The following is a 144,179-nucleotide window of genomic DNA, read 5'->3' as shown; positions in this document are numbered from 1 at the left end:
ACTTTGACATGCAGAAATCAGGAGTCTTGAAGCTCCGGGAAGCAAAATTCTGTGCAGCTACTTAAAAATAGACCAGCTCAAAGAATGTCAAGAGGTAGAAACTCTAATCATAAACATTAGGGAGCATGCTAAAAATGTTCCAAGTAGACTCCGAAAAGCTCACAGAAAATCCTCTGTTGGGGTGATTTTACATGAAAGTCAAAGGTTTAAAGCATTCAAGGTTATACTACCAATCTGAAGGAACTCGCAACAAGAACACTCCTGACTTCCCCGTATTCAGCCACCACCCCATAGTGTTTTGGTTCTTATGCCAATTTACTTTTATCATACTTCTGTTTTTATTTTTTCTTCTCTATACTGTGGGAAAATAACTTTGGTGGACATTCCCACTGTGAATATTTGCATTTTTGAATGTTATCTGAATAGCACCATGAATTCAAACAATTTGAAATCACAGAGCTTTGCAGGTAGCAATCAGAATAATTTCCTACAGATAGACATTATTATGCTGAGCAGGAAACCATAGCAGTGCTCTCTAAAACATAAAAGAAATCAGCCCCAGAAGTGCTGTAAAAAGGAAACATTTGCCTAAAACATACAAAAAAGATTTAGAGTTATATCACCCTATTGGAGCCTTTTGTAATTCTTTATATGCAAATATATGTGCATTTGTTTATAAGTATATCATATGTATGATAGAACTGTAGAGGGGAGGAAGAGGAGGAGGACTGGCGATGGCTGAAAAGATAAGAAGTATAAAATATAAGTAACCTTTATTTTGGGAATGCGGGGAGAGACACCCCCGATCCCCTAGGGCACGGCATCTCCACCCCGGGGCCAGCGATCTCTCCATGGAACATGTGGAGTGAGGCACATAAGTAGCCTCAGCCTGGGGTGGAACCTAAGGGGGCATTAGGGATGCACAGGTAGCCCATTGGTCTTAGTTTGGCGCCAGAGGTAATTCCTAAGGGTGGGGGGAGATAGGAGCTCCCTGGCTTTACCGGCTACAGTATCCGGCCTGAGCCAGCAACCCTTTCAATGTACATGTCTATATCTGTATCTACATACACACATATTCCTTTTGTAACTTTTCAGTTTTTGGTCACTGTGTATATTTTATCAACAATATCAGATATGTTCATTACGAACATGAGTAGCAAACAGGTAATATGAAGAATTTCAGAAGCTGAAAATCTAATTCCGGGCTCTGCTTACCTCAGACCTGAAAAGGACAACAACCTTTTCAGTGCAAGTTGTGTATTTCCACACTATTTTTCTTTAAATACGTATTTTCTGTCATCTAAGATCCAGGAGCGCATAAGTACTTAGTTCTTAAATTACTGCTCCATCTTCCATAATCGTGTCAGTAAATGAAGTAACTTTATCCAAAAGAAAAAGAAGATACATGAGGTGAAAAGAAATTGTTGTGAGAAGAAAGTCATTTCCAGCAGGTGCTGATAGTGAAGAAAAGAAGCAAAATCATAGGATACCGATTTTTAAAATAGATCTCCAAATATGTATATTTTGTTGTACTTCTTTGAGGGAGACAGGGCCAATCATTTCTTTGGGTGTTAATTTCCCTACTTGTAAAACAGGGTAAGTAAATCTATGCAACTTCATTTGAAAATACCAAAGAGCTACATACACATGAGTTCATATTTAGTCTTACAGTTGCTAAAAGAAAACTTTTTTGGCTGTGGGTCCCTCACATTAGAAAGACAACATAGTATGGTGATACTATGATGAAATGTGAACACATGGCCCCATTCCTGATGCTGAGGTCAGGTTCCCAACAACTTGCACCATGAAACATGTTCTTTCTCATCTTTTGCTTCATGATTCTAAGTCAGTAACCATCAGCTAGAGATGAGGACAGCTGTCCAGGTCAGTAAGCCCCATCGTCTCAGCTGCTGGCCCAGTTTGTACATTCACAGGATGGTGGCAGCTGATGGGGCCCATGGGATGGACTGCTGTTGCCATTATTGTGTCAGGGCAAATCATATGAGAACTAGCAATTCTAATACTCAAACAATACCAATATTTATTGACTACTTACCAAGACCAAGTTTCTCACACTGATCTTCTCATTTAATGTTTACAAAAAATTTATAAGAGTACTTATTATTGTTCCCATTTGACATATGGAGCACTGAAGTACAATAAAACTAACATAAATTTTATACAGCAAGTATGTTTTGGTGGAAAAATGAAAGAGATTTTAAAATTTACAGAAATATATTATGGAATGACATGGCATTTAGGGAAAGAGAGCCAGAAGACAGAAGAAAGGAAAATAAAAAGATTTTGCAGAGGTTACTCTGTTTAGTGTGTTAAAGATGCATTAGTCAGAAGCAAACAGGGAAGGATGACCCAGCTCCAGGAATACTTGGTTGTTGGCTCTCTCTCACTATGTATTTTTTTAGATGAGCCAAACTGTAGAATCTTTGACTTTAGGAGACAAATCGAAACTTTCACTTCATCATTACACTGGGTCTTTGAATAATTTACCTGTATGTTGATCAAGCAAATTTTCTGTAAAGTTAATGTGTTTTGGTGATTTGTATCTTGAACCCTATTTTGCATATGCAGCAGGGAAATTTGTTCAGCCCTTGGGACAACGTTTTGGTAAGCCCCTGGAGAGGCAGGCATGTCCCTTGAGAAAATAAAATTTAATTTATTCTTTTTCTGAGTAGAACTATATATGTAACAGGATCTGAGTAAAACCTGGAATGGTGTGAGCAACAGGCCAAGCCCTGAGGAAGGGTGTGAATCACTGTGATACAGTAGCTCACAACAGCTTCACTGACCTCAGATTTTCCGGATTGAAACAAATGGTGATGATGTGAGATGGATTCAAAAAGGACATTTGAGCTAAAAGCTGATACAAGAGCCTTTTGGGGAAGCCAGATAGTCAAGCCTGACAGTATATAAACTGAAGACCTCACACAGCAACTGAGATCAGGCCAAAAGGAGAGATGTTTATGCCACATGAGGGGTCCCCAACACGCAGAAGATATAGGGTACGAATGGATAGTTGTGGGGTAAGGCTGCCACCAAAGACCTGAGATGACAGCAAATAACAGAGAGGAGCTGGGAAATGTGCAATCACAGTATGATAATGTTTTTAGGGAGCTCGAGGCAGTGTTTGCCAGTGGGAAAGCATCAACATATCCTAGAAGATAAACATCACACACATATATATATTTGGGTTCAAAATGACTAGCTCAGATAATCAGATTGAAATTAAAATGCTAAATGATTGCCTGGATCTTTTCTACTACAAAGAAATAATAAGAATAATTCTTCTCTCCTAGTTAAATGAAGGTGGACGTAAGCTAGGCCAATGTTTCTTTTTGGTAGCGCTAAACCTTATTTTTCAGAAATTTAAAGTAGAATTATATTAATGTCAATCATCTTTTTCTGGCTGTTTTAGATCAACCTCTGAGACTGTGAGAATCACCTTATCTCCTCTGGTGTACACCTGGGGATCCCCGGGGAACTTTCAAGCTCACTGACATTGCTGTATCTCCCCTGCAGTACTCAACGAAGTCACAGTTCCTCTCCGCTGTGATCCCCCTTTTAGGACCATCTGCTCTCCAGGCCCCAACTCCTTATGGGTATATGACGCTCCTCACATTTGCCTCTGGTACTCACCACTGGACAATTTCTCACCATGTCTCCAGGGCCACTGCTGGCAGTGCCGCCATCCATCACTGCCTGAACCAGGTCCTGCACCACCTTCTTCCAACACAATCCCACCTGCTATGCTATACTACGAGGGTGTGTCCCCTCAGTGTGGAACTTTTGGTGGGACAGTAGATCAAGAGATTGGAAGGGGTCCTCATGAGGGGATGAACGTCCTTACCGAAGAGACAAGTGAGATCTCTCTCTCTCCGTCTCTTGCTGTCTGTGGTTCTCTGTCTCTTTCTGTCTTTGTCTCCCTCTGTCTGTCTCAATGTCTCTGTTACTCTCTCACTCCCTCTTTTTCTCCCTTCTTCTCCCTCCCTCCTTCCCTGTCTCTATCTCTTCTTTTCTTTTTCCCTGCACCTTGTGAGGCCATAATAAAGAGAAACTCTACACCACCAAAGTCATCAGCTGGCACTTTAAGTCAGAAATGCAATTTTCCTAGTTTACTTGCTCAGTCTATAACATTTTGTTATAGCATCCCAACCATCTAAAACATGAGCTTTCTTTCCTCTGGTGTAGTAGAGGGAGCTGACGCACTGGATCTCTGTTCTCTCACATCCTCGAAGGCTTACAGCATCCAGCATATTAATGCAGATATGTGAAATCTCCCCTGGACGTGAATACAAAAATCAGGACGCAGGTACCTTCCCCACTCCCAGAACTGTTGCGATATTTCAGTCTTACTCATTGCCTTCAGGCAAGATGCTTCTAGGTAGTGGGTAATAGGGCTGGGGTACTGTGTCTGTCCTCCAGACTCACCTGCCATCCTGCAGTAGATATGGGTAAGTTTGCAGTTGTACCTATTAACTGTGTAATGAGCTCTGCCTAGAAATATTCACTAGGTGACATTCAATATTTGGAGATTATTGGCAGAACAGGCAATTACACTTACTGGGATCCCATAGCCAGAAAGTGGTTTTTATCAGTACTGTTCATTTCATAAAATTCATATTTCCATTTTAATGATAGTGGCATATTGGATGCCAGCTTTGGGGATTCTTACCCAACTGCTTGACAAGTGTCAGGGACCAGCTCCTGGGGTGGGAGTAAGGGGAAGTGTGGGAGTGGTAAGGTATTCACAGAATACCTAGAATGTAGTATATGAAAAACACTCCCATCTCCCTCCCAGCACCAGCCAAGACCAGCAAGGTCTGTAAATGGTCCCTCAAAGGTGCCATTTGCAACTTCTAAAGAAGCAAAAGCAATATTCTTCTCGGTGGGAGCTTCTGGGCGGCAGAGGTGTGAAGTAGAACATGAATCAAAGTTGGGGAACAGGGGACCTAGAGAGCTTCCAGTCGAGAATCAGAAACTACTCATTTTAAAGCTTCATTGGATGCTCCCTGGGCCAGAGGAATATTGTGCCTAGAGAACAGGGGTCCTCAAGTGCTTGGAGAGACTTCCTCACATAGCATACAAGGACGCCTTGTAGAATGGTGATTCAGAAGGACAAAGTGACACAGTGGACAACCCCTGCTATCATGCTTATCACATGCAGATGACCTATAGGTGGCCTGTGGCTCTTCATGTGCCTCCTCCCTATACACCTGTCTTTGAGAAAAGCAAATAAGAGCACAACTGCTGTATTAGCTCAACTCTCCACTGAGGCTTGAGGAGAGGGAGGAAGCAGTTATAAAAATCCAGAGATAAGCCAGGTCTGGTGGTACACATGTAATCCCAGAGTTACAGGCAGCTAAATTAGACAGAAATATTACAGGCAGTCAGACAGGGCTAGGCTCTCAAAGGAGCCAGTGCAGAAGACCAGACACCTTGCAGCTGTGGGGAGACAGATACCTCCACTGTGGGCCAGACCTCAAGACAGAAGATAAATCAAATGCACCTGTATACTTTCTAAGGGTAAGCATCAGAAATTGATATTCTAAATAGGTCTCTATCACCCTAAGGAAGCCAGAGTCACTACCACAACCCCCTCCAGGAAAAGCCACTGCTCATATGATTCCCACTTGCTACATGACTGGCTTCTCCATTTGTTCCCCATTTAATCAATTTTACCTGAACAATTAATCTTATTGGTCGGCCTAGTTCTGTCCCACCTCATGTCCACCTTGCCAATTTCCATGTTTTCCCCGCCATGGTTTTCCCTGCCTCACCTTGTGATTTTATTCTATAAAAGTCCCTAGAAAAGACAGTCTTGGGCAACCCACATGGGACCCCTTCTGTCTGTCTCAGATAGATGCTTTCTTTCTCTCAATAAATATATTTTGCTCTTCACCTCCATTGTTCCTAAAATTTTTTGATTTTAGAGAGCATGCATATATACCAGCCATCTAGTAGGTTGGGAGTTTCTTTTCTGCTATATTATCAATGCTCTGGAAGGCTGAGAAAGGAGGATCAAAACTTAGACCCCAGCTAGGCAATTTATTAGCAAGACCTCATCTTGATTTTTTAAAAGTTAAAAAGGGCCAGGGATATAGCTCATGACAAAAGCCCTGGCTTCGATCCCAGTTAACAAAATCATCATCATCATCATCCGGAACAAAGTGTTGGAGACAGCTTGACAAAAATGAAGGCAAGCTGAACCTTCTAGGAAGGAAGAGGAGGGTGAGAATGAGGAGTTGTCCTGCTGCTAGAAGACTCTGGGCACCCTGCACAAGCTGCTGGGGAGCTTATCACAACATGCCTCTGCCTCAGTTTACCTATTATCTGGTGCATTTGTCACTTCCTATTTCTTCCTCTGTCTGTGCTTATTAAAAGATAGGTTAGAAAAAAAGAAAGAAAGCAAGAAAGCAACCTGAACTACAAACTAACCTGCTAGTCAGGAGACTGAGTATTGGCCACTTTTGAGAAGCTGGGAACTCTATCATTGCATTAAAAAATAAATGAAACAATCTGTTATCTTTGTTCCTTCGTACACAAAGCAGGATTTTAAATAAATTCATCCTGGGATCTCTCCGGAATGTGTAGCACTTCTGGACAAAAAACAGTGAAGGTGAAGCACATGAAATGTTAGGAACATTAAAATTGTCATCACCAAGAAAAAGCGTCCAGTTCATGTTGTGATGCTTCTTTGTGATATTACATAATTTACTGTACTTTTTTGCAAATGTGCCAGCCTTGTGCATTGTCTTTATTTCACGACAGAAGCTGCACTGAGAGATTTCCTACCTTAGTGTGGGATTTTCTTTTCTGTTTTCATATTTATGTATTTGTTCTCTTGGAAAATATCAAGGTCAGTTTCTGCCATTTGTTGCAAAACAGATTTAACTGAAGGTGATGTTGATTATGCATGAATCCAAATATAGATCTCAGTCTTAAATATTTATTTAAAAACCGAAAACACTTAGATGAGAACACACACAAAGGGACAAAGAAAACAAAACAAAGCAAAACCATAGAAAAAGAAAACTGAAATGAAATCTGAAGGATATTTTCTGAACCTTCCATGACCCGTTGTATGAGACGGCAGGACATGGTCTCTACAAAAATTAGTTTCTGGTTAATTCTAAGACACTAAACTGAAAATATGAAGATAACACATACTAGCAAATGAAGAAAATTTTGATTTTGATTTAGTTAATGTTTTCCTCCTCTAAGGATCCACCTATTTTTAAGAAAATAAACAGTGATCCAAACAAATTTAAAATGAAACAAAACATCAAGGAAAATTTAAGACTATGGACTGTTTACTGGGTTCTTTTTCATGCAGGCAGGTTATAACTCTGGAATTCCAACAATTTCCTCTGCATAACAAGGATGGAGGATCAAACACAGTAGGTAAACACTGAGAGAAAATATCGGTAGACATATTCACCAACTGTCCTGTTCATTTTATAAAAGTATATAGAGATAATTTTCAAGCTAGAAATCAAATTTAAGAAAACCTAAAAGAAAAAAGTCATTTATAGGGATTGAGGTGTATTAACATTAATGCAATGGAAAAACTAGACCACATTGACTCGGAAGCCCAAAGGAAATGGCTGGAGCTCTGAGTATTCTTCAGAGGACTGAACTACAAAGGGAAAAATAAGGACATTCAGAACATGCAAAGACCAGAAGATTTAATATCCATGTATCCTTTCATGGAGAACATTATTCATCAAAACAAGGAAATAAATCAAGAAGTAGATAAGAGAGCTGTGGTTCCAACAATAGAGCCGGCAGGGAAATCCTTATATGACCATTGGGTCCCTGAGAGAAACACATCTAGATTAGCACAGGGAACAGGGGCCTAGGAGAAGAAGAAGCTGTGGGTGATCTGACCCAATCAAACTAATTTTTAGGTGTGGAGTTTTTGTTGGTTTTTTTCCCCCTTTTTTGGGTATTCTACTTTTTACTATGAAAACATACAAACATGAACCACTTGAGCCATTTGAATTGTGTAATTCAGTGGCATACATACTTAGCGTATCTCAATTCTTGGTATCTACATTCTCTTCCTTTCTCTTCCTCCATCTCTAGATCTCCTTTCCCTTCACAAAAGTTCTGTCTCCACTTCTTGTTGTATATCTTTTAACATCTTTTATGTCTTTTTTTTAATTGGGAATAATGTAGGCATCACCTCTAAGTGAAATTCCACAATATTTGTCTTTTTGTGACTGAGTTTATTTCACTTACCATAGCCAAAGTCCACAATGCTTGTTATAATATTGTAGTGTTTAGCAGTATTTCCTTCTTTTTACAGGTTGAATAATAGTTCACTGTACTTACAATATCACATTTTATTTATTCATTCAGTCATCAGTGTGCACCTAGCTTGTTTCCAGTGAAACCAGAGAAGGAGTTGCTGAATTACATTGTTATGGGGAAGGCAACTCCCAACACATCAAAGCTGTTGAGTTTGTGGTCTCATCATCAAGGAATGAAGTTGTGACCCAAAGGAGGAGATCAAGAGAGATTTTTGAAGGTAATAAGAAGCTCCTGGATTTCCAGGAGGGGTCCTGGGTGGATGGCTGCTGAGACTCTTTGCCACTAATACATTATACTACAGCAAAATTGCAACATGGGTACAATGCAGATCAAGCCACAATCAACCTTGAGGGTTACAAGTACAATTGCGTAGCTCACACTGATCCAGTGGGGAGGGGAGGCACATAGGCAAACACTATTAACTTTAGCAGAACGCTAATTTCTAACTGCAGAAAGAACAAAGGCATTCCTGAAAATAGAGGGACAGGGACCCAGATGGGTGGTGGTAAGCCCACGGCATGCGTGCTGCAGCAGGCAGTTTGCTATCACTGAAAGCTCTAAAAGGTTCACTGTCATGAGGCTCACTGTACCAGATAACGTTAATTAAGCCACTGTTAATCTCAAGCTGCTGCTGTGTCTAGGGACTCTTGCAGAGCTGATGTGTCTCCATCTCGAGGCCTGGCTGTCTTCGGCTTCACCTCCAGCCACAGTCTTCTTGTGTCTCTTCTCTTCTGCACTGACTTTCTCAAGAGCACCCTCCCTCTCGGACTGCCTATTAATTTCTATGTAACTTAGCTGTCTATAGTAATATATTAATTCCAATTTTAACTTTTAAAGAAATCACTGTACGGCTTCCCCTGACACCACCGTTCTACATTCCTATCAGCTATGTGTAAGGCTTTTAACTGTCCAAGTGCTTGGCTATACTTTCTACTTTCAGTTATCTTCATAATGCCAATCTAATGAATGTAAAGTGATATTTTATTGTGTTTTTTTAAATTTTATTTAAGGAGAAAAAAACAGAAAAAGGGTACAAGTTATACAGAATTTCAGAAAAAATAAACAGTAGGAAATCACTAATTACATATTGTCAGCTTCTAAATAGTTGTTGAAGTTACAAAATTAAAGCATATAGAGGGGACTTTCAAACAGTGAGACTGCAAACAGTTTTGTTCAATGATCTAACAAAACTCAGTAATATGGTTATCCATCTTATACACTTAAATATACATGCAGTTATATCTTTTAGAGAACTTTCCTTTCTTTTGTACAATGACAATTACACATTTTGGGTTTTATTGCTCCCACGGTTCTTATTACTTTTTTTTTTTTGAAGAAAGTAAAACCAAATGTGACATAATAGAACAGAGTCAGTCAAATCAAAAGGATGGATATAATAGATAATGTAAAAACAAAATACAAGGTGATCAACAATGGTTACCATAATGCCTCTTGTTATCTTAAAAAGAATTGCCTATATCATCAGTTATAATAAAATTGAACAAAACAGTAAAGAATAAGACCAATAAAACTAAAACATTGGAGACATTAGAGGACTTTTATTTGTACTTTCTAATGATTAGTGGTAGTATCTTTCCATGTGCCTATTAGCCATTTGTATATCTTCTTTCAAGAAATATTTTTTCAAGTCCTGTGCCCAATTTAATAGGGATTTTTTACTGTTGATTTGCATAAATTTTTTGCTCATATTTATATAATTTTTTATCAGATATCTGACTGACAAATATTTACACCATTTTATGGGTTTCCTTTTCATTCTAGTCATAGTATCTTTTGATGCACATGAAATCTTTGGGTTTTTATTTATTTATTTTGTCTTTTTGACTTTTGTCAACTTTTATCTTGCTATGCAGTTCAGGCTGGCCTTGCACTCACTTTGTAGTTCAGCCTGGTCTCGAACTCACAAAGTTCCTTCTACCTCAGCCTCCCAGGTGTTAGGATTATAAGCATGTGCCACCACACCTTGCTTGAAATCTTTAATTTCCATGAATCTAACTTATTTTTTTTTATTTACTGTCTGTGCTTTTCATATTACATTTAGGAAATCATTGTCTGGATTAAATCCAAAGTTATAAAGTTTTCCCTTTATGTTTTTTGCTAAGACTTGTATAGTGTTAGGTTTTTGTGTTTGAGTTTTTAATTCATTTTGAGCCATACTCTCTACATTAAATGGGGATCGTTTCATTCTTTTGCATATAGATATTTAGTTGTCAAAAATCATTGAATCACATACCTTTGTCTCTCTTCTGTATTACACAGATCCATGTCTATCTTTATGTCAGTATCACATTGTTTTGACTGTTTCAAATTGTAATAAAGTTTGGAATCCAGAAGTGTGAGGCTTCTGACTTTGTCCTCTTTCAGGATAGTTTTGGTTACTGTGGGCCCTGTAACGTTCCATATGAATTTTAAGATGGATTATTCTATTTTTACAAAAATGTTAGGATTTTAACAAGGTGAGGATTATATTGAATCTATAGATCACTTTAGGTGCTATCGATACTCTAGCAACATTCAATCTTCTAATCATAAGACATGGGATATTTTTCTACCTGTGAGATTTTTAAATTCTTTCAGCAATCTGTAGTTTTCAATGTATAAACCTTTCATCTCCTTGGTTAAATTTATTGCAATAGTTTTTGACTCTATTATAAATGAAATTGTCTTATCATTTAGAAGAAAACAAGAGACACTATGGTAGCCACTATAGATCTCCTGTTGTCTTGCTTTGAAATCTGTGTCACTTACATTGTTTTCTTCTGAGCTGCTTTGTTCTGTTTAGTTTTACTCTTTTTTAAAAAATAAAATTAAATTAAAAAAAAGAAATTGTCTTTAAATTTAATAATTGGATTTTCACTGTGAGTCTATGGAAATACAATTAACTTTTTGTGTTGAATTTGTATACTGCAACTTTGCTGATTTTATTAGTTATAATAAGTTTTGGGGGGCTCTGTATGGTTTTTTTACATGTAAAACCTTATCACTTGGGAACAGAAATAATTTTATTTCTTTTGTAATTCAGAAAGCAATTCATCTTGTTTCTTTTCCTTGACTAATTGCTCTGTTTAGGTCTTCCAATATTATATTGAATAAAAGTGACAAAAGTGGGCATGTTAGCTTTGTTTTTAATTTTAAAAGAAAAGCTTTCATCTTTTCACAATTGAGTATGACGTTAGCTATGAAGTTTTCATAACCAATCTATTACAATGACGTATTTTCCTTTTGTTCTTGTTTCAGTGTTTTTATCTTGAAAGAACATGAAATTTCTTCAAATGCTTTTTCCGTTTCAAGATGATCATATGTGATGTGTATACATGCACATGTGTGTATTACCCTTTATTCTCTTAGCGTGTTACAGTACATTCATTGATTTTTGTGTGGTGAACTATCCTTGCATTCTGGGAATGAATTGCACTTTGTCATGATTATGTCTTTCTTTTCATGCTATTGAATTCAGCTCAACAGTATTTTGTTTAGAGCTTTTGCATCAATATTTATCAGGGACACTAATTATTAGTTTTCCTTTCTTATAGTGCCTGTAGCTAGTTTTGCCTCCAAGATAATTGTGAGTTCATAGAATAAATGAATTAGGAGTATTGTCTTCTGCTTAATTTCTTGGAAGAATTTAAGAAACACTAGCCTTTATTCTTCTCTATGTGTTTGATAGAATTCACCAGTGAAGTCGTTTTTCCCCCAGCTTTCATTGTTAGGAGGTTTTTGATTACTGACTTAATCTTCCTTGCTGGTTTAACTCAATTCAAGTTTTCTATCTCTTCATGAGTCAATCCTGATGAGTTGTATATATCTAGGGATTTATCCACTTTTGTAGGTCATCCAATTTTTTTTATGTATACAATTGTTCATAATAGGCTCTTTTGCTTCTCGTAACCTCAGTAGTGTGGTCTCTTCTTTCACTTCTGATTTGAGTATTTTTTCTTCTTAGTCAGTTTGGTTAAAGCTTCATCACTTTTATTGATCTTTTCAGAGTCAAATTTTCTTTTCATTGATTTTTTTCTTTATTTAATTTACCTCTGTTTTAATCCTTATGACTCTTATCTCATCCGCTAATATTTTCTAATTCCTTAAGGCATGAAGGGCTGTTGATGACTGAAGATTTTTCTTCTTTTTTAAATGCTTTTTACAGCTGTAAATTTTCTCTTTGGGTGACTATTGATAAATCCCATAATTTTTCATTCTGTGTTTTATTTTATGTTTCTTAAGATATTTTCTTAAACCAGTGTATGAGCTTAATTCTGTTCATGATTCTGGTCACAAAACAAATTGGACAAGAACTTAAATTCAATGGTTGGATTCAAGATTGACCTTATGGGGAAATTTGATTTGGTGCTCATCGAATTCAGTCTGTGACCAGGATTGTGGAAGAAACTGCTTCACTTCCCTTGTCATTTCTTCTTTGATTCTTTTGTCACTTAAGAATATTTTGCTTAATTTCCATGTACTTTATAGTTTTCTTTCTGTTGTCAATTTCTCGTCTCATTCCACAGTGATTGGGAAAGATTTTGTCCAATTTCAGTACTTTTACATTGATTAAGATTTCTTGGGTGAGCCAGCATCACACGCCCTGGTTAATGTTTCATCTGACCGTGAGAAAGATGTGTATTCTGCTGCTGTGGGTCAGCGTTCTGAAAATGTCCATCGGTCCAGCTTCTCTCTGTTGTTCTTCAGACCATCTCAGTAAAGATAATTGCCCTCTTCAACTGGAGAAGGCATCACCAGAACTGCTGGGGACCTGAAGTAACAAAACTTGAGGCATTTTGGGGGAATTGGTGTGTTTTATTTCTGTCTGCCTGGTCGAGCTGGGAAATGAGTCCTCCCCACTGCTTGGACACAGAACATCTTCACTAATTTACAGTCCCTTGGTACCAGATCAGGTGGAGGCGATGGCTTACCGTGTTCTCAGGTCTTTTCTGGATAAATGTCTTGACTTAGCCTGTGTGTGCTCTGTTTTCCTCTCTAATTTTCAATGGATATTTTTAAATATCTTCACTTCTAAAAGAGTCTCTAGATTCTTCTTGTGGCCTTAGATGTCCTACACTAGTGCTATGCCCATGCTCTCTCTCTTTTTCTTAATTTTAGTTTATCAGTACATGTTTCCACTCCTTGTGGGAAGTCAGTGAATGTGCATAGCACATCATAATTCCTTTTTTAATCTCTATTTCTTCTTTCCTTGATCCATCTATTCCTTGATCCTCTTCCTCCTCCTCTTCTTCTCCTTCTCACCTCCTCCTCCTCCTTCTTTTCTTCGATTTGTTTGTAGTACATGTTTGCATTCCTTTAATGCAAATGGCATATGTACATAATACATCCCAATTATTATTATTTTTGATCCCTTATCTGTTCCTTCCCTTCCTCCTGCCTCCATCTCTTCATCTCATTCCTTGGTGAGAATGGTCTATCTCCCCACATCTTATTACCATTTGTCTTGCTCTTTACTTTTATTCTGGTCTTGTATAAGAGAAACAATGCAATATTTAAGCTTGTCTGTCTGATTTATTTTACTTAACATTACAGTTACAAAGTCCATCCATTTTCCTACAGATTACTCAAGTCTATCCTTATGGCAGAGTAGTACTCCATGATGTGTAAACACCACATTTTCTTTATTTGTTCATCTGTTGATGAATGTATGGACCACTTCCAGGATTTGACTGTTATGAATTGTGCTCATATAAACATGCCTATCTATATATCACTGTAATATGATATTCTTTACTCCTTCAGAAAGATACTTAGAAGAGGAATAGCAGGGTGAAATACAATTTCTAGTTTTAGATTTTAGAGACACACTTTATGCCCATGATCTCCTGCTCCTAGATGTCCATGGGTCTTCAGTCCTTCTGTGGTTTTCTTATGTAGATATACTATCTTCCACAGTTTCTAGCCTAAGATCTAAACAATGCCCCTAGCCTCTAAATCAAAAAGTACCTCTCCTCCTCAAAAAAAGATGCCCTAAGTAAAAGTGAAATCATTTGACATAAAAGAAATAAGTTGTTAATTAAATACACATATGGTAAATATTTTGATAACCCTAGTAATTTTGGAAGCTTGGAAATTAGAATCAGGAAGGAAACAAATTCCCAAGGACTAAAACTAGGTAAGCTCTCCAATTTATTTACTTTGGATCAAAACAAAGTTGTAGATTTTTAGTCTTATACTCTTTGCCCAGAAAGTTGCATAATTTTTCAGCTGCATTTTCTGGAAATCTACTCTTTGTAGCTACTTTCCTCATTTATTCAATACGTATTTGTTATAGACTGAATCTTGCCCTGAAACCCTAACCTCGAATGTGAGGATATTTGGAGATGAGGCCTTTGGGAGATTAATTGGCTTTGGATGATGTCATGACCAGAGTCCCTAGAATGTGACAACTACCTGTATTAGAAAAACACCATTAACCTTGTTCTGTCTCCACACCTTCCTCTTCCACCAATGCTCACCTGCTATGTAAAGACACAGAAAAAATATGGCCATTTACAAACTGGGAAGGAAGATTGTGCAAGAAACTAACCATGCTGGCACCTTGATCTGAGAATGTTAGCCTCCAGAACTGTGAGCAAATAAATTTCTGGTGTTGAAGCCACTTAGTCTATAGTTTTTGTTATGGTAGCCTTTGCTGATTAAAACAGCATTTTTTGAGCACTTTTTATGTCCCCAGCACTGGGATAAATACTAAGAATAAAAGAAAAATAATATTTTAATCTTAAGAATCATGGATTCTAGTTTGGGCAGCTAACATATAAATAATGAATAATTTTAATACAAAATGATCAATGTTTCAGTACATAAAATCACAGGGCCTTATCTGAGTGCAGAGGAGGAAACTTTTCAATTTATCATCAAGTGGGTGTTTTTCATGTTTAGTCCTTTATAATCCTAAAATTCTAGGGTTATAGGTAATATTAAGTGTGGGTTTGGGATTGTACTCCTGTCTTGTGACAAGAAATGCATCAGCTCATGGGTCAGTTGCTCTACAGTATCTTCCAAGTCTGAAATTTCAGTTAACCTTGTGACATTCAAACATTGGCAGCTTTTCGTTTCTCAGTTTCTCCATCTACAAATTGAGAGGCTAACACTTTTCATGAACTTCTACATCAGGGACAACAATCACATAATAGGAAAAACAAACAAGAAGGCCTGTGTTTCATTAATATGATAAAAAAAAGTGGAGCAAGATTAACAAGTATAATTAATAAGGTCAATTCTCTCAGTACTCCCTGATTATAATAGATACAAGAAATCCTACAGCATCCTGTTAAAATACAGATTTGATTCAGAAAAGAGTGCCTATTTCTCATAAATCGTCAAGTACACTAACACTCAGTTTGCATAGCAAGACTTATAGTGATTTTAACTCCAAAATTGACATAACTTTTATAACTTTTAACTGCATATTCATTTAACAAAGCCACTAACACATCACTTAAGATGGTAGTTCTCAAACATTTTGTCTTAGAACCCTTTTATAACCTTAAAACTAGTTTTAGAACCTGAAGAATTGGTGAAGTATGATCAAAATATATAGTGAATGCTTAAACTTTTAAAAATGTATTATAATAAGACACACTGCTATTAATTCTCCTCAAAATACTCCCCTTCGCTTTAAACTCACTTACCTAATCATTCACGAGTCTTTCTGAAGTCCTCCTTTGTGAATGTCTTTAGTCTTCTTTGTGAATGTCTCTATTATGGACACTTTGATATCCTGAATGGACTGAAAACACTGATCGTTTGGTCATTTTGGTTTCAAGAAGAATCAGAAATCACACAATTCCAAATCCAGTGAACAAGGCAGATGATGACACACTGTAAAGATTTTACTGGACAGAAAATGCCCTAAATTTTTTCAATCCACTCAGGACACTGAGGTAGCTATGAAAAGACACTCAGGAAAGAAGATTTCCTTGCATGGCTTCAGGAAGTCCAAGAGCTAGGAGATAAGTGTCCAAAACAGAGGAGTACATTATAACGGAGACTGATGTGTCTTTCACTATGATGAATTATACTTCATTTAAACATTCACCCCACTTTCTGATCATGCCTTATGTATCTCTACAACATTTGATGAAAATCAAGAAAAATTTTAAAATACAAGAATACATGAGCATACATCTGATTATATCAGAACAATAAAGTTATTCCACATTCTACAGTCTCAGGGAAAACATTCTACACTCAGAAGGGATCAAGAATGAAAAGGAAGTGGTATGTAATTGTTATTATGAAAATTGTTTTGATTTCTCAAGACTCCTGAAAGGAGATGCTGATTTAAGACTGTTTTTCCACTGTGTAAAAATGTACCCTGAATTATATACTACACTGGCAATCTATAGTTTTTTAATTCACTGAAAGTTACCTTTATTAATTTGTATGGCCAAAGCTGTGGTTCTCAATCCTGGAAACTTTAAAATGTCAGTTTAAACCACATCCAAATCAATTGAATCAATATTTCTGGAAATCAATATCATTTTAAAAATTCAATAGGTGATCCCAATTTACAGCTGGTACTGAAAAACCATTGTTAAGGAAGCAGGATATAAAATACAGAAGCACAAACTACAACAAACTGTGCATAGAAGATAAGAATTGCTTAGCAGGTCTGATGAACAAGGTGAGTCTTGGCACTAACACTAACAGTGTGGTCTTACATAATACAGTACCTTTATTTTCTCTTATTTTTCAATTTCTTTAGCTATGAATCGGTATAGTACTGGTTACTGATACATCTGACTCCCATCTGCTCCCTCCCCAGCCTTTGGAATTTGTTCCTAGCCCCTTGATCCTGGAAAACAGTACCTACTCTTCTAGGGTGTGACACATCCACCCCACCTGCTAGGTCACAGAGCTCCTTGCTATGACTATGTGGCTATTCACTCCCCACCTCTGCATCACCCCACCTAAGCTCATCCCACTAATCCCTGTGCCCTATCCATAAAAGCTCCTGCTCAATAAAATAGGCTCAACTTTCCTTTGGAGTCACTCCAGATGATCCCACCCAGAACCCTCAAATTCAGGTTGGCTGTGTTCTTTACTGGTCTTGGCCATTTGCCTAATGGTTTCAACTCAACAGAATTGTTATGAGAATCCAGGGAGGTCAGAATTAGAAGTCACAGGGCAACTGCTCATCAAATATTACCATTATTGATAGACACATTATGCAATGCAGAATCTTTCCAGACAAGACATAAATTAAGAAAGTCTTAAGTGATCAGAGATAGGGTAGAAGCTTCTCATATGGACTTTGAAATAACATGAAAGTAACCTGAAGGCAATTATAAATCTTACTATAAGCTCAGCGCAAGTTCAACGTATGAGTGAATAATTGGTGTTTTTGTGTTTGTTTCTTTAATCCTGATAGAGAAATGGAGCAGAACTAGATTTGACAAGACAGAAGGATATTTGGCTACCATCAGTGAGTTCTGAATGGGTCTATTGATCTCCAACACGTAGCTTTCTTGTCTTGAGAAAGACACTCTCCTGAAACCATGAAAACCAGGCTATCCTGCATAAAGCGCCATTTACTATTGGTACATGAATATGGCTTTGGTGTTAATATAGAAAAATATGAATCAGAGCTTCCTATTTATAAATAAAATATTTTGATAAGAACAAAGGCCACTACAGATTTCAATCAGAGAAAAAATAGGCACAAATAGAAATGATGGTGTCAGTAAAGTAATACCTTGGACATGTGGAAATAACTATGAATTGGGTACTATCACACATTTCAAGGACTCTCCCTAAATTTTCTACCCACACTGACCAAAGTACTCAAATCATTTAAAACAAATCTTTACCTTATATTAGTTAGAACAGAAATGTTCAAAGTCTGTAACAAAATGGTAGAACATAACAAAATCTGTATAGTGTATAAATGAATAGAACAGATATTCTATTAGACTCAAAGACAGCTATAAATGTTGTCTTAGTTATTTTCCTCATTGGTGAAACAAAATAGCCATCATCCAAAGTTAAAAAGAGGAGAGGTTTACTGTAGTTTACAGTTTGTAGAGGTTTTCATAGCCAGCTCCAAGGCAGGGTGGCCTGGTAGAAGAGAAATAGTTCAGAGCAGGCAGGAAGCAGAACTCAGTGAGGTAGCAGTGAAGCAGTGAAACAGCGAGCAATGGCAGTAGCCTTCTTTCTGTGCCTTACATTCTTCCCAGGCTACACGCCATTAGGGCGGGCACCACCGACACCCCGGCTGGGTCTTCTCAATATTCAGATCCAGAACTATGTCAAACCAATCCATGGACTGACTTAGTAATCATACACCCTTGATCCCAGTGTCATATACTTAATCCCACAGTTATACACTCTAGATCCTGCCTCCTCTGACAACCCTACCTATGAATACATAAGGCTTTAGGGGACCTCTAGACACAAGCCATAACACATACTATATACAGATTATCTGAAATTTCAATGATTCCAGATGCTTCTCTATACTTAAAAAGTGATATGAAATGGTAACAAATATTCTTCATTTTGCAGAGTTATCTGAGAAAAAGAATAAAATTACCAATGTTAATACTTTAGGTCATTTTAAGAGATGACTTAAAATGCTGCTGGCATTGTAGGAAAGACTACAAGGAGACGAGCTGGTAACACAAGCTGCATCTATGGCAAAACTAGGAGGTCCTTGTATGTTTTTCAGAAGAGCTGAAACAAAACAAAACAAAATTGGTCTCATAATCTCAAAAGAGAATTATATAGCTAAAGAACCTGAGAAAAGCATCAGACTTGGTTTTCTAATGTTTGTCCCTCAAAGGGATAAAATCCACAATCTCGTGTTTGAATAAAACCGGGACAGTCTTGATAACTTCAGGAAGAATGGGTTTAAGATTCAATGCAGATCAGAGATAAGCCACTTCTGCAGGAAACAGCCTGTCAGTGAGACTAGTAAGTAAAATACTGAGTGGAGACAGAAAGACAGATAGGTGTCAGAAACTCCTCACATGCATAGACAACCCTGAATACTAAGAGAATCTCTGCTAGCCTGGGACCTGATACTGATTACTTACCCACACAAACATCTTACATATCGCCTATCCAAGAATAATTCATCTCCTTCAAAGAGACCACAGATAGGCAGGAAAAGATTAAGAAAGAAATTATAAATATAAGAATACACTTACATCAGGAGAAAAAAATTGCACTTAATAGAGGAATATTTTAACCAGATATGTCACTGTAGATTTTAAATCTTCAAATATGAACTATTTCTCTAAACTAAGAATATGAAATGGAAATGCAAGAGCTCAGAGAAGTTATGGCAGGATAAAAGGAGTTAATAATATAATTTATAGTATATATAATATATGTGATATGTAATATGATATTGTATATATGTAATATATAGTATATATATATTTCATCTAATTTGAGAAACTTTCAGCTACTATTTCTTCAAATAATGTTGCTACTCTCAGCTTTCTGTAATTTTTATAATGTGTATATTAGCTACATAGTATGTCTCAAGCTCTGTTCATTTAATTTTTTTTTCTTTGTTTGCTCAAAAACTACATAATTTCTAAGATTTGTCTCCACTGTTAGTCCTCTTGTAGTTTTTGAGTATTTGATAGTGTGCATGTTGTTCCCATTTCATACATAATGGATTTTAAAACCAACAACCACAAATGAGGACATTCTAATCATTCTCTGCTTGATTGTATTTCTGCCAATCGAAGCAAGCAGCTTCTGCCCAAGTACAAAATAAAATAGTAAAGTTTAAGAGAAAAGCTAAGGACAACATAGGAAAGAGTTGTCTGTAATGGAAATTTAGGGCTTACGTTTCTTTAGATCACTTTGTGTTTTAAATAGCCGCAAACATTGAAATAATTTAGGATGTAAGACATATTTGAGCCGAACATCAAAAATAGATATAATGGGGCTGGGGATTTAGCTCAGTGGCATAAGCGCCTGCCTTGCAAGCAGGCAGTCCTGAGTTTGATCCCTGGTACCGATAAAAAACAAAAAAGACAAAAAAAAAAAAATAGATGTAACACTCCATCAGTGCTTACAATTTGCCAGATACTGTCTTCAGTATTTTGCTCATCTTTATATTCAGTTTAACCCTCATGCAACCTTACATGTCTTATGTGTATTTTATTACCTGCATTCCTCTGAGTTTATCTGAGTTTCCACTTAGCTCATCATGCTGCTCAGCATTTTCACCAAATAAAGAATCATGGATAAAAACAATGATAAATAAATCTGACTATATTCCTGTGAGTCAGGCCTCTAGCAGTACTGTCTGATACATCACTACCCTCCACCACTGGAATGGCTCCAGAAGGGCAAGGTCCTGCACAGGTCAGGAGATGATTATGATAACCCTTAGGTGGCCTGACCAGAAGCAAATATCAACATTCAAAGACAATGTTTCTGATGGTGCAATTTCCTGCTTTGAATACTCCATATTCCTGAGTATTCTCAGTGAGCACTGACATGAAGAGGTGTCCAGGAATCCCCACTGATTACCATGTGGTAGAGGATGTGTGGAAATGGGAGGGCAATTAGGCGTTCAGTGATTATCATTAATTATTTATAGTGCTGCCAGGTGCCACACAGGGAAACTATAAGCATGACGCTTTGAGAAGATTTCAGGACAACGTATCTTTTCTCTACACTTCTCTAAGGACCTGCAATTCTATAGGAAATATTGCTACCTTCTACTTGCCAACTTCACTTTCTAAGTGAAAATAAATAGCATATTTATGATACTAATAAATATAAATTTATACTTGCATACAGGAAGTTCCTGACTTACTAATGAGTTCTACCTTGAGAGAATTGTTTGTAAACTGAATTTTCCTGGACACCTACAAGTGAATCTTATACATTATACCTGTAAAAGTTTGCAACTTGAATGTTAGTAAGTCTGGGACTTCCTGTATATGGCTCCCAAGAAATAAACAGTGAATTATTTTTGAAAAGGAAATGCATCGAAATCCATTGAGATATTTGTTCTAAACGTTACTATGCCTCTGTATAAGACAGTGCCCCCAGGAAAGATTACTTAATCTGAGATTTATTGCCTGTAAAATGGATCTATTAGTACTCATTTCATAAACTTGCTATGAGAAGTTAATGTACACACACACACACACATACACACACACACACACACATACACATACACCCCACTTGATGCATAATCCAGTTAAATACTGTAATAGCCAATTAAATGTTCCACTAACATCATTTTCCTCCCACGCTTTCCGAGCCAATTAGCCCTATCCTCTTGGCAGGCAACGCAGGAGAACTGTGCTGAGACCAACCTTGACCACCCAGCCTGGAACTGGCCCCTGTGCAATCACCACCCAGCCTGGAACTGGCCCCTGTGCAATCACCACCCACACTCTTTTGTCCACTCTCCTCCCCTGACCCTTGACCCAGTCTGCTCACTTCAATTCACAACATGGTGAGCCAATCTCACATTGAAAAGGGACATTTCCTACCTTTGACAAAAAATGGGCAGAGAACCAGCAGACTTGTGGTGCCTTCCATTTCCCATCTGTAAATTTCTCAAAATACTTTCCAGTAAGCAATCTCATAGGGCTTATAACGTGATTAATAATGTAAGTGCCTCAGCTATCTTGAGTATTCCAGATAAAATGGTTTCTTAAGAACATGCAGTCACTGAATCATGAATGAGACGGTTTCATCAAGTCTTCTATTTACATGTATGCTGGAATCTCAAAGGGGTCACAGGAATCAATCAACAAGTGAACAGTTTTACTTTAATCCAATAATGAATTAGCTTTGATGCTGTAGGTAAAATCCAGTGTCACCTCCAGAATTTGGAGGCTTTTAATCAGTGTAAATAAACAGACTTGACATCACAGACAGGTTTTTTTTTTTTTTCTGAGAGTGCTTTAGAAAGCATTGTTACTTACATGTTTGTCTGAAATGCTGTAAAGTAAAATTTTCAAATGCAAGTATGAGCACCATTTGTTCTCTGCAAAATTTGTCAGAGAAACACCCCTTACTCTCTACTAGGGTGGTCCTTCTGTAGACATGTGATTTCTAAATTGTCCAGTCTAACCGCTGTGCCTGCCTCTACTTCCCACCTGCCGAGAGCAATCAGCAGGATTCCACTATCAGCCAGAGCCACATGACCTTTTTCCAGGCTTCACTATTCTTCTATTCAATGCCAGATGGGTTAAAGCCGGCTGAGCCAGGGTTCCAGCCGCGCTCTTTATCTGCCTGCACATTCCTTCCTCTGCCTATTCATAAGGCTGCAGAGGTCTGGACCAGCTTCCTGTAATCTCACGGGGGTGGAGTTTTCTCCCTTTAGCGTGGCCTCTGAGTGTAGTTGTTTTTGGGTAACTGATTTCCTCCTCTTTTCTCACTTGAGCTGATACAGCTTCCCTTGCTCAGCCTTCTCACCCTCCTCCACTAGAGAGTGGGCTCTTCCAAACTCTAGAATTTCGGTATGCTCCTGGGCTTCCTGCTGTCAGACTGCAGGATTTCCTGAGCCAGGCATGTACATATGGTTGAAGCACTGCTGGTCTCTATCCTGACCAAATCTCATAGGCATCATCCTACTTTCTGTCCAATACATCATATTTATATCCCAGGACACTGAAGTCTGTCCCTCTGTCATTACTTTGATATATCATTTCCTTCATTCCCCAAAGCTGAGCAAAGCGGAAAAATCCTTCATCCTTTAAGCTTTCCAACCCCCTACTCTCACTGTTTTGATTTCAGAATGTTCTTTCTGGTTAAATTTCTAATCTGAAGGATTTTAAAGATAAAAAGCAAAGTGTTGCATGAGGTATAATCGTCCAGCTGAAATCTCTTCTGAGTACTATATTAGAAAGCTAAATAATGCAAAAAGTAAAAAAGATTCAAGAACTATCTAAGTTAGGGAAAATTTTCTGGCCCTTTGTTTTGCTTGTTTGTTTCTATTGAAGACAAGTAAATATACCCATTAGCAATTTAAAATATGTTTGATATATAGGAGAAGACTCCTGAAGAGTAATTTAAAAATGACCACAACTGTAAATTCATTTTAAATCTGGAAAATCACATTTATCAGTAGAGACTCAAGGTAAAATATTAAATGTATCATATGGTCAAATAACAGGGAAATATAACCTCTTGAATTTTTACTTCAACTCTATCTGTATATTCTAATACAGTCTGGAATATCTAGATGTAGAATCTGGGGCCTTTCTCAGCTTTCCAGTCCCACTCATGGAGTGGAGTCTCAGAGCTACCCCTTTAGTTACTTCCACTGCTTCTGCAAAGCATCCACCCTGCAAGCAGGCGTAGAGCCTTCTGAATTCCAGCGGTTCAAAGAAGTCCTCTGTGGGCTATGCTTTCAGTACAGGCTGCGACATACTGCAGTCAATTACAATCAAGACTAAAGGACCGACATTGGACTTTTTTCCAAGTTTTTCTTAGTCAATCACAGCTTGTCAGCTTCAACTCACTCTTTCCCAATACATTGCTCATCGGTGAGTTCACACAACCAAATGAGCCTCAGTTTAATATTTGAGTGCTCACTCATTGTCTTCCTCAGGTCATCAGATTACCCTCAAGGAGGAACTACTTTAGCACCCGTATAGTGAGGTTCCCAAATAACTACCCTGCAACAGCTACCTTGGGGTAGAAGATAAACAGAGATTCCTCTCTTTCCTCTTGGGGAATTTATCTGCAGAGCCTCACTCTTCTCCCTGTCCTTCTCTAGGGACATAACTTTCATCCAAACCAGCTTGCTTAACTTTGAATCTAAGAGAACAAGAGTTGGAAATCTGTAGGCATCTGGGCACTTGCCATGTGAATTCTTCATCTCTCACAGGAAACTGAAGGCTGATTATTTATAGTTTCCACTAACTCCAACTCAGTGTAAAGTCTACTGTGGTCTAGACTGAATTCCCTGTGAATATCTTACTGACTTCAATACTTACTGGATTTAATGGTTACCACCCCTAGGGCAGAATAGATGTTCAGTAAACATTACATGAATGGGCCTGGTGCTCTGGGGCATCTTCTGCTTCTAGGGAGTGATGGTCTTCTCCAATGGCTTGTTAGATGTTTCCCAAGTATTCCTGCCTCTATTTCAAGATTATACTGCTACATATTAACACTTGTAACTAGTGCCATTATTCTGTTATCTTTTTTTGTTGCTGTGAAAATACTTGAGATTCATCAATTTATAAAAAGGAAAGGGTTATTCTGGCTCATACCTTCAGAGGTTCTAGTCCATGGTCAGTTAGCCATATTACCTTTGGGCCCACGGTGGCATAGCGCATCCTAGTGGAAGCACATGGCAAAGGAGTTGCTCACTTTAATTTTCTTTAAAGATAGTAAAATCCAACAAAACAAACCAGAACAAAGCCAATGAAGACGATACAGCATAATTGGTACAGATCTTCAGAGGAGGATACTGGGAAAACAATAACTACCATAGTATATCTTGTTATCATCACAATAGCTGTCCATTCCATCAGGTATAGTAAAATCAAACCAAAAACAAAACAGAATAAAACCAATCAAGACAGAATACTGAATAGAGCAAAACAATCAAAACAAAGCAAAATAGTAAGAACAATATTGGATTTCAAAGACAAGACAGAAGGAAATCCCCCATATTTGCTACATGGCATCTTGTCATCCTCCCAAGAGATACTCAGACAATTGGCCCCAGGCCTGCAAAATCAACCAGACAGTTGCTTTAGGTACCTTCATTACTATCAACTCAGCCTGTCCTCCAAGCCTACACATTGCTTATGGTGTGGGGTAGTAGGAGTGGTGTTTGATTTTCAGCCTGCATTCTGGTAGGCTCACAGGAGGTGCTGACTTGTCTGTTGTTGGAAGCTGTGTGGTTTGCATGGCTTACCAGAAAGCCTGGCTAGTTGGCTTTTTGTTGGATCCTCCCAGTCCCAGCATGGCAATTCTTGGGAGGTACTGACTGTTCTCCTCCTGGAAGCTGTGCAGCTTGCATGGCTTACCAGAAAGACTGGCTACTTGGCTTCTTGTTGGGTCCTCCCAGGCCCAGCCAGAGCTGCTCATTTTATTGCAGCCAAAAAGCAAAGAAATAGAAAGGGTCCAAGATTTCAATATACTTTGCAAAGGCATATTGCAGTGGCTTAACTTCCATTTACATGGTCCCATTTCTTAAATACTCCACCACTTCCCGATAGTCCTGTTACACGCAGCTGAGTTAGTTAGAAATATTACAGGCAGTGAGACAGGGTTAGGCCATCAGAGAAGCCAGTGTAGGAGCTCAGATACCTTGCAGCTGTGGGGGAGACAAATACCTCCCGCTGTGAGACCCCTCCCGGGTCTCAAGACAAAAGAATAAACAAATACCCTAAATATTGGTATTCTAAATAGTTCTCTATCACCCTGAGGAAGTCAGGAGTTACCATCCCAAACCCCTACAGACTTGCTTTCTAGTGACTCACTTCGCCATTTGTTCCTGATTTCACGAATTTTACCTGAGCATTAATCATATTGGTTAACCATAGTTCTGAATGTCCCACATTCTGCCCACCTCACAAGTTCCCTTTTTCCCCACCGTGAACCCATCTCACCCCATGATTTCACCCTAGAAAAGACATTCCCTGACAACCCACTCAGGACGCTTCTGTTTCTCAGACAGAAGCTTTCGCTCAGTAAATATATTCTTCTTAACCTCCATTTTTCATAAAACTCATTCTTCTATTTTAAAGAACACAAACTCATACCAGACACTAGTAGGTTTTGTTCTCTATATCAGTCCCACCGGCTGGAGGCTATATTTTCAATGCATCGGCTTTTGGGGGATTCTCAAGGTCTAAATTATAATATCCTCCCATGGGCCCCACATGAATGGATGAAAAATTCATTCATTCTATCCTCAAAGGCTCCCAAAGTCTCAACAGTCCCACCATGGCTCAAAAGTTTAAGTCTGAAATCTGTAAGACTCAACTCTTATCTGTGGGCCCCCATAAAATTTAAAATAATAAATTATGTACTTTTAAGATCCAATAGCACTGGAAAACAAAAGAAGAAATAAGTAAATATAAAGGATAGGATAAAGCAAAACCAAAACTCAGCAAAGCAAGCATTAAATCCTTATGTTCCACGTCCAGCATCCAGGGCATAGAGTAGTATGATCCATGCCCCAAAGACCTTGGGTAACTCCGCCATTTTGGCCTTGCGGGCTGTAGTTCACATGGCCACTTTCCTGGATTGGTGCTTTTCCCTACTTGCAGTTTCCCTTGGGAGACGCTGCATACTCCTGGCCACTCTTAACTTCTTAAGGTCTCCAGGGCAGCTTTAGCTTCGCTCTCATAGCTGCACTGCATGTGGCCTTTTGGGGCTGCTTATAAGGACTGCCAGTCTTCTCATACAATGCCTAGTCTCTCAGCCTTATATTCAAATTTTTCAGAAAACTTCTATGTGACCATAACTCTTGAATTTTGCAGGCCTAAAAACCTGGCATCACTTGTGTGATGCCGAGGTCTAACACCAGTGAGAGCGCTACAGGGATCCACTGGAACCACCGCGGTAGCAGTCTCTCAGGGCCTTGATGGCTAAACCTGGCTCAATAAATCCAGAGGAAAAAAATCCAAGAGAAAAAAATTCCCTGAGTGACCTAGCACAAGCCAGGACTCTGGGCTCTCTTCTTAAAGGAAAATCTCTGAAAGAGGCTTACCTTTTTACGTGTTTGAGTGTGCATGTTTAGGGCCCTATTGATTCCTGAGGTCTTTCCTATTGTCCTAGTACAAAGTAGTTGGTTTCATCTTTTTCTTTTTTTTAACCTTCTTTTTCTTTTCTGTCCTATTCTCTTTTCTCTTTTCTTTTTTCTTTTTGTAGTACTGGGGATTAAATCCAGCTCCTTTTCAGTTACATCCCCAGTCCTTTTTAAAAATTTTTAAAAATACAGTCTGTCTAAGTCGCTAGACTGCCAAGGTTAAGTACAAATTTGAGACCTCGTACTGTGGAGTGCTGAAGTGACAGGCCTGGGCCACCAAACCTGGTGGGCTTCTTTTTAATGGTGCTAATCTCCTTAGCACTCTCCCTAATCACAATTTCTTTTCTAGTCAAACTGTAAACTTTTCATATCTTTCCAGTCTGCATTGTGCTCCTAATTCTGTTAGTTTAACTAAAAATATCCACCAGTATCCCATGCCACAGCCTGAATTTTGTGCTGCCTCAAAATTTCCTATATACACACACACACACACACACACACACACACAACAACAACAACAACAACCAAACCAAATCAAACAAAAACAAAAACAGAGCACCAAGAAACAAAAACCAATTTAGTATTTTTAAACTCAATTTTCTGCAAAGTCTTAGGGCATAGACAACACGTAGCTACGTTCTCTGCCAGAGTGTAACACAGGTAATCCTTAATAAAATTCCTCATAGACTTCTTATTTTCATCGTAAACCTCATGAATCCAAGCTTTACTAGGTTCACATTCCTATCAGCATTCAGGTCTTCTGAATGCTCCCCAGAATCACTTGTTAAACTTCATTACAGCATCAGAGGTAGCGTCTAGCCTGCATCTCCAAACTCTTCCAAATTCTTCCCCGACCAAGCAATTACAAAGGCTTCTGAATGACATTGTGACATAAGGTCATAGTACTGATCATATTTTTCTTTTTTTTTTTGTCTTTTTCCTTTTTATCAGTACCAGGGATCGAACTCACAACTGCCTGCTTGCAAGGCAGGTGCTAATGCCGCTGAGCTAAACCTCCAGCCCCTGATCACACTTTTCAACACCAAATTTCTGTTAGTCAGTTTTCCATTCCTGTGACAACACTTCAGAGAAAATCAAAGGGATGAACACTTTGCTTGGTTTCAGGAGTATTAGTCTATGGACAGTAGCCTCTCCTTTTGAGTCTCTGGGAAAACAGCACATCGTGATATATAACGTGGTAGAACAAGGCTCCTGGACAGGAAGTGTAACAGAGAGAGAGGAAAAGGTAGAGATCTTTTTCAGGACAATTTCCCAGTGACCTAGTTTTTGGGTTTTTTGTTTTGTTTTCAGGGTGCCTCACCTCTTATAGTCCCCACCACCTCCTAAGAGAAAAACAGGCTGGGACCAAGCTTTTACTGAATGGGTGTTGACAGTGACAACACCAAAATCCAAGCTATAACAGTTATGCCCATAGAACAATTACCTAATGTTTTTGCAACTAATGTACTCTGCTGGTGTCAGGTGGGCTTCACTCTGATCTAGTCAGACTGATGCCCACAGGTATCTCCTGAGTTCCATGAATGAAACCTCTTGGCTCACTGTCAAAGAAATGGTGGCTTCTCCGTAGTTTTCTCATTAGCCTTCCTAGTGGCAGATGTCTCCCCAGAGGGGACCATGTCGTGTAGGACCAAGTAGGCCCTACAGCAAGCCTTGCTGCATGCAGCTCGCTTCTCAGGCCACCACTTCCTCCCATTCCGGAAGCCATGCAGTTTGATGCCACTTCCAGTCCCACCTCCACTGCTTACAAGTTGGAATAAAAGATTCCCTTCATTGCCGTGGGCTTACGGACTTTCAGAAGACTTTCAACATGCTCGACTGATCATTTCTCTTCATGCATGTACCTTGTAATCTGAACAACTACTTTCAAGATAACAATATGAAATATATCAACAATGTTACTCTATTATTTTGTTTTGAAATTCTGTGTCATTTTAATTTTTTGTGTTAAAATAAAAAGCTTAAAACTTTAAAAATTAAATTAACAAACTAAAAAGATTTTTTAAAAAAGAGGAAATGGACATCCCAAGGGCCCTGGCAGGTTTATGAGATTTCAGGTGATTACTCCTCCAGGCCAACAATGACCCCTTCAGGCCAACAATGACCTCTCCCTTCATCCAGAGGGGCCAGAGGGGCCAGAAGGTCCACAGAGATTGCCAGTGACACAGTAGAGTCTCAGCTGGGGTGCACACAAAGGGAAGCTGGGACCAGTGGCCTGGAAAGGTCTGAAGCAGTGGTGACAACACCAGCCAACAGCTAGTAAGTTAGGTGAATGAGCACAGAGCTTGTGCACAAATACTCATGGAATCGAAGCAGGTGAGGGTGGGTAGGGCCCCCCTTTTTTCCCTAATGGGCTGAGGAGAACTTCTGCCACATTAGAAGACTAATCCCATCCCTCAGATCCAGAGTCCAGGGCCAGACTTATATGCGGCACAAATGCACCTGCAAACGTGGCTAGAGTACACATTATTTCTAGGATCTGACTTGGATTTAGCACAGAATTATAGACATCAGAGGAATTTTACTATTTCTAACTTTCTCTGAGTGATTGGTTTTCCTGTTTGTATCCAGCTGTGTTGGTGTATTTTGTTGTTTTGTTTTTGTTTTCCATGTTCTATTTTGTCCCGTTTTTTCTTTTCTGTGTGTGGTTGGTCATTTTGTTCTGTGTGTGTGGTTATTTTTGTTTTCTATTTTTTCTTTCATGACTCAAATCTCTAACATTTCTTTTGGTTTATTTCTACTCACCCTCTCCCTACCTTTTATCAATTACCTTGCTTAATTTTATGATACTTTCATGTGAGCAAACTTTGCCTCATTTCCACAAGGCTTACATGAATACTTGTAGGCTTTCTCTTCCAACTCTTCCCTCTTTACTCCGCAGCCTTGCTCCTGCAATCTTCAGCCTCCTCCATCTCTCCATCCTACTGCCTACCCCTCTCTACCCCCTGCCATACACACAACAGGATAAATCATTCTAATCAGTAGAAAATCACTGCATACAAGTTCTTGGTACAAGTTGGTTTATAGTGTATAACTGTAGAACTTGCTAATGTGATCCCTAGTATCAGGTTAATAGTTACCACAGTTTGTCAGTAACCAGGCTGTGCTTATGTCTAATGTTATTGCTAACTGTTCTACTTTAACAAGGTATCAAACCTGTTTTAATCAGTTTTTCTGCCTCGTGTGACAATACTGTGATTATAAGGGGTCATTCTATCACCACAGTCCAGTACCAAAGGAACTGGCACTGAGTCAAATAAATAGCAACTTCATACTCTTAATATATGGGGAAGGTAGTTTCTTGGGATAGACATAAAGGCCAAAAACCAGCTACATGTAGAAGATATCCTGAGGAACAGACATTTCCTAGGACGATCTCAGTACCAGGGATAAAGCTAATCTAACATAAGAAATCTAAAAGCATCAACACAGAAAACAAAATACAATAAAAAAATAGAAAATTTAAAAATGACAAGATGAAAAAGCAAAATAAACCCCAAATACCTGGCCCACACAGGACAAGTCCAGAGCACAAACAGATTCAGAAAATCAGAAGCCAGCCACTTGAACTTTCTGAAATGATAATAGAAGTGAAAAAGTAAATGGAAGAGATTATATAAAAATAATATAATTTGTCAGATAATTGTTATGCCTACATCTTGCAATCTGAACAACTACTCTGAAGAAGCAATATGCAATATATTAACCATTGTTAATCTAGTTTTGAAATTCTGCATCATCATTTTTCTTCTTTTTTCATTTTAAAATGAAAAAAAAATCCCAAGATGCAAAAAGAAATGAGGACTGAAATGAATGACAATAAAGCAGACATGGATACAAAAAAATACAGCAGTTCAGGAAAATGATAGAAACTGAATGTCCCACAGGGGGGAAAAAATGGAATCAATGAAACAGATCCAAACAGAAATCCAGAGTTAAAATTCCATTGAAAGTATATGCAATAGATTGAATGAAAGCCAAGGTAGAATACCAGATCTCTTAGACAGGATTGTGGTAATGACCAGGGTGGAAAAAAAGGCCTTAAAAGTAGCAAGAGGCCATGAAATATCAATCCAACAGTTACAAGATGAAGCAAAGAAAAGTGATATAAGATTGAAGTTAAAAAGCTGGAGACAACACAAAAGCCATTAAAAACCTCTTCATAGTGGATAAAGAATTTGATGTACAAATTAATGAAGCATATAGAACCCCAAGTACTCATGACCAAAATAAATCTACACAAAGGCATATAATAATCAAGATTCCAGAAATTCAGCACAAGAAAAAAATATTAAAAGCAGCTAGAGAAAAGAAACAAATCACCTAAAAGGAAAATCCATCTGAATCACAGCAGATTTCTTAATATGAACCCTCAAAGCAAGGGGACCTCAGAGTGAGGTATTTCAAGCCCTAAACAAGCAAACAAACAAACAAATGAACAAACCAATACTTAACCCAAATTGACATACCCAGCAAAACTATCCTTCAAGATCAATGATGTAATGAGATATTTCCAGAACAAAGAATAATTGAAGAAATTTATGACCACCAAACCAGCTCTTCAGAATGCTCCGGAGGACATAATGGAAAGAGAAATGAAGACTACAACCACAAGAACAATGATAGAAAGATGCCATCAGGCAGGGCAAACAACTAACATAGGAGAAAGATAGGGAACCAACAACAGGAATATAATATGAAAAAGATATCAGTTATAATCATAAATGTAAATGGTCTGAACTCAGCCATTGAAAGAAATAGACTGGCAAAAGGGATCAAGAAACAAGATTTAACAATCTACTGCATCAACCCCAAAAGAAATTCATAGAGCAAAAGTCAAAGGGTGGAAAACAGTACTCCATGCCACAGGAACCCAGAAAAAAGCAGGATTAGCTACTTTATTTGAAAACAATGTAAACTTTAAGCTAAAACTAATCAAAAGAGACAAAGAATGTCACTACCTACTTCTTAAGAGAAAACTTCAAGAGATAACAATCATGAATATACATGCATGATATACTTAGATTCACCAAATTATATAACATAAAAAGTAACAGACATGAAAAAATCAAATAAGAACTAACAAAATTGTAGTGGAGAAACTTCATATCCCATGTTGACAAATAAATGGATCAACTAGACAAAAGATCAGCAAAGAAATACTAGAATTAAACCAAACCTGTGAACAGATGGACTTGATAGATGTTTACAGAGTTTTCTACTGCAAAACATCAGAACACACATTCTTCTCAGAAGTACATGGGAAGTTCTCTGAGACAGAGCACATATTAGCCAATCAAAGATGCTTAAGTAGATGCAGGGGAACTGAAATTATCCCATGAATACTATCTAACCATAGCACAATGAAAGTAGAAACCAACAGCAAAAAAAAAAAAAAAAAAAAAAAAAAAAAAAAAATCTCCAAAAGAAATCACAAAAACTACATAAACACATGGAAATTAAACAACACTCTTCTGAACAACCAATAGGTCATAGATGAAATTAATCCATGTATACAATGAAATGATAATGCCAATAAACATACTGAAGCTCATGGGATGCAGTGAAAGCAGTCCTTTGAGGGAAATTTATAGTGATGAACTCTCATATCAAGAAAACAAAGTGAGCTCAAATAAACAACCTAAATATGAACCTCAAACTTGTAGAAAAAAACAAATATGCGGGAAGAAATTATAGAAATAGCAGAAATCAATGCAATTGAGGCTAAGAAAACAATACAAAGAAACGATGAATCAAAAAGTTGGTTCTTTGGAGAACTAAACAAAACTGATAAACAATTAGCCAACCTCATCAAAAAGGGGAAAGAAAACACAAATTCAAGCAATTAGGAATTAAAAGGAGAAAAATCACAGTAGATCCTGTAGAAATCCAGAAGATCAAGAACACTTGCTTTGAGAATCTGTACTTTAATAAGATGGAAACATAAAAGAAATTAACAGATTCCTAGGCACAATCGAATTGTGTTTATAATAACATTAAAAAGAAAAACTTAAGAATATATCTAAGGGAGAAAATAAGATCTATACATTGAAAATTATAGTACTCTGAAAAAGAGGTTAAAGAGGGGATCAGAAAGTAGAAAGATAAGCCTCATAGGATAGAAAGAAGCAACATAGTGAACGTGGTCATACTATCAAAATTGTTATACAGATTTAATGCAATTCTGATCAAAATACCACTAGCATACCTCACAGAACTAGAGAAAACACTTCTAAAATTCATTTGGAATCAGAAGAGACCACAATAGCAAAAGCAATTTTGAGCAACAAAGGCAAGTTAGGGGCATCACAATCCCTGATTTGAAATTATACTACAAAGCTACTATGAAAAAAATCAGCATAGAATTGATGTAAAAAAGAATAAATAAATAGACAAATAAATGACCTGAAGATCAGTGGAACAGAATAAAAGGTGCAGACGCAACTCCAAACACACTCAGCTACCTTATCTTTGACAAAGAGGCAAAACATATTCACTAGAAAATAGCCTCTGAAATGGTACTGAAAAAACTTGCTTTGCACATACTGAAGACTAAAACTACACTCATGCCTATCATCATATATTGAACTGAAATAAAAATGGATTAAAGATCTACATATTTAAACAGAAACACTAAATCTGCTAGGAGACAAAGTAGGTAGAAATCTTGGAGACACAAGAGTAGGAAAAAAAAACCCAGATTGCACGGGAAGCACTACAAAGATTCAACAAATGCGATCTCATTATACTAAAATAATTTTGTACAACAAAAGACATCACCAACAGAGTGAAACCCCACAAAATGGGAAAATATTGTAGACAATTATCCCTCAGACAAAGGACTTCTATATAGAACATATAACGAATTTTAAAATATCAGGTTCCCCAAATTCAAAGAGCCAACCCAAAAATGGGCATCTGAGATGCATATGTATTTCTCAGGGGATAAAAATGGCAAATAAATATATGAAAAAATGTTCAGCATCATGGGTCACCCAAGAGATGCAAATTATAACAACACTGAGATTTCTTATTATTCCCAAAAGAATGGCTATCATCAAGAAATCAACCAATAAAAAATGCTGGCAGAACTGTGAGAAAAAAGGAACTCTTCTCCACTGTTGGTAAGAATGTAGACTGGTACAATCACTCTGGAAATCAGTATGGGGATTCCTCAAATAACTAGAATTGGAAGTTCCATTTGACCTAGCTCTTCTCCTGAGTATCTTTCCAGAAGAATTAAGAACACTACACCACAATGACATATGTGCACCCATGTTTATAGCCGCACAATTTTTAATAACTCAAATTCCCATCAACTGAGAAATGGATAAAAGAAGATATGGGTTTTTTATAAAATGGAGTACTACTCAGCCATAAAAATGGATAAGCTGGGCACTCTCATAGGTAAATGAATGCACCTTGAGACCATATTCATAAGTGAAATGAATCAGACGCACATGTGTAAATATTACATAGTCTCACTAGTGTGAGAAGCTGAGAGAGTAAATAGAACATAAAATGTGCAATAGATGTTGTGAATTAGGAAGAAACTGTTCAAAAGAAAGAAAGTGTGATAAGGGAGAGGGGAAGGAAGGAAGGGAAAACAAAATATTTAGAGAGTTATATTGCTAGTTTCTTTTTACTGAAAAGAATGTATAATCGTATATTTAAGAAGGGCTCTTGTCTGGCTCAGATGAGAGAGCACTACAGATTCCTACAATTGGCATGTTCAAAATTCTACATCCACTCTAATTAAGCAATTAAACTAATATTGTTTGGACACTATGTCATGCCTATTTTTATACCCTGAGTAACTACTGTGAAGATAATAATATGCAATATATTAATTGTTATTATTCTCCTAGTATCTGGTTTTGAAATTCTAGGATTTTCTTCTTTTTTTAAAAAAAAAAAGAAAATAATAAAGTCTGAAGTCAGGTTTCTATGTGAAAAATTCTATTTGTTCACACCTAGCTTAAGGTGGCCTGGCACTGACAGACAAATAGTGTGCAGATGTCTTGTGACTAAACTGAGACAGATCTTGGGTTATTCATTAGTATGTGGTCAGAGTCTGATTTGGAGAACAGATTTCATAACATGGACTATCTGGTCACTTAAGTTTAGTTTTAATTGTTACGTATTCTAAGAAAACCTCTGGGAAGTGTTGTTCTTCTCAATCTCACAAGCCTATGAGTAACACCGCCAAGAGTAGTGTTATTTTAAAAAGAAGATACAGTCCCCAATTCTAAGAATTTTCCATGAAATGCACAAAAGAGTAAAATAATTTTAAAGTAAGGTATTGTGTTCACTTACGACATTAGGAATAGAAAAAAAGAAACCAGAAAAGATGAGCAAGCAGTTCTTTTGAACTCCAGGCTTTTGTGCTGCAGAGCATTAGTAAATGTTTAAATAATGCTTCCTAGTAGCCTAATGGTCACCATGCTCATGTCAAGGATATTTATTTCTATTTGGGAAGTAGAGATTTCTTAACAGATGGCCTAGGATTGAATGATACAGCTTTGTCTCCACCTGCAGGAATGAATTCATATTTGTTAGGTGAAATTACAGAAGATCTCTGCAATAACAATTAAAATATGATTTATACTTAATGCTTTCATATCAGCAATATATCCTTCCATAATAAGATAATAATTGGTTCAAATCAGGGTCAGGAGAAAGGCATAATCAAGTTGAACGCCATGCTTATTTTTGTTTCATTGGACTATACATACAGAAAAGTCCACAGTCATCAGTGCGCTGCTGGAAGAACATGCCTGTGTGGCCCTCTCCCAGCTCAAGACACAGAACATTAGCAGAACCCTGAAAGCTTCCTCCACAAAATGCACTTACTTTTAAAACTTGAGTTCAAACTCCTGACTTTTAGATCTAGAATAGCAAAGGCAGCCCTGGGCGACAAAGACAGGACAGAGCATCATAATCCCTGACATGAAATTATACTATAAAGCTATGATGATGAAAAAAAAAAGTGTGGTACTGGCAAAACTAACAAACAAACAAACAAAAAAAAACAGACCCAAAGATCAAGGCAACAGATTAGAAGATGCAGAAATAACTGCAGACACACTAAGGCACCTTATCTTTGATAAAGATGCCAACCACATTCACTGAAAGACAGATTGCCTTTTTAATAAAAGGTGCTAGAAAAACTGTCTGTACACATTCCAAAGATTAAAATGGGACCTGTATCTTTCACCATGTGCTAAGCTAAAATCAGAATGGGTCAAAGATCTTAACATTAAATCAGAAACATTAAATCTGCTAGAAGATAGAACAGGTAAAACTCTTGAAGACATCAGTGTAGGCAAAGACTTTATGAACAAAACCCCGATTGCACAGGAGCTATCACAAAGAACCAACAACTGGGATCTCACCCTACTGAAGAGCTTTTGCACAGCAAGAGAAACCATCAACAGAGTGAAGTGATAACCCACAATGTGGTAGAAAATGTTTGCCAGCTGTTCCTCAGACAAAGAATAACTATGGAGAACATAGAAAGAACTAAAAATAATCAGTCCTCCCAGATTTAAAGACCCGATACAAAAATGGGAATCTGAGATGAATACACACTTCTCAGATGAAGAAGTACAAACAGCAAATAAATACATGAAAAAATATTTGTAAAAATCCTGCCTCTTAATCTTTCTACCAGTCACGGGTCTTAGGAGAAAGGAACCCTGGGGGAAGCTGAGTGACAGACAGGCTCTTATCCCCTGAGCATCATGGTCCAGGACTTGCTGCTAAGAAGACCCCTCCCAAACACTGCGTCCATGAGGGAAGGTAGCAGCCTCTGACCCTCCGCAGCTCCTGTCTCCCACTGTGGCTTCAGACGCGCTCAGCTCATTTTGTCACCCATTCAAAGTAGGTCTGAACTTCATCGTCAGTTAGGTAGGATTCTGTTACATTTAACCCAGGTGAAAAGGAACCAGATATTGAGATTTTTTTTCCTCCCCCAAATCCTTTACTCCTGGACTTCTTGCAGAATTACAGCAAGCACTATTTAAGGAGGACTCCTGTGCAGCTCAGACGAGAGAAAGGATGCCCACAGATTCAACAATCGGTCTGTTCACACTTCTGTGTCCCTTCTCATTAAGCAGTTAAGCTCTGTTTATGGCCTAAACTGCAACTTGTGAAATAATTCTGCGTCTGCTTTTAGTTACCTTAAGCTTTCTGTTCTCCAGTGTCTTGAAACTATTATTTCAGATAATTTTTCAGAGTTTTGGCTATTTCAAACACAAGAATATAATTAGTCCCTCTTTACTTTCTATTGGTTGGAAGTAGAAATCTGATTAAAGAATTATATTCTGCATCTTGAGAAGAATGAATTTCTAAAAACGTAACACATTTGATTGTTCTTATGTATTTGTATATAAGGGGTAAAAATGTTTTTTCCTTTACCCAATATCTGTAATTGCTAGTTTTGTGATCACAAAGTCTGTATTTTCAGATTTGAGTTTAAAATGAGTTAAAGATCTCATCTCTTACTGTCTCAGCAAAGTTCACAATTTAACAGTAAGAAGCCATGGAAAATGGTATAGCACTAATGAATAAATAAAAAGAAAATGATGACATTTTAAATATAAGGGTTTTTTTTCTTTCAACTTTTAAAATTATTATTAAACCTATTTGCTGGAATATTTCTATTACAGAAACGTACTTGTCAAAATTATTGGAAAAATATATTTGGATGATATTTAGAGAAATTAGTCGGTCTCCATGGGGAGACTTGCTAGGCTGCTGACCCCGCCAGGTGCTTTTAGTAAAAGAAAAGTAACAATCAACCTAGTACTGCACATACATGTCACAGGCACACTTCAGCTATTCAGACCCAGACAGAGGAAACGGGAGCATGGGATAGGGGAGGAACGGAGCTGTGATAATGAATAGATAAAGAGAAAAGGACTGTGGCTCTTCATGAAATGAAAGCCTGCATTGTGTGAAGCTGTGAGTCAAAATAAGAAGGTTATTCAGCTATCGCAGGCTGCATCACTATGAAATCTTTCTATCCCAGTCCGTTACTTTCTCATACTGCTCCAGCCCCCACCCCACCCACCAAAAACCTCCTCCTTTTTTCCGCTACCTTTTTTATCCCTGCAATCCACAGTCATTTCATATTTTTAGGAAAAAAAATTAACGTTTAAAAATTCTTCGGTGATTTGTCAACAGATTTTGCACATTCCAGTGAACTGGGATGAATGCTCAGACTTACTTTGATGTTTGTTCCATAAAAAGTCCTCCAACTCTCTCCTTAGCATCCATGTACTCTACAGGACCTGCCCTCCCCCCTCTCTTTTCTAAAACAGCTCCCCCTCTGGGACTCCGTTCACCTCCATCTATTTTCCTTGGGTGAGAGTCTCACAGTGAATAGGAAACATTTTAAGAGAGGGGAGGAATGGTTGGGAAAGAGCATTAGAGGCCAAATGGGGCCCCAGAAGAAAAAGAATTCACAACTGCTGATATAACTCAATGGCATTCACTGTTGCAGAGAGCAATGAACTTTTACTTAGTTAGCAGCAGTTCACCTAATGTCCTAGTCTAATTTGAGGCTATTTTTCAAGAAGAAAAGAAAGCCATGTGGTTCACAGCCATGCATCTGTGCATGGTGCTGAGAGTCATCCGCCTTTTATGAGTGAGTGTGTGTGTGTGTGTGTGTGTGTGTGTGTGTGTGTGTGCAGACTTTTGTGCAAGGAAAAGACAAGCTATTTTCTTTGTCTGGATGCTTGGTTCCTTTGGTCTTTCATGTGAATAATATAAGAGAAAAGTAGACAGCTTGTCATCCATTTTGGAGAGGTAAATTTTGCTTGAAAAATGTAAGCTGTAACTTGCTTATAGTCTTCCATGTCTAAATGTCCGCACACCTCCCTGTTAGTATCTATGAAACAGAAATGACTGATATTTATACCTAAGTTAAGTTTTCCATTAAGTTGACCAAAGTGTAAGGCACTGAGAAATCAGGGGCTTCATTTGTTCTATATTACTATGAACACATGATCAGAAATAGTGATTTTCAGTTCTTGAATTAATATCTGTAAGTTAATTCATCTCAGCTGGAAGGGACATGTCTTTCAGAGAAGAATCAGCTGTCAGGGCAAGTGTGCCAAAAGATGAAATTTATGTTTCCTGATTAATCTTGGCTTAGACTATGTTGTTTTTTGTGTCCAAAGAAAATTTCTGAAACATTTGAATTTATCGTGGTTAGATGCACTGCAGTGCTTTGACAGTATAGAAATTCTTCCCACTTTCGAAGGCAATTTTGAAGGCAAGCTTGCTGTTATGCAGGATGTACTGAGAGGAACAGGTATCAGTTCTGGTCTCCAGATTTAACTCAACGCATGTAGATCAAAAATCAGAAGCACATTATTGGGCATCCTCGTGAATTTTGAGTGTGACAGATAGTAGTTAATCTCTCTATATCTCTACATGGTTTATAAACCTTGAGCATCAGAAAGTCTCTTTAAAAGTAGAAAATATTAAGATTTGCTTAACGTACCTACCTAGGAAAGACTAGTTTGATTTCATTTTGGGTAATATTTTTATGGGCTATTTAGGAGCCAAATTCTTGGGGGATATTCTGACATATTTCCTCCTGTTAGTTCAGTTCTTGAATGTGAAGTGGAGGTGGGGCTGGAGTAATTTCTGTGTCTAATGCCTTTCTTGTGACATCAAGGACATTGCTTTCTGAGGTGACTTCAGCTCAGAATCTCCAAGATCACCTTATTCACTGAAGCCACACTGAGACTCTGAAATTATCTACTCATGGCTCTTCAAGACTCTGGTTAAGCTCTGTCCCTCTAATTTCAGCAGGACCCTGGGTCCCCTTTGGTTTTCATTACCTCCATGCTGTTGAACATGAGGCATCACTGGCATTTTGTCAGGTCACTTTCTCTGGTAAGAAAAGAATAACAAGGATTTGCAATAAAACAGAAGGTATGTCGCCTACTCCGGGCCACACCCCACTCCCCACGCAGCTAAGAATAGTGTCTGTGTTCACAGAAGTCTGGCAGGACACCATAGAGACATATGCCTTATGAGAACGATAAATTTCAGGGGCCCTACCCTGATACCAGTCAGTAGTGTCCTTGCCTTCCTGATTAATTCCATCATAGGCAAAGTAAGTTCAGAAGAGAAATGGAGAAGAATGGCCATCATCCAGGAATCAAATAGCACATGCTGGCAGGCCTGGGGCGGGGGCGTCCTTATAAACTGTTGGTGGAAGTGAAACCTATACAGCCATGAAGGACAGTCACGATAGAAATCAGAGTGGAGGTTCTTCAGAACACTGGAACTAGAAATTCCATGTGACCAATGATTGCCCTTCTAGGTATCTTCCTGAAAGACTGAAAGACATTATATTACACTGAGGCATGAATACCTATATTCATAACAGCACAATTCATAATAGCTAAATCTTGGGAGCAGCCTACATTTATGTCCAACAAATGAAAGGATAAAGAAAATGTGGCATTTAACACAATGGAGCACTATTCTGCCATAAAGAAAGATAAATATGAGTCATTTGTAGGTGAATTAACATGCCTTGATACATAAATTGAGGTGAAATAAATCAGACACACAGCTTAAATATCACATAGTTTCTCTTATATGAAAACCAAAGTATATAAAGAAGGAACAAAATAAGAAATAGTTTCATAAATTGGAAATTAAAGGCAAAAGAAACTGCAAAAACTACATAAAAATATGGAAATTAAATAACACCCTCCTGAATCACCAATGAGTTGCAAACAAAATTAAAGAAGAAATTAAACAATATCTACAATTAAATGAACATGCAGATACACTATACTGGAACCTGTGGAATGCAATGAAAGCAGTCCTAACAAGGAAAAATACAGCAATGAATTCTCATGTCAGGAAAGCAGAACAAGCACAGATAAACTAATGCTGCACCTCAAGCTTCTAGAAAAAGAAGAGCAAGTCAACACCAGTCTCATAGGAAATTATAAATATCAGAGCAGAAACTAATGCAACTGAGACTAAGAAAACAATACAAAGAATTAATGAATCAAAGAGTTGGTTCTTTGAAAGAATAAACAAAACTGATAAAACCCTAGCCAATCTTATCAAGAAAATTAAAGAAAAAAATAAAATTCATGCAATGAGGAATGAAAAGGGTGACATTACCACAGATTCTGTGAAGATACAGATTCTATGATCTTCTGATCATCAACATCTACTGGATGGAAAATACAGAAAAAATGGACAGATTCCTAGAAACATATGAATTACCAAAGCTGAATCAAGAAGATACATAGATGTTGAATAACCCAATATCAATTACTGAAATTGAAAACCTAATTAAAAACTTATCAACAAAGAAAAGCTCAGAGTCTGATGGATTCACAGCTGAATTCTACAAGAAGTTTAGGGAGATTTAATATCAATATTTCTCAAAATCCTTAATGAAATTGAAAGGAAAGCAATTCTCCCTAACTTATGCCTGGAAACAAGTATTACTCTGATACCAAAACCAGAGAAAGATCCAACCAAAAAGGAGAACTACATGGCAGTCTCCCTAATGAACATTGATGCAAAAATTCTCAGTAAAATACTAGAAAATACACTGCAGCAAATCATCAAGAAGACTATTTACTATAACCAAGTGTGATTCATACTAGCGATGCAGGGATGGTTCACCATACGCAAGTCAATAAATGTAAGACACCGTATTAACAGAGCCAAGGACAAAAATCATACAGTCATCTCAGTACATACAGAAAAGCTTTTAACAAAGCCCAACACTCACTCATGATTAAAACCCTGAAGAAAATCAGAACAGATGGTCTCTACCTCAATCTGATGAAAGACATCTGTGACAAATGAACAGTCAACATCATACTAAATGGACAAAACTAAAAGTTTCACTCTAAAATCAGAAACATGACAAGGATGCCCACTGTCACAGTCCTATTCAATAGAATTCTGAAAATGTTAGCAACAGCAATGAGATGAGAGAAATAAAAGGAATAAAGATAGAAAAGGAAGAAGTTAAATTATCTTAATTTGCAGATGAGATGATACTCTGCATAGAACACCCCAAAAACTCCCATCAAAAGACTACTACAGTTAATGAGAAAATTCAGCAGCATAGCTGGGTAAAAATTCAACACTCAAAAATCAGTAGCATTCCTATACACAAATACAAACACACTGAGAGCAATTATGGAAATAACACCTTTCGCAATAGCATCCAAACAAATGAAATACTTAAAAATCAATCTAACAAAGGATGTAAAAGATCTATACACTGAAAACTATAGTACTGTAAAAAAGAAGATTGAAGAGGATATTAGAAAATGGAAGAATATTCCTTGTTCTTTAATAGGAAGAACCTACACTGTGAAAACGGCCCTATCCTTAAAACTGTTATACAGATTTAATGCAATCCTGATCACAATACAATGAGCATACCTCACAGATACAGAGAAAATATTTCTAAAATTCATCTTGAAACAAAAGAGACCTAGAATAGCAAAGGCAATCTTGGGTAACAAAGGTAAGGCAGGGGACATCACAAACCCTGACTAGAAATTATACTACAAAGCTACTGTGATAAAATCAGCATAGCACTGGGAAAAAATAAAAAAACAGACATGAGAATCAGTGGAACAGATGAGAAAATGCAGACACAACTAAAAAGACTCTCAGCCACTTTATTTTTGATAAAGGGGCTAATCATGTTCTCTGGAAGAAAGATAGCCTGTTTAATAAATGATGCTGGAAAAACTGACTTTCCACATGCCAAAGACTAAAACTAGACCCATGTCTATCACCATGTACTAAACTAAAGTCAAAATGGATCAAGGATCTAAATATTAAAACAGAAATACTAAATCTACTAGAAGACTAGGAAGGTAGAAATCTTGAAGACATAGGAGTAGGAAAAGAGTTCATGAACAACACACAAACCACACAGGAAGTTCTTCAAAGAATCAACAACTGGGATCTCATCTTATTAAAACATTTTTGCATGTTAAAAGAAATCACCAACAGAGTGATAAGAAAACCCACAAAACTGGAAACATTTTTTTGCTATCTGTCCCTCAGACAAAACATTTCTATCTAGAACATATAAAGAATTGAAAAACATCAGTTCCCTCAAATTCAAAGACCCAGTCCAAAAACAGAAATCTGACATGAACACGTACTCCTCAGATAACAGAATATAATTGGCAAATAAATACATTAAGAAGTGCTTAACATTACTGATCATTCGAGAAATGTCAATTAAAGTATTTGCTGATCATTTGAGAAATGTAAATTAAAATAATATTGAGATTTCTTCTCCAGAAAGTATGGCTTGTCATCAAGAAATCAGCCAATAACAAATGTTGGCAGGGCAGCGGGAAAAAAGAAACACTTCTGCACTGTTGGTGGGAGTGCAGACTGGTACAACCACTGTGGATATCAGTGTGGAGATTGCTCAAAAAACTAGGATTGGAGGTCTCATGAAATCCAGGGACTCCTCTTCTGGATATTTTCCCAAAGAATTGAAAACATCACGCCACAGCAATATATGTGCACCCATCTTTACAGCAGCACAATTTCTAATAGTTAAATCTTGGAAACAATGCAAATGTCTGTCAATTGAGGAACGGATAAAAAAGATGTGATAGTTATATGCAATGGAGTATTACTCAGCTACACAGAAGGATAAACTTAAATATCTTATAGGTAAATGGATGCAACTAGAGACCATACTCATTAGTGAAATAAATTAAACTCACATGTGTACATATCATACTGTCTACCTAGTTTAAAACAAACTAAGAGTAACAAGATCCAAAATGTACAATAGATATTGTGAATATGAAAGGGAAAGAAAGTGTTCAAAAAGAAAGAACAACTGGGATGGGGAAAGAGAAGAGAAATAAGGGAAAGTAGCATATGTATATAGGTATACATATGATGTGTATGTCTGTATATACAAGATGGACAACTATACCACTAATCTCTGTAAGTTCATCCAAAAGAATAGTTTGTGTTTTCATTGTTTGATCATTTTTTTCCACACCTAAATCTTGTAATCAGAATAACTACTTTTAGGATAAGAATAAGCAATATATGAACTTGTGTTGATTTCCTACTTTTTTGAATACCATATTGTTTTTATTCTTTTTTGTTTATATTTTAGCATATAAAATTATATAGAGGGTGGATAATAGGAAGGAGGGAAATATACCTTAAACTAGAAGGGAATCAAGAAATGGGGGGAGGGAGGATGGAAGAGAAGAAAAAGGAAAGAAAAAAGAATTCATATGTGTTATTTACACATAGCAACTCCCCACAAAGAATGTAAACATTCTGTGCTACAAACATGTACTAATAAAATCATTTTAAAAATAAAAAAAGAATCAGCAACCAGCATAATACTTGCTGCCCCTTACTGAACATTTACTCAGTGCCTTACGTTGTTTTAAGGTTTGTATGATAATTTACTCTATTCTCACAGCTCTGTAATTTTTAATAATTTGCACAAAGATACATAGTGTGCAGGTTCAAATGTGTTTTGAAACTCCTTCACAAAGTGGAGCCTAATTCTCCTCCTCCCTTGATTTGAACCAGATTTAGGGAACCAATTTTAACAAATTGTAATTGCGGAAAGAACAGATGCTTCCTAGGGTGGGAATTAAGAGTATCCCTTTTGGCGCTGTGATGTTTTCCTTCCCCTGGGGGAATCCAGACAACATGTGGTAAGGATCTTGGGAAACTGGTAGACGGGCCCAGAAAGGACTGAGAAGCAGGCCAGTGGGAAGAGGCACCTGGTCCTCCTCCCCTCTCCAGCCCTCGGAGGACAGCCACTGTCAAATGATAGACTCTGAGCTGGAACTGCCTAGCTAAGCCACTTCCAAATTTCTGGCCTAGAAATAATAAAAGCTTATTGTTTTTAACCGTGAAATTTGAAATGATTTGTTATATCCTTGGATAACCAATACACACAGCTGCTAAGTGGCAAAGCCAAGATACCAACCCAGAGGATCTCAAGGCACGGTCCACCCTTTATCACTGCACCAGTTTGCCTGTCCTGATACTAAGGAGATTGTGCAATAAACTCAGATTCTGACAACAAATGCTAATTAAACTCTTCTCCAGCCTGCAGGAAACTCTTGTGTGTTTTCATCCAGTTAGAAACCCAATGATGGTGACACCTACCTCAGCTACATGTAATTTCGACCTTCCTTGGTTATTTTGAAATAAGCAATATATGAACTTGCTGTTGCTGAGGCCTTTTACCTTATCCTGTCTTTTCTAAGCTCCCGGCAGGAACTATATTTATGTACTAACACATTACTTCAGATCAGTCCGTTATAGCATTAATCTGACTACAGTTTCTTTTAGGGCCATTCCTGCTCTATCTATATATAGTATACTACCATCACCTCAGCCAAATTGAATATAAAAAAATCTACGAACCTCAAGTATTAACCTTCTTTTATCATTTATTACTTTCAGGCTGGGAAGAAAATGTAAACAGCTCATCAGATGCTGGACCACTTTTGCAAGTAATCGCTCCCACTGCACCTTGATGGGGGCTGCTTAATCCTCAGGAGCTTGACTCTGCTGCCACCCTAGTGATACAGTAAATGTTAGTGCCCATGGCCCCTGGGGTTTACAGAATGGATATTCAGGAAAAGATAGCTCTGGTCTCTCTCCCACATATGAAGTTAGGGGTACATTACGCTTCTTCAGAAAGCATTAGACAGTTTTCAGTAACAAACCATAATTTCACACATACTCCCCTTTATTCCTGGACATAGACATATTTTTCATTATCCTCTCCATAGTATCAAGGTATCTAGAACATCTATTCAGAGGTCCAGGAGGTCCTGGTGAGTAATCTCCAAATTACTTAGAGTCAAGGGAAACAGATGGCCTTCACGACATACCAAGAAGAACAAAGAAGAGATAAACCTCAGTGTCCCTCAGCAAGACAGTAGTCACAGTCCCTCTGCTGTCACCCCTGTCCGCTGGTTACACAGCAGTCTTGTCCTTTCTCCGCTTACACTCTGGCCAAAGCTCAAGTCTCTCTTCAGGTAATATAGTGCTTACACTTTCTTCTCTTCTGTCCCAATAATTCCCCTATTTGTAAAACTAATCCCATTGCTTTCTGTGTAGACTCCTGAACAATTCCTCTTTCCTGCTTCACACCCCACTTCTAATCCAGTTAACTCTTCCTCTGTCAGGGTTCAGTTTAGGACACAGCTCATCTGGGCCACTGCCCTTCCATCCTACCTGACATTTTTGACACTTGGCAAAGCCCCTCCTTCAAGATCCAGTGTTACACTGAAGACGCTCCAGGCATTGAGCGTGGTGTGTTGACAGTTTTTATCTGTTGAATTCTTCTCTCCCCTTAGATATAAGGTCCAGACAACAACTGCAGGATCCTGATCCTCTTTATACTCCCAGTGTCTAGCAAATAGCAGTTGCTTAAAAAGTGAGATAATACATGCAAAGTACTTGGCTAACACTTGATATAGTAACTGCTCAATTTCTGTTGTTACCATTGTTAAGTTTTGGATGAACCAATGGTTACTGCTCATTCCTGGGAACAAGTAAAGAGAGGCAAACTAATGAAAAAAAAAAAAAAAGGAAAAAAGAGAAGACACATAGTAATCAATGTACACTCTGAAGACACCAGCAATAGAAAATTAAATAGGCCAATCAAAGGAGAATAATGAGAAAAATTAAAGTGAGAGAGGAATTTGACAGTGTTTTTTGTAACTAGACAGTCTCCACTACGAAAGTGGTAGAGTCCCTAGAACCTGAGTCACTAAAGACTAGACGAGCCACGTGTAAGTAGGTGGCACCAGACATATGAGTAATGGCTGATTTAATAGTTTTTAAAATTTTTCCAGTTTCTCAGATTCATTCATGAAATATTTGTAATAGGACCACCAAACCTTTGTTATATCTGAACCTTTGTTTTATCCTTACTACCCTACGTTTTCTTTTAGGGACAATGCACAGTATTAATATTTACTTAGTTAACATCACAGGCAAGGTGACAGTGTAAGAAAGGAGCGGCTGGCATGTACCAGTGTCCCTGGAGAAGGCAGAGGCTGTGTTTTCCTGGGAACTCTTTGACACAAGCTGGTTATACTCATGAGGTTTGCACTGGTAATAATAACCAACTGGAGCAGATTGCTTTTGGATGTTTATTGTTGTATTTTTTGAGTAAAATTGCTCAGAATAAATTTCCTTAACATAAAATCCCCCATACCAAGTTGCACTGAAGTTGTACTTTGTTTCTCATGGTTTTCCTCTGCCTCTTTCTACCTCAGCTGTCCCCCTTTTCACATAATAGTTTCTAGCAACAAAGCCAAACTTAAAAATTAAGAAAGCTGATATTACTATTTTCTTATAATTGTTTTCTTTGGGTGTGTTTGTTTGTTTTTGAGGTTTGTTTGTTTCTTGGCTTTTTGAGACCAGGTTTCATTATGCATAATGACACATTGTTCCTCTCACTGGCCTCGAATTTACTGTGATCCTCCTTCCTCAGCCTCCTGAGGGCTAGGATTACATGCACCACCATGCCCAGCTAGCTTTTTTGTGTCTTAACTTATCTGAATCACAACATCATTCTCCCCACCTTAACAGTGAATAACTAAAGCACAAAAGGGTACACTAAATACTGCCTGGGGTAACCAAGCCAAGGTTACATAGGACAGGATCAGGATGGGATTCCAAGCCCTGGCTCCAGAGCCCAGGCACCCACCAACTCCGACAGCTTCTCCATAAAGGCAGACCTGCCTCTGGGGCTGGGAAACTCGGAAATGCCTGGTCTCCTGCATAAATGTGGATATTTCAATGTTACTGTTGTAGCTTTGTATTTCATAGCATCTACCTTACCTAATCATCAAAATTGAATTCTCAAACTTGGAATTTTCTGAACACAATCACATTGATTTTGTACAGATGTGAGAATACAAACTTAACAACTTTCCCTCATCTTGATAAACTACCCAGATATAAAAATATTTTTCAAAATTTTACCCAAATCAGTGATACAAATAAAATGATTATAAAGATGAACATCCATGAAAAAACCATAAAAATCAACAGAAATGAAAAAATATCATAATATTGAAAACCACAGATCAAACAGAAGAGCTTTTGAATATGATGTAAGTTGTACCAAATACTAATTATAGTTCTCAAATTTTCTCAAGACATTTAATGAGTATGTATATTCTGTTCTAAACACCAGAAACAATTGCCCTAACAATTTATAGAAAATTATTTCTCACCAGCAAAAAAAAAAAAAAAAAACCTTTTAAATGTACATTCTACTCAGAGTTATAAAATTATGCAGTTTAGGAAAGAATAGATAATGTAGAAGGCTTTGAAAGTCACGACTATGATTTCCTTTGGCAGATATGAGGCTGGGGCTGATTGATGAGCATTCTATAAATAGCATGCTCTGATTTGCCTCCTAAAATAGTTGGGAAGCGATGGGCTGAGCTTTCCCTACAATTAGACAATGGAACTCTGTGAACTGAGGGGCAGCTCCAGCCCTGTGCGCTCAGCACACACAACACACTCGTGGGCATTTCTGGCAACTTTCAAGTTCTTTTGAGTGATTGATCTTTTGATTTACTTCGGCCAATATTTAGACATTGTAGGGTAAAAAAATAAGAAAGTAAACAAAGCAAAAATCAACATTTACAATTTCCATTTGGACTCATTAGAGTTCTGCATGATAGGCTTTGCTGGCTAACCGCAGCATTTCTTATTCTAAGGAATGCATTGCTTTTAAGCAGTAAGTAGCTAATTACGAGGTGGATGGAGCTGAAATCAGAGAAGAGGATTTACTTGTTTCCACAAAATGACCAGGCATCGCAGAATCCTGACTGATTCAGGCTGGGGCAAAGTTTCCACACGCAGACGATTTTTCTCTTCAGTCAGTGATAGGCAAGAATGGCCCAGGTCTTTAAATAATTGTGCACTGTCATTCTAAAGTAATACAACCCTCAGCTCAGGCCTTTGTTTTTCTTTTGTTCTAATAGAAGCAGAGGTAGAAATAAGTAATATATAATAGCATCTAAGGTTTAAAAATCATGATGCACAAACCTTTTGGCTGCTGGTTAGAAAGTGTAAAAATGATATAAAATCTCTCTATTTGGGTCTTTCAAAAACCTCAGAAACAGGAAATCTTTAGTCTCATGCACTCACTGTTAGGTTGATACAAGTAGTATGAAGATTCTGCCCCAAAACTTTGAGGGAAATCAATATGGAAAGCACTTTTATTGCTTCTATCCTGTCGAAGAAATGAAAGTCCCCCAAATGGTCCCCACCCTGCACAGACAGCCTCCTCCCGTGGTGGCTTTGGAAAAAGCTCTTATTAACTTTCTTTTCCTGGAATTGGGGTGGAGAGGAGGTAGAGGGGTAAGAGCACGAAGTGGACCGAGATGGCTTTGATTCCTTCTGTGCCACTGGGGTAAGAAGTGCTTCTGTCACTAGCGTGCTCCTGATTCTTGTCTGAAAACAGCAAGAGCCATGTTTACCTTGTGAGCATGAGCCATAAGATATAAAATGTGACTGACCTTGAAATGATGATCCAGTAGGGCAGGTCCAGGAAAAGCAGATGGCTCCTGGGGACCGTACAGGAGTGCAGGTCTTCACTAGCTTTGATGTTACTACATTAGTTGTCGGGAAAGCCCATCAGGTCGTCAAGAGGTCACGGGAAGACACATGTCTTTCTTGTTTTAGAGAGATCATCTGAACATCCTTTAGCATCAAGGCTGAGTAGACCCCCTGGGCCGGGAAATAGGTAAGTGACAGGATATCATGGTGCCAAGAGGTTAGCTTTAGAGACATGTACTTCAGGGGGTGAGTGGAAACGCCTCTGACTACAAATGACCCAGTCCCTTCAACAGCTATGCAGGCCTGGTGTCCCTGCGGATAACATAAATAATGTGCAGTCCTCAAATGACAGAGAGCTAGGAAATAAAGACCCAAGGCCAGGAACCACATCTATTTTAAAACTGAATGCTCAGTGCAGCACACATAATAAGGTTCAAGCAATGTTTACTGAATACAGTATGGAAAGAATTATAATGTGAAGGAGATACAGTGTAGCCTGGAGGCTCAGAGGCAGAAGGGGCACCCATGACTTAGTAGAAGAGATCACGAGAGTCTAATGAAATAGTAAGCTTTTAAGAAAAATAGTGCAAGGTGAAAGCTGGCTGTGGTGCCACAGGTTTGTAATGCTGGCCCTCTGGGAAGCTGAGGCAGGAAGATTGTGAGTTTGAGTCGAGCCTGGTCAATTCAGTGACTCAGCAAGACTGTATCACAAAGGGGTTAGGGGCCAGGGATGTAGCTCAGTGCAACAAAGGCCCTGGACTCAATCTTCAGCAGTGATAAAGAAGTGGGAGTGGGCGGAGAGGTCTCAGAGGTCTCAGCAAACAGCATGAGCAGAGAGTAACAAGGGGTGTGTTTTGGGACCCATGCTGTGGGGTGCGCTCATACCGAGCACTGCACCTGCTGTGGGGAGGAGCAGCAGGGCCCTGGAAGAGTGGGCCAGGGCCTGCAGGACACCTAGGGGAAGGCCTGACACCTGGACAGGAGGCCAAGCCCTTCAGACTTAATTTCTGAGGCCATGTTAAACAGGAGGCTGAAGTTTTCTTTCTTCTCCATGGGGAGCTCCTCTTCACCCCTCTCTTGCTGACTCCTTTTGCCCCCACACTAGGGGTAGCACCAGGAATATGTTGGACCATTAATGAGACAGCAAGCTTTGCAGGCTTGCAGGAGGTGGGATGAGAAGAGTCCACAGCATTTTCAACAACTGTAAGATCATAGTTGCTTTTCAGTTACTCTATACAACTAGGCTCTCAGGACATTATTTGAGAAGAGCGCTTGGAGCTACCTGGAGACCTGGGTAGACCTCCAGGGCCAGTGGAGTTAAATATACTCTTCCAAGGTAGCAGCCCCATGAGGGGTGAGAGCAGGACTGTTCCCTCGGGGGACTGTGCTCAGAAACAGTGCACTTCCTGACTGCCCCAGGGCCCAGCACAAGTCCGCATGATGACCATGTGACAGACCTGGGCAGCAGGACAGGTCTACGAGAGACATGGAGGCACTGGCGACCCCACGCTATAACCCCAGCCTGGTGCCTCTGGTGACATGAGGGTGCTACATAAAGCAATTATTGGGAATCTTGCCATGGGTTTGAATGGGGTAAGGATCTTTCAGTACCTGCCAAAAATACCTGTCAAAAAGACAGTTGGATCTGAGACACGCTGAGTTCTTAAGGACGGCTGTCGTGCCCAACAGGCTTGTACACAGTGACCCAGGGGTGCATGCTTTCTTCCCACTGCTGCTGGGTGCTGGTGTGTGGCAGCTCCGCAGGTGTCTGTGTGGACGGACCCACCTGTGTGGACTCTCACACCAGACCAGGAGCAGCTGACAAGGGACAGCGGGTGATGGCGCCCCAGAGAACACCACACTTTGTTTTTATTTGTAATGAAAGAGAACTCTAAAAAGATCCTTAATACTATCAAGCAAGGTCTTGTAGAGACACGAAGGCAATGAAGCAGCGGAAATGCTTTTGAAAAACAATCTCTCAGTCATAAAGAGCATGGTAACTGCACGCTTCAGTTGTTCCTAAACTTTTCAGTAATTAAAACTTGATTGGAAGAAGTGAAAGCTGAGCTCTTAAGCCTTTTTCGTTAAAAATAAGCCTCCCACAAATAATTCTTGAACCATTCCTCTTAAAGCAAATTTGAGGGTGAACTCTGTTCAGTGATTCTGATGAATGGCTATAACCACCTCTAAAGACACAAACCAATTTCTTCTTTTTAATATAATACAGTGGATCAAGTTAAGCAATATTGAGAGGGAAAGCAAATAAATACATAGTATGGAGCATAACACAGGGAGGGGAAGACAGTGAAAAAAACTGGGTCCAGTGATAGAATACCTGGGCTTCAGTCAAGCTTCTGTCACCAAAGACAAATCACTTGTCTCTACCTCTGTCTCTTTTCCTGTAAAACTGGGACTAGAAATAACATGTAACTTTGAGTACCTTGGTGGTGAGGGAAACAAGAAGCCACATGTGAATATGCTTTAAGTCCCATCGGCTGTGTTGAAAGACACCTCTGTCACCATGATGAGTCTCGATGCAGCATGTAGAGCTCAGATGGCAAAGGCATTCCACTGACAGCCTGAACAGAAAAGCCAACTGATAATGTTCCAGGCAACAACCGTAGAGGTGGATGTTAATTAGGGAAGTTACCAAAATCGCCAGCTGTGACATGAACTAGAAAATATTTTTACCTTTTAGTATTGCTCTCTAATTTTCTTTGCAGGATAAATTTTAAGTCATGAAACGTACAAAGTAACTAACACTCTAGACAAGAGCACAAGACATGTAGGTTACCTGTGCCTGGTGATGTTAAAGTATTGGGTTGCTGGGGATGCCGCAGGGAGCCTGCTGACAGGACCACTGTATAGTGGACACTTGCTTTGGTTAGTTCAGGCTGCCATAATAAAGTTTTTTAGTCTGGCGTGGTGGTACATCCCTGCAATCTTAGTTACTTCCTCCGCAAGATCACATGTCCTAAGCCAGCCTGGACAGTTTAATGAGATCCTGTCTCAGAAGGAAAACTAAATTTAAAAAGTGCTCAGTGCTGGAATGCTTGCTTAGCATATGAGGCTGTGGGTTTAACCCTAAGTAACCACATAAAAGAAAACAAAATTTTAGACTGAGTAGTTTATAAACAACAAATTTATTGCTCACAGTTTTGTATACTAGGAATGCAAGATCAAGGCGCTGGCAGATTCAGTGGCTGGCAAGGGCTGCTCTCTGGTTCAAGCATGGTACTATCTCACAGCTCAAGAACACTAAAATCCCATTCACAGGGGGATTCATCATTATGACCTAAGGCCCCTCTTAATACAATCAGTGTGGGTTAGGTTACAACGTACAAATTTGGCAGAGAGACAAACATTCAGACTATTAAAATACTATATCCAAATATTTCCCTCTACTCTTAACTCTTATTTTTAACTACTGGTAATTATTATTATAAAATAATAATTACCAGTAGTTATTGAACATGATTACCTAATACACTTACATTATTTTAATTCTCACTATAAACCTTGATACCATATTGGAATTGGTAATTCCACTTTCTGGATGAGAAAACAGGTTTAGCAAAAGCACTACATTTCCAAGCTAACAGCTAGAATTTATCTTCAAATAATGCTCTTAACCACACTGAACGTGGCTATAAAACAGATTGGATGTAAAACACAAGTAATCTGGAAAACTGCAGTGGATGCTTGCTGCCTGGCTAGAGGGTATGAATCACTTCAGTCACTTTGGAAACCAATTTGGCACTCTTATAATCTTAAACATTCCTATTCTCTGCAATCCAGATATTCGTGCATTTACACTAGTATGTGTACACAGTAGTGTTGTGGAAACATTGTTCAGAATGCAAAACAAAATCCCCAGTAAAGTCTAAATATTAACATAATAGAAGCATGGATAGATAACTTGCCCCATAGTGAGATAGGATGCATCAGTGAAGATGAATGAACTACAACTCTACATCTACTGTTTGAGACATGAACCTTTAACAATATGCTAAGTTTAAAAAAATAGTGAGAGAAGACTGCCTATTGGATGATTCGTTTAATAAGATTCAGAGCAAGAAAAATTAAAAAATAACAAAAATAAAAATAATTAATATGTACTAAAATGTTAAAACAATGAAGTGGAAAGTTAAGGACAAAATTGTAGTAAGCCGTCTCCTCCGAAGGGAGTCAGGTAGAGGATAGATGGACATACATAGATAGCAAGGGTCCTGGGAGTGCTCTACTTATTAATTTGGGGGGCAAAGTCTGTTCTGCTTTGTTATGCTTAGTGACTAACATAAATGAGATACATTGTTTTTGAATGAAGCAGATATCACATAATTAAAATTTTGTTTTCACGAGTCACCCCTGACACTGGGCTCAAAGATAGATGAGGAGTACCAAAACCTTCCTTCTCCACCTTCTCCCCAGACACTAAAAGCACAGATGACTAAAAAGAAAAAGCACCCAGACCAAGGTGCACAGCTATGATTATTCAGGCTTGTTTTCCTGGCCCCTCCAACCTAGAGGACTTCCTGAGGCTCTGGGCCCTGGATAAATAACCCTCCCAGCACAGAAAGCAGATGAAGAAGATCTAGGCCACCCACACACTAATGAAGAGCTCCACCGGGTGGGCCAGGAAATTGCAATTGTCCCTGCCTGTGGCAGCACTAAGCCAACTGTGGAGCCACAGGAGGAGCAGTAGAAGGAGCAGTGCGCGAGGTCCATCCGTCTGGCCGGCCCCGGGGCCAGCACGTGAGCACCAGGGAGACGTCAACACCAGGGTGCTCCAGCTGAGCAATTTAAGAGAGTGTATAATTGCACATAATGGAGTTAAAATATAATTGCCTCATTAAAATGGGTTACTAAAGCTCATTGTGCTGAATGTGAAGAAGATAGACTTGCGTGTTGAACTGCAAGAAATAGAATTTGCATAAATGACCATGAGCTGGGAGGATCCGTGAGTGCCTGGCTGAGCCACCTGGACACCGCACTTATGGATAGCATAGAAAGCCTGGCTTGTGGCCGTTCTCCTAAAGATGGCTCATAGCTGGGCTGACTCTAACCAAATCCCATTATCTTCCAGGAAGTCTCCATTTTGGAAGCCACAGCTTTCACTGAGGAAATACGGTCTCTGTGCCTTTGCTGTTTCCAGAGTTCACACTGGCATAGCCATCCACACCAGCTGTAATCCCTGCACATTTCACGGCTTGTCGCCTTCAAGGCAGAATTCAGAGCTGGAGTCAGGGAAATCTGAACGTCAGTGTGACTACAGTGACAACCCCAACAGCAGCACACGTTCTTGCTGCCAGTAAAGAGAGCCATAAGTGACATCGTTCCATCGTTCTCCCAGATTCTGTGCACGAGCAAGCCCTGGTTAGCGAAGCCATTGCTGCTAGGAACACACAGACACAGATGAGCTCTGCGCTTCTCACGGTGGGCGGCCCTCCAGCGACAGTGCCTCCTGCAACTGCCACCTCTGCTCTGCCCTGGAAATTGCCAGCACTCTGTAAGTGCTTCTGAAGGGAGCAAAATCTCAGCCGCCCACCTGCTTTGGAAGATTTTAAGAGAAACTGTGATTTCTGATGCTATGCTAGAGCCCTTATCACTTTAGAAGTGACAAGTAGTCATTCCTCGCTCTTGTTTACAGTTCTGGAGTGTGAGTACAATCTGGCAATTAACACAGTTTAGGCCAGAATGAATTAAGTTAGTTCCTGGTACATTAAAATGTTGAGACTGAGTTCTTTTCCTTTTTGTATTAGAAACCAGATAAATGTTAACAATCTTGTGTTGGTAAGTGTCACAAACAAGACCCAAAGCAGGTGGTGGAGTGTTTATTGTAGGCAAGAGTTAAGGAGATGAAGGGAGGAGACAGAGGAGGAAAGAAACAAGAGGATCGCATACCCCTAACCCTAAGCCGGGCACCGGAATCCTGATTGTCCTGCCCTTTGAAAGGCCGAACGTAAAATTCTCAGAAGAATGTTCAGGTTTCACCTTACCTGGCCACAAGACTCCCCTCTGCCCTAACTTCCCAAGCAAGTTTGCACTTATTTGGACAGATTTGTTGCTATGCATGATTAAATACGCTGTTGATTCGTCAGATGTTCGGAGCGCAAAAAAGAAGGAAAAAGCTCTTTAATTACAGGCAATTCAGCCTGGCAAACAGAACTCTCAACCTGTCCAAGTCCTGGACTTCTGAACCTCGCCAAGATCTCCATCTGCTTCCTCCATGGGAGCTTGGGGAGGGGGTGTCAATTTCAGTTCCCACAGAAAGAATTAAACAATCTTGGACCAAATGCTTAGCTCTAACAAACAGAGTTTCACTTCTGGATAAAAGTCAAATTGTTAAAGATATTCCACTGCACTAGCTTTGGGGTGGAGGGAGAATGGGGTGGGCTGTGGAAAGGACAAACCAGATTTCATTTCATACTGATAAAATTTTGGAGTTACAAAAGCCACTCTTGTTCCCTAAGCTTTCTGCGGGGTACAGGGTAGGGCTGTCTGGATGGCTACAAACCCCTGAGTGAGTCTTCCCACCCCACTGTCATGCCCGGTTTCCTTGAATGCCAGCACAGTCCAGAAGCCTTGGACTGAAATGTTATGAAACAGAAACTGGCAGCCCCTTCCTTGCAATTTGCCAGGCTGGAGAAGAGGTGGGAGCAGTATGGTAGAGATGCAGGAAAGGTTAATGCAGGGTGTCAGTCAGCTGAGTGTTATGACTCAACTAGTAAGGTGCCCTTAACTGTGCCCCCTCTGCTCAAGTGGCAGACAGATGGAGCGCAGATGGGCAAGGAGGGTAGAGACAGAGGCAGTGCTGGAGAGAGTGTCTAGAAGCCCGAAGTGGTGCAGTGGAAGGTGTGATTCTCAGCCAGGCTGGCACAGCTATCAGGAAGCCTGGAGTGCCACCCTCTGGTAAGTGAGCCAAGGGTTGGTTGCTAAATCCTCTAACAGAACCCTCCCTACAGGCACTTGGCATTTGAGCCTTAATAGTGTTGGCTCTTGGCCTAATTGCTCAGAATATATGCTCAGTAGAGAGTAATTCCTTCATCACATTTAGTAACTGTCTGCACACGGCACAGAAGCTGTGATGTTTTTATTTCAGTAATTCCTTTGCCGACCACCAAAATTCTATAAAACTTCTCTCAGTATAAACCAAAATCAAATTTAAATGACGTTTAAGCTCCAAATTATGGATGTTTTTGCAGCAAGCAGGATGTCTACCAAGCAAGATTGTTGGGAAACATTTAAAGAGCAACTTGCAATGCCCATTGTAAAAAGGATGCATATTTTACCTCAAAAAACTAGGAACTGGAAAGCAATGTGAAATACAGTCCTTCCTCATACTCATTAATGTAATTAAGTATTATAATTCATTTTGACTTAAGGTAATTTCAGCAAATGAAGCCAGGTTATCACTGATGCATCAGATGCCAAAAGTCTACATGAAACTTCAAAAAACCAATCAGAGCAGGCAAAATCTAAGTCATTCTATCTATCTATCTATCTGTCTGTCTGTCTATCTGTCTGTCTATCTATCTATCTATCTATCTATACACACACACACACATATATGTGTGTTGTGTATATATATATAAATAGAGAGAGAGAGAAAAAGAGAGACAGAGAGAGAGAGAGAGAGAGAGAGAGAGAGAGAGAGAGAGAGATGAACAGGGTGCCTAGTACTTTAAGAAACAGTTTGGTTTAATCTACCATGTGACCAAAGTAATTGGAGTTGCCAGTAGTTCATCTACCTGTGATTGGTTTAATTGATAAGTCTGCAGTTTGCTTTATATCTATAGAATAGCAGCAGCAAGAGAGGTATCAGAAGTACAAAGCAAAATATTCTTTTTAATAAATACATTCATCTCATTCTCACAGTTAAAACATTTACGAGTAAAAATTCAAATAATAAACTTTCAAGTAACTTACAGTGTGAAGAAGAAATGAATAAAACTCAAATAGCTAGAACTTGACTAAAAATATAGAAAACAAAAAATACAGACTAATCCACAGTTAAAGTTAGTGCTTAACAGATGTCCCAGTAGCCTATGTATTAGGCAGATTAAAAATCAGAAGGGCTATAGATGAACAAAACTAATAAAATTTACCCTCTTGTTATAGCACTGTATCCAGTCACTACAGAAAACACTTTATTTCCCTTTGTAAAGAGGACAACTTACTAAAGCAGATCTTATGCTAGATCATATAGCAAGTATGAGCATATACAAAAAGATTGACAGAAAACAATCTAGTTACAGTGGAATTGAGCTTGAGATCAATAATAATGATTTTGGAAATACACTTCTAAATAATAAGAAGTAAGGAGGCAAGTAAATCAAATTGCAAATTAGAAAATACTTTGAAGTGAAATGTGATGAAAATTTGACATAAAAACTTATGGACATAGATATACCTGTGCTAAATCTCTGCTTAGATGAAAATATAAATGAATATAACAAGTGAATAAACAAATATATTGCCATAAAAAATCATCTGAAAATAAGTTAGATAAATTTCCACTTCAAAAACAGAGAAAAAGACCAAATAAAACATACATGAAGTAAAAGAAAGGGAATAACATAGAGCAAAAATAAATGAAATAGAAAATCTGCATCATCTCCCAGGGACTGTAGGTTACCAAGAGCAATTCTTTGGCTAATGATTTACCACTTGCAAAGAGAATGCTTTCAGTAAATCATCAGGGTGCGTTTGCAATATTTTGGTTAATGCATAGTATTATGGCTTATTATTATATAGTTCATTACACTAAACTACTACTACTCAATGGGAAACTAGTTTTCTTTTGTTGGAAAATTCAGAATACTGGCAGGTTAGCTTGACCTGGTGTTTCATTTTTATTTATTTTCTTTTTTAGCAGCACTTATTTTGGGGCTCTTTAATGCTTGCCTTGATTATATATTAAGAAAAAGGAACCGACACACTTTTAAGCAAAAAAAAATTCCTGTCCTGCAATTTAAATACGTATTACAACTATGTACACTACTAATCAAATTTTTGGTTTCCTTTTTAGGACTTGGCAAATGTGTTTTTCTGCTGCGGTTCTATTCTCATTACATTTTATATCCCAACTGAGGTCTGGCTAGCAAAACAGCCACCAGCTCTGGCTGGAATGCTGCAAACCGGATTCACAGATGGCAGCTCTAGAGGGACGCGTGCGTCACAGCACAAGAGATCCAGCTTTTGATGCTGCCTTCCACTGCTGCTTCTTGCCTATGGTTATTGTGATGGCATTTCACATTTTGCAATTGATGGAAACAAAAGAATAAGTAAATTAGCTTTCTGGTAGCAAAGAAACAAACTTTGAAAATTCTAGGTTTAGTCTTCCCTGTTTTAAATACATAATGACGAAACACTTTGCTATAAAATTATATATTCTCTTGAGCAAGCAAATATTGCCTCTGAATACTTTTGGCCCTATCAAAATATTTTTTTCCGATTAAGTTCAGTTTTGTAAGTTTAGTAACATTTGTTTTTACTTCTTAAATTGTAAGTGTAAAGAAATTTTTTATTTTAACATTCACTGGCATTAATGTGAGTTGGATTTGATAGGTTGGCATGCTATCGTTAGTATGATTATTATATTAATTTTTTAGTTAACTTACAATAATTTTATATTTGGATCTATAAATGTACATAATTATAGTATCTATTTCCAAAAACACCAACATATGATCTCTCTGAGGAGACATAAAAACATATTTTTAAAATGACTGCTAATCATGGTTAAATATAATTATAGCTCAAAAGTACCACATCTAGGTTACGTATATTATCTGAATTTCATATTTAACTAAATAAGAAAAATGTCAACTGACCTGCTGTATTCAATATTACTCTATGACTCTGCATTTTTAAAAAAATCCATAATGTATAAAATATCAAAGTAATAAATAATTCAAAACTGGACAATTATATAACACTATAATTGCCATCTTCTAGAAAGCCATCTTCTGACTTTCAAAAAAGGCATATCCCTAAATCTCAAAAATCACAGTAAGATCTCAAAGTCTGAATTTAAAATAGATAGGCCGGCCTGTTATAACTCAGTTATTTTTTGCCATTTAGTTTGAAATAAAATTAATATAAAATTTATCCCATCAAAGAGTAAAATTCAGTGGTGTTAATATTTTCAATGTTTTGTATCTGTGATTACCTAATTTTAGAATATTTTTATTACCCCCAAAAAGTACCTGTTATCAGTCACTTCTGATAGTCCCCTTTCCTTTTCTCAGAAGCTGTTAATCTACTTTATGTCTGGATTAATGTATTCTAGACATTTCATGGAAATGGAGAAAAGTAGTTGTAGTCTGTGTTACTCAGTTTTTCCATTGCTGTGATGAAATAGTTAGCACCCACAACTTAAAGGAGAGGTTTGATTTGGTTCCTAGTTTCAGTCCATGTTTGAATAGCTCCCAGATAGAAATATGGTAGAAGAGGGTAGTGGAGTGAAGTTGCTAACTTCGTAGCAGCTAAGGAGCAGAGATAATGAGAAAAAGCCAGAGTGAGAGATACATCCTCCCTGGGCACACCTGCTGTGATGCATGATCTCCAAAAGGTGCCTACCTGCTAATAGCACATATATCTGGGAACTTATCAGCGAATTACTCTGCAGAGTATAATGCCCTCATATCCAATCACTTTGCAAAAACTTCACCTCTGAGCTCATGAAAACCTTGGAGGCATATTTTAGATCTAAACCACAGCCTCTGATAGTTTGATGTTCATCTGATTATGCAAACTACATTCACTCCATCTTTAAAAGCTGCCAAAGTTTCAGCAGTTCTATTGTCATTCACAATTCAAGTTTATTGCATCTTCTAAGTCTCAAGCAAACTCTTAGCTGTGAGCCTTCGTAAAAAGATAAAAAGAAAGTTAAATGTTTCCAACATAAAATGGTGAAGGGTAAATATTCCCATTCCACAAGGGAGGAATGAGAGCAGAAGAAGGAATCAGACTAAAGACAACAATTCCCAGCAAGGAAACTAAACCATTAAGTCCTATAGATATATGTCCAGTGCCAGCGGGGGTGCAAAGTAGTGAGATGCTGAGTTCAAAAGGAAGTGAGCAGTCTTACCCCTGTGGCCTTGGCCATTGCAGCCCACACGGGCTTTCTCTTGTATTAGCTCGCTTCACTGCCTATGACTTTTCGCAGGAAATGTTCTGTGTTCCTGTCATCTCTACCTTCTTGGGGTCTTCACTGAAGCTTTAGTTTTACCCTCATAATTTCATGCATTGTCGTCTCAGGAACTACAGGCAGAAACTGATACCCTGTTACCCTATACTGCCTGGCCTGCCAGGGCTTCCTCTGAAATCTAGGGGGAAGCCTCTATGATCCCGCAACTCCTATATTTTGTGTGCCTATGTGGATGGTGCCAAGATCTGCCACCAGATTGAGCATTTGCTGGACCCTTAGAACCATAGCTCCAGCTAACTCTGAGTGTCTGGATGACTAAAGGCAGGAAAAGTTTCCTATGTGGCCCTGAGAATGCATGGTGTACTGAGGCTGTCTTTTCAAAGTCTTTTAAAGGAGCTTGCCCATTTCTACCGTTGAGCCTGCAACAGCTCAAGTCTGGCCAGTTCCTGAGATGTGCTCAGAGCCTCTTTTCTACTATCCCTGTGAAAAGTACTAAGTGTTTGAAAAATGACTCTAATCTGTTCATCACCATACCTTATGTGGTCCCAACTTCATTCATGCTTCATTTCTGGCCAAACTGCAAAGTTTCCAAGTGTTTTGGCTCTTTTTTTGCTCCAAATTTTCACTGTAAATCTGGTTTAAAACATCCAGCAATACCCATATCATAGTCTAAATGTTCTGTCTTGAAATTTCCTCCACCAGCTTAATTAGTCCAGCATTTTAAAATTCAGTCTCATACAAAGTTTTAGGACACAGGCCAAATGTAGTTCTTTGCCAGCATTCTACGCCAGTTCCCAAGAGTCCTCGTGTTCATCTTAACTTCATGAACCTGGCAATTACTTGTCCCTGTTTTTTCAGTATTCTGGTCTTCTGCCCTCCAATCATACCTAGCCATCAAGTTCTGCTTACATAATTATAGAGCTTCTTAGTTTACATCTCCAAACTTCTCCAAACTCCTCCTAGAAACCAGTTCCAAAGGCTTAGGAACCACATAGTCAAGTATAGACATAGCAACAACTGCTCTACAGTACTAGTTTTCTTTCTTAGCATTCCTGTTGCTGGGACAAAATATCTAATACCCAAAGGAAAGATCACCTTGGTTCATGCTTTTACAGGGCCTAGTCCATGTTTGAGTGACTCTAATGCAGAAATATTATGGCAGGCGCTGGGGATTTAGCTCAGCGGCATAAGCGCCTGCCTTGCAAGCAGGCAGTTGTGAGTTTGATCCCTGGTATCGATAAAAAGGAAAAAGACAAAAAAAAAAAAAAAAAGAAAGAAATATTATGGCAGAAGATTTTGGTGCAACTACAGTGCTAACTTCATGGCAACTAGGAAGCACAGAGCACAAGCAGGGGGCTGAGTGAGAGACACTCCTGAAAGGTGCAACCCTTAGTGACATCTCCTCCAACTGGCCACTAGCTCCTAACAGCATATTCAGCTTGAAACTCATCAATAGATTAATGTACAGATAAATATAATGCCCCCAGTATCCAATCACTTTCCAAAAGCCCCATCTATGAACTCATAAAGTTTGGAGGCACTTTTTATTTTATTAACTTTGTTTTTTTTTTTTTTTTTTTTTGAGACAGGGTCTCACCATGTAATTTTGATTGTCCTTGAATTCAGTCAGGTGGTCCTAGCACTTGAGGCAATCTTCCTGCCTCGGCCTTCTGAGTGATAGGGTTACAGATGTGTGCCGCTGAGAGGGGAGATCTCCTCCTGGGTGAAACTGTATAACTACAAGCTAACTGTACAGCTAGGCTGCTTCAGGAAATTGACGTAACTGAGTTCTTGGAAGAGACTGATAGCTTTGACCCCAATCACATATGGGTTCAGCAGTGAGGTAGACATCAGTAGAGCACAGCAGACTTGGAAAGGTTGTCCACAGCTCCTGCCTCCATGATCACTGCTTTTGCTTCTATAGCTTTGCGTTGTTTTGATTTCCAAAGGAAAATTACTTAATGGGAGAGAAACAACATACAAGCAGAAACAGAGTTTTGTTCTTGGCTCTGGGGTGGGCACCAGTCAATGATGGATGCTGGCAATAAATCACCCTTTCTCCTACCCTATGTCCGACCGGCTTTATTTGGGATCCCTACAGTGTCCTGCTTCACCACCATGCCTGGCTATGGGGGGTACATTTAGATCTAAACCATAGCACAGCCTTTTGTGTCTGGCTTATTTCAATTAATGTAATTGTTTCAAGAGTCAACCCATTTGTAGCACATTTCAGTTACTTCACTCCTTTTTAAGAATAAATAGCATTTCACTGCATCAATACATCACATTTTTGTTTATCCATTCATTGGTTATGGATGTTTGTGTTCTTTCCACTTTGGGGCTGTTATAAACGCTGCTTTACACATTGTGTAGATAGATAGAGGTTTCCAATTCTCTTGGTGTACTGAATTGCTAGTTTATGTGGTATTAATTAGTTTTCTCAGTCAGCTGAGCCACAAAACCCTCAATTCAGATCAGGACATGGAGTCTATAATATTTTTATAATGGTCACTGGAAGTTAACACAGGAGAATGCAGGAAATCTATCTGCAACACCAAAGACATAGATTAGTCAAGAGTCTAAACCGCACAGCAATGTCCCACATGAGCCCAGATAAAAACCCAAAGCTCAGGACAATGCCTCCATGAGTCCAACCGGAAGTCCAGAGCCCACGAGAAGGACTCACGCCAGTGTTTTTTACAGATTCGTGCCGGGAAGACCCAAGGGTCAGCGGTGGAAGCCAGAAAGTCCATATCAGCAGGATAAAGGAGCTGTGCTAGTGGGATGAGGGTTCTACACGGGAGCCAAGAAGTCACACTCACAACAAAGAGCGGGGCTATCCTGAAAGGCACCACAGCTGTCCTCAGCGACATGGAGGCCCTGAGCTCCTCCGATGACAAGCACAGTGGGGTACGTGCCAGGAAGCAGCGTGACGAGTTCATCCTGGAGACCAGGCAGCACATGACTTCCCCTCCAGAGCCAGGAAGCAATGCTCGATGTGAAGACCAAAGCTTCTCTAGGAGAACCAACAACTCAGACAGCAACTTGTAGGAGAACCCACAATGCCTCTTTAACGCTTCAATCCTTCTCAACACGTCTCTTCTTCTCTATCCTGGCAACCCTCTTCAGGTGGAGCATCTTCTCTCAATGCATGCTGATGTAATCCAGCTCGCGTTAAGTTGACCACCAGTTCTCAAACTGTAACACTCACAATTTAAAGGAGAGGTTTAATTTGGCTAATGGTTTCAGATTCAATCTGTGACCCATTGGTTCCAGTGCAGAAAAGTCATGGTGGAACAGAGATGCTTAGCTCATGGCAGCCTGGAGCAGAGCCAGGGATACTGCTGAGAGCAATGAGCCAGGGACCACGTATAGAACCCAATAATCATTCCTCCACAACCCAGAGTCACTCAAAAGTGTGGTTTACTAATCCCCTGGACCTTCCCTCCCCTCCCCTCCCTCTCTCCCTTCCCTTCCCTTCTCATTTCTTTCTGTCCTTTTTTTTTTTTTTTTTTTTTTGGACACAGGGTCTCATTATACAGTTCAGGTTGGTCTTGAGCTCAACTTTGTAGCTCAAGATGGTCTTAAACTTGCAACCATCCTCCTGCCTCAGCCTCTGAATGCTGAAATTACAGGTGTCTGTCACCATGTCTGGCTCACCTGGGTGTTTCTTAATCCAGTCAAGTTGATGTATCATAATTAACAATCACATATGGTGACTTTGAGTTTTTGAGGAACTGTCAAACTTTCAGACCAGTTATACTATTTTACATTTCTTCCAGTAGACTATGAGGGTATTAATTTATTCACATCTATACCAACCTGTTATTACCCTAAGATTATTATGGTATTATCAGAGTGGTGTGTGTACAGTAGTATTTCTTTGTGGTTTGGATTTGCATTTCCTTAATGACTAATGATATTGAACACATTTTCATTTGCTTATTAACCAGTTGTATAACCTCTTTGAAGATATTCCCACTTAAATGTTTTACATATCTAAAAATTTAGCTTTCTTTGTTTTAGTTATGAGTTATAAACTGAAGATGTATTTTCTTGATTCATGGCCTTTGTCAAACATGATTTGCAAGTATTTTCTCTCATTGTGTGGACTATCTTTTCATTTTCTTGATGGTGTCCTTTATGATGCAAATTTCAAATTTTTATTAGCAAATCCAGTTTTTCTCTTTGGATTCTTGTGTTTTTAGTATCATTTAATAGAAACTTTTGTCCGTTACAGACTCATGAAGATTCACTTATATTTCCTTCTAAAATTTGTAAACTTTTAGCTTTTAAATTCTGATTTTTCTATACATTCTGAGTCAACAGTTTAATCAGCAGGAAATGTAATACATTTAGTTATTACAGCACCATATGCCAAGCAGACTATTCTTTGCCTCATTGAATGGCTTTGACAGCCTTATTTAAAAAATTACAAAAAAACTATTGAGCATAGACTTATCCATTTATGTCTGAAATTTAAATTCTACTCCAGTGAACTACAGATGGTCTTTTCTATTATTTTATCTTTCCTTCATTGGGTATGGAGGGGCAGTATTCTTTTTTTCTTTTAATTTTTTTTTTCTTCTCCTTTTTCTTCTGGCTTGTGATAGGCTAACATAAATTTTCAACTTTATGATGATGAAAAATTGATATGAATTTACTAGAAACCATACTTCAAGGTTTTCATCTTGGTCTTCTGGACCAGATATGTTGCATCACTATCTTGTCGGTGTTGGGCAGTAGCAGGGAACTCCAGTTCACAGCCAGTCACATGATCAGGGGAATAAACAAACAGTATTCTAATAGTGGTCTGTATTGCTAGTTCCACTGATCAGTAGGTTAGGTGTATCAAATGCATTTTTGGATTACTGGTATTTTCAATTTACATTGTTTATTGGGATGTAAACCCATATTGGGATGTAAACCCATGCTGAAATGCATCTGTATGTATCCACTTTTATGCTAATACCACACTGTTTTGATTATTATGGCACTGTAATATGTTTCGAAATTAAGCAGACTCATGTCAGATGGGTGGCACCCCTCTTACACATGAGCCAGCACATCTGCACCAGACAGGTGGTGCCTGCCCCTAAATGAGCAAGCAGACAGATGCTGGATGAGCAGTGTCCTTCACCCACACAAGTAAGCAGGCCCGTGCTGGCATGCAGTATCTCTCTCAGGAGAGGAAGCAGACCCACACTGGACTAGTGGCACCCATCCCCAATGCCAATGAGCATGCCCGCACCACAGCACAGACTGCAACTACTCACATCTCTAAACCACCTCTCCATATTGCTTCCCCGTGGCATGGGGCAGCAGACATGGAATAACTGACCAACCTGATCCTGGATAAAGATAATGCTCAGAGAAGGAAGCAACCAGACTGCACCCCTACTCTGTGGCCTACATCCAGCACAGAGCAGAGGGCTGATAGTTTTCCCCATCTACCCATAGGAACCAGGACATGCGTTGAATTGGATGTAACCCCAGTCTGAAGGGAGGGGATACAGAGGGGAAGCACTTCAAGAACCCACAGATCCTAAAACTAGGCAGAGAAAATTGTGACTGAGTGGATGCCAAGATCTTAGGAAGGAACCATTTCCTACATTTTTCCTATTATTTTTATCTTTCCTTCATTGGGTATGGAGGGGTAGTATTTTTTTTAGTTTTTTCTCTTTTTTCCTCTTTCTTTGTATCTTCCATTTATTGTTCTGTTTATCTTTTTCCTTTTTATTTTCTGCATGCAACTGTTAATATTAATTTTCTCAATAGGACTCCCTGTCTCACTTTTCTCTCTCCCTTCTTATAGCATTTTTATAATTTTGCCTTTCATTCCCTGCATCCTCTACCCTCACTAGTATAACTACTAAGATTTTCAATCTCCAGACAGCTAGTTAACTGTTGCTACTGTTGTTGAACACAGTTTTATTATTTTGTGGAGGTAAAGTTGTTCTGATAAATAGATACTTACTTTAGGTCAGTATTTGGTTTGTCTTAGAGTTTACACTGTAATTATAAATCTCTATTCTATAGTTAAGGTTAGTGCATTACTGGTCTTTAGAGTTTGTCAAAATTTAGTTTGTATTTGACATTTTAATTGATGCTGATTTCCTTATTATAGTGAAGGTGACATAGCTGATGCTATTAGTTGGTTTTTCTAGGATGGCAATATCTGGATTGCCTTAGCATCAGTGGAATTAATGGTATCTACAAAGTATTCCAACTAACAGCAGAACATACATTCTTTTCAGCAGTACATGCAACTTTCTTACCCTGATACATGGCTCTAGGAAAATAAGAACAATCCAAATCCAAAGGTAGTACAAAGAAGAAGAAAACAGGTAGAACAAGGAAGGAAATTACAAACATCACAGCAAAAATCAATGAAGTTGAGACCAAAGAAAACACAAAGAATTAATGAATCATAGAGTTAATTCTTTGAAACAATAAGTTAAACAGACAAACCATTAGCCAATTTAACCAAAAGGAGGAAAGAAAGATCCCAATTCAATGAATTTGAAGTGAAAAAGAGGAAATCACAGACAATGCCAAAATCCAGAAAATTATTAGCAACTGCTTCACAAATATATGTTAAAAAGTTGGAGAACTCAGAACAGATTCTTAGATGAACATGAATTATCAAAACTGAATAAAGATTTAAAAATTTCTCTTACCATGTACAAAACTAAAATCAAAATGGATCAAACAACTAAAGGTTAAAATAGAAAAAATTAATCAGTTGCAAGAAAAATAGATAATATTGGAATCCAGTAAGCAAAGTCTTTCTGAACAAAATCCTGATTGCACAAGAAACAGTACTGAGAATCAACAAACAAGTAATACCAAATTAAGAAGCTTCTGCACAGCAAAAATAACCACCATCAAAATGAAAAGACAATAATCTACAGAATGGAAAAATCTTTTGCCAGCTATTCCTCACAATCAAGACTAATATCGAGATTACATAGAATTAAAAAAATTAGACCTCTTAATAAAAATAAAACTCAATCAAAAAAAACAGCAAGTAAAATTAATACACATTTTATAAAGTACAAATGGCCAATAGTGCCTAAAAAAGTGCCTATCAAGCAAATTAAAGCAACCCTGAGACTCCATTTTATTCTGGAGAGGATTGCTATCATCAAAATAGCAAATAACAAATGCCAGTGAGGCTGTGGGGAAAAGGAACGCTTTTACGTTGCTGGTGGGAATGCAAACTAGTGCAACCATTAGAGAAACTAGTATTAAAATTCTTCCAAAAAAATGAAACTAGAAATTCCATTGGATTCAGCTATTCCTCTTTGGTTATCTTCCCAAGTTAAAAACATCACATTACAGTGATACATGCATACCCATGTTTATAGCACACTTCATAATAGCTAAATCTTGGAAGTAGTCTACATGTCTATCATCAGATGAATGGATAAGGAGAATGTGGTATCTGTACTATTCTGCCATTAAAAAGATAGACCTGAGGCCCTTGTATGAAAATGGATGCACCATGAGACCATGATGTTAACTGAAATAAATCAGATATTTAAGATTAAATATCATATGGCCTGTCTTATGAGAAACCCATATTACAAAGAAAGAGGAAAACAAGGTAACAGGAAGCAAGGAGATGCCTTTTCTCAAAAGGGAAGGGCATCAAGAGATGGAAGGAGGACGGATGGAGGGCAAGAAAGAGATGGAGGAGAGAAAGGGGATGAAAAAAGGATTTAGATGTGTTACGTACATGTATAGATTCCACACAACAAATGTAAACATTCTGTATTGCAAACTTGTACAAAAAAAAGTGAAGGCGATCATGAGATGGTTGAAGGGGACAGGACATGAAAGAGGTAGTTAGGGTGCAATTATGTATATGTACTAATTTCCCACAAGGAATGTAAACATTATGTAAAACAAACATGTCCTAATAAAAGCGATCTAAAAGCAATTGAGTAGTTTTAAGATTGCTTTGGTTAGTCATAGTCCTCTGTGTGTCTGTATAAATTTTAGGGTCAGCTTGTCCATTTCCAAAAGAAAAATTGGTGGATGGAATTTTCACAGAGATTACAGGGAATGTGTGGATCAATTTGTGTAGTTATGGCACCTTAAATCGTATTTCTCTGTATTTATCATGTTTAGAAAGATTATGCTGATGCCAAAATCAAATAGTTTAAAATGAGAACTCTGGAGTGTATGGAAAACTAAGGGTTACACTAATGACTACCACTTACAACCCTTGATTTTGATTTACTTTTCAAGGTCTTACAGTGTGCTACATTCTACATGCTGGTTTGTCATGGGTTATCCCAATTTAACCCTATGCTATACTTTCTTTTTCAGAAGTGCATTTACCAAAACTACATTGATACATAAAAAATTACAAAGATTGTTTAATTTTTATTTGAGAAAACTGATAAAAAAACAAAGTATGATTTTTCTTAGAAAACAAAGGAATTCATTAATGTCAAGGTCAGTTGTTTTTCCTAACAAAAATAAACTATGTACAATTTAAGTTCCTGGTCTGATTATAATTCTTTATATATATACACACACACACACATATGCACACATATTTCATATATGTTCACCAAAGGAAAATAGTAAATCACAAATTTCCACTAGAATGGATGACCTGTAGCCACCTTTTACTCCAAAATAATTTGTGATAGTTTGAACACTAGATCAAAGTTGTCAGTTAGATTTAGGTTCCACATTGTAAGCGTTACACATGGCTCAGGGAGCTTACAAACCTCAACTACAGTGCCAAGTTCACCTTGCGTCTGTCCACGGCTTTCTCAGGCTTCCAAGGCCTTTTCCCCCCTTCTTCTGGATGAGTGTATTTTTAAAATCAATTACATTAGAAACGTGTACCCAATTATGTGCTCCACGTGAAAATAAAACAGAAAAGAGAATACTCTATGCCTACCAGAAGCACCATTCACTTTTTTTTTTTCTCCGTCTTGTAACAACCTTTGAAGAGTTATTTTGGGAAAAGAGCCGTAAGCTGGGTTCGAAAAAGCTATCTGGTACATACACGTTAATAATGAATAACAAGGCAAATAAATCTTCAGCTAAAGAGATATTACTATCCTTAGTAATGTACTTGACTGTTGACAAGTTTCTCATATAGCATTAATTTAGAACTAGTATTGTAAAAAATCTCTTAAGCCTTTCAAACTACTTTTTGCCATATATTTGTGTTCCAAAATAAAGAACAGATATGGAATATTACTAATTCAGTTCAACATTTATTTACTTACACATTATTGGAGAACAAAATAACAATCTTACGATTTACAGAAAACTATTTCTCAAATCTCAAAGTAAAGATTATGAGCATAAAAACAAAACCACCATTAGTGTTTCGGGGAAGCACAGGCAGTAGGTGATCAGGACAGCAGTGTCTGCACTTGCTGTGGCGACCTGTGCAGGATGCTCTCCGGGTCTTTATACTCATTGGCTGGGTTCATGACGGCAGCGTACACTTCACCATAGGCTCTGCAGACCAGCTCTGTGGATTGTTTCACAATCTGCTCTCTGCGGATAAGTAAACAAAATATGAACACCTCATCTGAAAAGAAAATATCTGCTAAGAATTGTAAGAAAATTTCATATTTTAATCATTGCATTTTATTTCTAAATTTATCACATCACTGCTATTTGAAAATCACTGCACAACTAGACAAATTACTTTCCCTGATTTCGGGATAAAAGGTATTTTTAACTGTTTATTACTTATTTAAGTCCTCATTACTATATAGATATCACAGGGTTGAGACTCTCTTTTATTCACTCACTGTGTTATCTTTAAGACAGAACATTGCCTGGCATATACAGATCCTCACTTATGACATGGTTACATCTAATAAATTCAATGGAAGCTGAAAATATCAGAAGTTGAAAATGAATTTAATAAGCTGATCTACTGAACATCATGGTTTAGTCTAGCCTATCTTAAACAAAACACCATATTAGCCTCAAGTAGGGCAAAAATCATCTAACTTTATCTATCAGAAATAGGCCTATCCTACAATAAAGGGCATTCTATATCATGAAGCACTGAGCATTTCATGCCATCTGCTGAACACAGTGTGCTGCTGTTTGCCTTTGTAATGTCTGACTGGGAGCTGCAATTTATTACTGCTCAGTATCCGGACAGAGTATCATACTGCTAGCATAGGGAAAGATCACAATGCACACTTTCGACTACATGTGTATCACTTTCCCATCATCATGAAGTTGAAAAATCATAAGGCAAACCTTTTAGGTCCAAACTGTAGACTGTTAAGCTGTGACCCAAAACCAGTGTATTAATTCTGCAAAAATACTTAATACCACCTAAACCTTAAATAAAGAACATTTAAATATATCAACACTTTTATCTCAGAAGCTTAAAACTGCTCATTCACCTATAGGTCCGATGATAATACCTTATGTCCTAGATTTCTAAAAATTGCTCAGGTTTCCAAAATGATCTTAGATAGAAAGAGGATGCACTGAGTACATTCTCTGAGCAGAGTGGGGTGACTGATGCCACTGGCTGCATTAACATTATGATGGAAGGGACTTAGCAGAAACTTTTGGAACTCTACTTAACTAGATGAGGACTCAGGTATTTCTTAATCCACTTTGATTCCCTATAATTAACTAAACTTAATAATGAATTCACTAAAGTGATGCATAAACTACTTTTCATAAAGAAATAGCTGAAAATACTATAAATACATGTTTTTAAAGTGTGAAACATACATATTTGATAATCATACATATTTGATAATATTTGAAACAAGTTAGATACTAAATTGTAAAAATGGTGTTTTCAGTTCCTGAAAGAATAACCTATTTTGGGGGGTACATGCAGAATTTATTACACTTCATATTTTATATAAGAACAGAGAAATAACATTATTCCTTCTTTTTTTGAAACACACGTTTTATTCTTCCCCTAAGGAAAAATTAATGACTAAAATAAAGAATTTTAAAAAATCATGAAAATTTCCTGTTTTTTTTTAGTTGTTATTGTTTTCAAGAGTTTCATATACTGTATTTTTAAAAAGAAGAGAAATATTTTAGAAAAACAATACAACACGAGCAGCGAGGTTGATCTCAGAAATGGTTTAGCACTTAAAAAAAATCAGGGTAATAATCATATCAATGGATGTTAAGAAAGCATTTGACAAAAATCCAACATCCATCCCTGGTGAAACTAAGCAAATGAGTTGACGCAGTTTCTTTATTTTTTTTCTTTTAAAAACAAACACAAAGTATAAAAAATACAGAATTTCAAAAAAAAAAAAGAAGTAGGAAGTTAACACTACGTAATATGCTAAATACTGTTATCTTGAAAGTAGTTGTTCAGGTTACAAAATTTAGGCATAAAAATGACCAAACAGACAATGAAAACACAACTATTCTTTCTGATGAAGGGATCAGTAGTAAAGTTATCTTGTATATATTTACCTACACACACACACACACACACATATGTGTATATGTATGTATGTATATAATCTTTTCCCTTTTCTCTTTTCCCCGATCTCCCTTGTTCTTTCCATATGAGCATTTTCTTTTCCTTTCATTTTCACAATATCTATTGTATATTTTGAATCTTACTTTTTAATTACAATAGGGGGACAACACATGTGAGTTTGATTTATTTCACTTATGAGTATTGCCTCTAGTAGCATCCATTTATTTATAAAAGCCTCGAGTTTATCCTCCTTTATAGCTACTACTCCATTACATATAAATACATCTTCTTTAACCATTCCATGGTTGATGGGCATTTCGGTTTTTCCCAAGATCTGGCTACAACTTGTACAGCTATAAACATGGGTGCACATGTATCACCATGCTATGTATGATGCTTTGAATTCTTCTATAAAAATACTTAGAAAGGGAACAGCTGGGTCAAATGGAACCTCCAATCCTAGATTTTTGAGGAATCTCTACAATGATTTTCACAGTGGTTTGCACCACTTTACACTCCCACCAACAAGAGAAGGGTTCCTTTTTCCCCATAGTCTGCCAGCATTTATTATTGGTTAATTTCTTAATTGTAATCACTCTTTCTGGAGTGAGATAATACTGGTGTTGTTTCCACTTGCATTTATTGAATGACCAATGGTGTTGAACATTTTTTTATAATTTATTTGCCATTAGTATTTCTTCATCTAAGAATTATGTATTCATCTCAGATGCCCATTTTTGGATCGGGTCTTTAAATTTGGGGGTCTAATTTTTTTCAATTCTTTATGTTTGGCATATAAGTTTTTTGTCTAAAGGATAGTTGGCTAAAATTTTTTCCCAGTCTGTTTTCTTTTCATTCCATTGGTGATTTCTTTTGACATGTAAAACTTTTTATAGAGATCCCACTGTTGATTCTTTGAAGTATTTCCTGTGTGGTTTGTGCTTTCTTCATGAACTCTTTGCCTACCTCTAAGTCTTCAAGATTTTTACCTACCTTGTTTTCTAGTAAATTTAGTGTTTCTGTTTTCATATTTAGATCCTTGATCCATTTTAACTTTAGTGCTTGGTAATAGACATGGATCTAGTTTTAGTCTTTGGCACATGGAAAGCCAGTTTTTCCAGCACCATTTATTAAAGAGGCTATCTTTCTTCCAGTGAACATGCTTAGCCCCTTTGTCAAAAATAAGATGGTTGAATGTCTTTTTAGTTGTGTCTGCATCTTCTCATCAGTTCCATTGGTTCTCAGGTCTGGGTTTTTCTTCCAGTACAATGCTGATTTTATCACAGTAGCTTTGTAGTAAAATTTCAAGTTAGAGATTGTGATGCCTCCTGCCTTACCTTTGTTGCCCAGGACTGCCTTTGCTATTCTAGGTCTTTTCTGTTTCCAGATGAATTTTAGGAGTATTTTTTCTGTATCTGTGAGGTACACTAATTGTATTGTGATCAGGATTGCATTAAATCTGTGTAACAGTTTTAGGGATAGGGCCATTTTCACAATGTAGGTTCTTCCTATTAAAGAACAAGCGATATCCTTCCATTTTCTGATATCCTCAATATTCTTTTTTACAGTACTATAGTTTTCAGTGTATAGTCTTTTATGCCCTTTGTTAGATTGATTTTTAAGTATTTCATTTGTTTGGATGCTATTGCAAAAGGTGTTATTTCCATAATTGCTCTCAGTGTGTTTGTTGTTTGTGCACAGGAATGCTACTGATTTTGCGTGTTGAATTTTTACCCAGCTATGCTGCTGAGTTTTCTCAGTAGTAGTCTTTTGATGCGAGTTTTTGGGGCCTTCTATGTAGAGTATCATGTCATCTGCAAAGAATGACAATTTCTTTCTCTCGTATCTTTATTCCTTTTATTTCTCTCATCTAAATGTAGTTCCTAACACTTCCAAAATTCTATGAATAGGACTGGTGACAGTAGACATTCTTGTCTTGTTTCTGATTTTAGAGTGAAAGTTTTCAGTTCTTGTCCATTTAGTATGATGTTGACTGTTCCTTTGTCACAGATGTCTTTTATCAGATTGAGACAGAGACTATGTTCTCCGATTTTCTGTAGGGTTTTAATCATGAATGAGTGTTGGACTTTATCAAAAGCTTTTTCTGCATCTACAATATGATTACATGATTTTTGTCTTTGGCTTTGTTGATGTGATGTATTACATTTACTGATTTGAGTATACTGAACCACCTCTGCATTCCTGGGATAAGTCCCTGTTGATTGGGGTGTATAATCTTCCAGATGATTTGCTGCATTCTGTTTGCTAGTATTTTACTGAGTATTTTTATATCTATGTTTATTAGGGAGATTGCTCTATAGTTCTTTTTGGCTGGGTCTTTCTCTAATTTAGGTACGAGACTTAATTTTGGCATCCAAGAATGAGTTAGGAAGAACTGCTTCCCTTTCAATTTCATTACAAAGTTTGGGAAGTATTGGTGTTAAATCACTAAATTTCTGGGCTGGGGATTTAGCTCAGTGGCATAAGCGCCTGCCTTGCAAGCAGGCAGTCGTGAGTTCGATCCCCGGTACCGATAAAAAGGAAAAAGACCAAAGGGGGAAAAAAAAAATCTTTAAATTTCTTGTAGAATTCAGCTGTGAATCCATCAAGACCTGGGATTTTCTTTGTTGGAACGTTTTTAATTATGTTTTCAATTTTAGTAACTGAGATTATTCAAAATTTTTATGACTGAAGTTTAAAATCAAAATAGAGTACACCAATGAATATTAAATGTAATTTTTAAAAATCTGAGGGAATTGGTGAATACAGAATGATATTAAAAATTCTGAAGTAGTGGAGTTTCATTTAAACACAAGTAAGTAAGATCATGTCAATAAAAGCAAGCAAGAGTTTGTAATTTATTTCAAATTCTGAGTTTGATAGTATAGGGTGTCTTCATTCCATTCCTCAGTGTAAGAAGATAAAGATTTTAAAATTTATGTTATTTTTCCAAGGGGGAGAAAGAGATACCAAAGCTGGTAGAAAAAAAAAAGAAGTCTTTCAGATAGTGAGAAGAAAAAAGGCAAGAAAAAGGATTTTTCTTCTGCCTGTCAACTTGCTGCACAAACCAACAAGACAGAAACAAAAGGGAAAGTCCGGTACAGGTCCACATACTCACTTTTACAGAATCTTTTCCATTGGATTCCATATGATCATAGTAGAGATAAAATGGTACAGTGAAGGACGGACTATTAGAAGACTTAAATTCTAATGGAAGCTCTACCATTCACTATTGTTGCCCTGAATTTTCAGGACTAATTTCTCCATTGTAAAGCAAAGTACCTAATTAGATAATCTCTGTAAGATACTGTCAGCTTTTGAGTCATACTTTTTCACTTGAGAGTTAATACCATTTTAATGAATTTCTACTGTAAAAAAATCAGTACACTATGTACACTATGTATACACACACACACACACACACACACACAAAATCACTTTGAAGAACTGGATTCCCTAAATAATGATATAACACAACCAATTGTATCAGTTATTTGGATATAAATAGATGCTTCTGTAGTGCTAACTCAGTTTTATTCCCTGTTATTTTTTATTTTCTATTTTATTATTCCTTCCATTTTCCTTCTACTAGTAATTACCATGTTAAGTTTAACCTTTGTTTTAAAAAGTATATGCAAATATCCATCTATCAGGTAGGCTGGCTGTTTTCTGGCCTAGTGTATTAGCCCAAACTATTGTGCTAATTACTAGTATTTGTGAAACACATAGTTTCAAATAATGGTGAATTACAATAGTGACAAACATTCAATGCTGAAACTGGAAAATTTTTAGATATTCTGCAACTAAATCCAGAATGAAACACAAATCATCTCAGTTCAGTTGCTGTGTTTTTGAAAACTTGTAAAATCTTGTCTCCTGATCATATTCCACTGTAGCATGGGCATCCACCTGCATTATAACCAATCACAGCCACAGCTGATGGATGGAGAGTAACTTTAGAACTGTTTCTGTAACTTGTTTTTAATGGGACCAACAATATGCAAAATCAGACAAATGGGGGAAAATCTTTTGGTTTAATATAAGTCAATGATGGTGAACTTATGGCACATGTGCTGCAGCCAGTTATTTGTGATGGAAAGCTGAAAAGATTCACCATCACTGATTCCATGTTTCATCATTGGTACTATGAAATATTCTGAGGACTAACTTCTTAAATGGTGCTCTACTAGCCCTTGGACAGATTAATAATCCATTCAGGGCAACGGAAATTTTCAAAAATTAAGAACAACTCATAAAATGAATGAACACATGATCAAAGTTAAAACAAAAATCTAATAATTCATTAATGAGGAAATTACTAAGATAGTAAAGCTGGTTCACTGACTGTTTTGAGGAACTGGCCATTATGGGCATTGCTGGTGGGAATGTAAACTAACATAATCACTGTGAAAATCAGTGTGGATGATCCTAAAAAACTGAAACTAGAAATTCCACGTGATCCGGGTATTCCACTTCTAGGAATCCTCCCAAAAGAGTCAAAGATGTCATACCACAGTGATACATATAGACTCATGTCTGTAGCAGCACAGTTCATAACAGCAAAAGCTTAGAACTGGTGAATATACTCATCAATAGATAAATAGAATAAAGAACATGTGGTATTTACACATAAAGTAGTGCTACACTGCCATAAAGAAAGATAAAAAATTGATGTTATTTGTAGGAAAATGGCTATACCTTGAGACCACACTGTTAAATGAAATAAATCAGACACACAAAGTTAAATGTCACATAACTTCTCTAATATGAGAAATCCAAAGCATAAATAATTCTTTTTTAAAAAGACAGGTAATAGGAAACAGGGATACAGACATTTTGCAAATGGGAATAGAATGCAGAAACAATGGAGACAGCACAGGGAATGCACAGAATGAACATGCCGTAAGTACATGACCTACTCCTTCAGATTAATGCAGGTCTTACGTACTACAAACAGGCACTAATAAAAACTTGAAACAAAAACAGGCTACATACGAAAAAGTTGGTGTGCTACAAGAAAAATCATAACCTTTGGCATTATTTTTTCTACAAGATAACATCCACATAGTTTGGGAACTTTAATCAATAGTATACAAAATGAGACAAATGTACATTCCCCTCAATAAATAATTCCTGTTGGGCTTCTTAACAATGACTCAAAACAACACTAAAGGGATACATGTCCTTCTAGATTTCATTTAATTTCAACTTTTGGAAAAATCCAACATTCTTACATTTAGAAAGCAGGTGGTTATATTGTATACCAAGGAGAAAATAATAGTCATGTAATTAATTTAATGTTACAGGAAAGAAAACAGAATTAAGAGAGATCAATTTATCACATAATTTCATAGAAAGCCTCATTTTTCAGTCATTTGTATTATAAGAATATTCTACAATAAGAAATTCATTTTGTCCGGTTACAAACTAACAATATGATACTTCCCCAACAGTATAAATTCTAAAACTCTTAATAAAGATTAATATAAAACCACTTGTAAAACTCACTCTCATTTTCAAGTATATTTATAGAAATTATGTTTTAAATAATTATTTAAAGCATTGAGCTAAGAAATGAACTTACTTCTAGAATTACTGAGCTTGTCATTAATACTACTTTAGGATTTTTTGGTTACTATAGCAACACGATACAATTTTCATTAACATAAACCTAGCATTTCTAAAAATAGCTTATTTTAACTTTCAGTCTCTGTGATCACTAAAATTGAGCTTTAGTATAGCACCCTGGTTAAGAGTGCAATCAAGTGTGCCATAGGAAAAAAGGTGTTGATGATTTTAGGCTGAAAAACTGTGAAGAAAAGATGACAATAAAGTGCTTAAAATTTTATTTCTCTTTATCACCATATAAGCATCAAAAATGTCACAATGGGTTAAGTCAGCTTTTTAGCCCAGGTCAGATTTTTGTCTTAAAGTGAAACTTAAACATATTTTATATGAGATCAAGGAACACATCTCACATCAGCATTACCTATTACACACTGCATATGTGAAACATCTCTGAGCTTTCTTTAAAAACAGTAAAGTAACATAGCATATTTAGAAAAATATGATATATATATGGACTGGGGATTTAGCTCAGCGGCATAAGTGCCTGCCTTGCAAGCACACAGTCGGGAGTTCGATTCCCAGTACCAAAAAAAAAAAAAAGAAAAAGAAAAAAAAGAAAAGTGCCATGTGTTATATGTTCTACTAAAAAAGAAAAATACGATATAGTGTTGAAGAAAATAGGCTCAACAATCAGTAACAACAGATTCAAAGCCTGATACTGCTTCTTACAAAGAAAACTACTGAACCTTGGCTCATTTGCTTAACTTTTCTAAGTACTGTGTTTCCTGAAAATGGAAATCTTACTTTACAGGCTCATTGAGAGAACTGAATAAGTAATCCATCACATACTCTGGTTGAAGATTTTAGATTAGATTATGGGGGCTAGAGTAGACAGAGGCAGATGAGCTAGGGTAAAAAACAACGGCTTGGACACTAACGTGACAAGCCAGGCGCAGATGATGCCACTGTGGGCCAGATTATAACTGTGGAGAGGCTGAAAAATGACCAGAGGCCCCTTCCACACAGTTTTTGCTAAGTAATAAAATGGGAATTTTGATGGCAGTTCTGTTGAATTTATAGACTGATCTTATCTAGTGAATAATCTTACCTAGTGAATTTCCCAGCTATACATTAAATATGCTTATTTATTCACATCTTTCAAATTTTCAACAAAATTTTAGTTTTTCATACAATCTTACACATATATTATTTTGTTAATTTGTAGAAAACAATGATGAGGGTTTAATTTTTTTATATGTAAGTAGTAATAATAAAGTTGAGGTAGCTCTACTATTTATTATATAACTAAATATTGCTGGTAAATAGCAAATATATGTTTGGTATGTTACTTCTGAATCTGGTTAAGCAACAACTCTAGTTTTATTAATCTCAAAATTGTTTGATTCATTCTGTTTTTCAATTCAAATATCTAAAATTGATTTAAGTCAATAGTTATGATTAACTTCATTCTATTTACTCAAAACTCAAGGTAAATAGTAGATGTGATTGATAGTAAGTGTCTAAGCCTTACTTTAGAACTTTAATAAAAATATTTCTAAGTTTACATCATTAACTGTGATATGTGTTGTACATTTTCAGTGTTCCAACATGGTTTACATGGTATCTGCAATTGATTTATGCAGTGAATTAAAGTAAAGCTTCTCTTCATCACTTTTGTCCATAATATAGTATTCTTTTTTTTTTTTTTTTGTCTTTTTCATTTTTATCGGTACCAGGGATCGAACTCACGACCACCTGCTTGCAAGGCAGGTGCTTATGCCGCTGAGCTAAACCCCCAGCCCCCATAATATAGTATTCTTAATACAATGACATACTTGATTTTTCTTTATTAAGGACATTTTACATCTTAACTTACACATAGAATCTTAAGTATAACTTTCAGCAGTACCAAATATTACCTTTTGAACTTTTGAAAATGCTCACCTTGAGTTAAATTTTGTCTGTTAATACGGCCGCTCCTGCTTTCTTCCTGTGTCACTGATTTGCAAAGAGCTTGCAAAGAGCTATTCAGTTCTTTCACCCCCTACTAATTTTCTACCTTTTTTTATCAATTACTAACATGAGAGTTGAAATATGTAATTATGATCATTGATGTAAGCATCCCTTCTCATTTCTATAAGATTACAGTTCATGTTATTTGAGGCTCTGCTTTTAGATACTATGTGCTCTTTACAAGTTGATCCTACAATCACTGTGAAGTGTTTCTTGTTATGTTATTACCTCACCTACAGACAAATTTTTCCTAATTAATAAAGCTATTCCAGCTTTATTATGATTAGTACTTACATAGCACAACATTTACCATCCTTTTAAACACTCTCTGCCTTTGTGTTTGAAGTGAATTTCTTATAGGCAGCAGATCGTTGGGCTATGCTTTTTCTTTCAAACTAATGACCTCTGGCTTTTAATTGGAGCACAGAATTCTCATAAGTCTTGGGCTTTCTGGGGTCTCCAGAATTGTCTGAGTTCTGTTTTTTAGCTCATAGGTCTCCTGGAACTGTTTTTGCCTTGGTAATTATAAAAGAAAACTTCATTCTGATTTCTCTCATAACAAAAAATAGTTCTTTTACAGGTACATGCTTAATCTCTAACAAACACAACAGAAAAAGAGTCTTGAAAAAGAGTTCATTAATTACAACTATTTTCCTGTATATTCATTTTAGGAAGCATTGCTATTCTTTTTGATTTACCAAATTACTTACAGAAATCATTCTGATTTAATAAGCAAAGACATACCCAAAACAGTTACTATATGCATAATTGTGATTTCTGTGTGCTAATTCAATTTTATAAACTATAAGGTGAACACTGGAGTTTGGCATTAAAAAATAATAATACCCTTTAATTCACTTGGGTGAAGGAAGAAAAAATTCTTTAAGACCATTTTCTGTTTCAATTCTCAATTCCCACCGCATTTATCATACAATCTTGCTTCCTGGATATGCAAATTTATACAATAGTTTATTCCAAGGCTGAGGAGCTTAACCAAAATGTCCTTTAAACCCCAGTCAAATTATACCAAAAAAAGGGGGGGGGGAAATAAGAGCAATATGTTTTCCAAGATACTGTTACTAGGGAGACAAGTAATATTCAGAAGAGAGTACTAATAAGACAGGCAGGATTTAAAATCATTTACTAATTATGGAGACTGGAGGAATAAGCATGCAAAGGAGAAGTCTGAACAGGGTCAGGTCAGATCCACTGGGGGGCTGGGGCAAGGGGAAAGATTAAAAACTAGTTAATCTTTAAGACTGTCAAAGGTAAATCACCTAGTCTTCACAGCAACTTTTTTTCAAGTAAAGTACCTGATATTTAAAATATGTGAATCTTTACCAAATACCGAGGACCAAAACCACTTACTTCACAGTGGCACTTAGAAGAAAATTCAGCTGTGGCATTAATAGGTTGTCTGGGGTTGACAGGTAACGATCAAACTGAACCTAAGGGAAGAAGAGGAATGTAAAACATCCGCTAACAAATATCTTAAATGTAATCATCTCTTTCAATCATTAAATCTTGCGGAAGACCCTATATTCCAAATAACTAGTGCTTTTTATTCAGATGAGCTCGGGCACATTCTGGGTGGTATGGCCATAGACAATTCTTTTTATTCAAATGAGTATTTTTTGCACACTCTAATTAAAACACTTGAAATGCCAACTTTTTAATACAATCAGTCTTAGCAGTATCTTTCATAATTCTGAATCCAAGGTCTCCATTTTAATCTCCCTGACATTTAGTACATTTTAAAATCTATTAATTTGCTCATCAGTCTATTGAGTCAACTAATATTACTGGAGTAATTGCCATTAAAAAGGTTCTGTGTTAGGTATCAGCATTACAATGGTGAGAACCAGGAAAATTCTTAGCTTCAAAGTACAAGAGAAATATTAAACAGCTAATAATGTAAATAACTATGTAAGTATAACCTGTGCTCAATTGCAGAGTAGAAAAACCAAGATACTACCAAGTGTCCATCGGGGCCTCGCCTCTCTGAGAAAAGGATGCCTGCAGGGAGATCTTAAATAACAGACAGTGGGGAGAAGGCTGTTATGTACAACGCTTGAGGCTGGAAGAAAACTGGCTAGATGTGCAGAGACCAACTCACCTCTATGCTTTTTGAAGGACGTTAATGCTTAAAAATAAATGAGTTAGCAAAACCAATGAAGTGAGGGCATAATTAGACTTCAGGTTTATAAAGCTAAACGCAGCCACAGCAAGAAGGAATGAGAGGCTATGGGGATGAAGCAAGGACACTGAGTACGTAGCTGTGGCACCATCTTAGATAAGGGCAGTCCGAGGGAGAGAAGGGAAATGTGAAAGCCAGTACAAAACTATCGGACCTGGTTTCTGACAGGATAAAGGGGTCGATGCTCAGATTTCAGATCTGCATAAACTAATCCCCGTCATGATCATAAAGCATAACTGCCTTTTCACTCATTATTTAGTTATGCAACAGCTTCAGTCTTTACTAGATTGTCTATTCTTATCCCATTTCTTAGCATGATGCCTAGAAAACAGCAGACACTTGGTTAGCAACCTTTGAAATGATAAATGGATAGAAGTTTTTATTACTATAGGAGTTAAGAACACTTGGAAGAGAAATTGGCAGGGATATTCTAAATTAAGGTACTTTTGACAATTCCCATTTAGAAGTAAAAATTATTTGTTGATAATACCATAGACCACATACAAAATTCCACCAAAATTTTTCTTTGGAGATACATTCAACATAATTGGTTTTAAAATTAAGACTAGGCACATGAAAATTTTTAATGAGGTTTAAAAATATTTTGTAGGGTATATTACTAAGAGAGAACGAGAGACAGAGGGAGCAACATATATTTATTGGGTACAACAAATGTTATTAATCTGTGTAAATATACTTCATTTTGTGTAGGTAAATATCATGGCATAAAATCATTGGATAATGTGGTGTTTACACTAATCTTCTAAAAATTGTATCTTTTAAAGTGAATCTAAAATTTATTTTTATTTGCACTTTATATTTTCTTTGTATTTCCATAATTTTTTCTGGTACAATTTTTGTTTAATATATGTAAATTATGATTACTACTTCTATATATACAGTGTCTTTTATTATGACTATGTTCTTTATCATATGTAGTCTTCTAAATTCTACTGTACTATTAATTCAGTCGACTCTGCCACCTTATTTGCCCGTTGTTAGGTATCTGGTAAGCCTATCTCTTTATTTTCAGTTATTTTTACAAGATGATATTTTTAGTTCTGGAAAGCTTTAGAATAAAAAAAAATTCTACATAATTATTTAAGAAAGTCAAACTGTTTTCATGGCAAGTTTATATGAATCCTTTAAACACTTAGGAATAGTACCCACAGGCTATTTCTCCGAGGTTGAATGTGACTGTCACAAAGATAAAAAGTTAAAGCAGGAAAAATATTTGGCATGGTCAGTAAAGGCTAACAGCAATTGCTGCTGTTATTACTATTATTTAATAGCACTGTATTGTATTAAAATTTTTCAGATGGGACCATTCCATTGAGGGATAGGGCTACATGACATAAATGCTGTACCATGGGAGAATATGCACCCGGTGAAGTGTACCTTTATTACAGAACACATTACAAAAAGTGGTGCTAATCGACACAGCCAGGAGTGAACTCTTTAGCCAAGAAGAAAATAACAAATTGGGTCTCACACTCAGGAACAAGAGACTGTTTGGAACCTGATTTTAGTCACTGTCTCAGGATGGCACCAAGAACTGTGAATTGGGGGTCACGGCAGTAACAAGTCCATGATACACAGACAGACTTCTTCCATATCTGTCACTCTTGTTTTTCTACTAGATTAGTAATGAAATTCAAAAACAAAGAAATTCTAAATAGTAACAGTTGGCTAACAGGATGTGGTGAAATATTACTGCAAATAGTGTTAGGCCTGTTCAGTTAAAGGAATACATGATCAATTATTATTGGACCCAATGTAAACACAATATATCAGAGATAAAAATTAACATCCACAAAAAACTGTCATATAACAAAAAATGAAGAATACTGTTTGATGAAGAAATATACATTGAAATGTGGTATGATGGACTTACCATTGCAGCCTTCAGTGACACAGAATCTAAGTTGGGCAAATTAGCTAAACAGCCCTATTTAAAAACAAACAAACAAACAAAAAAAAAAAAACAAGAAGTGAAGAAACTGGGGAAGACATTTTAAAAAGCATGTAAGTTTATTAACAATGGAAATATCATAATACTTAAGATTTACTTATATGCAAGAAAAAATGCAATGAAGCACTTGGAGGACATTTAGAGGCTAAAGACTTTCAGAGAATTCTTTAAAAAACAGAAAGGCAGAAGAATTGGTTGCCACTTGAAGAATTGATTTACATTTGCTTAATATTTTAGCACAAGAAATTTCTGAGATTTTTATTTAAGAGTCCTTGGGCTAAAATATACTTATCATGTTAATATCCTCTTTTCTTTTTAAATAAAATTGGTTTATTTGATGTTCTAAAGTTCTCACCATCCCATTATCTTATTCCCACTGGGGTTCTACAAGTTAACAAGTTGTTATGTTGGTCCCTAGAACTGACTATTTTTCTTCAATTTGTTAAATTAAAAGGAAAACTATTTATACACTAATCTATACATTCAATTACCTGATAACAAATGTAAGACTAAAAAATTTACCAGTATGTACCTTTATACATTTTATGATACTAATTTCTGTATTTTTCATTAACAAAATTATTGGTAATAGAAAAGACAGTGTTTTGGGAGACTGTACTATGGATATTTCAGACAATCATCTAAGAACCACACATGTATTATCGCATTTAATGTTGAAACCAATCCTATAACACAGATACTAATATTACCTCCAACCCATAGCCAAGCAAATGGACACAGAAATCTAGGTCACTTTCCCAGGTAATAGGAGCAGTGCAAATACCCAAACTCAGAACCAGCTCTAGAAATCTCACTCCACATTAACCGATTTCTCCAATTAGGAACACGTATCGTTACCTGTTCAGGTTTATGTTGCTGCACAGTGTTGTAGATGTAACTCAGGCCTACTCGAGTTAAAATGTAAGAGGCTTGCTCATTTATAAGTGTGTCCAAATGTGCTTCAATCTAAAATAAAAGAGGAATAACATTTTAAAAGAGGAATAACACTGGTGAGACTAGAAACAGACCACACTGGAGGCTGCAAACTCCTAGTGGGTTTTCCTTAGAGAGGCACAGATGTTTGGATTGAAGAGGCTGTGTAAGATGGAAATGATGTGCAAAGAGGCACAGGACGGCTTCCATAAAAAAGAGGCTTTTTCTTCCCCCAAAGAGGAAGTCCTCCTAAAAGGAAGAGAGTAAAAAAAAAGAGTAATTCAGGAATAACAGCTAACGAAAAATATGGTTTGCTTTTCAGCTCTTTTAAGAGCTGATAATAAGCAGAACACAAACAAAAACCACTAGCTACAACTATGTAAAGCAGAATACTTAGGCAGATAAGGCCCGACTCCCTGGCCTCCAATGTGCCAGACTGACTCAACAAGTCAAACCAAACATCTGGAGAAGCTGGGGAAATTCCACTGCAGCTGAGGCAGTAAATTTTCCTGAGGATGAAGTAGGTCCATGACAAGTAGGGGGAGAACTGAGGCCCCAGAAGAACCTTGGTCAAAAGATACCAGGTTCAGGAACGGCCTAAGAAGATGCAGCTAACAGATGTGAGTGGCACATGCTCTGGCTCTGTGCTGTCTTTGGAGAAGTCCCTAATCAGAAGGGGGTGGAAGGCAAGGATGAAGACCACCCTGACTGATTAAAGCACTTCCCAGTGGGAAGAAGCCTGCTCCTTCCTTGTTTTGCCACAAAAGCCTGGAAGGCTGGAGGTTTTCCTTCTATTCCTTACCAGAAAGTTCCTTTAGCTTTAAAGCTCTGTTAATGTCACAGACCCTTGCCCTTGATTTTACCCATCACCATCTCAATGCCCACGTAATTCAAGTTACTCCAATAGCTATATTCGTCCCCCAAAGAAACTTACAGATTTTTAAATAAATGACCAAGGAATTACTAGAAGTCAAAGAAAAACAAGATGTATAAATGTGAACATCTAATGAATAAGAATAAGATAATTACAACTAAGAACCATACTAGAGGTCTGAAAGAAAAATGAAAAAAAAAAAGTAATGCAGGAAAAATATCAAAGACATACATCAAAGTGAAGAGAATTTAAGTCTTTTAAGGAAGTCAGAGAACAAATCCATAAGATAAAATTAACCAGGAGCTTTAAAATATTTAAAAAATGACACATGGAGAAATGATGATTAAAAAAATAATGAAAATGAGTGAACAAAAAATAAAAGTTTAAATCGCTAAACTGAAACGGTTCTATGAAGTCTAAGACAGAAATAATGAGAAAAGAGATATACCTAAGATATCCTGATAAAATACCTATACGCAAAGAAATATACATAAGCTTTCAGATAGATTTGTTTACTACTAGCAAAGGTTAATTATAATAATTTGGTATTTTATTTGAAACACTGGAAGAAGCTAAGAGTGGAAGAATGTTAATAAAATGACTGATACAAAATAAACTAATTCTCTGGAGGACTCTAATATGCCACAGCTTTCAGTGGGCAGAGCCTTGCTTGGGCTTTGAACCTATGACGCTCCGTGGAGCCAGCGTCAGCCAATGTCGTGTTAGCAAGCTCTATGCAAGCACAGGGACAACCCTCTTGAAATGCCCAAAAGTGAGTCTGCTAGTGGGGGCTCAAAGGTGGTGGGAAAACATCTACTGGAGATTGGAGAAAGAAGAACCGGAACTATCTGCTGCTAGAATAATTATTGGCGGTGCCAGTTAGAAGAATAAAGACCCGTGCGAAATTTCCAGAGAGAAAGTTGAAACACACGTGACAAGTCCAGTTGATGTACTCAACCGGGGGATGGGGTATCTGAGAACACGAACTTGAATAAACAAACTCAACACACAGAAGAAGCAGTTATATATATGGAACATATAACAAATGCAGATAACTGGCAATAAACACTGAATACTTGATATATCTGAATATCTTATGAAAACATTTAGACAAATGTCAGCTGCTGAAAGTGAAAAATCCAATTCTTTTTTAATTTTTAAAATGTCAGTAATTCCATAGAAATCAAAAAAGTTATTTAAGACAGAAAAATTAACCAGTTTTCATTATGTGGCTCAGTTATCAATACTATTTACACAATAAAAATAATTTATACACTATTATAAAATTTTATCACTGGGAAAATGATAAAGCTCTAAGTATGGTCATTTTCCGTGTGTGTGTGTGTGTGTGTGTGTGTGTGTGTGTGTGTGTAAAGCAGAGAACTGTATTTTTAATGTTCAGGCTACAAGTTTAATATGTTAAATCCAAATAAAAACTGAAAAATGTAACAATACACCCAGCATTTAGAATTATAAATATCAAAAGAAGCAAGTGTAAGAACTGAAGGAGCTGGGTGTGGTGGTGCATGTCTGCAATTCTAGCACTCGGGAGACTAAAGCAGAGGAGCTGCCATGAGTTCAAAACCAGCCTGGGCCAATAGTGAGTTCAAGGACTTAATGAACTCCAAGGGGGACCCTGTCTCAACAAAACAAAACAAAACAAAACAAAACAAAACAAAGCAACTGAAGGAGGCTGTCATTTAGAGGGTGAAACAAGAGAGAGATTTTAGGGTGGAGAGGATGGTACATTGAGCTTTTAGATAACAAACCCCAATATTATATGACTTTAAATTATGAATATTGATAATTTTGAAGTATTACTTTTAAAAGAATTAGACAATATCACAAATTTAGATGTATCAAGATTCACTTCTCATGAAAACTCAAAATACCAACACTTACTATGTCTTCTACCAGATTGTTACATACTTATAATAAAAGATCAAAGTATTCTTCTTAAACACTGTGTCTACCAATAGCACTCTAAAATTTGAGCTTAGGTGTCCAGTAACTTTTATAAATGTCTTCGTCTTAGCCATCCTGCAGACTCTTAAGCAATACCATTTGGCTTATAGGAATAAAGTGACTGGTACAGCAACTGCAGTGTTTTTCCTAACACTGCTTTACACATAGATAAAAATATATCTGTCCTCTGTAACACATTCTGCACTAACTACACGGTTTGAAAAATATAGCATGTTATTCACAGTTCAGAATTTTTAATCTACATGCAGCACTGAATAACTATTCAAATTAAAAAAGCTTCATGCTATCAACTCAATATTATGGTTTAAAACAAGTATCTTAACCACTTCACATTCTGGGTTCACCATAGTTGAAAAACAAAATGCTGAATGTGTGTGCACAAGTATTTAACCCTCCATCAGATTATGTCAAGGGATTTACAGGAACCAGGTCAGTGAAATTAGCCAAAGCCAGTATCGTAAAGCTATTGCATAAAGGCAAAAATATTTCACCAGAATGAATAGACCTTTTGTGGCAAACATTTACCTGAAATTGTAGCATCTCTAGACGTCTGTCAGTGAATTCAAATAAGGCCAGTGTTGTTTTCATCATATATAGTGAATTAACCATGAAAGTGGCCATGTCAGCTGTGCCTAAATTGCTGGCTGATACGGTACACATCTGGAGAAGAGGATCTAAAACACACGATAAAACCTATAAATAGAAAATAAAATTCTTTACTTCCTAACCAGTGACTAGGTCCTGGATTAATGGCACTTTAGAATTAATGCAAAGCTAAGGGGAAGGCAGCCAACAGTCACACACACACATAATAAAAAAAAGGTTTAATGATATAATAACTACACAGTTCTAAAAGCCAGCATCAATGAATTGAAACTTTTAAAAATAAAGATCTGGTCTAATATTGAAGGAATATCAGCAACTAAGGAAAAGATTGGTCAAAATATCTGGGTCACAAATGTCGGTTTGGAACACAATGTACAACAGAGGAGCACAGAGCAGTCACTACACATGAACAGACAAACTACCTGCACAAAATCAGCTTGACGAGCATCTAATGGTACAACTGAAGAATCATGAGATGCCAGAACTTCACGCAGCAACATGAGGGTCTGATTTAGGGCAGAACTTGGTCCAAGATCAGGGGGTGGAAGTTCAACCTAAAATAAATAATGGTTTATCCACTGTTTATATTTTTCTACTAAATCTTAAAGTGTATGCCTGAGTTTATGGTAAAGTAATATACATGAAACATTGGGTAACATAAAAAATTATCTATAAATTATCTGTCATTTTTTCTTAAGAGTATTTACCAGCACAGATAGTGATATGAGTTTTTGTGTTCAGATTACTTCAAAAGTAATATAACTTTGTATTCTACAGATCAAAAATACATCAGAAAGAAGCAATTCACAGACCATGCTATCCAAACTCCCAACTATATACAGTTGGGAAACATCACCTACTGTAAGGCTCAAATCTCATGTATCTTGGTTCATTAAAAGTATAGGTTTGAGGTTCAGGAATTGATCTTTCAACAAGAAATCCTGGAGCATGTCAGATGGCTACTCCATGGGCTGCATACTTTGAAAACTACTACAAAATACAGACATATATCCCACTATCAGCAGTTAAATTCAACGTAAATGGATCAAACATGAAGGCAGAGGCTACAGGAATAAAATTTTTAAAAACATGATCAAACTACATATTATCTTCAGGAGATACACTTTAGACTTAAATGCACACGTAGAAAGAAAGTAAAATATAACTGTCTGGTAGTACACATTGTAATCCCAATTGGATAGGAAGCCAAAGCAAAAGGATTATAAATGCAAGGTCAGACTAGGCAATTTAATAAAACTTTATCTCAAAAACAACCAAAAAAAACCCCAAAAAGGTAAGAGAATGTAACAATGTGAAGGCTGGATTCAGCCCTGAGCACAGACTGGCCTCACTGGAAAGGATACAAAAAAACCAAAAAAACATATCTTACAAAACAGTGATCAAGAGAAAGCCAGCTAGAGCTGTACTAGTATTAGACAAATACACTTTTAGAATAAAAATGATTATCAGAAAAAATAATATTTTATACTGATAAACAGGTCAATTCATCATGAAAATGTAACAATTATAAACATGCATGCATCTAGCAACTGAAAGCCAAAATACTTATCAAAACTGATAAAACCAAAATAAAATACTTCTTGTGACAAAGAATTATTTCCAGTTTTAGCACTCCTTCAGTTTTGCTTCTTTTTCTGCCACTAAACATCTTAAATTTTAAAAACCCTCCAGCATGTGACCTTCCTGTATAAAAATTTCTGTAAGCCCGTCATATTTAGGAAGACATCCAGCATCGGGTTACACTGATGAGAACAACGGTTAACTACTGCCACTTGCAGGAGCAAGGCCTTTCACTTTCTCTAACTTTGTCTGTTCGTGCTTTTCTGAGTGATTGGGATTTTTCTTAGTAAGAATGCACATTATTAGTTTTACAAAATAAGAGAGCAACTCCTTTCTGCCTAAAAACTAAACGAAATATACCAAGCTGTTCCTACAAGTACATTCAGGGTGACTAGATATGGATGACTGTTACTGTCTTCTTTCTTTTCATGTGTCTGAAGTATGTATCTAATAAAAATCAGCACACACATAATGGTAAAAACTTACATAAAAGTACTAGATATACATTCATGCATATGTATAAATAATATAGATTGAACAGAAGATATTCATACAGAAACTCCTCAGTGGAGTACTTACTGAAGCATGTATCAGTATGATTTGTTAGTAATCTAATAGTTTTAAAATATAAATACGCAGCCAAACAAACCAGAACAAGTATGTTTGCATTTTAATTTCTCAGTACTTCTCACAAATAGAAAAAAATAGTAATTAAGAATTTAACAATTCCTCCAGGAGAGCTAGGTGGGGAGTAGAACTTTAGTAAAACTCATACAAAATGTTTAGTGTTAATTTTCTAAGTAATCAACTATAACTCATAATGTATCTATTTGGATATAAAAACCTGCAAAAATATCTTTCAAATACTTAAAAATATACACTTCAATTGCCAATCAAATCAGTTCGGTTATTAGAAATCTTATGTTCAAAAGTGAAAGCTGAAGGAAAATATTTTTATCCCTTTGAGTGAAGGTCTTTAAAACTTGCTTGAATTTAAAGCACAGCTGGCCACGAACTGCCTTCCACAGTAACAGTCAAGTGAGCACTACTTGAAATCACTTGATTAGGAATAGTCATTCTCACAGGTACTTTTATATAAAAACGTCAGTCAAGCAACACCTTAGGACCACATCTCTACAAGAAACTGAAAATGATGGCAGTTGATCAGATAAGGAAGATTTTAGCCTTTATGGTTCTATGGTATGAATAATAGAAAATCTGTAGGTACAATATTGAAGATATCTGCCAAAAAGATAAGAGAAAGAGAACTAACATTAAGACCTCATAGTACATCACATTAAATACGTATGATATTAAATTATATGAATATGTTTGCAGGTAAGTCTATACTTACATTTAAAAAGGATCAAAGGTGCTAAAATTTCAGATATTACTTATAAGATATTATTCTTAACTTTTCTTTATATTTCTAATCTTAATGAGTTTTTAAACCCCTTTTTTTGTATTTTTATGCAGTTTTCAAATGGCAAAGTTGAAGTAAAAAGAAAAATTTTCCATTCAAAGCAGTCTACTGAAAACTTCATATTCCATTTATTAGATTCTCTCAGTCAAATGTACAGATCTATAATGAAAAAGAGCTTTCATTCTTGCCATGACTATGTATTGTTTAACTTTTTCTAATATAGGTTTTGGATTTAATAAAGGAAATGACAAGGTGCCCATAAGAACTGCAGAAGCTGTTGCTGTTACTTCATTTCACTGCAATTTAAGTTTTATTCTTTCAAATATCTTCTGCGTAAGGTCTTCTAACTTTCTCTAGCTTCTTAAAAGGCCCCTTACTCATTTGATTTCAAAAAATAAAACAGAAACAACCCAACCAGATGCTTTTATATTTTAAGCAAACTGCTGTCTGATACACTGACTTCTATTACTCTAAACATGTGTACTCCAGTAAAAGACGATGATAGGAAAAGCTTTAAGTCAATAAAATTATCCAAGATAGGGAGTTAAGAAATCAATTCATTTGTTTGAAATAAGGTAAAAGTATTTCAGCTGAAAAATAATAGTTTTTTATTTGTTTGTTTTTCCCTGGTAGGAAGCTGTAAAGAATAATATAAAAGTCAAAACTATCTATTTAGAATATACTTCTCAAACATTAATGAACATGCGACTGCCCTGGGAATCTGGTTAAAATGCACACTCTGACTTAGCAGGGTGGAGGCAGGGCCCGAGATGTCTGCTAAACAAATTCCCTGCTTAAAGTCAAGCTATCTGTCCACCAGATACACTTTGAGCAATTAAAAAAGACTCTAAGCAGTAGCTATAGCCTAGAACTGAAATCACCATTTACTTAAAAGATCATTTAAGATTTTTTCCAGAGAACTGAGCAAATCAATTCTATTAATTTGACAATATATTATTTATAACAGAATATATTCTTTTAGTTTAGAATTGTACTACTTCTTATTATAGTGAGAAAGTTTCAGAAAATGTTTAGCATAAATTGATATGGCACCGTTTATTTGCAGTACAGACTGCAGTTATGAATGTCTCAGGAGAACCTGATAATGAAGGAAGTCCACTTATTTGAATGCACAAGAGCTTCAAATTTCTTTGTTAGGGAAAAAGTACATCTTTCAATAAAATGTCCTTGATTTTCTTTTCACATCAGATAAAGATAGAGCTACTAAATACATTTTTAAGTATAAAAGGAATCATATAAAAAAATCCTCTTTGGCTTTTTTTTTTAAGCTATCCTTACTAACAAATTCACTATCCACTTAAAATTCTATTAACAAAAATTTCACTTGGGTACTTGTTAATGAAGAACATTCTGCAATACATGCTATTTTTATTTCCTTCAATGGGTTACAAATATTTTAGAGGACATGAAATGCTTTATAAGAAGTAGGATAGGGAAAAGATATAAATTATTAAAACATATCAAAGGATCTTATGCTTGGAAGAAATCTGAAATGGGTGCACATAAGCAATATGAGCTGTAAAGAATATCATAATCTAGTCTCAATTTACTGTTAAAAAAATACACAAATACAGCCCAATTCATATTGGAGAAAATCATTTCAGAGTTCAATTATATAGCAATGGCAACAAAAATAACAATAATGATCAGAACCCATTCACTGCTATACACATAAATTTTAAATTCCCTTTCTTAAGCTATTCAAGGTGTTATTTGGGAGGCGCCTTTTACTGATTATAATTTCCCATTTTCCTAAAACTTTCAATTCAACTTTTATATGAGTAAAAATAGGAAATTAGGATTCAAGGGGAAAATAAAACAGACAACCATTTAGGAAAAATAAGTAAGATGCTGACTTCTCAGTATGGACAAAAATAAACTTCAGATACTTAAAATACAAAATTACAGAAATATATATATATATGAATTAGTTACATAATGTATAATTTTCTAATAGATGCAAGCTTTATCATATGCAGAATTCAAAATATTTTATGTTATAGCTAAGTTTTCTAACCTGGAATGCTTTTCAATGGAGAAACTACCCAGTGAAAAAACTTAACGTTTTATAATGAGAAAATTTAAAGTTGACGTGTCAGAAAAGACTATGAAAAATGATAACTGGGAAAAATTAATGTGTAATGCTTATGACAGTTAATAAATGCACAAGAAATCAGACACAATGGAACAGACAAATGGTAAAAAGATGCAAATAATTTAACAATTGGAAATATAAATAAAATGCCCATTTTTCAATACAATCATAGAAATTAAAGTGAGAAAAACAGTAAGATATCACTTTTTAACTCATTGCCTGACAAAGATCTTTTATAATGCCGGTTTTAACAAAGGCAGGCACATTTGGTAGGAGGTGGCATGGCCAACTTGACAAAATAGGTATAAGAAAGTAAATACAAATGTTTGTCTATGGTCACACAGCATTTGCTGAACATGACAGAGGCTCTGTGGATGTCCGAGACAATGAATTTTAATGACTCCAGTCTGCATAGTTACATAATTTTTTTAAGCACTATTCCACAGTTACAGTACAGACAAAGCAAAAACTAAAATACGGAATCAAATACAGAATGGTTCTGCAAAGTGAGTTTAGTAAAATGATAAAGGTACAAGATGTTTAAAGGTAACCCCAAGAAAATGATGGAATATGGACTAGCAAAAATCAATTGAGCCACTTGTTTATGTACCTAGTATTACTGGCATTTTCTATTCACTTCTTTGGCTTAGGATGGCCTCTATTCAACTTCTTGAACTAAGTCCTATAAGTCTTTGAAGATCAACTGTAGTACCTGCCTTTCAGGAAAGCTCCCTCTCTGAAAAGGAACATATGCAAGTTGCTACACATACTCCTTTCTTTTGTGCAAATACAACAACCTTGGCATATGTCTTTCATAAAACACAAGACTGAACAGTAATCACTGATTCATCTTATCATTTTTCACTAAAGGAGCAGCAAACTGAGGCCAACAGATATTGGATGTTTGCCCTTGTAATCCCATCAAGTAGCATGCACTTTCATGTTCAATGTTTGCATCATATATAAATTACTTCCAAAGACATCTGTCTACACAAGAACTCATATAGCCAACAAAAACTGACTATTAATAAACTTCTGGTACAAACAGCAAATAAATATAGGAAAAAATGTTCAACATCACTGGTCATTCAAGAAATGCAAACAAAAACAATGCTGAGATTTCATCTCACTCCATAAAGAAATCACTCCATCAAGAAATCAACCAATGACAAATGGTGGCAGGGCTGTGGGGAAAGAGGAACTCTTCTCCATCGTTGGTGGGAGTGTACCCTGTTACAACCACTGAGGAAAGCAATGTGGAGATTCCCCAAAAAGCTAGAACTCAAGTTTTCATTTGACCTAGCTATCCCCCTTCCTGGTATCTTCCTGAAAAAATTAAAAGTGTCATACCACAGCAAGGTATGCACACCCTTATTTATAGCTGCACAGTTAGCAATAAATCTTGAAGCAGCCCAAATGCTTCTCAACTGAGGCATGAATACAGAAAATGTGAGTGTGCATGTGTGTGAATGTGCATGCGTGTGTGTGTGTTTATGTACAATGGAGAATCATTCTGCCATACAGAAAAAGCCTGAGAAATTTCTAGATAAACAGATGTGCCTTGAGACCACACTCTTAAGTGAAACAAAACAGACATGTAAATACCACTTTATTTCTCTGGTGTGAGAAACTGAAAGCATAAATAAGGACTAAAGTGTATAACAGATATGGTGAAAAAGGAAGCAAATGTTCAAATGGAAAGTGAACTTGAGAGGGACAGGGAAAAAGAAGACAGAGAAAAGAAAAAAGGAGACTTCCGGGAGAACATGGCGAACAGATAGCAGCAGCTACAGAGGCTCTCTGAAACACCCAGCTTAGAATTCAGGAATGGTGCTCAGTAAGGAATCATAAGCAAGAGGAGATATGCCCCAGGGGCCCAAGAACGATCTGGGCTGAGAGAAACCAACTGGGAATGCAATCCTGGTGCTATAACAGGAACAGATAAAGCCTCCGCGTGGAAGCTGGAGCCCACGCCATTGGAAGCCGCGATTTGGGTTTCCCGCTGCGCGGCAGCTGTGTCTGCGTCTGCATCAGCTCGGAAGGGAGAGAGACGCGCGGAAGCTCTGAGAAAGGAAATCGGTGAACGGAGTTGAGAGCAGGACGGGCGGGGAGCCGTGCATCCACCTCCGGTGAGTGAGGGAAAACTGGGACTCTGCCACGGTCCAGGAGACTTCAAAAGAGGACATTCTGGGACCAGGCAGACTTGCGGGAACAGGGCGCTGCAGTGACTTCAGTCATGTATCACCCTCTCAAGCGGGATTGGTGAGCAGTGCCTAGCCCACATGACACTGCTGGCTGAGATCCAGTAGGCTAGCACAGCCCAGGTCCCAGCTCCTGAAGGTAGATTGACCTGGAGTGGCGGGCCCCGCATAGGCTGCCTGGTCTGCAACTTCCTGGTGCGCTGTGGTGGGTGGGAACACCTAGCCGGCGCAATTCAATCAGACTGTGGCTGACAGGGAAGGAAGCTGGGCCTCCTATATACGCTTGCATATATAAGGAACAAAGAATATGGGAAGAGGCAGCAACAAGAAAGGGTCCTCGGCCCCCAATCCTGAGAAAGAGACAACAGCAGACACAGCACCAATAGACATAAAGTGCTATCTCAAGAGCCTCATAGACAAGTTCAGGAATGAAGTTATTAATGACCTGAAGCTAGACATAAGCAGAATAGTTAGAGAAATGCTAAGCACCACCCAAGGAAAAACAGATGGTGGAATGGAAGAACAGAAAAAGAGGGGAGAATTGTTAGATGGAGAAAATAGAGAAAGCATAGAATACGTGAAGCAGGTTCAAAGAGACTACCAGAAAACTAAAGTCTATCGAAAACTGGCATAAGAGCTTGAAAGAAACTAAGGACAGATTATCTGAACTGGAGGGCAGAGTTGTAATATGGGAGCATGAAATGAAAAACCTCTTAAAAATAACAAAGAAACAAACAGCAATAATACAAAGACTAGAAGATGATAAGAGGGTCTATAACTTAAGAATCAAGAACATAAAGAAGAAGTAGGGACACAAACAAATGAACTACAAAAGCTACTCACAGAAATAATCCAGGAGAATTTTCCTAATTTAGCAAAAGGTAAAGATACTCAGTTGTATGAAGCATACAGGACCCCAGCCACCTACAACCCAAACAGAGAAACACCCAGGCATATAATAATTAAAATTCCAGAAATCCAATACAAGAACAGAATACTAAAAGCCGTCAGAGACAAGAAACAGATCACTTACAAGGGAACACCCATCAGAATTAGAGCAGCCTTCTCGGCACAAACCATCAAATCACGAAGAGCATGGGGGGAAATAATTCAAGCTTTGAAAGATAATAATCTCCAGCCAAGATTGATATATCCTGCACAATTATCCCTGGAAATTGATGGAAAAACAAGGTGCTTCCAGGATAAAGAGGAACTAGGGGAATATGCAACCACCAATTCAACTCTACAGAGAATACTGCAAGATATTCTAAAAAAGAAAAATATGAAAAATCCAGAAGTAGCGGCAGAGAGGCCACAATGAATGGAGCAGAAAACAAAATGAAGAAGACAAACTGACAACTAATGACAGAAAAAGAGCTCAACAGAAATGAGGCAGAGATGATTGGATGATAGGAACAGCTATATTGGAGAAAATGACGTCTTAAGAGGTAATACTGATTTAGTATCATCTTGTTTTGAAGTCTCATCAAGCTTTTGTTCTTCTGTCTCTATTGGTCTAAACAGGTGGTATCTTATTGGATTTTATTATATATGATAGTATAAGCAAAACCTTTTATAGACAAGGAGATTATACAGAAACCATTGTTCATTTTCTGTTAGTTGATTCTAAATACCCTGTAATACTGTCATTCTCTTGAATAGTTTTACATTGTTTTGATATATTTGATGCTACAGTATACGAAGTTATACTCAAAGATTTCAAGGAAAGAGACAATATGGTAACTACTTTTATGTCGGGATAATCTTGTGGTGAAACACTATTTTGCTTAAATGGTTATGTTTTGATCTGTGTTGATTTGCTGTTATGCCCTCTTTTATCTCAATCTCCATTTTATTATTATTTTTTATCCTTTTAATTAAGGGAAAAATAAATTTAAAAATAGCAGGATATATTATAGTGACCCACTTTGACTTTCCATTATCTTGATTTAAAGCCCTGTATTGCTCTCACCATCTCGTTTTGACTGATGTTCCTCTATTCTGTTTTGCTTGATAGTATCAGGTTCGAAAGTTTACGCAACAGCTGTGAAGATAGTAGGATTCATTATGACACCCATTCTGATTGACTGTTATCTACTTTTGAAGACCTAAAATGTCTCCAATGTTTTGGTTTTGTTGGTTTTGTTCTTTACTGTTTTGTTCAAATTTTATTATAACTAATGATATAGGCAATTCTATTAGAGATAGCGGGAGGCATTATGGTAACCATTGTTGATCACCTAGTATTATGCTTTTACATTATCTATTACGTCTACCCTTTTGATTTGACTGACTGTTCTGTTATGTCACTTTTGGTTCTACTCTCTTCTAAAAAAGTAGTAAGAACTGTGGGAGCAACAAAACCCAAAATGTGTAATTGTCATTTTACAAAAGAAAGGAAAAGAAAGTGCTCTAAACGATATAACTGCATGTATAAGATAATAATATTACTGAGTTTTATTGGATCATTGAACAGAACTGTTTGCAGTCTCACTGTTGGAATGTCCACTTTATAAGCTTTAATTTTGTAACTTGAACAATTATTTCTAAGATGACAAAATGTAATCCATTAACTAGTGATTTCCTACTGTTTATTTTTTTCTGTGAATCTGTATAACTTGTACCCTTTCTCTGCTTTTTTTTTCTTTTTCTCCTTAAATAAAATTTTAAAAAAAAAGGAAAAAATAGAAACAAAGTCTTCATAAATAAGCAGGTTAAGAAGGATTGAAGTGTGGGTAGGGGAATGGGAAATAAAAGAATCAAGATATATCATGTACAGCTTCCCTATGATGAATGTGATCATGATGGATACCTCAAATGTACCAGTAAACTTAATTAATAAAAACAAAGAAATAAGGTAAGAAAACTATAATTAGATATTCCAGCTCCACACAATGCTGGTTTTCTGAAAGAATTTTCTTCATACATGAGAGTTAGAAAGTAACACCTAATAAGGCTCCTCTGAATTTAAAAGAATGACAACTGACTGATAACTCGACTCTTGACTAGTGTATACTCTGCTATACTATACATATTACAAAAATCTGTGCCTTTATGACCAGCCTATTACACAGATAGTACAATTTAAAAGCTAACATAGAGCCAGGCTTGGTGGCCCATACCTGTAATCCCAGCACTTAGGTAGCTGAGGCAGGAGGATGGTTGTGAGTTCAAGACCAGCCTGGGCTACAAAGTGAGCTCAAGGCCAGCCTGAATTGCAGAGACCTCGTCTCAAAAAGACAAAAAAAAAAAAACAAAAAACAAAAAACAAAAACAAAAAAAAAAACGCTAACATGGTGAGAATGATGCATTCTTTAAAATTTGAAACCTTAATAATGAAATGAAACTTCTTAAAAATTTCATTATTATAAATTCATTCCTCATGTCCTACCACAGTACTTTTCTCATTTTAAATAATATCAGATCTCATAGGGCTTTTCCAAGTTTTTGTTTATTTTTGTGGGCTGTTTTTTATTTGTTTTCAAGTAACTACATTATAACTGAGAGAAGCATACATTTCATAAGGAAAAAGCTGAAACATCAGAGAGTAAAATGTAGCCTATGGGGAAGAAAACATAAGAGTTCCTCTTTTATAATTTGTATGCCATATTAGCTCCTACTTAAACATATACTAACATTGCGCTAATTACACATTTTTAATAGTGAAATTAGGGCTTGACCTTCTAGTCTCAGTTATGACTTAATGTTGTACCATCCAGAAAGACACAATAAACATGGCCCAGAAGCCATCTCAGTGTGCAGTGTGCTGTTCATCTGATGAACTCAAAAGTCCATTATGTAGAACGGAGGCCAAAAGCAGTGTACAAACATCAGAACAAAACCATTAAGTGTGAACAATTCACAAATCATAAAACATAGGAACTATATTTTATACACATACCTTGTCCATTAATTTACTTGCATGAAGACTCAAGCTATTGAAGAATATTTTTTTGCTTAGCAAATGCATTTCTTCAATGGTGGTTAATAAAGTAGTCGCACTATTTCCAACAATGCCACTGAAAGCAGAGAATGTGTCAGGTTGCAAAAAAGCTAGAAGAATTCAGTTCTTTAAGTAAAATGTTTAAAAATATCTAGATTTACATTAACATTTTTGTATGTAGAATACAATTTGGGAACTAAAAATAATTACTTTAGTTTCATATACAAATACCAGATTTTAAGTTTTGTAGTTAAAAAAACAATGAACGTTAAACATCCTCATTCTGAAAATGGGTCAAGAGAAGAACCAGGAAATCACCCTGCTTTTCCCTTGTGCCAGAAGAAACTTGGGCCGGGAAAAGAACCAAGAAGTGGGCCTGCCTTTCCCATGATCCAACCAGTGCACAAGCTGGGAAACAAAAAGAGGGTCCTGCCGAGCCCCAGGTAAGCAACGGGAAGATCTGGAGGAACGTAAGCTGGGACGATAGCAGCTGAGGTCAAAAACAACTTAATGCTTGTACTGACTGGTTGACTTTGCAGGCCTGGGGCCAGTAGTCTGAGCATCTGCTCAGAGAATAACAATACGCATTACAGCAACTAGGGGGGATTTCCTTCTGTCTTGTTTTTGAAATTCTATGTTGTTCTCAGTGTTTTGTTTTATTTCATTTTATTGTTTTGTTTTATTCCCTTTAAGAAAAACAAAAAAACTTCCAAAACCTGAAACCTTTTGAGTGTCATGTCAGTGTTTTCAAAAAATTTCAGACTTAACTTTTTTGAGTATTCAAATTATGGATGGTCAACTGGTGGGGTCTATGTAAATATTTTTAACTACAAAAACACTGAAATCTAAACAATGTCTGACCCATATTTTGGATAAGGGGCACTTACAATGTTTTTAATATTTCACAATCTCTTTTAGCAAATATGTAGGTTATAAGCAAAATCTATAATGTGTAAACCTGTATCTCCATTTTTCTACTACAATAAACATGCATCTCAATTACCCCAAAAGGTATAATTTTAACTTTAAGAATAACATTCCATCAATAGTTCTACTATAAAAAATCAAATTATATAAATACTTATAATTAAAACTATTACACCATATTATTGACAAAGCTACAAAATTTCTCAATTTTATGCAGCTGACTAAAATGAAAGTATATTTAAACACCTTTATTCTTCAGAACACCTGACACTTGGAAATAATTTCATTAGCCATTTCATAATCCTGAATTTGCTATTACAAGGGCGCCATTTTTGCCAGGCTCGAAGTATGTATACAAAACAACTGCTGTTTTCGTTTTCCTACTTCATACACTGAAAGTAATTTTAAAACTTTTTTATGGAGAAAGCTTTTTGTAGATAAGAAAATATACTCTAATCCAGCAAGGAATCAAAATTTCTAAAGGCACAGTAACAATAATCTATGCCTAAAATAGTTTACATAGCCACTACTAACCACATACTCCTCTCCAGCATTCCCCATCTCAGTGAACAGCAATACCATTAGCTCAGATGTTCACGCCAAACCAAGAGTGCAAGCGTGACTCCTCCCTCTCTCTGCAACTGGTCCATGTATGTCCTGTTGCCTGTAACCTAAGAGAGCTCCAGAATCAACTGCTTTTCACCACCCCCAAGGCTATCACTCTGGTCTAACAATCATCATCTATGCTGAAACTACAAACTTGCTAAATACCTTTCCTGTTTCCACTTACATATCAATACCATTATCTACATAGTACTTAGATAACTGTATATCCTAAGTCAGCTCAAAGCTTGTCATATTTTACACACTCAATATAAATCCAAATCCTCACCATGGTCTACAAAGTCCTGTAATAATCCGCTTTTGTTTATTTTTCTGACTTCCAATTCATTATGCTCCAGCCACTGGTGACCTTTTTGCTTCTCCAAAATACAAGCTTCTCCTGGCTTCAGAACCAGTGTACCTCTTCCTAGGATACTCTTCAAGGTCACTTCCACTAAAATAGCTTTAAAAATAGCTACATATGAACACACTCACACAGTCACTTCTAATAGTGTCTATTTCTTTTTCTTTCTCTTCAGGGGCTTCACCATGATCTAAATACATTCCTGTTTAATTATTTGTCTCCTCTAATAAAATATAAGTTTATGACCTATTTTGTTCATTGCTTTTCCTTAGCAACCAAAAGACTGACAAGTATACAGGCAACTTTTTAATTTATTAAATAAGGAAATTTAACAGCAAGTAGAAAAAGTACATGCAAAGAAAGTATCAGAAGATTGTTATCCTCAATATCATCTTCAGAGAAATATTCTCAGAACCTAAAATACCTATTATTTTCAGAATTTAAATGATTTTATTTCTAGTATTTTCTACATTAGAAACTAAGTTGTCATTATCTCCAAGTAAGTTTTACACAACACCATCACTGGTATTACTAAATGATTTTTAAAAATATTTTACCACTATTTTTTAACATATCATTTGCTATATTTGGTAGCTTTTAGCTGCTTTTTGTTTATTTTTAAAGCATTTATCATTCTTTGTTTAGGACACTTACAACACTACAACTGGAACTTACTGCTTTTGAATCATGGAAAATGCTAATAAATTTGTAGCTAAAATGTTGAGCATTAACCCAAATCCTACTTCTAATTAGTGTTTTAGTGTGAGGTTTCATTTGTTTGAAAATTTACTAATAGAGCACAAAGCCCACTTCTTTGATGTTTTGGGTAGGATCACTCTGATCACTAGGGATAGGAGGTATCATCACAACAGTCTCTGGACCTTTCCTGATTGGTCCAGTTATAAATCTCTTTGATTTTAACCATTCACTTACATTCACTTACACTTTGCATACTGAATTACAAATAGTTTAAAATTTTTAATGGAAACTATCAGAAATATCGCTCCAAAGGACACTGTTTTAATAATTATATGGCTTTATAGTGACAAAGATAAAACTTTTATGTAGAGAAGATAAAGCTAAAGTTGTCTACCACTGATAAAATACTAATTAATCATTAAAAAATGATTCAGATCATTCATAGCCAGAATAAGTTACTCTATTTATTAAACCCCTTTCTAAGTGTAATAATTAGTGTCTCTAGTTGCCACATATTTCATTTACTTAATAAATAATAAATGCTATATTGTGGACCCATGTTGTTACATAAGCTGTACATATGCCTCTGTGTGTGTGTATGTGCACAGGCACATGCTTGTACAATTAGGCTTGGAGAATACAGGAAATGGATATGATAGACCTCAGGCTGGAAGGTATAATTTACATACAGTGATTGAGACAGTGCAGGAGTTTCTACCAGTTACAGTTAGTTATGTGCCAACAAAAACCACAACTAAAAATCTTACAGTTCTCTACCTGAAAAAATAATTCATGAGATTTAATAAGTACATTTCATTATTCTACTTACCTGACTGTATGGTGGTAAAATTTGAGGAGATTAGAAATTTTGTACAATAAAACTGCCCCAGGTTCAGCAAGTATTACTTGTTCAATCCGAACCTATAATAACATGTGAGAACACAGTATTTCTTAAAACATACTTTTCTTCATTAATAAAGTGGTATAAATAACCCAAGAAATGAAAAGTATTACTTAATTTTGTGGTAATCACTAAATGTCTTCTAAATAAAGAATTTATGAATATTAAGTTATAGGTGATGGTAAAATAAATATTTTAACACTGATTAAACTATGAAAATTGATTATTATCAAAAATATACTGCTTGGTCACAAAATACTCAGAAGAAAATTAAAGAATTCTTGTCTTTAAACTATTGCCAAGACATTAAGTAAGTATTCTTGTTTCAACTCCCTTAAGAAAGGAAGTGAAAAAGGAGAGAAGGAACAAAAAGGAAAATAAAGAAGAGAAGGGAGGGAGGGAGATAGGGAAAGAAAAAGGAAAAGAGGAAAAAAGAAAACATGCCTGCTTCTCTACATACCACCTAGACTTTCAGGGCAAGGACAGAGTCTACAACACAGACAGGCTGAAAATCAGATTTCCAGGTGAGCCATTATGTCTAGTTTGTCTGCTACACAGAAAGAAACATGTTGTCCTATGAGAGTTACGTATGACATCAACTATTCAGCAAAAGCCAAGTATCACGGGGGGAAAAAACAAGGGGAAAACAAAAATGGAAGAGTTAAGGAGCCTGAAGAAGTGAGGAAGGCAGCAAATGAGCACTAATTACAGTGGTGATGACAGTGAAGGACAAAGTCATTAAAGTTTGAAAGACATAAAACGCAGGAGCAGCTCAGCATGTAATAATCACTTGATAAAGTGTAGCTATTATTAGAAAGGCAAAATTGATACTGGCACATATCTGAAATAGATGGGCTGCAGGCAGTCTTGCAGCAGAAAAACCAGGGAAGAGATTAAAACCGAACAGTAGTTCTCAAGTGTGAGACAGAGACGACCACAGTGGGAGTGAGAGGGTGTTAGAGCTTATATACAGATGCTCCCCACCCAATTCACCAGGGCTGCATGGATACAAGGAAAAGAAGGAAGGTTACTGCCTTCTGCCATCATGCCGTGAGCTGTTTGTCTGCTCCCATTCTGCCCTTCCTTGGAGCCAGCTGACTATGGACTGTACTCTCTACAAACTGTGAGCTAGAAAAACCTTTCTTTCTTTAACTTGTGGGTATTCGGTATTTTGTTCAAGCAAGGAGAAAATTAGACAAATTTTGGTACCATAAGTGGGATCATTCCTGTGACTGTATCTGATCATATGGTACAGAAGCCTATGGAACTGGCCTGCAGGAGTTTGGAAAGGTTTGGAGATGCTGGCTAAGAAGCAGCTCTAGAATGCCTGAGCTGTCCTTGATAGAAGCAAGACCAGAATGTTGAAAGTAACGCAGCCAAAAAGACCGGCTCAGAAGTTTCAGTTGGGAAGAAGGATTCTGCTGGCATTTGGAACCCAGGCCATGTGTGTCATGCTCTGGCAGAAAATTTGTCTACATTTTGGCCATGTGTAGACACTGAAGGAGCCTAAAATTTATGTGCAGTGGACTAATCTTGTGGAGAAAATTTCAAGGCAGTCTAATGCTGAGGCAATTGTAAGGCAACTATTTATGCGGCTTTTAGCCATCTCTATCTTGAGATTCAAAAGCAAACAGAACACAAAAATGATTTAAACACTTTTGAGTTTGGTACAAAAGAAAGCTTCAGTGAAGTTGCAGCCAGCAAAGATGGAGCAGACAGAGAACAAGGAGCAGAAAACAAGGTTGTTGAAATGAATGGCATTAAAAAGCTAAGAGAAGAGAAGGCCTGAAGGCACCACAAGAAACAGTAGGATTCCACCCTTTAACAGCCTCAAAATTGTAAAAGTTAAAGATTTTCTTTTGAAAAGGACGAAGGCACCATGTTCCAGAATGGTGCTTTTCAGGATTGGATTCAGTGCTCAGCAATCCAAGCAATCAACTCCTACAACCAAGAGAGAAGGAAGCCTATTTTTCCAATAGACAGGAGACTTTAGCATCATCCACAAGATACTGGTTTTAGACACATGCAGAATGCAGGAGTTGTGGGAGCAGGAAGGATTGCAGAAAAGGGCCTGGGAGGTCAAGCATCGCACTCCTGAGAGAGCAGCACATAAAGCTGTGATGTGAATGCCAAGGTGCAGTGGAAACCCCAGAAGTTTACAGAAGCCAGGAACATGGATTTTCTGAGGAAAACCGTAAGGAGGGAGTACAGCGAGCCCAAGAGAAAAGCCATGAGAGCTACAATCACTGAAAGTACCATGAGCGTGGAACCACTCAAGCCCTTTGGAGTTCACATCCTGCCATAGATTGTCCAGGTGCTGGATATGGAACTAAGGGATTCAACGTTTGCCCTGCTGGACTCTATTTCCTTATTGGTACCCTTTCTATTCCCTTATTGATATCTTTCTTTCTGTTCCTGCTGCCTTTCTGAATGCAAATGTTTGTCCTGTGCAATTGTATGTTGGAAGTGTTTAACCTTATTTTCACCCTAAACTTTAACCCTAACCCTAACCTTAACCCTATCATATGGAAAGATTTAAGATTTGTTACTTAGGAAATCTTTAGTGGGTTTTTTCAATATATAATAAAGACATTTTAAAATTTACTAGTATTCATTTTTACTTTTTATATCTGACAGCAAAATTTTTTTGGGGGGGGTCATAATAATGACCTGCATTTGTTATAAATATCCTGCAATTGTTATAAATATCTTCCTGAGGATACACATCTTAGGAACATGAAATGAAAATTTGTAAAAGTATATTTCAAAGGCAGGTTTCCGCATATAATTTCTTTATATAAAATGTGGGTGTCAAACACATTTAACATAATGACATTTCTTAATTAGACCAAGATAAGAAATGCTCATGTCCAATCCAACCTTTGGATTCTAGAATTTTTTATAAAATTACTTTTTTAAACAAAAAACTTTCAATAAAAATAATACAATTTAGGAGGTCAACTATAGAAAGATAAAGTATAATTTATCAAAGTGACTAGAAGTTTCACTTAACTATAATTATAAAAAGATACGAAAAGTGAAGAAAATGAAATTGATTTTTATTCTCCTCTTACTTTTCCAGTAACTGAGTTTTATACAAAATATGCTATAAAGGTTTGAAAATCAAACTATGGAAAGTAAATTTGGGAGAAACATGTAAAATAATTTCAAAAGAATTTGCTATTTACTGAATGTAAAACTGAGCCCCCAAAATGATCAAGTTGGGCTGGGGATTTAGCTCAGCGGCATAAGCGCCTGCCTTGCAAGCAGGCAGTCGTGAGTTCGATCCCTGGTACCGATAAAAAACGAAAAAGACCAAAAAAAAAAAAAAAAAAAAAAAAGAAACATCTTTCAAAATGATCAAGTTATAGTAATAATTAAATTTATAAATATATCAATTATATTTTTCATTACGTTAAGTTGTATTTTCTAACATGTGCTTCTGTGGAATAACATACCAAAGAAAATTCTAGAAATAAAGACAGTTTTAGATTTTCATTCTTGTGAAGAGTGAATCATAAAATTTATAGACTTCAATTTCTTTTTCTTTATTTTTTACTGTATTGGGGATTGAACTCACGACCGCACGCTTGCAAGGCAGGCGCTTATGTCGCTGAGTTAAATCCACAGCCCCTCAATTTCTATAATACTAAATAGAAACCTATCAACAATGAAATGTAAATTAACAATTGAAAAGTATTCTATATGGGGCCAAGGATTTAGCTTAGTGGCATAAGTGCCTGCATGCAAGGTCATGAGTTCAATCCCGGGTACCAAAAAAAAAAAAAAAAAGTATTCTATACATATATGCCATTCTATACATATTTGGAATGGAAAATTTAAACTAAGTTTCAATCCAAAATTGTTCCTTGTGATGTACATAGTATTACAATAACACTGATATGCAACATTATTTATTCAGGGATTAATGTAAACTAACAAAGTATATATTATTAGTAATTCTCTTAAGAGTTTATACATTAGTTCTTTTAAATCAATAGAGCTTTTTCTCAATTGATTAAGCAAATTCCTATGGGAAACATAATCTATGCTAATATATGCAAACTAATAATATTTCTAATTCTCCTTCATGGAGAGAAAACTAGAAATGATATTCATTAAACAAATTTTACTAGCCTAATACATGTGGTACAGCTTGAGTTCTTTAAACTCATATGGTAGCACTTCAACCAAATACCTTATAACATACATAAGAATGAAATCTTACCTTTAGAGGCCTGCACACACCCTCAGTGATATGCCCAACAACTTCTTGAATATTTTCTTCAACACCTAAAATTAATTACTATATAATTAGAAATGTTTTCTGCATTATACTCTTCTACACATAAGCTAAAAAAAGCTAACATTAAACACCTATGATTGGTAGTATCAGTAACATTTAAAATAATAATAATGGTGTCTTACTATGTTTGATACTTTTAAGTAGTGCTAATTAGACATCACCATTGTGTGTTAACTAAATATCTAGAAATCCTTGCTACTTCATTTGATTATTAAATCAATAAACTGAAAATTCTTTGCGAGAAAGAGTAAATGTGTGAAGCAGACGGAAAGACAGACTATGAAATATTTAACTAAAGAAAGTGATGTGAAGATGTGTTCACATTTGTTCTACCAATCCCGTATTGGAGGTATCATGCACAGCATGTAAACTAAAGATATAAAGTAGAAAACTGTAGCCTGCAATCTAGTAGAAAAACTGACTGTCTAGATATTTACACTGTCTAAACACTGTAATCTAAGTACTGACACTAAGTACTTGACATTTACTACTTGTAGCCACCTTCATTTTTACATAGAAACTGAAACCCAAGTGATTTAAGTCATTGCAACAGAATAAGCTATTTCATCTAATTCCACCTTTCTTAACTCTTCACACATGCTTTTCTAAAACACCTTTAAAAAAAAGCATTCCTTTAATTAGGTAATTAGAATAACAGGAAAAAAAATTTTAAAAAATGCAGACTTTCCCAGTCTAAGCTGACTGGTTTGCACATGGCCTCTCACAAATCATGTCCTGAACCTCTTATTGGGAGGTTGAGCTGCACAAGTCAAGTGATACCAGGGGTAATAGTTATCTTTACTTCCTATTAACAACAGAACATCTTTTAATTACATACTAAATCCTCAAGCTCCCAAACAGCCCTCTTAAGACAGCTACAACTAAGAAGATTTGAAATTTCATAGACAAGAATCAGCAACTCTCAAATGCAGTCATTGTTCTCCCCTGAAACCAAGATAAAAAGTTTAAGTACATTCAGTACATATAATTATTTTTTTAAAAAAGAGGCTGGGTAGTAGGAATAAAAGAATTAGTATCTTAATGACTGTAAGCAAGTCGTTCAGTTTGTTTACTCCACAGATAAAGTGAAGATAATACCAATTTCTACCTTTAAAGTGTCACACTGTAAATCTGAGACAATGCAGCCAGACACTCCAGAAATGTTTACCAGTGAAGCACAGGAGTGTGAGCTTGATATAGAAGGAAAAAGGTCCACTATAAAGCTGAACAGTCAAGTGAAAGGCAAACAGGGATGGAGGAGAAAGTCTATTAGCAGAACAAGGGGGAGCCTAGTGAGAACAAGATGAATTAGGATGTCTATTGTACCATCTAGGTGTGAAGTGTTTATCTCAGTGAAGAAGATGGTAACAAGAACAGGAACAGACAAGCCTTATTTTCTGTTTAGGCGTAGCAGTAACAATCAGCGCACCCACCTTGTGCGGTTACAAGCTTTAAGAAGGTTTCGAGGTGTTCCTTTTCAGAAGCAGTAGCTTGATGGAGCCACGCCAACATATCTCCCACGTACCTAACAACAACTGCATGTTAGCAAAGATATCTTTCAAAAACAAGCCTTCAAAATCTGAAGTGGGCTCTAATTACTGTACCTCAAGGGGTCATGGGAGTGCATTTCAATGGGTCTAGGTGTACCTCCTGGACCCCCTCTGGTAAGAGCATCAATGAACCCTCGAACAACTGTACTTCGTCTGGCTGTTCCAAACTCATCTAAGGTATACCTGGAAGAAACACATTACACAAGAGACAGTTGCTATTTTTTTTTCCCTAAAGGTTATATCAGACTATTCAAGTGATTTCTAAAATAAGCAGGACATCTAACGCTTCTCTAGATAATCTGTTAAGCAATACTGCTTTTAAATTTAAAACATCATGAGATAACCTTGGGATGTTGAAAAATCCAATCTAAAGGCATGTAATTTTTACTTTTCTTAAGAAAAAGTGCTGAAACGGGGGTGAAAAACAGTGGCAACAACAGAAAAGGACACAGCAGTACATTTAGTAAAGATAAAGAAAAAAAAATCAAGCTAAGGTAGGAATCTTTTTTTTTTAATTAAAGAGAGAAGAAAAAAAGGACATAAAAAAACAATGCAGTAAAAATGTATAAATAATACAGCTTTTCTAGAAAAAAATATGTACAGTACGAAATCACCAGTTAACAGGCTACACATTATCTTCCCAGAAACAATTGTCCATATCACTAAATTAAAGCATATAAAGTGAACATTCATACAGTGGAATTGGAGATAGTTCTGTTCAATGATCCAACAAAAGCTCAGTTATGTGGTTTTCCATCCTACACACTCGAACATACCTGCGGTTATATCCCTTAGTCCACCTTACTTTCCTCTCTTTTTTACAGTAATAATTAGACTTCTAGGGTTTTATTACTCTCACGGTTCTTATTACTTCTTTGAAGAGAATAAAATCAAATGTGACTAAGCAAAACAGAGTCAGTTAGAACAGAAGGGTGGGCATAGCATGTGATGCAAAAATAGAATACCAGGTGATCAAAAGTGGTTACCATTGTGCCTCTTGCTATTTTTAAATTGAGTTGTCTATATCATCAGGTATAATAGAATTGATCAAAACAATACGGAGCAAAACCAATAAAATCTACACTGAGGACCTTACAGGACTTCAAAAAAAAAAAAAAAAAAAAGGATGATAGTCAATCCATATTGGGCATCATAGTATATCTTATTGCCTTCAAAGTGATTGCCTATACCCTCAAACTTGATACTATCAAACAAAATAGAACATATAATAATCAGAACAAGATGGGGAGAGCAATACTGAGGTTCAAGTCAGGTTGATAGGACAACAAAAAATTTACTATAATATGTCCCGTTATTCTTTAATTTAGTTTTTCCTTAATTAAAAAATGAGAGAAAATAGATTAATTTAAAAATGGGGGGAGATTGAGATAAGACAGGACATTGTAATAGAACAATGCAGGGCAGAACCGAGCAATTCAAGCATCACTGTGTTTCACCGCCAGATAATCTAACATAATAGTAGTCATAAGGTAGGAATCTTAAACACTTTAGGTTTCAGTAACTTTGTGGTCAAAAACATGATGCTTGATGACTTTACATGAAGCCAAATACCTACTTCCCAATGAGAACTCTGAAAATCCAAAACTAAGATCTCTATGTTAAAACATTTTCCTTACAATAATACTATAACTTACCACCAAAAATTGTCACCAAAATTGCTACTTTTAAAGGCTTATTCTGACTCCAGCATTAAGACACATTTGATGATCCTTAAATTTACTATGTAAACATAGCAAACACTTTTTCTTTTGAACACATAGAGAGAACTAACCTATAATAACTGAAAACAGGAAAAATCATTCTATGCTAAAGGAATGGGTAGGGAAGCAAAGCTCTGACTGGGAACAGGACAATCTTGGATGTATTTATGAGGGTGGCCTGGAGTTGCCAAGAACTGCCCATCTCTGTCACTAGGCTCAGCTGTTTTCCATGTCACCATCATCCATTTATCACCATGCTCCAATAAAAAGCTCGATCTTTAAAGTACACATGGAAAAGAATTCGTTAGTTCAAGTCAGCAGATTCTATACTCCTTTTTAAATTCCTAGACATTATTCAACCAGACTAAATATTAATAATTATTTCATTAGCCAATATATAAACACAACTTACCAAACTTTCCCAAATATCTCCATAATTAATTTCCAAGTTTAACATATTGCTAACCTTATGAAAAATCCACATTTTGTTAAAGATGAGAAAGTTCGGAGATGGATTATTTCCAACGAATAAGAGCAGCATTTAAAAAAAGAGCAAATAACTAGACTTTCAGGGATCTGAACCTTTTTTGAGGACTGCACACGAATAACTACCTTGTGGATCTTTTTGCGTGTATTTGTTTTAGTTAAACGGAAATGGTTTTGAAGTCCTCCGTAGTGATATACTAGTACAGGAAAGAGAAGGTACACAGCACTGAGCAAAGCATCTCCAGGCTGCTTAACTGCCTTACATTTACCTTCTGCCTTATGGAAAACAAGATAGAACCAAAGCAAACTTATAATTTTAACTCATGCTCTTCATACACACACACACACACACACACACACACACACACTCAGTATGAACAAGACATTTTTAAATAACCATTTAACTCTGTGGAATACACTTATGGTCAGATGGTATCACAGTGAGACATTCCGGAGCTTTTAACTTTTAATATATAAAATTAATCCTCTTTCTCAAAACCCTACTGACCATAAATTTCTGTTGTTAGGACTCTTCACTGGAGCAGAGTTATATCAGAAACTACTAGTGAATCCACTTGTATTATAAATGGCATTGGGGGGAGTTTACTAAGCCAGTTAAACACTGGGATTTAATCTGTAAAATAATATGAAACATCAGTAAACATTAATGTTAATCTTCCTGAAGAACAAACATAGTTTAAGCAAAACATCATGAATCAGAAGAATCTTCAGTGGTATCTGTAACACATATCTTTTGCTGAGTCAGAGGAAAACTCCGATTTCCCAACAAAGGGCAAAATTTTAAAAATTAGCTTTATAAAGATGAAGATCCAAGTTTATAAACAATGCAAAAAATTATATAAATGATGAAAATTTAGCATTTTATGAATCAAAATATCATGAAATTACAAATATCATGAAATTACTTTCCAAAGGAAAGAAACCATCAATTTGTTTCATTTCTACTAATAATAAATTTTTTAAATTTTCTGTATTCAATTAAAATATCACAGTAATATACTATCTAAGAGACAAGAAGTTAGAGTACTATTCTCACAAGTTCAATAATTGATATTTTTCGGCACACTCACCTACACATACCAGATACATGGAACAGAAGCACACAACAGAACTTACTAAAGAACTTACAGCGCCATCTGGTGGTTAACATGAGGCATTAAGCTTTTCCTAAATGTAATGAAACTACCACTTAGAATATATGATTATTTAAGAAAAGGTAAATTTTCTTTATTTTCTTTTTTTTTTTAGCATTCATCATACAAAGACTACTTTCTGACTCAGCTTCCAAATAGCTCTAAAAATCTTTCAAGTTGTCATGTTCTGCGTTTCTTGGCATGTGCCTGTTGCCGATTTGCCTCTCCATTCTTTGTCATTCAAGTATTTCCCTTCTTTAGCATACAGTCCTTACATACACGTCAACTTAGCTGACAGCTTTTTGATCATCTTCTCTTTAAATATAATAAGATCTAAAATGTAGTGATATGCCAAGCACCATTCTTAAGCATCTTAGGCGAATGATCTAATTTAACCTTAATAGCACTTCGAGAGACAGGCACTATTATCCTCATTTTGCAATTAATGAAACTGAAGCCTAGAGAGGTTCAAGGGCCTGTTGAAGAAATCCGACTCAAAAGTCCTATCTCAAAAATTCAATATTTGCTTGCTTCTAAAGGTTGATCAAGAATCCTAATGAGGGGCTGGGGATTTAGCTCAGCGGCAATAAGCGCCTGCCTTGCAAGCACGTGGTCGTGAGTTCGATCCCTAGTACTGGTAAAAAAAAAAAAAAAAAGAATCATAATGATATATCATCTCACACCAGTTAAAAGGGCTATTATCAATAAAAAATGCTGGTGAGCATGTGGAAGAAAAGGAGCTCTCATGTATTCTTAGTAGGAATGTAAGTTAGTGGAATCATTATGTTGAACAGTATAAACGAGCCTCGAAAAACTAAATGTAAACCTACAGTGAAATCCAACTATCCCCCTCCTGATGTCTAAGCAAAGGAAATGAAGCTAACATAGCACCGCATGTCCATGTCTACAGAAGCACTATTCACAATGCTACGATGCAGAATCAGGATAAAGCGCCTATCAAGAGATGAAAAAGATGTTAATCACATACACAGAGGTGCGTCATTCAGTCATAAAGAATGAAATCTTGTCATATGCAGCAAAATGAATGGAAGTGGACATCAAGGTAAGTGAAATAAAGCAGACACAGAGACAAGCATCACATTTTCTTTCTCATGTGGAAAAAATAAAACTTAACCTGAAAACAGCAGGGTGACAATTCGGACCTGGGAGGGACACTGGCAGGAGAGGCAGAGGAGGGTATATGCCACATGCATAGATGGAATGGTCACAGCAAATCTCATTAATGTGTGCAATTAATATGCATTAATAAAAACAGACACAAACACCACAATATAGTAAAAATGTACTAGCAGAAGTAAACTGTCCTTTTTAGGTGCCCAAAATACACAAAGGCATTTATAAAGAAAAGACTAAAAAACAGTCATTTGAACAAACATTTCACAAACAATGTAATACTTGATTAAAATCAAACACCAAATGCTTTAAGTACTAAAAGACTTACAATCAACACCAAAATGTTAAAGTGAAAACCTTGGGAAAGAAATTTCAAAGTAGCTGATCAGCGGCCAACATCAGCTTCTCAGATGGACACGCACGACTAAATCCCAGCCTTTGCTGCTGACCCAATTTAGGTCCTGTCTTGATCTACATTTTGACCTGCTACCCTTCAACCTGCAACACGCTTTGTCCAGGAAAATACTCATTCAACTTTAGAAACTCCCTTTATACCTATATCCCTAAAAATATGTTCAACAATGTTCATCTCCTCCCCCTGAACTGAATACATGAGTCATACAGCACCTTGGACACAATCCCTACACCAGCAATTAATAAATTCTATGTAAATCCATTTGCTTAGAGAATCTGTTTGGTTCCATAAAATAATTCAGCAGTTTGGGGGCAGTTTTACTGATAGTGTCTCCAGCACTTAGAAAAGTTCTTGTTATATAGTAAATATTAATTAAGCAGCAGTTAGTGTCAATGTTAGCTATTTTATATAGTTGTCACATGATCTGTGTTCTGTAACTTTATTATAGACTATGTAATGTTTCAATTAAAAGGGGAAATCCTATAAACATAGTTTAAGAAGTCTCTGAGAGAGATGAACTGACTGGGTATACATGGCTATGGAAGAATCACCTGGTCCTTTCCTGAATTATCAACAATTTCTAATTTCCTTAAATCTACTCCAGGCATTTTTTTAAAAAGCATTTACTTTTTATTTTATAAGAATAAAATCACGATACTGAGTAATTTAAAAAATCAAGTTGAAATACATAGGATTCTTATCCTAAGTATTACAATGGAGTTCTTGGTTGGTATAACTTACAAGATCAAAGACAGGGACTCTTTCTTTTTTTGAATCCTACTGAAAAAGCCCTGATTCTAAATATCTTTTTTTCACCGCTGGGTCATTATATCTCACAGTTGCTGGTCAGGGATACATAGAAGTTTTAGTGAGATACAAGTCCACAGGAGTTACTGAGACACTACCTGGTCTCAATATAACTAGTTACAAGGCATCTTGGTCTTCCCCTCTATACTGTTTCCTATAGCACATAACATCCAATAAACAAATACTCCAGTGACACAAACACATGAGATCAAAATATCACTGCACATTCTAATTACCCAAACTATTATATTTGATTTCAATAATACTAAAAATAAATGTAGATTATCAAAGAAAAATTAGGATTTCTTACTTATATAAGACAGGTCTGTCTTGTAGGGCTTCCATTGCCTGAGTTAATACAGGAGATACATCACATGACTCTTGTGTCAGTGTTCTACATTCACCTAAAAATAATTAACAATATAGCATCTGTCAAGTTAAAATTAGATCTTTATTCATCCATAATACAGTAGAAGTCTAAATTCAGGAAAACTTCCCATGAAAAAAGTACTTACAAAAACGATATATAGCAAACAAAACCTAAATGCTACCAATCAAAGCAAAAACTTAAGCTTATGTAGTTATATGACTTTATGCAACCATGTATGTTACAGGTACACTCCAGATCTGTTATTTTGTTACAAGACTATAGTTCAAAATCAATCAATCAATAATTACCAGCTCATTTCCTCAAGAGTAATCTTTAAAGTTTGATATGTTTAAATAGATAACTGTTTTATAGTAATAAAATTACAAGTTCAAAAGTTTTACATATATATATAATATATAAATATAAATATATAATATAATATATAAATAATAAATATATAAATATTATTATATATTATATATATAATAAACATATAAATGATAATATAATATATAAAAATATATATATATAAATCATTTCTTGGTTTACATTTTTGCAGGACTGAGGATCAAAGCCTGAATTCTGCACATGATAAGGAAATGCTCTACAACCAAGCTATAAATTGGATTTTAAATTTTTTTAAAAATCTCTTCACCAATATTTTCCTAGTTTCATTATTCAGTTTTACCAATAAAATGCTTATAGGCAGTGACTATGTTCAAAGAACCTAGGACTTCTTCAGAAATCCCCAATCTTCTGAGAAATGTGCTGACTGAGAATAGCACAGCACATGTGGACCTCTGAAGCATCTTCACAAGACTCTGTCAGGTGGCGGGAGAGTGAAATAAAATCAGCACAACATCCTTGGCTTTGAGAAAGTATACTCTAACGCAGATACAGCAAATACTCTGTGAAGCGTTACCAAGTAATAAGAGTAGCATACCACCAGATACTAAATAATGCTTCCAGTGGTTAATATTCAGAGATGAGAATTTGCTGCGATTTACTTAGTCACAGAAAGCTGAGAGAGGACCTTCAACTTGGAAGCTTAAGGTAAGAGTTGGGCAGAAAAAGTGTCAGACGGGAGGAAATGGTAAACAATAGAAAGGTAAAGACAAATAGTAAATAACCTAATCCAGCTGGGCAAGTCACTCAGTCTAGTAGAATTACAGGTATATATTATACCTGTATCAAGAATATGTATACTCATTAACTGGATTTAATTCCAACACCTCCCAACAATCAGTTTGCAGCACCTAGTAAAATACCACATGTTCCTGTTCCACTATTGCACTCTTGTTCTTTCTGACTCTCTTCTCTGGTGTAGCAGGATACTGTGTTAACAGTTCACTGAAACATTTTAAAACAAAAACTAATATGGAACTTGTGATAAGCAAACTAATGACACTCCAAAGGTACCCACATTCTAATCCTTGGAACTGGGAAACGCATTACCTTCTCTGGCAAAAGGGACTCTGCAGGGACAGATCTTAAGGGGCAGATTTTCAGAATGCTCAAGTGCCCAAGATAATCACACGGGCTTAAAATGGAAGATGCTGGCAGACGTATGTATGAGAGACAGGATAAGAGCCAGGAGGAACAGAAACTCCAAGTAAGAGATGGTCTTGATCTGCCATAACTGGCTTTGAAGATAGAGAAAGAGGTCATAAATGAAACAAGGAAGCTTTTAGAAACTGGGAAAAAGTTACAATGACAGCCAGCAAAGAAATGAGACCTCAACCCTACAAACGCAAGGAAGTGGGCTGTGTCAACACACTGAATAACTGCGGAGGTGGACTCATAGAACCCTACACCCCTGAAGGTAGCCCTGCCAACACTGATTTTAGCACAGTGACAACTATGTCTGATGTGTCACCTACAGAAATTTAAGATAATAAATTTGAGTTGTCATAATCTACCAGTTTATGGCAATTTCTGACAGCAAAAAAAAGAGACAACTTACCACTTACAATTTTGAGATACATAGTCAGCTTAAAATAATGAGATACATAGTCGACTTTAAGATAATCTAGGACAGAAACAGTCATTTCTTATCCTCATCCTACATCAAATATACTATGTGACTTATAATAAATGCTCATGATACAACTGTAAAAAATACTCTAATGTAGTTTGCTTTTCTTTTTATTACTATCATCAAAATAAACAAAGGCCAAGAGAAAGTTTAAAAATCAAAGATTTATTTTCACAAAGCTAGATAAAAGGAAAAAAAATCACTTACTTTGAGCCCATCGGTAAAGCCTTTCATAAGCTGTTTCTTGAAGTAAAGCCATCTGTTCCATAATTTCTAAACTAAAAAAAATTAAAAATTTATTATAATTTAAACTTCTAGTCAATAGCAATATCTAAGTGCTTAACTATTTTTACTTAATTACACAATGATTTGGCTATACTATTATATTTTATCATATTATGATTTTCCAATTTTTTTGATAATTAAATGTCAAATTTTATCATTTGCTTATCAACTCCTATTTTAGTGTAAACATGCCACATTTCCCTCTTCCTAAGAAACTAAGAACAAACTTCTATTTTGCAAAATGTCATATAGTTTCAAAACAAATCTAGACCATCTGCCCAGTCATGGAGGTGTTCGCCGGTCATCCCGACACTCGGAGGCCAACGCAGGATTTGTGCAAGCTCAAGCACAGCCTGGGCTGCACTGTGAGTTCAAGGCCAGTCTGAACGACATAGCGAGATTCTGTCTCAAAAAAAAACAAAAAAAACCCCTACAATATCTAAAAATTTTGGATATAACAACACAATTAGCTCAATAAAAAGTTACTCACCCTGCTGTTTGTTGGTTTGTACGCAAGAGCACTTTGACATCATTATGAATCTGTTTTACTCTTCCCAAGGCCTTGAAAAAATCCTTTAAAATTAAGAATGTGACTTAAAATGTCTATGCTTTCAGGCAAAATTACAGTATTCTTGACTAAAGATCATTTCAAAGAGAGAACAAAATTGCACCTCTATTCTAGTAGTCTTCCTGTACTGATCTCAACTTTCTTCAGATTTTTATAGAAGGAACAACAGGTATTCATATTTCAAGCATATATTAATTCAGTGCCCTTTATGTGCCGAATAATGTGCTAACTGCCAAGAACAGGACATTTATAAACATATAAATCTCTGTCTCCAGAAGGATATTCCCTAGGAAAGGAGAAGTACAAATATAAAGAGTAAAGAAACACTCACTATGTATTATGTATCTTAAGATATCAGCATGGTATTCTTACTCTGAAGATATTTTATATGTACTCTATAACTGCTTTTGTCTATCATTCAAGAGCAGAAAGCAAAGTGAGAGGTATAAAAAATGTTCATTAAGTATACAGGAGTTAACTGATACTGAACTGATAACTGGTTTATTGTTTTTCTTTACAGAAATGTGTTAGGACGGCCTGGGGTATAGCTCAATGGCACAAAGACTCTGCCTAGCAAACACAAGGTCCTGAGTTTGATTCCCAGTACAAAAAAAGAAAAAAATGTGTTGGGGAGTTTTAGTTTCATATACCACCACCAAGAGATATTCAAGGAAACCCCACCCCAACTCAAGAACCCCACTTGTCCCCTGAAGCCAGAATGATGACAATGGATATACATCTCCTTCCCAAATAGGAGCCCGTCCCTTCTGAGACAACTACATGGTTTCAAGGGAAAAGCAGTAAGAAAGGGAATCAGAAAAGGCAAGAAAAAGGGAGGAAGAGTAAGAAGGCAGGGAGGAAAAAAAAGAAGGAAGGAGGCAGAAAAACTTCTTTGTTTAGCACTTAAAAAGATTTCATAATACTATCAGTTTGCAAAGAAAACCATAACTTAAGAATTTAGATGAACAAATAATTTCCAATTTCAGAAAAGACAGAAAGTTATTTTTAAAAAAAATCACATAAGCAGTGTAATACCACTGTAATGAAAACAGAAAATGTGACATTCCCACACTGCAAGGTATGAGGAAGCAGACACATGTGTGCCATGTTTGTGTTGAGAAGGGGGAAGAGGAGGCAAGAGGCTTAATCATTGTATTTCATGATAGGAAATCAGCAGAAAGTAGCTAAATAGTCACAACACATTCTTCTTAATTATAGATCTAGAGCACAGAATTTATAGAAGAAGCAATTAACAGACAGAAAACGTAGTCATAGGTGGGGAAAAATAGTAGAAGTGATATAAATTTTCCTAATAAGGTTATTCTGATTTCAAAAAATACAAGGGCAACTTTGAAAACAATTTATAAGTTAAATATGCATGCTAATTTCTAAACTTAAAAGTATTTCCAGAGGAAACTTTTTTCAGATAGAAAAATACAGATTTAAAGTAACATGTTTTCTATAATGTCTCTAACTGATACACTTCAAGTGATTCTAATGAAAAGGTTACCTCAGTGACAGGTCCTTCTCTGGTACCTCGGAGAAGATTCATTTCATCAGAAGTCAGCTGGAATTTGGATAAGAAGGCGTCTGCAACTTGTGCTCTTATTTCTAATCTTTGACTATCATGAAAAAAGCAATACAAATCAAATGTTATAAACTTGTAAAGCTATAAAACAGATTATATCTCTGACATAACTTTTGAAAATAAAAGTGTGAAAGACTCTCAACATCTTTGAAAACCTCATTGTTCTGTCTTAAATGTTGGAAACTCATCAGTCTTGTACGTAATAAAATTGCCACAGGCTCATCAGACATGTACATGAGCAAACTAGTGGATTTAGATCTACTTTAGATTCATGCACACAGTAAAGAAGTAGATTACTAGGGGGTGGGGGTTTAGCTCAGCGGCATAAGCGCCTGCCTTGCAAGCAGGCAGTCGTGAGTTCGATCTCCGGTACCGATAAAAAGGAAAAAGATCAAAGAAAAAAAGAAGTAGATTATTATGCAAAAGAAGAAATGAGTTCATATTACATTGCAGATTTTCAGTCACTTAGAAATACTTGAATAATTTAACTTATACTTTAAAACATTACTTTCTAGGAGAGAAATATGCCTGTTTTTTGATCAATTTCTTCACAGTCACTAGCATATTCTAGACTTTTGAAATTTTCACATGAAATCCATACAAATTTCAGATCTATTTGTTTTTGAGTTTAGCTACAATCAACAATTCCTTTACTAATCCTTCAAAAATGGACAAAGCCCCTTCTCTTTGATCTTCCCCATATCTTCTCCTTGATAATAAAAACACTCTTTCAAATTATATCACCTGAATGCAATCTAAATAGACTATTTGACAACTAGGAAAAGGCATACTTTATTTTGGATAAAATCTATGGACACGACAATTAAGGCATAATTACCATCTGAAGGCCAGTTATGACCATGAAATGCAGACACAGACTCATCATTCTTGGTTTCTGCATCTTAGATTTGAAGATGTACAAATGAAATTATAAAAGCATTTCACCACTAGTGTTCAAAGAGCAATAGCATTCCATATTCCAACAATATTCAAATGAGAATTAATAGAGTAAACATTGGCACCATTTGTAGAGACAGCACAATATACTTGTCCTCTTTGTTTTATTTGTACCATTGGGTTAGAAGGTTTTAAATTCACAAAACCACCTACTCCTACTGAACAACACAGAAATTTACAAAGAAAAAGTCATTAGATATTTATCTCAAATGAGGAAGTAAATCATCTAAAAATACACAGTTAAAGGGCACAGTTTTCTAAAAATGTAATTTATTTTTATTTTAAAATTTTTATTAGCACGTTTGCTGTACATAATGTTTCCATTCCTTGTGTGGAGTTGGTACACGTACATAGCACATCTTCACTTCTTTTTTCATCCCCTTTTTCTTCCCGTTCCAACTCCTCTTTATCCTCTTTCCATCTAAGAAAGACCTATCATCTGACTTCCTATTAACTATCTTGTATTTTGACCTTTACCTACAATTTGGGTTTCCCACGTAAGAGAAACTATGTGTGATATTTCAGCTTTTATGTCTGATTCATTTCACTTAACGTATTATTTTTACCTAAAGTCATTGTTAAGATATTAAAGGGTTTGTTTTATAGTATTAAAGTTCCAAAAATTATCACACAGGATTTAATTATAAAGCTTCATAAGATTCCTTGAGCCTATACAAATTAATCATTTGAAAACTACAATTTCTTTGGTGCTTTCTAAAATAAATCTTTAGAATCAATTATTAGGGACAAAGAAAAATCAGATTCTTTAGTTCATAGTTTCATTTTGTTCTAACTAAAACTAGTGTTAGCATCTTGGGCAAATTCATCTTAATTGGTTCCAAGTGATACAGCTGACTGATCTAAAGATCAATTCAAGAAATAAGGAATGAACCACACACTTGAAATCTGCAAGAAACAGCCCCAAAATACTTCAGTGATGGTCATACGGCTAAAACAAGGATCTGCTTTCTCAAGACAGCAATTTCTAAGTAGCAACAAAATAAATTGTAACATATCTTAAAAACCATATTCCTGCTTAGTTTTACCCATATAGACTTTTGTCAAATAAATGAGACAGAAAGTTACTGCCAGATGGTTCTCTGGTGTGCTTGGTAGGATTTGGGCATTGAAATAGTATTACTCAGAAAAGTCTCAAAGGAGGATAGTGTGACAAAGGGAAATATGATACTGACCTGGCTCTCACACCACCAATGCAAATATTTACAAATTACATGAAATAATTAACATAAGTCATTTTATATAAATGTTTATAACTTCTAGAGTACTTGAGATAGATTCATGCAATCACTTTATGATATCAATAAGTTACAAGATCTATATAAATAGAACAAAGACATACACTGTAGAAAATGAAGCAGATAAAAATATGAAGTAGATATATGTCAGTAAATATGGCTTTATAAGACATTTTATAGATACAAAATTCAAGTTGCCGAAAAATATATATGGGAATTCCAATTCTTTTGTTTGTTTGTTTTTGTTCTTTGAGACAGGATATCACTATGTAAAAGGTGAAGGATTTATGTGATCTGAAGAGAAATCATTGTATCAGGATATCACTATGTAGTACAGGATGGGCTTCAACTCATTACGCAGTTGAGCTTGGCCAAGAACTTCCCGTGATCCTGTAATCTCTCCTGAGTGCTGAGATTATAGGCACTCGCCACCATGCCCAGCTGGATTAATGTTTTTAAAGTAACTATATACACACATAAATTTGCCACATAAGTAACATATTACCTAATAATTTAATGACTTAAATTTCATTTTTTAATTCCATCAAATAATTCCAGAACATGATTTAGAAATTCTTTGGTTCTTTTTTTTTCCTTGAAAAAACATCTTCGCCATATACTAATCTACCTTCCATGAAATGATTTCAAAATACTAACAAAATATGGACATATGATACAAAGCAAAATTTTAAAAATATAAAGAAACATAAGTGGAAAAACAGTAGAAAAATGTCAATTTGCCAACTATGTATAAATTAGTATAATCTGTTTAGAAACAAGTTAGACAAATATACGTTGGGATACTTTTAAAAGTTTATAATACTGATTAATTAATTAATTCTAGTTTTTTATCCTAAGCAAATAATGTGAACTTTGTGTAATGATTTTTAAACATTTATTGAACCACTATTTTTAGAAATAGAAAAAATATGAATATTCACTAATATAGAATGGTTAAACATATGTGGGTTCATTCAAGATAAAACAGAATCTTAACATTAGAGACATATTTTAAAATAAAAATCAAGAAAATACACATACAATATTAAGTGATAAAGCTAAAACAAGCGCTTTATACCTGATTTTAACTTTCTTTAAATTTCATGCAATAGACATATTTTGTAAAAAAAAAAAGGAAGAAGTACTCTTATGCACTCAAGAAATTCCATTTAACTAATTATTCAAAAGATAGGAAAGTGAAATGATTCTGTTTTGACAGTATTTTTAAGTACCTGGCTGTCAATTATAACCCCTAAGTAATAGTGTTTCTACAAGATTCCTCTTGATTTTAAAATAGAAAGGAAGAAGAAAGGAGAGATGATGACTTCCAAACCTTCTCCTAACCTTTTATTAGATATTAAAAGAAAATACATCACATACTTCTGCAATATTTTCTTACATGTACATTCGTGCTAAATGATTTCATATTCATTACCAATTTCAAAACCTAATTTAAATTAACTTACAACACAATTAAATTAAAACTACTAAAATCTAACACAGCATGAAATACAGAGGATAAGAAAGGAAGTCTAGTTAAGAATGCTCTTGCAATGAAGACGCATAAAATAGTTCTAAATTTCAGTTAACAAAACAGATGCAGAAAGAAGATGCACCACAGTTTTCTTTGAGTAATAAAATTAGTAAGATTACATTTTTTCATGTATGTCAGACAGTGTGCCCCTCATGTTAATAATTTAATCATGACAATAACCCTATGATGTAGATGCTATTCTCTTTTTCTGATGTAGAAGCTTAGGCAAAGAGGGGTAAAGAAATAATCTGTATAAAATTTAAATACTAATAAGCAAGAAATTCAGATCAGAACTTGTATTTGTATTCTAATGAAATAATTTTTATTATTCTAATTATTCTAATCGAACAATTTCTATTTTATTATTCTAATAGAATAATAATTCCAAAGAATAATATTCTTCAAATGCTATATCCTTCCATTTTACCATAATGAACCTCAACAAATAAGTAAGCATTCTCCAGAGGCTATTCCTCAGAGTCTCAAGAGAAACCTGGCTGGTAGGCATTTATCAACACTAAACATATAACAGCAATGTCAATACTATTAAAATATAGAGAGAGATGCTCACAGCCTCTCCTGACCACCAACGGCACTTATCTGTTGGCTATCAGTGACACATGAAATGGGCATATTAAATTGAGGTCTTAGGAAGACAACTCTATATTGAGCTTATTCAAGCATCAGCTGTCATAAGTACTGACCTTCTTCTAAGCTGAAAACACATTTGTGGCATTTACACATTTGCCTGAATAAGGATACCAAGTGTTAGAATACCTAGTCTAGATGTCCCTCCAAAGCCTCATGTGCTCATAAGTGGGACTTTTGGAATAGTTGGATCATGCAGCTGTGACCCTGGAAGGCCCACCTTAGGTGTGGGTAGGACCACCCAAACTGCTGTAGCCCAGTGGGATACAAGGAAAACGCAGGCTTGCTGCTTCTGCTGCTTCCTGCCTACCTTGCCACGGACTATTTCTCCTGAGATGCCCCTCTGCCATGCTGTCTGCTCTGGTGCTGGCTGACAAATGGACTGAAACTTCTACAAACTCTGAATTGAAATAAACCTCTTCTCCTTTAATTTTAAGTGTTTGGTATTTTGAGAAATAAGAAAAGTGATCAAGGCAGCATGTTACTCAAATAAAGTCACTGCATTTCTATTTCTAAAAGTAACTGCTCATTTGTGAAGATTCCTGGTAAAAAAGAAAATACTTAAAAGTAAAAACCAACCCTTTGCTTGCCCAAGAACTCGTTTCATAACTTTGCTAAGTAATTTTCCTAACATACACTCACACAAGTGTTCACTTGGCATGTAGTGTCTAGAGCTCTTCGGATGCCACAAAGTCAACAAATTCTCATTTTCCAAAAGCATCCCAGATCAAACACATCCACAAGCCTACTAAAATAAAACTGTAAACAAACTTACTTAGTTTTGAGAAAATACAAACGAAAGTACTGTATTCTAATACTGGCCTCTAAAAACATTAATCAGTCTGACATATTTTAGCTGGTCTGAACGTTCATTTCTCTATTTTCATTTCACATTCCTTTTCTGACATAAGACTAGTTGCTTTGCACATTATTCACTCAAAAATTATTCACTGACTTGCAGGAAGCTAAGGCAGGAGAATCATTCAAGCTCAGGATTTAAGGCCAACCCGAGCAACACAGTAAGATCTCATCTCAAAAAACAGAAACAAACAAAATTATTTTTATTAAATCTACAGTGCACCAGGGCTGGAAATAGAAAAGAAAGTGAGAATTTATTATTGTTCCCAAGGACTCAGTTTAAGGGGAAAAGAGACAAAACAATCAAATCAATGATTAACTACAAACAACTGTAATATATATTAAAATAAACACAGCAATAGAAAGATTAAATTCAGAACTGAAAAAGTATAAATACAGCTTATATATAGGTTTGCTGATCTATTATCCCAAGTTGTAGTCACATTTTCCCAATTAAATCAATTCTCCTTTGTCAACAAACATTAAATTAAAAGAAAAACTTATGTTTTGCATCTCTAACTGGGAGTTTATTTTTCTATGAGACTTTTCTTTCAAAAGAGCTGTTGTAATATGAAAATTCTAATTTTATGCTAACAACAGGCTTATTTCTGTGACAGAAATCCAACAACAGCCTTTCCTTGATGATCCAAGCTCTGGAGTGGCTATCAGCATTTCACCCAGCCAAGTCTACAGCTTCTCCCACCACTGAGAGGTAAGAACCTTGGGGTGAAGGATCGGCTTGTACACTGACTGGTGATTCCACACACAAACTAACCCACGGGAAAATAACAATGGTAGAATGTATCAGTGTCATGATCCTAGTTGTGCCAGCATACTGTAATTCTGCAAGAGACAGACATCAGGGGAGAAGTGTGTAAGGGCTAAAGAGGATTTTTTGTGTTATTTCCTACAATCATCTGTGAATCTATAACAATTTTAAAGTGAAAAGTTTAATTTATAATAAATTAAAATGTTTTTTCAAAGCTTAACGGTTAGGAAACAGGAAAATAAAGTGGATGAAGTTCCACCTTTGGGGAAAGGGTCATTCCAAGAAAGATAAAACAGTATGAATAATGTTTTGGCTAGAGCTAAAGTTTTCAAATTATAATCTGCAGGCCATAAATATTAAGGGCAAGTCCGAAGTCTAAATCAAGATCTACTGAGTTACTAATTAAAAAATAGCTGTTTATTTTTATACAATCAAATTTTCTAAGGACAGAAACAAAATGCGCTATTCTGTCAACTCCTCTGTGGCTCTGTGTGCCCTGGGATAAGGCACAGTGAGCATGAACAGTAACACTGTGAGCAGAGAGCAGAAAGCAAAACTGGGGTCAAGTCAGATGACTCCAGTGGCGCCTGCAAGCAGACTATCTGCAGTGATAGAAACAGTCAGCATGATGAAAGAAAACTTAGGGTCAGACCATCTAATTTCAAATCTTATCTTGACAGCTTTCAACTGGGAAGAAAACACTGAATTACTCTTCACTGCTGTTTATAGAAATTATCTTTGATCTTTTTTAAAGTCATTCGTGGAGTCCTAATATATTAAATAAGTACAAATGAAGTTGTTCTAACTAAAATTATACTGAGATTCTGGCTCTCAAAGTCCCAATCTCGCAAAGGAACCCTAAGATTCAATGGACCGTCATTTGAAATCCACAAGTCTAACATAAAGTAGACATTCCAATATCTAACAGTATTATTCACATGTGTAAAAAAAAAAATGTGGTTGATTTGTTTTGTAGAATTTGCTGAAGTATTTGGAGAATCATGTTAGCTAAAATATTTCATTTTTCTCATTTTAGTGAGTATTACTGTATTTATCAGCTTTCCATTGCTGAGACAAAAATATCTGACACTGCAGCTTAAAGGAGTAGAGGTTTATTTTGGGTCAAAATATCTAAGGTTTCAGCCCACGGTGGCCTGGCTCCACAGTGAAATCCTGGCATAGCAGAGGGAAACTGCTCTGTCACAGGATCAGTGACGCAGGCAAAGAGCCTGACAGGGAGGTGCTAGAGACACCCCCCAAGGTCACACCCCCAAGACCCACCCTGGTACAACCAGAAACTGCTTTGCTCCTCTCTCGGCATCTCTCAAGTCAATCAAGCTGACAATCAAGACGAACCACCACAAGTATTTTACTTCAGAAAAGCACATTATGTTGGTTACTATCTTAACTGCAAGGAATCATTTCAAGTAATATGAGTCCTCTGCAGCCCTGAGACTCACTCTTTTGTGGAAGTAACTTCATACTTCTGTACTATGCAATTTCCTATTACTCGTATTTTACTCCAAGGAGAATTATTAAGAAGAATTAAGGGCTTAATATGATACAATGTTAAGAGTAACTATTACTACATACATGTACTAATAAACTAAAATAAGGAAAAGACTAACGGGTATGAAACTACAGAGGAGTGCCACATGCTGACCACTCTATGGCTGGTGGTAGCATTTTTCAATCTTTTGACCATGATTGACATTAAGAATATTTTAAACCATTACCAGAAACTGAAACAAAAGTTTGATAAAATATGTTTATCTAAACTAGTTCCTATTTTACTTTACCCTATTTCATTTAGGGTTCTTATCGTCACTTAAGTAACTTCACAACTCATTGGTCTTCATCTTCAATTTGAAAAACACTAGCTTGATCACGATTGACAAACTTTTTCTGAAAAATCCTAAACAATAAATATATAAGGTTTTGTAACTTACACTGTCTCTGCTGTAATTACTCAACTCCACTATAGCAAAGTGAAAGCAGCTACAGACAATACATAAATACACAAGCATCATGTGTTCCAATAAAACTTTATTTACAAAAGTAGGTGAAAGTTGCATTTTGCTTGTCATCCCAGTTTGACAACTTCTGATTTACATACAGTACCACAGAGCTACTCCATAATGAGCAAGTAAGATATGAGTACAGTATCTCCACATTACTGACAAAATTCCTACAACAAAGATTTAAAGAACATCCCTATTACTGATCTGAACACAGGTATACTACATCACAGCACATCATGTCAACTTGAGAACTGAGATTTTAAGTTTAACTAAGCAACTCAGCAGGAGGCCAGGGTCCTCACTTTGTAAACATCCTGAGATTGTGGAAGAGGCATGGTATGAATGGATAGACTGCACACAATGTAAGGGAGGAAAAGAGGCTTGTTTTCCCCTTTTTGGCTCTTACTGCTTTGGCTGTCTTCTGCCACCTTGAAGTGTTGCCTCTTTGCCATGCCATCCTGCTTTGGAGCCAACTGATTATGGACTGCAACATCCACAAACTGTGAACTAAATAAACCTTTCCTTCCTTAATTTTAGGTGTTGGGTATCATCTCAGCAACAAGAGTAATTAAGACACACAGTATATCCTTATTACTGACAAAACACCTAGAATACTCAAAGATTTAAAGCTCATCCCCATTACTGAGCTGAACACAAGTATACTACATCACAGCATATTTTTCCCTCTCTATTCCAGAAATAGGAGATGTGTGGCTTTTTTTTTGCTTTGTTAATGTCCTTTAGTAATATTCAATAAAACATATGACAATAATCTATACTACACTTAACTTCATTCACTCATCCTTTCAATTAAAAGTTTACTTATTTTGTAAACTATAAGGAAAACTTACACAGTTAATTCTTTCTTATTTTAGAAGGGATAAATAATGATAAAAAAGGTAACTGTGAAGAAAATTATTAAAAATCTGAAAACAGTTACATTTTAAAAAGCAGTAATTTCTTAACTGCACAGTAAATACTGGCACATAATCTCTATTCTAAAAAGGAACTGAACTCTCAAACTCAGTATTGAATTTAAATTGCTATTTTTATGTTTAAATTACTATTGGATAATAATTTACAATCTTATCTCTTGTACAAATTTTGAATCATGTCTGATTATTTTTATCTTGATTTGGAGTTATAGACAATTTTCTTTCCACGGAGGCACCAATTAATAACTTACCTTTCAGTTTGAAGTTTAGTGGTTTTTACTATCAAATCTTGAGTCTGTTCCTTTGCTGCCTAAAATAAACAATCCAACATCAGTACATTCCAATTTCATTATATTTCAAAACACTTGTTCAATTATTTACTGCAGTTCAAGCTGATAGCAACAGATCATACCCCAAAACTCAAAAGTTTTAAAAAGCCCCAAGAAACTGAAATAGGCATTTCAGGGCTCATACACACACCTCTAATAAGAGGAACTCCCTCAATGTTTGCATAACGCTAAGGCTTAGGAGAGAGAAAAAGGTATCTGATACTGGTTAAAGAACTTCGCCATTCATTAGGCTTTTCAAGAAACAAAAGCATTGAAAGAGCAAGTTAAAGTTGAGGCTTCAGCTATAACATGTTTGATTGAGAAACTGAGACCTCTAGTAAATTAAATCACAGAAATGCTGGTATAGAGTTCAATGGAACTACACAGATAGAAATTACAATCTTTCAGTCAGAATATATAAACAACCTGCCAAGTAGGGGACTGGTGAGAATGAAACACAGCCTCATCTAAAAGACTATTCCTGACCAAGTTTCACATCACACCAACCAATGCTCTTCCCCCAATTCAGAGCTGAAAAGATCAGGAATGAAAGTTTGATGAAAAAGAATCCTGTCCAAAACTTAGAAAAATATTCATGAAAAAAATTTTTAAACCCAAAAAATAAGTGCAGTCAATGGGATTGTCTCCCAAAGATCAAAACTCGAGAAAATGGCAAATACAAGGCAGTAAGCAAAGATAGGAGAGTCACGTAAACATATGATAGGTAGAAACATACGGTCGCTGCCTTGAAGGGGCACTCAGCCAGAATTATGCTTTTATCAGGACACTTGTAGGTGGAAACTATAAACAATGGAACATAAAGCAGAGAGTGAATCAGTCTGTTAAAGGCGGATACCAGAGCAAACACCTGAAGATACTGGGCCATTTTCATACTGAAACACTTATGGTTTGGGTCTAGATATCCCCCCAAAGCCTCATGCAGTCATGGGGCTTGGCTTCTAGAGTTTATGATTGATTCATGGTTCAGTGCTGGGATTATGGGTGTGAGTGCTACACCAGCCCTGGGCAGGTGGTCTGTATACATGTAAAGGAGGGAGAGAGGCTTGCTCTCCCTCACTTCCCCCTTTGGCTCTTGTTGCTTTTGTTGTCTTCTGCCACCATAAACAGTTGCCCCTCTGCCATGTGCCACCCCTGCCTTGGAGCCAGTCAACTATGGACTGAAACCTGTACAAGCTGTGAGCTAAATAAACCTTTTCCCTTTTAGCTTTTGGTGTCCAGTATTTTGTCTCAGCAATGAGAGAAAAGTAACTAAGACAAACACTATAATAAACAGCCATGATTCTTGTAAAGTTTTTAGAGCTGTCCCAAATCTAAAGATCTAGGCTCTGGGTTCTTAAAACCTTATCCTCCAGCTCTGAGTTCATAGGGTCTCATTCCCCAGCTCTAAGTATTTATTGTCTCCGATTCCTTCCTGCAAGAAGTTCTCAGGTTGTCAGTTAAAATTTTGTCTTATTGTTTTCTAGGGGTCTGGTCAGTAACACTGTGTTCCCAGAAGCCAAATTATGTTTCTAGCAAACAGTGGTTATTTTTAATAAATAGATTTGCATATCATCGTCAGTCCAGTATCTTAAGGAATGGAGAAAATGAGGTTCCTTAGTGTTACGGTTTGGGTCTAGATATCCCCTCAAAGCCTGATACAGTGATGGAGAGCTTTCAAAAGTAACTGAATCTATAGTTTGATTGGTTTATTGACTAGTGCTGGTATTGGCTGCGTGAGTGACACACCTGCCCTGGAGCAGGTAGTTTGCAAACAATACAAGGGAAGGAAAGAGGTGCTCCTCCCTGCTTGCTCTTTGGCTCTTGCTACTTTTGGTATCTGCTGCAGTTGTCATGAACCGCAGCCCTTCAGCATACCACCCTGCTTGTCTCCAGCTGAATATGGACTGAAACCTCCACAGACTGTGAGCTAACTAAGCCTTTCCGTCCTTCATTTTGTGTGTTGGGCATTTTGTCACAGCAATGAGAGAAAGTAACCAAGACACCTAGGTAGAATTATGAACCTTCAAATACAGTAACTTCTTCAAATGCTTACCTTTTTCATGTCATTTTGCTTTAAAGCTTAATTTTTACCCCTTGCATATTTTTGCCTTTTCTCAAATACAGAATTCTGTCAATTCTAAAAACTATTTACAATTTTAATATTTCTGACAAAAGAATGTACCACAAAATCAGTATCAAAAATGTTAGATTCTTTTTAGTGTTAGCCATGAATAAATTGAGACTACATATTACAATCAATAACATCTAATGAATAAGTGAAATAGGATAATTTTAGTATAACGTAATATAACAAGGATTTTCAAATGTTTTTCTTCATTCTTCATTCATAATCTGAGGTGATGACTCCAAAATAACATTTAATAATATTTGCAAAGTTTATTATCCTAATGTAACTTCTAGTTAATTTATCAGCAATGTTAAGGATGATTATTTTTCACTAAATAATAAATCTGACTCTAAATATAATTTATATAAGCAAAATCATGGCCAAAGAGATAAACTGTAACATACATAAAATTACTCAAGTTTTAAGTGTTATCTTAAAATAATAACTTTTAATACCCCCTGCTTAAACTATTTCACAGAATTGAAGTAAATTAATTTTTATAATATCTTAAAATGATGAGAGAAAATAAAAATACTTTTCCTTATGCATAAGTAAGTTTAAAACATTAATCCAGAGTTGACTTATAAATAGCAACTACTTTGATTACAAGTCACTAAATTACCTAGTCTGGGATTGAACTTGTAACCCACTTCCCTCAGCCACCTGGAGTCCTGGAATTATAGGTGTGTACCACCATGCCTGACTTAAAGAGTGCAATTTTAGAAGGCATATTAACTTTCAGAAACTGGAAGATGAGAAAAGGAAACAAAAGGTAAAGAAAGGGACAGTTAAAAACTAGTCACTATGCAAGAAATTTAGAGAAGACCTAAACACCATTACTTCTCAAACTCCTTAATGAAATTGAAAGCGAAACAATACTCCCAAATTTGTTCCTGGAAGCAAGCATTACCATGATACCAAAACTGGAGAAGGACCCAACTAAGAAAGAAAATTATAGGCCAATCTCCCTAATGAATATAGATGTAAAAATTCTCAATAAGACACTGACAAACAGAGTGCAGCAAATCATCAAGAAGATTATGTACTATGACCAAGAAAGATTCATCCCAGGGATCCAGGATGGTTCAACATACACAAATCAATAAATGTAATACACCACATTAACAGAGTAAAGGACAAATATCATACAATAATCTCAATAGATGCAGAAAAAGCTTCTGACAAAATCCAGCACCAATTTATCATAAAAACCCTACAGAAATTTAGAATAGATGGTCTTTCCTTGATCTGATAAAGGTGATCTACAACAAACCAACAGCCAACATCATACTAAAAGGACAAACACTGAAAACTCTAAAATCAGGAACAAGACAAGGAAGTCTACTGTCTCCACTCTTATTCAACATAGTGCTAGAAAGGTTAGCCAGAGCAATTAGACAAGAATAGAAAAAAAAGGAATAAAGATAGGAAAAGAAGTTAAATTATTGTTATTTGCAGATGACATGTTACATAAAAGACCCCCAAAACTCCACCAAAGGCCTAGTAGTTTTAATAAGCAAATTTGGTAGCATAGCTAGATACAAAACCAACACTCAAAAATCAGTTGCACTACTGTACACAAATAACAAACTCACAGAGAGAGAAATCAGAGAAACAAGTTTTTGCAATAGCATCCAAAAATGAAATACCTAGGAATCAACATAACGAAGGACATAAAAGACTCTACATTGAATCAACAACTAGGATCTCATCTCATTAAAAGCTTTTGAACAGCAAGAGAAACCACAAAAAGAGTGAAAACACAACGCATGATGTGGGAAAAAATGTTTGCCAGTTGTTCTTCAAAGGATTTCTACCAAGAACAAATAAAGAACTCAAAAAAATCAGACCTCCCAACTATAAATACTCAATTCAAAAATGGGCATCTGAGATGAATATATACTCCTCAGATGAAGAAATATAAACAGCAAAGAAAATTATGAAAAAATGTTCAATATCATTGGTCTTTTGAGAGATGCAAATTACAAAAACACTGACATTTCGCTTTACCCTGGAAAGAATGGCCAATACCAAATGCTGGAGGGGCTGTGGGGAAAAATGAATCCTTCTCCACTGTGGGTAGGAGTATAGACTGGTGCAATCATTCTGGAAATCAGTGTAGGGATTCCTCAAAAAACTAAGATTCAGGGCTGGAGATTTGGCTCAGCGGCCTAAGAGTCTGCCTTGAGAGCACACGGTTGTGAGTTCGATCCCTGGTACCAAAAACAAACAAAACAAAAACTAGGATTGCAAGTCCCATTTGACCAGCTGTTCCCCTTCTTGGTATCTTCCCAGAAAAATTAAAAACATTGCACCACAGTGATTATATGTGCACCCATGTTTACAGCAGCACAATTTGTAATAGCTAGATCTTGGAAACAACCTAAATGTCTATCAACTGAAGAATGGATAAAAAAAGATATGCAATTTTATGTACTGGAGTACTACTTGGTCATAAATAAGGATAAACTTGAGACATTTATAGGTAAATGAATGTAACTAGAGACCATACTCATAAGTGAAATAAATCAGACTCACATATGTAATCATTATATTGACTCCCTAGGGTGAGAAGCTAAAAGAAATAATACATGCATATATATATATATATATACACATATGTGTATATATTATTAATACATATAAATAATATATATAAGTAAATGATAGTTAAAATAGTTACACTAGTAATTTCTCTTAGTTCATTGAAAAGAATGGTTTGCGCTAATATTATTTGGATAATTAAATGCAGATATCTTGTACTCTGAGTAAGTAAATTAAAAATAACAATATGCAATGTATTAACCATTGCCATACTCTAATTATCATGTTTTGAAATTTATTTTTTCCACTTTAAAATTTAAACAAAATTTTTAAAAAAATCACTAAGCAACAAAAGTAGTACCTATAAAAATATGAAATGCTGATAACAATTAGGAAAGATTGTAAGATTATTTATTTCAAAATTGAAGATTTAAAAACTAGACTAAGAGAACATATACACACCAAAAATACGTGATATATTAGTAACTATCAAAATGTAGAAAAAACAGGAAAGTGAAATATTAGAGAAACAGGAAACTGACTAATCCCCTAGATAGATCACCCAAGTAGCCTATGATTAATCTGTAGAGTACAAAGATCAATGACACTTTCTATAGTCATTTGTTATTGATGAATTCAGGAAAATCTCAGAAATAGAAGTTTGGGATTAAAATGTGACAGGAGCAGACATAACCATGACTGATTCTTAGGAGGAACCTGTTTCACTCCTGTTCCAAAAGTATAGAACTAAGTCAAATGCGGATTCTGCAGTCAAACTAAAGGTTTAGGATTGCTTGAATAAGCAGACCCAATATTATGCATATTTTAGGCTAAGCATGTAACAGAATTAAGCAGGGTCTTTCTAAACACAGGTTTAAACTTCTAAGACATTCTACTAAGGAATTCACTGCTGTTGAACTTCTAGGATAGTACTTAATTGAAAGGTTTGTGCAAATTTTACAGTTATCTCAGGACTACCAAAATATAAAGGCGTTTGGAGCCAACTGAATAGTGTAAATAAACCATCATCCAAAGATACATAAACATTTATAGGTTTTTAAAAACAGCACAGTATTTATGTACAAATTTCCTACAGGATATGATGCATCAAACATCCATATATTTTACAGACCTACCACATAACTTTTGAAAAGTTTACTCTGTACCGAGAGTATAATGAATTACACAGTACCTGTAGGCGGCTTGTCATATCTTGACAACAACTGCTCATTGCTTGAACATCTTCATTTATACTTTCAAGCTCCTAAAAAGGAGAAAAACAATCAAACAGGATAAGCTAAATTTTTCTTCTCTTAGCCAAACCTTCATTTTAGTCCCATAACTTTTTTTGATCGAGGCATCTCAATAGATCATATTTAAAACTGGAGTGATACAATATTTCATATTAAAAAAGTATAAAAACTTTTTAACATTCTTTTCAGTGGTATGAGTATATGCTTTAAAAATATGTGTATATCTTTATACACAAATTTTAATGCTGAAAAGTTAGACTATGATCACAAACATGATATTTATATGAGACAATAAATATGTTAATTAGTAGATCTAAATACATTACAATTTACATATATCTTAAAACATTATGTTGTACATGATACATAGGTACAAATTTATCTGCCAATTTTAAAAAAAAAATAAAGGACACAGGGAAGGCTGCACAATATAATATAATTAATATTTTTAATTCTGGGTAGTTGGATAATAAGTATTCTATTTCTGACTTACTAACTTTGCTTTATAATGAATTCATTAGAAATTTTAATTAATAAAAACAAGGAAAAATTTCACAGGAGGTGCTCCACAGAATCAATAACTGGCATCTTATTAAAAAATTTTTGCACCTCAAAAAAAATCACCAACAGGGTGAAAACCCACAGAGTGAAAACAAATTTTAGCCAACTGTACCTCAGACAAACGACTTCCATCTAGAACATATAAAGAAGAAAACTCAGATCCCCAAATTCAAAGACCCAATTCAAAAACAGGCATTGACAATGAACACACACTTCTCAGATGAAGAAATACAAATGGCAAATGCATATATGAAAAAAACGTTCAACATCACTGGTCATTGGAGAAATGCAATTAAAACCACACTGAGATTCATCTCGCTCCAGAAAGAATGGCTATCATCAAGAAATCAACCAATAACAAATGCTGGCTGGGCTACCGAGAAAAAGATACCCTTCTCGACTATTGGTGGGAGTGTAGACTGTAGAAATTCCTTTAAAAACTAGGATTAGAGGTCCCATTCAAGCCAGCTACTCCCTTTCTGGGTACTTTCCCAGACAAATTAAAAACATCATACCACAGCAATATATGTGCACCCATGTTTATAGCGGCACAATCTGTAACAGGAAAATCTTGGAAACTCAAATGTCCATCAAGCAAGGAATAGATTTAAAACATATGGTATTTTTATATTATACAGTGTTATTCTTCTATAAAGAAAGATAAATTTGAGGCTTTTATAGGTAAATGGATGCAACTGGAGCCCATGTTCCTAAGTGAAATAAACCAGACCCACAGGTATAAACACTGTATTGTCTCCCAAGCATAAGAAACTGAAAAAGTAAGTAAGAATCAAAATCTACAGTAGATACTGTGAATGGGAAAGAAATGGGAAAGAACTGGAATGGGTGAAAGGATAAAAAAGGAAGGGAAAAGAAATATATATGTGTATATATATATATATATATATATGCACAAAAAAATAGCTAAGATAATTGTACTACTGATTTCGCTTAGTTCACTAAAGAAATGGGTTTGAGCTTACACTGTTTGATCAGTTATGCATGCCTATATCTTGTAATCTACTACTTTGAAGATAATAATCCATAATGTATTAACCATTGTCAATTTCCTATTATCTTGATTTTAAAATTCTGTATCTTTATTTTTATTGCTTTTTCTCTTTAAAATAAATTTTTAAATCAAATTTGAAAACCAAATAAATTAACAATAATTCCTCTTCTTGTTGAAAGTCATCAAACACTACTGGGAGATTATGCCAAAAACCTGATAGTTCTCCTGATAACATTCTCTATGTATTTTACTTCCCAGTTTTCTCCACAGCAGCATATATTTAGCCTCTGAATTCTAATACTTGCGTTCTCTTAGTGGATACATCTTACTTACTTTTTCTTTACTATGCAAATGGACATTACATACTTTTAATTCAGGTCAATAATTATCTCTTGTATGGATTGATTAAAAAATTATTTTCCAGCAGGTCCCAGGCTAAACACTCAGCCCCTTTCAGAACAATCCTTTAGGTGCCGGGGAATTTGGCTCAGCACTATAAGTGCCTGCCTGACAAGTGTAAGGTTGTGAGTTCGCTCCCCTAACCAAAAAAAAGAACAATCCTTACTCCTTACTTTCTCAATACCTTAATATGAAAATATGATCATTGCAGGATTACATTTAGCCTCACACTGCAATCTGTTCAGTGTTTCAAAACATAAAACTACACAAGAAAGAAGTCTGATGGTAGACAGGGTTGTACTGTAGCTCCTGTCAACATAAAAGCCAGAGCTTCAAACAGAAACACAACAGTTTTATGAAGGGACAGGCAAGTCAGAGCAAGCAATATTAAAGCAGTTGGGCAGGGCTAAAATAAACCATGAGAACAAATTGTGGTTAGGAAATCATGTACGAAAATATAAGACATATAGTAAGTTGTTTTCTATTTGAACATAGTGAATTAACATCAAACCTATCAACCTAATTCCAAAAAACACACAGAACCAACTATACAGTAAGCTCTCAATATATGCTACACATAATAAATACACACACCTCCTTCACTTTCTTGAAAATGCTTACAAATTCTTCATTGATGGCTAGGCTTCTGCGTTCAATATCTCCACGTAAATTTCTTCGAGTCCGCAAACTATTCTCAACAAAAAATGTTGAAAGTGCCTTGAGAGCTTCCAGCATCTCCTGTACAATTGGTAAAAGAAGAAATATGGTACTGATTATAAAGTTTCCTAATCTCAAACCAAGCATAATGAAGTCATTTTCAAATAATTTGTTTCCATTAAATAATCAAAAAATGACCTTCAAATTACTGAACAATAAAGTTATTCCTGCAAGGTAATAGGGGGGTATACTTAGTTATACAGTGGCACATATACAAAGTTATATGGAACAGTGAGACTGAAACCAGATTGAGGAAAAGTTAAGGGTTATGCCCATGTTAAACTGTTATGATGTCAATCAGGTATTTAATTGGATATTGACAACTAATTTTAAAAATCTGAGAAAATGTGAGAAATGGGGTTAGAAATCAAAGAGTCATCATGCTTTTTGTTATGCACAACTATGAAAGTAAAGAGTCCCCCGAAGAGACAACATAGGTAGAGAGGGCAGAATGGAGACTTGGGATATATCAAAAGTGCCCGAAATTCTCCATATATAAATTCATATACCAAAGTAATGTATATTTTAACACATTCGCCCTTCCACTTTCTGTTATAATGTTAAATAAAAATATTGGCTGGATGGACAAAAATAGTAAGCTCTTTAAATGAATTCAATTCTATATTTAACACTAAAATGTTTATGATTAACAAATATTTATTGTACACACACACACCCACACACACAAATGAGATAGTTTCTTTTGATTAGTCTTGAAATGTTGCAAACCCGATGACTGAACAAAAGCAGTTACTAGTTTATTTAACCTTGCTGTACTTTCCCCATGCTTTATTTTTCTTCTAGATAAAAAGGAAATAATGTTAGGTATGTCATAGTCATATTAAATGAGATATCTCATTTTATTTATAATAAAATCTATATTCGTTAAGAAACAGCAAATGCTGGGCACTGTGTTAAGAACATCCTTTTATTTTTCTTTACGCCACCTTGGCATAACCAGCCTAATCAGGCGAATCGGTGGTATAGAACACAGGTTTAGCCATGACGGGTCGGCAAGCGCAGCCCAAGTTTCATTCAGTGGGAATTTGGGAGCGCACGTGGAGACTCGAGAGAAGAAACACTAGGACGCGCCCACCAATCAAGGCAGTGCTCGGTCAGTACCAATAACAACTAGCAGACACGAGTCACTCCGCGCCACCGCTTCACGCCTGGGATTGAGCCGCTCCGCCCGCCGTCCCGGCGCCGCCCCTCGAGGTCGCCTCCGCGCCCGGGAGCTCTAGGGTGCGGGCGCTCCCCGGAGGCTGCAGTCCACCTCCCGCGCCAGTCTTCGGTGAGGATAATGCCTAGGAGGCCCCTTCGCGTCCCGGGGCTCCTGCGTCTCCTTTCGCCGGCCCGGGGGCCCAGGGTCACCGGCGGGTGGCTGCGCAGTGTGGGTCAGGACGAGGGCAGTGGTGCGCAGCACACAACCCGGCCCTGCCCGCTCCGGCTACCTTGTCATTATCCAGACGTGTCTCCAAGATCTTATGCAGCTTGCGCGACAGCGGGTTGTTAGGCTGCGTCGAGCCTGCCCCATTGCTGAGGCCGTTGGCGGTTCCAGAGGCCGGCAGGGCGACCACTTCCCCGCTGCCCTCGGCCATCGCGCCGAGCGCCTAGTCCCTGAGCGGCGACGCCAACTCAGCTGTGGAGCGCTGCTTCACCGGTAGCGCGCAGACTGCGCATGTACGCGGGGAAGCGCATGCGCACTGTGGCCGGAAGATGCCCGAGCCCTTACGGAGTTTCTGCAGAGACAGCTCGGAAGAAAGAGCTGTCAGAGTGGGAGCGCTCACGTTGGGCTAGGGAAAAAAAATCCCACAGAACTGAAAAAAGATTTTGGAAGAACTCTGAAGTGATTAGATACATAAAGTACACTGAAACCTATGCTACTCTGGTAGATACTGGAAAATCTACATTCTGTGTCCTAGACAAAGGCACTAATAAGCGTTAGGCTTGCAGTATAAGGAAATGAAATACAGTGGAAGAAACAGTGGAGGGAGAGGCCGACTTCACAGCAGAGTTGGAAAGGACTTTGCCCGCAACTTTAGGAGCATCAAAAACAGCAGAGGGAGCATCAGAAACAGCAGAATGAGCATCAGAAACAGCAGAAGTCACCTCTGCATTGGAGAAAGGATCGAATGTGTATGACCAAACCCAAGGGACTTGGCTCTTTTACAAATGAACAAAAGCAGGTTTAGCTGCAAAGCAATGGAAAGGAAACAAGTAATAAAAGATGAGAAATTCCTAGGAAACTCTGGGGGATAAATATCACTTTTTTTTTCATTTGTTGAAAATTCCCTTTGGCTAGAAATTAAAAGAACCTCTGAACCTCTTGTGAGATATTTCAAACACTAGTGATTTAGTTCTTGTCCTCAATTTCTCTTGCTTTTCTACATATCAGACTTAAGGGGAAATTATTGATTATACAATTACAGAAAGTATTGACAGATCGCTTGCTCATCTCTAAGTGAAGAAGAGAGAGCTCAGCTAACAAAAAGAAGTTACACTTCCTCCATAGAAAATGTGGGAGATCTAGTTGGAGAGAATGTGAAGTGCTACTGAGGGAACATAGAATTTAAGTGAAGAAATTGTCCTCTTCAACATGAAGACTCAAGATTGTAAAATATGATTTTTTCATATATAAATTTGTTTCAGTGTAATAACCAAAATTGACATATCAAAAGTGTACATAAATTTGCACACCAAAATGAATTGGTAACATCTTACAGTTTGTAAATATGTAGAACAGTAGCATTCAAAATGGGAAGTGCAACCAAAAATCACACATTATGTAGATTCTCTATTAAAAATCTACTAAATAGATAAATCTATAGACAGAAAATAAATCTGTGATGTAGGAGGAGTATTGTTGGGAAGAAAGAATTTGACAAGTGTGAGCTTATGGGTAGAAGTTTGTTTGGGGAATTATGAAAATATTTTAAAGCTACACTGTCCATTTTATTCAACTATTCCCCTTCTATGTGTTTGCCTAAAAGATTTAAAGACATCTTATTATAGTAACACATGTGTACCATGTTTGTAGCAAATTAATTCATAGTAGCTAGAGCTTGAAAGTGCTCTATATGTCCATCAACAAATGAATAGATAAAGAAAATGTGGCATTTTAAAAATGGAGTACTACTCTGCCATAAAGAAATACAATGAGCCATTTGTAGGAAACTGGGTGCACCTTAAGACTACAATGTTAAATGAAAAAAATCAGACTCACAAGCTTAAGTATCACATGGCTTCCCTTATATGAGAAACTCAGAGTAAAACTAAAGAGCAAAATGAAAGATAAATAATAGAAAATTGGCAAATAGTTTTCACTCAAAGAGGAAGGGGATCAAGAGATGGAAGGAGGGGGTAGGGGACAGAAAAAGGAATTGGGATGTGTTACATACATGTATAAATTCCACACAGGAATGGAAACACTATTTACTGTAAACCTATACAAAAAAAAAAAAAAAACAGCAGGGCAAGGAATGAATGGAGGAGGATGGGAAGGAAGGGGGTGGGGATCCAAAACGGAATTAAAATGTATTATGTACATGTACCAAGCAATGTAAATAGTTTGTACTACACTTACGTACTAAAAAATAAAATAAAATGTTTTTAAAAACTAGATTGTGGTGATGGTTGCAAGATTCTATGAACAAAACGGATGAATTTCATGGTGTATGAATTATATCTCATCATATTTAAAGAATTCAGAGTTTAAGGTATAAAAACTGATAAATTTTATAATATATTTTCTAAATTGTAATGAGATATAATTTATAAACCATAAATTTTGCATTTGAATTATAAAGTACAATAGCTTTTAATTTATTATAGATTTTGGCATCATCACCATAATCAAATATTAAGATATTTTCAACATTTAAAAAAAAACAAGAAAATTAATAGCAACACTCCTTACTAACCCTTTCCTCTTCCCTAGGATACCACAAATTTACTTTCTGTCCCCATATATTTGACTATTTTGAACCTTTCATTTAAGTAGACTCATACCATATGTGGTCTTTTGTGTCTTCTTTATTTTGCACAATGTAGTATTTTATTCCTGTATTAGCTTTCCCTGAATATGACAAAAAAAAAAAAACTGGTAACGTCAATTTAATTAAAAAAATGTTTATTTTGGCTCACAAATTCAAAAGTAACACTATGGTTTAACATTTGATCCTCTGGGGGACATTTTGGACCTAAGGACCAAATTTCTTATTGTTGCCAAATAATAATCCATTGTATGGATCTGTCACACTTTGCTTATGAATATTTGGATAAATTTTTGCCTTTCGTCCATCATGAACATTTGGCTAGTACGAATATTAGTGTGAGATTTTGTGTGGATATACCTTCATTTCATTAAGGAAAATACCTAGAAGTAACTTGCAGAATCATGTGGAAACCCTATATTTAGGGTTTTCCAAAGTGACTGTCCCATGTTATGTTTCTATAAGCACCATATGAGAATCCCAATGTTTTTAAATTATGGTTAACAATGGATATGGTCTCTGTCTCACTTTCTCATCACTGTAACAAAATACATGATACTAACCAGTTAAAGAAGGAAAGACTTATTTTCACTTGCAGTTAGTAGAGATGTCAGTCCATAGCTCCACGGCAGGGCAGAGGAGAAACAGTCCATGGCATGACAGGCAGGTATCAGCAGTACTTTCTTCTTGTCTTTTTATTCTATCCAGGCTGCAAGCCTATTGGGTGGTGTCACCCACACTTAGAGTGTATCATCCCTCAGCAATAAGCCCATCAGCCATATTCAGAATCATACTACATCAATCAGTGAACCAATTCAGTGTTGCACACCCATCATCTAATATCACACACGCATGATCTAGTCACTACCAAAATCCTCACCTGTGAGTGTGTGAAGCTTTGGGGAGACATCTAGATATGCGTCTTTTTTTATATTAGACATCCTACTCATTGTAAAGTAATATCTCACTGTGATTTTGATTTGTATTTCTTAATGACTGGTGACAATGAATTGTAATAGTTCTTTATGTATTCTGAACACTAGTCCCTATCATTTATTTGAATATTCTCTATTAGTCTGTTCATTGTCTTTTCACTTTCTTGGTGGGATCCTTTGAAGTACAAGTGTTCTTAACTAATTAAATCTAATTTACCAATCCTCTATATTTTGTGCTTCTATTGCCATTTTCAAGAAAACATTGCCTAACCCAAACTCATAAGGATTAATTCTGTGTTTTCTTCTAAGAGTTTTAAGAGCTTTAGCACATAAACTTTTGTTTGTCTTCAACTTCAAGTTAAATTTTGTGTATGATGTTAGTTAGGTAGGGATCCAACTTCATTGTTTTAAATATAGATACCTAATTGTCCCTAGCACAATTTGTTTGTTTAAGACTATTCTTTCTCCCATACAATGTTTTCCATAAATGTAGGAAAAGCAGACTATAAAGTTAAATATCCATCCATGATGAAAGAACATCTAAGCAATTACAAGAGCTCAGAGTCAAAATGGAGGCCAGGCACTTATAACTATTGCCAAAATCATTGCTTATCATGGACCCACTGTCATCACTGGTCATCACTGAGTCCCAGGAGTCACAGATTATTCCACTCACGTTGGTGATTTTAGACACGCCAAATCTACATGGCACAGTTTCCAGTGCTGTCCCTGGAGACTCGAGGTTGCTTAAAACTTTACCACCTCCTAAAGAATTCTCCAGTGTCTACACTATTTGTGCTAATTTCTCTTAATTCAAGTTCTAAGTTATATGCTTCTCATTGACACAGATTGGGTAATAGGTTTATACCTGCTGTCAGGCTCAAATGTGTCAGTCCAAGAAATTGAGGAAATAGAAAATTATACAATACTAAAAGGGAATTCACGGGGCTGGGGATTTAGCTCAGCGACATAAGCACCTGCCTTGCAAGCAGGCGGTTGTGAGTTTGATCCTTGGTACCGATAAAAATGAAAAAGACAAAAAAAAAAAAAAGAGAGAGAATTCACATACTGTGCAAGCTCCATTCCTACTAAAATAATGTGTGAAAGACTAGGTAGGTAGGAAGATAGATAGTCAAATATCCACCACATCTTATCCATTAGGTAGGCAATGTCAACAAATTCGCTTCCTATGCTGAAATAATACTTTTTCTTAAAATAATATAATTCATTCACTACATAGCCAAAACCTTACTTAGCTTATCCCTCAGAGGAATTTGTTTTCCTGTCTAGTTCAAAGTCAGTTCATTTACACCCTTTTCTTGATATTATATAACTATAGACTTTAAAAATAAAGTGACAGCAAACCATTAATCCAACAGAAACTGTATGTGAAATTATAGCTACGGTAGTATAGAAGGTATTTAATAAGAGAATGGATGGCAAAAAGTCAAGCAAATTCAAGTATGACTGTAGTTCAAAAGAAAAAAAAAATATTTCTTCCTCTATGAGGGAAAAAGTCTAGTAATTCCATGGCTAGTAGTCCTCCCGAGGTACACCAGAGGCTCATGTTTGGCTGTAGCTGCAAGTTGAGCACTCAGCAGAGGTGAAGGCCAAGTGAAAGGAAAGGTTTATTGCAATTCTATGTCCTTGTTGCTATTTTACTTTGTTTATAGACCAAACA

General features: G+C 36.3%; 1 protein-coding gene across 1 annotated transcript; it reads right to left on the bottom strand.

Annotated features, from left to right (window-relative positions):
- Nucleotides 1-70,080: 70,080 nt before the first annotated feature.
- On the bottom strand, nt 70,081-139,250 carry Cog6 (component of oligomeric golgi complex 6). Its single transcript, XM_003477438.5, has 19 exons — nt 139,023-139,250; nt 137,449-137,592; nt 134,822-134,893; nt 128,880-128,938; nt 119,573-119,684; nt 117,985-118,067; nt 117,417-117,487; nt 115,115-115,208; nt 109,142-109,270; nt 108,971-109,062; nt 107,460-107,524; nt 103,160-103,251; nt 99,696-99,813; nt 88,896-89,027; nt 88,393-88,560; nt 84,933-85,040; nt 83,997-84,050; nt 81,274-81,353; nt 70,081-70,391 (listed from the first exon to the last, which is right to left on the bottom strand). The coding sequence occupies exons 1-19, from the start codon at nt 139,167-139,169 to the stop codon at nt 70,244-70,246; spliced, it is 1,968 nt and encodes a 655-aa protein (XP_003477486.2). The 5' UTR covers nt 139,170-139,250; the 3' UTR covers nt 70,081-70,243.
- Between the last annotated feature and the right edge of the window lie 4,929 nt (nt 139,251-144,179).

The sequence above is a fragment of the Cavia porcellus genome, unplaced genomic scaffold, assembly GCF_034190915.1.
Source record: "Cavia porcellus strain 051 isolate PalLab524CR breed Dunkin Hartley unplaced genomic scaffold, mCavPor4.1 scaffold_21, whole genome shotgun sequence".
Taxonomy (NCBI): Eukaryota; Metazoa; Chordata; class Mammalia; order Rodentia; family Caviidae; genus Cavia; species Cavia porcellus.
This window is presented reverse-complemented; position numbering and strand designations above follow the sequence as displayed.

Bases quoted from the DNA above. Each gene is read 5' to 3' on its own strand.
- Cog6 (XM_003477438.5), bottom strand. From the start codon at position 139,169: ATGGCCGAGGGCAGCGGGGAAGTGGTCGCCCTGCCGGCCTCTGGAACC. The intron at 137,593-139,022 runs GTAGCCGGAGCG...CCAATTGTACAG, and splicing joins CACGTCTGGATAATGACAAG to GAGATGCTGGAAGCTCTCAA. The intron at 88,561-88,895 runs GTAGTTTGTCTG...TTCTATTTATAG, and splicing joins GTCAAGCTGATTTTGTGCAG to GTTTTATCGTGTGTTTTAGA.